The sequence below is a fragment of the Eschrichtius robustus genome, chromosome 14, assembly GCF_028021215.1.
Source record: "Eschrichtius robustus isolate mEscRob2 chromosome 14, mEscRob2.pri, whole genome shotgun sequence".
NCBI lineage: Eukaryota > Metazoa > Chordata > Mammalia > Artiodactyla > Eschrichtiidae > Eschrichtius > Eschrichtius robustus.
The window spans coordinates 14,587,311-14,730,876 of NC_090837.1; the positions used below are offsets into that span (position 1 = coordinate 14,587,311).

Genomic DNA, 143,566 nt, shown 5'->3' on the forward strand with positions numbered 1-143,566 from the left:
GGACAAAAACTTGTGGAGCGTGCGGCTGCCAGCAGCACGGGGAAGGTGAAAGACCCAGCTTAGCTCTTTCCTTAATTAGAGGGTTTTTAACCTTTTGGATCCACCGAAAGGCTAATGAAAACTGAGTTTTCTCCAGAAAAATACACACCAATGTCTATAATTTTGCAAATAGTACCCAGTGCTCTGCAGATCTTTGATGGCCACCCATGTAATCATGTTAAGAACCTTCATTTTAACTGATCCGAAGATCAGGCCTGGGGGAGAGGCCGATTTGGGGGACCCCCTCTGCACACCCTCTCTCTGAAGAGGCTTGTCCCCGGGAATGTACTGAATACTCTACACACGTGTACACGTAGACACAATCCATCAGCAGACCCGCATGGGCACACGGCGCAACTATTGGCGTGGTCCCGCAGACCCCTGGCTACGCACCCACAGCCAAGCTGCGGGGCGCCAGGAAAAAAGTTCAAGTGCCAGCCCACTGCCAGCTTAAGTGGTCTTTAGCACCCAGGCCCCTTTAGCCTCATTGTTTATCCATCTGAACGACTCCCCTTCCCGGCCCACTCCCACTCCCCCCCCCCACCTTTTCCGAGGTCGACTATAAAAATAAACTATTTTTCCTTGTTAATAAATCTCCGCCCGGCGCCCTCTTTTAAAGAACTCAAAAAAAAAAAAAAATCACTGAGCCCAGCGCGAGCGAGCAGAGAGATTAATCTCGAAGCAGGATTTATGTGGCGCGGGCATCCTCAAACAATTGGAGTCATAAAGTGAAATGAGATTCGGAGGCGGGTGGGGGAGGGGGAGGGCCTCGGGAACCACAAACACGTTTGTGTAGCTAAACAATGTGGAAACTCTTAAAGACCCTTTTCTGCAGACATCTTGCAGCAACGGCGCTTCCCTGTCAGCCCGCGGGAAAGGGAGAAAGATGTATTAACTGAAGACACAATCTAAAATTACTTATGGGTTTTAAACATGCGGGCAATGGGGGCGGGGGTGCTGATAAACTGTTGTCCATATTTCCTTCTCTCGGTGTATTATTTCCAAGATATTTCACCCCCCTTCACAATGTCCCCTCTCTCCCCGCCCCTTCTTTTCTCTCTCCATTCATTACGTTGACTAGTGTACAGCGGCCGAAGCCTGGCGGGACTGGAGACCAGCCGGCAGGATCCTGGTTTGCGCCTATGTGCGGAGCGCAATTGCGCTTGTGCGTGCGTAAAGACGCGGGTGGGGCGCACGGCGCAAAAGCACGGGGGCTTAAATCGCTCACATCCGCCTCTGGGGTGACCTTTTTCAAGACCCTTTCTGCCGTTACCTGCGGACATTCTAGAGTTTTAGGGGCTCTAGGAATTTCGAGCAGCATATTTAAGAGCGGTCTTGGGCAGGTTGGCAGGGGAACCTTTCCCTTCTCGCCTGAAGAGTAATGGCGCAGGAACACACGAATGCCCAAGCAGTTATGGGTCCCAGGCCTGATCTGTAAATTTAGAGCTGGCTACAGCTCTTCCAAGTTTCCAGTCTTAGTCTGGCTGGACTGCTTAGCTTAAGGTGTTCAGCTAGGGGAGAGGCGGACCCTCGTGTGGTTGGAAGGACTTGTGTAGAATTATAGTAATTCTGAAGAAATGGGTGGCCACGGGCTCAGCACCCTGGAGCGATGCCCTAGAGCAAAGGACTCACACGGTCATCAGAGACCTGCATGAACCAGGCAGCCTGAGTTAATTAGCCTGTTTGAGCTCCAGTTTGCTCGTCTGTAAAATGGGGACATAACAGTACCTACCCCTAATAAATGAATGTAAAGCTCGATGAAAAGAGTAGGTGGTCAATGAATGACAGATGTTTTTTGTTATGACTGAGTTTTAAACAATGACAGATGTCACTTGTTATGACTGAGCTGTGAGACCCTGGCGGGGGCCGCTAGACTGCCCTGTTATTCTACAGAGGGGACATCAGAGAGAGAGACATTCGGTCTCTGGGAGGGAATTATGATACACTTAAGATTGAAACCCTGATTTCTGGATTCATTCATTGATTCAATAAATATTCCATTAGTTTCAGCCTCCATTCTGGGCCCTGGGGACCCAGCTGTGACCAGGATGGCCCTCTGTCCCGTCCCGCAACCCACCGATCACTAGGAGAGACCGCTGAAACCAACGGTGTCTAATTTGGTGCCGAACTCTCGCCTGCGCATTTCCTTAACGCCTTTCTGGTCACAGCTGGGGCGATGCAGACGGAGTCCTGCTCTCATGGGGCACACAAACGTGGAAGTCACTCACACACAAAAAAAGATAAAAAGAAAAACCCGCAAAAGGCGGAGACGTTCTCCTCCACCGAGGACGCCACGGTGGCCGCCGCTCAGCGCCAGCCTGGGACCCGGAGCGCAGCTTCGCCCGGGCCGCCGGCTGCTGCTGTCGCCCTCGCGGGGCAGGCTTCCAGCAAAACATTTCTAAAAGTGTCTGGGCCCGATTCCGGAGTGTGAGGCAATTCCTCCGGCCCACGCTGCCGGAGGACCCTTTATTTAGGCGCGTTTCAGCCGGGCAGCTCTCGTCAGCGCCACTTATGTCATCTTTTCTGGGTGCGCGCGGGCAACTTTTCTCCGCTTACGCCCAGCGACCTTCTCTGAGTGGCCCCCACTTCGGCCCTGCGGAGCCAGCGATTTGCTCCCGGGGAGCGGGGGGAGGGGTTGGCCGCCGAGAAAAAGTGGCCGCCGCGATGGTGTTCTCAGTGCCTCGCGAGTGTGGCCGAGGAAATTCCAGCTCAAACCGCGCATTTTAAATTAAAACAGAACGAAAAACAACTACACTTTTTTTTTTTTTTTTTTTACTGTGGCTCGAAATCGCCGCCTAGTTACAAATTCTCCCATCATATGTCTCTTGAATTATCCAGGCGAAATTGCCAAGTATCCAGATGTTATCCTGAATTTTCCAAAATTTCCTGGATTTGCCAGGCGGTCAAAATCTACTCTTATGGGGAGTAGACTGTATTAGCAAGAGGAAAAGGTTCCATCCACCAGCTATGACTCTGAAAGGAGACACAGTCTCCTGAATTTTCCAGATACTTCGGGAGTGTCTTCCTTTGCCAAATTTCCCAGTGGCCCCGAGGTTGGGATGGAAGGAGAGAAAAATGGATGTGGTGTTGAGGGTGGTGAGGAGAGCTCAACTGGACCTCTTCTCAGAGCTTGTGGGTTTCAGGGTGCTTTCATGGCCTAGGGAAGAGCGTCAGAATCAGCACCAGGTTTCCCAAATGGATGTTCGGCCCCCTCCCCATATGCACACACAACTCCCCCACGTACACACAGACATAGGAAATTAAAGCGCTCCTTCTGGTCGTCCAGACATTAATCCTCTAAAATTTCCCCAAATATCCAGATAATTAAGTGTATATGGGAGAAGGCAAACTAAGGCCAAAATTTCGAGATAATTTTCTAATTTCCTTTCATCTCCATTCTCTCAAGGAAGGTGTAGAGACAAGTTTTATCTTGAAAGGCAAAAGACAAACCCAAAACCCCTGTATGTGTTTGTTTTACACAACTCCCTCCCAGCACTTAGCAGCCTAGAGCTCCTCAAACCCAGCCGGGGTGACTGGGGAGTGGGAGAGGCAGGTCAGGTTTGGGGATGATTTTGTCGACTTTTTCAGCTTCGGAAAAGACTGTCAGATCTCACCCGGAGCGGATATGGCTTTGCAGCCGAGGCGCCAATTTCTGATTCTTCCGTTTCCTGGAGGGCCCCTGCAGGGGAGAAGAGGGTTTCTTTGGCAACTCTCGCTGACACAGCCTAAGGATAGAGGCCGATTCTACACTAGCAAAGCACGAGGTTTCACCAACAATTTGGATATTTGGAACGGAAAACCCGCGGCTGGCTGGGGGCGGGGGTGGAATAATCCGGGCGAGCTGGGTCTTGACTCCCCTCCCTGCCGTTCATCTCAAGGAGGTAGATGTCTACTCGGAAGCAGGAAAGTCTGAAAGCCAAGACTTTTCAGAAGTCCCCTCCTCTGGGGCTCCTTGAGGATTGGGGTTGATTATTGTCCTCTAGTTACGGGGGGGGGACATTTTTTGAGGGCACAGTGGTGCCTTGAATTTTACAGCTGGAAAGAGGGGATTAAACTGTGTCTGTGGTTGTCCCCCTGGCTGTATGCTGCCACCAGCAGCATACAAAGAGGAGAGAAGGTTAGGATATGTGAAGGGGCCATCCTCTGCTCTACTGTCCCCAGGAAGCCTGTGATGGTTCACCCAAGTCACAGGTGAGGCCCTAGATCACAATCGTGGTTGCAGAGACTTTACTATCTGGGTTCATGGATCTCTGCCCCCTTAGAGAGAAGATGCTGCGTTTTTACTGCATCCCAAGGATATTCCTAGCCCCCAAATGTTAAGGATACTCTCACTAGACTCTGTTTCCCACCAGCGGTTCCCCACCTACCTATGGACTCTAATTAAACGGAAATACCTCGGTATGGGGTTGGGAATGCAGTTATCAAAATTCAGGGTTTTAGAGTCCCAATACCTGAACCGTATTACTCTCTTCACTTGCTGAGTGCCTGTGGGCAAGCTACTTAACCTCTCTGAACTCCTTCTCCTCTGTGAACCACGATAGCAACGCTTCCATCACATGGCTGTTAGGAGGAACCAGCCGAGGAAGGGGGCAGGAGGAGGGGACAGCCACACCAAGGTCAGGTCTGATGACTGAGTTCTCAGCCAGAGGGTTGCAGAGCGCAGGCTAGCCGCGCTCATCTTGGCCAGATGGTGCCAACATAGTAAAATAAATATATATTGATGGGCTATTCCAGAAACAGCAGTGTGTGGTGTGGGCTATCTTCCTACCTCAGCTGTGTGGGTGGGTGTCTGCTTCTCACTGCCAAGCCCTAAGCTGTGGGTTCCAATCCAAGCCCTGCCCCTTTCTAGCTGGCTAACTTTGAGCAAGTGCCTTCCCCTCTCTGTGCCTCGCCTGCGCGCGGAGGTGAGTCCTCCCTCTGGGGTGGTTGTGTGGATCAAATAAGTAGGTGCCTGGCACATGGCAGATTGAGAGATACAATATCACAGCACGTCGTAACAAACACGTAAGCAAGCCTAACACAATATACACATACTAATGGAAGGTAAGCGCGGTATAATATCTGATATTACGATGTGTTATATTGTATTATAATCCTGGGCACACGTGTGCGCGCTGGGAGGGACGGACCGCCTTAGCCAGGACATGCTTCGCCATTGCAGTGCCTGTGGGGGACACTTGGGCTTGCTCTCCCACCTTTTCTCCAGCGGTTGCCAGCTGGGGTTTCGCAGCGCGCGCCAGCGCTTGGCAAAACGCAAGAACTTTCGCTTTCTCCGCGTGGCGCTGCTCTGAGCTGGCTTCACCCCACCCGCGAAGGTTTTAGGAGGCTCCCGGACACTGCGAAACCTTGGCTGGGTCCGGCCGTTCTGGGAGGTATCCAGTAGTCCACAGGCACCAAGGAGACCGTGCGTCGGAGGAAATTCGTGCCTGAGCTCGGCGCAGTGCTATGCAAACACCCGCCGCTGCTTGGTTCGCGCCGACCTCTGGGAGCAGGAAGCTTGGTGGAGGCCAAGAGAGGACCCGAAAACACCCACCGGTTCTTTCCACTCTCTGCTTTAACGTCCACGCGGGGAGCGGGCAGAGCCCGCTTGGAGATGGCACGGTTGGAAGCAAGGCTATTTTGCTTTTACGCGCTGCTTCTCGGGACGTAGCCATTCCCGCAGATGTGCACTCTGACCAACCATCGAGAAACGATTTGGAGGAGCCCTTTCTTTGGCCCTGTAAAGGCAACACACACCCACACAACTGTTTGCAGCGCTAGAAGCATTGGCGAGAATACCAAATCGCTTGCACTCTGAACAATTTGCCCAAAGAATTAACACCCACATAGAGGTACTTGCGCACCCCAGATCCCAGATCGTCGGCACATGGGCACGGAATTGTTTGCACATCGATGATCGTTTGCGTATGTTGTTTGCACTTTCTGGCACGGATATTTATATTCTATCTGTAGACAGAATCACCTTTTCGCACACACAATTATTTGCACGGGCGTTAGCGCGTATACACTTCATTATATACAGGCAAATCAGGGCACACCCGCGGCCATCGCGCTTCTGCGCCGCCCTTGGCGCACACACACGCGCAGACTTCAGGGTGTTAAGAGGGAGGCGAGGTCGAGGTCTCTTATCTTCTCGGGAAAGGCCCAGGGTTTGGAGGAAAAAACTCTCTCGGGTCTGCGTTGGTTCTTTGTAGTCCTTGTTCTTTTTTTTTTTTTTTTTTTCCGGACAGAGGTCGGAAGCCAGACAGTTTCCCCGCTAGGAAAGACGGGGGTGGGGGCGGGGTGGGGGACGGGACAAAGGCCGGGCAGCGGGTCACCAGTTTTGAATAGAGGTCCAGGAACGGTTCTAGGGTTACGGGCAGGGCTGTGAGCCCCGAGTCTTCGGAGCAGCCTCTCTGGCCTCCCCGGGGCCCGAGAGCCAGGTGGAGCCGGGAGGGACCCACGGCCTGCGCTCAGAGGGCCGGGGAGCTGTGTTTATTTTCTAGTTATTCTTGGCCGCCTTCCACGCGATTATTTGTAGCAGCGCAGGGAACTTCAGGGAGAGCGGGGGCCTGGGGGGGTGGATAGAGGTGGAGGTCACTTTGCCAGGCCTCACGAGTTTTATGGCACCGAAGCTCACGCTCGGAGGGCGAAAGTACAGGCGGCATCAAAATGTGTAAATGATAGGTTTGCGTTGTAAAGAGGCCTAAGCGCGGTCGCTGGAGAAAAGGGCGGGTTGTGGGTTCCAAGACGACTCCGAGTCCGGCGCCGCGCGCGCCAATGAGCCGTGGGCGTTTGCGCACTCCGTTCCCAGGAGCGGCAGCCTGGGCGCCGGGCCGCTGGAAAAGACTGTGTCCCAAACCGGGTGGCCCCAGCAGCCGGAGAGAAAGAGACCAGGCCGGTCTCCGGCGGCGCCCGAGGCCCTAAGGTCTCGCAGCCAGAACCGGGGGAATTGGGGCCCTGCCTCCCCCACGCACCCCGCACCCCCATCGTCACCGGAGACGCCTTTTAGCCCGGCTTGCTAATTCGGTTTAATCGAAAATGGTTTTATACGCTTGGCCCTGGGCAAACGCTCATTTAAGAAGTTAGATGTCTGTGCGGCTGCAAAAGTGAAGCGCGTTGGAGACGATTTCGGCAACATTTCAGTTACGGGCTGTCTTAACTTCATTTCTCATCACTTAGCTTTTCCTGGATCTCTTCTGTTTTCTTTGCTCCTTCATGTCTTAACTTCTTCCCCCTTCTTCATCGCTTTTTCTTACGTTGCTTCCTTTCCCCTTCTCCCTCCTTCTCCCCATCCCTCCTTGTCTCTCTCACCATCATTTTTTCTTTTCCTTCTTTTTGTCCTCACCTTGGAGATATTTCAAGCCCCCCTTCTTTGTAATATCTTTTTCCTTATTTACACTATTTTGCATTTCCCTTTTATTCTCACCCCTTCCTCTTTTTATAGAATTACTTTTTTCCCTTCCTTCCTTTTTCCTTTCTACTTGGGTTCTCCACTTCTTGGCATTGAATGTGCAGCAGTTGAACTTAAACTTTCTTGATTATAGAAAATCCAACTAAAGCAGGTCCCATTGGCCTGGAGAAAAGCAGAAAGAGGGAGACAAATAACAGCCTCCAGAAGCCCTGCCTTTGGTTAGCACCAGCCTCTTCAGGATCGGGTGTGTCGGAGAGGAGAAGTGGGCTGGAGGATTAATAAGAACTCGAAAGTTCCATAGGCAATGGGACTGTCCACTTGGGTGGGGTAAAATACTCAGTTATCAGCGGTCCACCCTGTGTGTTATCAACCACATGTACATACCAAGGTCTGTGCATGTCTGCCGCCCATTCGATCCCCATCTTTGTCTGATCTGAGAACTCAAGAGAAAGCCCTGCCAAGAGTTAGCAAGAATTTCAAGAAGAGAAACAAACCACCCACTGTTAAAATCCTTCTGAGACCACCTAGCTCCCTTCCTGGATGCCAGATTTCTATTTTTTTTGTTTCCCCCTGTGAGCCCAGGTCTCCCTCTTCTCAACAGCTATTCGTCCATTGTTATATTTATTAGGTAAATATAAACCCCATAAATATACCTGAATGAAAACCTTCATGTTCCCTAATACGCTGTTCAGAGCCACCAACATTCATCTTCCAACCGTTTGACTTTTTTGGTTTAACAAAGAGTGTAGGAATTCTACACTCTTGCTCCTTTCCCTAAGTGATGAGAATATTAACATCTGACCATTGTGCCCCCATAAGTAGCCTCCACCCCGTCTACCTTTCCAAGGCTTCCTTATTAATAAGTCATTTCCTCCCAGGCCTTAAACTCAGCCTGCAATTCAGACCAGACAGGGAGAAAATGTTGACATCTCTGAGCCACTGGCCGCACCAGGGTGATCGTAGCCTCGTGCAAGGAGAGGCCCCCTGGGGATCCACGCTGGGAACTTGTGCTCCTGGGGATGGGGAGACACACACGGGTGTTCCTGTGTGGAGATCAAGGAGGTGACTTCCGGGAAAGAAATACTGGTAGCAACATCACTGTTCATTTTCCTGAGCACGTACTCTTTAAGTCTGGCTTTCTGGAATGACTGAAGCAGCTGGCTGATGAGCCCTATTTCTGAAGTCATTGATTGCCTAGCACTCATGAAGCTGGAAACCAGTGAGAAGACTGGTGAAGATGAAAATATTTAATTAACTCGCAATGCTAATGAGAGTGTGGGAAACGGCCACTCTCAAACATGGATGGGGAGAGGATACATGGTTACAACCAGTATGGGGGCAATTGGGTATACCCATTAAAAAGAGGAGAGCACGATCCTTTAACTCAGCCAGTTTCTTCTGAGGTCTTGGTCCTACGGATGCAGTCATACATACGCAAAATGACACACGTATCAGGACAGTCAACGCAGCACTGCTGTAATAGCAGAATTTGGTAAGCGATTTGATAGACATTAACAGGGATCTGGTTAAACTAATGATGGTAAAAGGAGCATTAAAATATTATGCAGCTGTAGAAAAGACGGAGGGCTTTCTGTATGTCCCGATAAGAAAAGACCTCTACGGGGCTTCCCTGGTGGCGCAGCGGTTAAGAATCCGCCTGCCAATGCAGGGGACACGGGTTCGAGCCCTGGTAGGGGAAGATCCCACATGTCATGGAGCAACTAAGCCCGTGTGCCACAACCACTGAGCCCGCATGCCGCAACTAGTGAAGCCCATGCGCCTAGAGTTCGTGCTCCGCAACAAGAGAAGCCACCGCAATAGAAGCCCGCGCACCGCAATGAAGAGTAGCCCCCGCTCACAGCAACTAGAGAAAGCCCGCGTGCAGCAACGAAGACCCAACGCAGCCACAAAATAAATAAATAAATAAATAAATTTTTTAAAAAAAGGTCTCTGAGATGTAAGTAAAAAATGATTAAAAGCGAAGGACAGAATGGTTTGTAAAGGATGTTTGTCATTTGTCAGAGGAAGTACAATTGCGTGTGTGTGTTTAGGCTCTACAGAAGGGGATACAGGACCCTGTCACCCTGTCACCATAGTTACTCCCAGAGGCATGGTTGAGGGAGGAAAAGTTACTTCCACTGTATAGTCTTTTCTACTTTTTCAGTTGTTTTGCCTTTTGCATGTCTGTACCCACAGTGACTTTTAAATGAATAGAAAAAATAATAAAAAGTGGTAGCTGTCCACATGGTCATTTCCCCAGTAGTCCCCATATTGCCATCTTCTGTCCTCCTTTCCCTTCCAGAATAACAGTCACCATCTGATGAACACTCACCATGCGCAGAGGCTGGGCCAACCACGTTTAAAACATCTCAGTTCATCCTCACATCAGTTCTCCCAAAGAGGCACCCTTAGCTCCATTTTACAGATGGGTAAACTGAGGCTCTCAGAGGCAAATCTCCTACCCAAGGTCACACACTTAGTAAGATGCTTTCTATCCCAGAGAGCCTGTTTCCTAAACCAAATAACTGCAGTCTGACCTCACTTCAGCATCCTCCTCTTTGTCCACTTTTTTCTTTTTCCAACTCCTCCAGTTCCTCTCCCGTCCCGTGATTCCCACCCCATCTCGCACCACTCACAAGTGGATGAGGGCAAATAAAGTACTTGAAAGAGAACAAATAAGTCCAGACCAAGGCAGGTCAACTTGGTTCCAAGGTAAATCCAAAGATAATTTGCCAGAATACATGGCAGCAGATGGCATTGAGAGGTGGACTTGAACATGGAGACAGAAGCAAGCCAGGCACGTCCCTCAGCTCTTCACAGGAAACCTACTCGGTGCTTCAAAAGTATTTGGTCCCAAGTCCTGCCCTTTTCTCCCGCTCCTACAGCCGTTCCCATAAATCCTAGCTGGTCTTCATTCCTGGAGCCAGCTCTAAGCCTTGAAAGGTAATGGGGTGTGAGAATATGGCTTCGGAAAATTGCTCGGTTAAGATCTGGATGTGGAGCTAAGATTCCTGTGGGGAGCCCTTTAACATAGGAGCTGGGGCCATTACCAAACTTCCTCTTATCTGAGGATTGGGCTTCTGCGTGTGATGCCTTTCAACTTCAAATGCATTCCTTTCCTACCAGAGCAATGCCCCAGGAAGATACCAGGAATCCTATTTTTTGGCAGCTGGGACTAACTCATGGCCAAGTCAGCAAATAGCTCTTGAGCACCTAGGATGTCCAAGGTGCTTACTGCACACCCAAGATATTAGCATGTGTGTTAGTTTCATATATACTTGCATATTATAAAAATTCAATTTGAACTCTTTAAAAAGTTACACAGTGAAAATATGTCTCCATCTCAGCTCCTTCCGCAGTCTTCCAGTTTCCTTCTTTCCAGGCAATCCCAGGTGTGGCTCCTTTCTTGTATATTTTCTGGACATAATCTATGCATGATTAATTTCTTCTTAATTGAAGCTTTTAGACTCAATGAATAGCCATGGCCTACTGGGTAAGGGCCCAGGTGCCTGGGTGCACATACTGGGCTGTGACTTTTGTTCTGGACCTCTGGCAATTTCCTCAACTTCTCTGCCTTGGCTTTCTCATCTGTAAAACGGGGTTGATACCTGCCTTAAAGGTTTCCTATGAGGAGTAAATGTGACAAAACATGCCAAGCATCTAGGATTTTGCCTGCCACAAAGAAAACGTGCAATGAATATTAGCTTTTAATATTAGAATCAATAATAAATAATTGTGCTCCATTTGCGGCGTTTCTGCCCTATTCTCCTTCACTGGGCTCCTTTCTCATGTAGGTCATAGTGTCTTAGACCTTTGCTGGAAAAATAACTGAGGAATTAAGTTTCTACCATCAGAGGAACAATCTTACAATGTGCAACGTTTGAAAAAGAGGAAAGGATGCTTAACTTCTTTAATCCTGGCTTCTTCCAAATAGAGAGATGGGATGGGGGGGTTACAAAGTAGAACTGGTATTACCGTTACTACGTGTGTTTGCTACGTGTGTGTGTGTGTGTGTGTGTGTGTGTGTGTATGTGTGTGTGTGTGATATCAAAAGTTGAAGGTAATGCCTGAACCCAGAATCTGGTCACTTTGAATGTGGGTCGGATTCACTAAGGAGTGGAATCTGCATTAAACTTGAAAATGTTTGTGGTCATATTAAAAAGTAGAGTGGCATTTACAAATTTAAATAAATTTAAGGCTGAAACATACTATAAACTATTGACTTTTTCTTTTTTTTAATTAATTAATTAATTAATTTTTGGCTGCGTTGGGTCTTTTGTTGCTGTGCGCGGCTTTCTCTAGTTGAGGCGAGTGGGGGCTACTCTTCATTGTGGTGTGTGGGCTTCTCATTGCGGTGGCTTCTCTTGTTGCGGAGCACGGGCTCTAGGCACGCGGGCTTCAGTAGTTGTGGCTCGCGGGCTCTAGAGCGCAAGCTCAGTGGTTGTGGAGCACGGGCTTGGTTGCTCCGCGGCATGTGGGATCTTCCTGGACCAGGGCTCAAACCCTTGTCCCCTGCATTGGCAGGCGGATTCTTAACCACTGCGCCACCAGGGAAGCCCAAAACTATTGACTTTTGTAATGAATTCTTCTGGATAAAAATTCATTCCCTTTCATAAGTGTGTTCCAGCATTGTTTGCTTAAATTGAATCCTATCTCTGCACCGTGTTTTTTTGTGTGGCCATTGGAAGATGGTATTTCCTTTGTATTCTTTTGGGACAACTGGCAGGTTGGCAATGGAGGGCTTTCTCAGGCCGGGGTCTGCGGTTTAGGGCGTGGCTGGAAGTCTCTGTACCTTATAGAGACAAACAGTAAATGCTGGGTTCCTCCCTGGAGATGTGTTTTGAAAATGATTTCATAGTTCTTTGCAAAGATCATTGTACAGTTGGATGGTAAATGATGCTTTTTTCTTTTTTGGTCATCAGTAAGTAAAATTTATCCCTCCTCCCTTCCAGGAAAGAAGCCAAAAACATAGGAGGACAGAGAGATCACAAATATGCTGAGTGTGAACTTCTTATAGCAACATAAGCAAAAACTCTGTGTGCTTTTTCTTTGCACTTGGAAAAAATTCTTTAAATACATGGTGCATAGATTAATAGATCGAATTCCTGTGTACTTAACACCCAGAAAGAAAACTTCACATATTAACATGTGGTCATATTCATTTCAAATCTTTTTTTTTAATAACACAAGTAAAATATTATAAAGTTGACGTGCTTTTCCCTTTCCTGATCTCATCCCCATATTTCTTCCTCTCCTTAGAGGTAACCACTACTGTAAGTTTGGTAAATACCAGCAGTCCACATTTTTATACTTCTATAAAATATGCACTTCTCCAAAAGCACTACAAAAATTTGGTTTGTACTTTTTTAATTTGCATGAATCTCATATTCTGTACATAGTTCTCCAATTTGCTTCTGTCACTCAGTGTTATATTTCTTTCTTTTTTTTTAATATTAATTTAATTTATTTATTTGGTTGCACCGGGTCTTAGTTGTGGCAGGCAGGCTCCTTAGTTGCAGCACATGTGCTTCTTAGTTGCGGCTCGTGGGCTCCTTCGTTTTGGCATGCGAACTCTTAGTTGCGGCATGCATGTGGGATCTAGTTCCCTGACCAGGGATCGAACCCGGGTCCCCTGCATTGGGAGCATGGAGTCTTAACCACTGCGCCACCAGGGAAGTCCCATCAATGTTATATTTCTGAGTTTAATTTGTATCGGTAAATAGATATGACATGTAATTGCATATATTATATAAATATATAATATTTAGTTCACGTTAGTTGCTACATAGCAGTTTATTTTAGAATAATAATTGTGGCTGACACATGCATAGCACTCTCCATGTGCCAAGCACTGTTCTAGCATTTTCTATAATGAATTCACTTAATCCTCACACCTATGAGATAGCTGCTATTATTATTCTCATTATCCAGATAAGAAAACTGAGGCATACAGGGTTAAGTAACTAGCCCAAGGTCACTTTCTCTGTTGACAGTTATGTAGATTTTTTCCCTTTTTTCACCACTATAAACAGTGATACAGTGAACATCTTTGTACCCCTTCTTCTTGTATACCAGTCATTTTTCTGTGCGCAAGAGTTTCTGTCAAGTAGATACCCAAAAGAATTGCTGGGACTTGTACACTGCTGACTTCACGAAACATTTTCAGTGTCACATTTGCATATGTGACCTTGGACAGCCTTTGCTTTATTGAGCCTCAGTTTCTTCCTTTGTAAAAAGGGGACATAAGAGCTAACTTGTAGGGACTTCCCTGGTGGTCCATTGGTTAAGACTTGGCCTTCCAATGCGGGGGTGGTGCAGGTCCAATCCCTGATCGGGGAGCTAAGATCCCACATGCCTCCTGGCCAAAAAACCAAAACATAAAACAGAAGCAGTATTGTAACAAATTCAATAAAGGCTTTAAAAATGGTCCACATCAAAAAAAATCTTTAAAAAAAAAAAAAGAGCTAGCTTGTAAAAGTTGAGGTGGGGATTAAAAGAGCTATACACATGGTAAACACTCAGTAGCTAGTAACCATGATAGTAGTAAGAATATTACTGCTGCATTAGACTATGGCATTGTTGGCCAGATTCTAATCAAGGATACACTTTCCAAAAAAAAAAAAAAAAAAGATACACTTTCCAAAGTTAAGTGATCTCTAGGCCCAAACTGGACAATTCTTCTTAGTTGTTATCATTTTATAGGCTTGAAAATAAGCAATAGGAATTTCTGTTAAGTTTATATATGAAACCAAACCAAACAACCCAGAGTGGGCAAAATGAAGCAGAGCCTTGAAATACAGAACTGGGCCATTCTGGGCCACATGATGACTGCTGTGTGACCCTAGGCAGATCACTCGACCTTTCTGGGCATCTAGTTCTCCAGATCTCAAGGAAAAAATAATTTTACTTTTTAGCCTTGCAACCTAAGGTTGCTATGAAGAAACATAGACAGATGGATGGAGGTGATTCCTTTTGAATTATTGAAAATAAAAGATCTGATGTATAAAGATATTATTTTCTGTACCTTATATTTGGCTGGACATCCAGAAACCATTTTTCTGTTGCATACATATCCAAAACATTTCAGAAAAAAAAATCTTAACTTTTGAAATTGGTTTTCCTTAGGAGATAAAAGGAGCGCATTATAATGGTGTGTCAGGGAATTTTTCTCGTTACTGTGCCAATTTCTGGTTTGCGAAAATGTTAAGACTTTGTTTTTCTACTTAAACTAATTTAGGTAGTAAAGAGATGAGACCGAGAGGAAAATACACAGATGCAACTCAATCCAACCGTTGTTTTGCAAACAATTGGTTACTTGATGGAATTTAATTAGTTGTTTTCACAACGTCTTGCCTGACCAAATTCATTCTTTCCTTTGCCTCTCTGCCCCACGGCCAAGATGTTATAACTCCAAATAGTTGTGTTTGAAATTTCTTCAATCAGTTGTCAGCTAAATTCAGCTTATTTTTATATCAAGATAGCTCACTGGTAGCTTAAGTCAAACCAACTGGCTTCTCTTCAAAGTGGTTTGTCTGAGGCTTGAGGCCACCGGAAATGCTCCGGCCTTGCTCCTAGCTGAGACCCCACTGATGTCAGTTGGAGTTGGGCCATTTTCATTTGCTAATAAAGCCCCAGAATCCATGGTGAAGAACTGATGAAAGGTGCTGGCTACTGCTGGTTGCAGGGAAACAATGCAACATCTCCTCGGGGGAAGGGAGAAAATCAGAAGTAAACGTAACCAATGGTCCAAACCTACTGTTTCAGCCAAGTCCTAATGGTATACTGGTTGGCTTAGTTTTCCTAAGATGATGTGGGGGATAATAGGGTTGGGGAGAGAGCGAGAGAGAGAGATAGAGAGAGAGAGGGAGAGAGAGAGAGCGAGAGCAAGGGAGAGGGAGAAGGAGAGAGAGGAAGAGAGAAAGAAAAAGAGAGAGATTGAAAGCAAGGTCAATGATGAAGTAGATGTTTTTTATTTGTGTAAATTAGCTAGGAGAAGAAAGGAGACTGGGCATTACTCAAAGACAGAAAAGGGAGTTTGTATCCCCTGGTGGGGTAAGAGTTAGCATGCTGTCAGCGGTATGTGGGGTAGTTGTATCATGTCAGGCAGAAGTACTACTTTGTTGATGTCGTTATTTGGGGATTAAATACAGTTTAATGAGATGTGTGGGTGTCAGGCTGACAAGGGGTGGTGTGGGGACTTGGTACTGCGTTTGTGTGCATTTATATATTACAAAAGTCATCCCTTCCTCAAATCTAGTCCTTATCGAGCTCACCTCATGATTTTTGCCATAGCCCTCTCTATTCTATTTTCTTTTTATTCACTTTTCTAGACCTGAATATCTACTTTGGGCTCATTCTGAGCCCATGAGTTTGGTGGGTTAGTCTTTTTAAAAACTAATATGCATGAAAATGAATATATAAATATTAACCTTTCTTTTTTCCTAAAGTTTATCTGGTTACACTTCAAAACACCTTGAGAATGGCCAAAGTATGGGCCACTTGAGGGTGATGGTTAAAAACATAGGATTTAGTGTCAGACCTGATTGAAATCCCAGCTCGAACATTTAGCAGCTGTGTAACTGCGTTCAAGTTACTTAAGCATTTTGAGCCTCAGTTTTCTCATCAGTAAAATGGGGATGATCGTGTCATCTTTATGGGGTTATTGTGAGAATTAAGTAAGATGAGGCATGTAAAGTGTCTGCACAGTGCCTGGCACCTCCTACGGTCCTCAACAGGTAAGTAAAAGTGTGTTATGGGCTGAATTGTGTCCTTTAAAAATTCTTATGTTGAATTTCTAAACTCTGGTCCCTCAGAATGTGACTGTATTTGGAGACAAGTTGTTTTGGGTCTTTTTTTGATTTATTTTATTTATTTAGGCTGTGTTGGGTCTTCGTTACTGTGTGCAGGCTTTCTCTCGTTGCAGCGAGCAGGGGCTACTCTTCGTCGCGGTGTACATGCTTCTCTTTGTGGTGGCTTCCCGTGTTGCGGAGCACAGGCTCTAGGCGCGCAGGCTTCAGTAGCTGTGGCACACGGGCTCAGTAGTTGTAGCTTGCGGGCTCTAGAGCACAGACTCAGTAGTTGTGGCGCACGGGCTTAGTTGCTCCGCAGCATGTGGGATCTTCCTGGACCAGGGATCGAACACGTGTCCCCTGCACTGGCGGGCAGATTCTTAACCACTGCTCCACCAGGGAAGCCCCTGGAGACAAGTCTTTTAAAGAAGTAACTAAGGTAAAATGAGGTCATACAGGTGGGCCCTAGTCCATTATGACTGGCGTCCCCACAGAAGGAGAGATTAGGACACACAAAAACACAGACAGAAGAAAAACCATGTGAAGACACAGGGAGAAAGGTGGCCATCTATAAGCCAAGGAGAGGACTCAGAAGAAACCAGACCCACCAACACCTTGATCTCAGACTTCCAGCCTCCAGAATGGTGAGGAAATCGATTTCTGCTGTTTAAGCCCCTCCCCCCACCCCTCAGTCTGTGGTACTTTGCTATGGCAGCCTGAGCAAACTAATATAAAGCATATAGAATATCTATTCACGGAAGTCTCTACTTTATAATCCTGGTGATTAGCCATATACAGACATGGATTTAGGCTCTATTTAGATCCAAGATGATGACACACAAACCACAAAAAAAATAATAGTGGAAACTGGCTTGAAGTACTGCCTTCTTGTTGCCTTCTTGGCAAATTCACAGAAATGTTGTCATCCAGAAATGTGGTTATCACACGAGAAGGGTGACTAATCCCCAGTGATTCTAACTCATCATAATTTTTAGGTAAAGATTTTTGGATTCGGTGAAATGCAGTCATTTTTAATCAGGCTGAAATGTTCTAAAGAGCTTCTGGCCCAGATTCATGGTTCAAGATGCAGTTCATGTTGTCAGATGTTTCTGATGGTTTCTCAGGCCTGAGAAATTCATGTTCATCTAAGAATCTTTTTTCAGCTACTCTCTCTTGGCAAATGTCATTAACCGCCCCCCCCCCCACTACCACATGCCCTTCCAATCACCAACTAGACTATTTATATGATTTAATGAATTCCAAAACAGTTCTTAATTGTGATTACAAACCAGTCTCTATACACTTTATTCCCATGAGCGATGAACAGATTTGGCAAGGTAGGGCATGCAGTGTCATGCACCATGGATGTTTGATGGTTTGAGCTTTCTGTAAACAGTGGTCAATGAAGGCTCATGAAGGAGAGTGCTTGGGCAGGCCCTTCCAGGCCAGAATGAGATGAGAATTTGGATAGGCAGAAAAAAAGAGGAGAGGCTATTTCAAGCAGAGAGGAGAGGTTGAGAAAAATCAGATGCCATCATATTGTAATCGTTTGTTATATGTCCATCTCCTTATTAGACCATGGTGAGGCCATTGAGAGTAGGGACTGGATCTTATTCGTTTTCGTACACCTGTTGCCAAGCAGAGTGTTGGCAACCTAGTGGCCATATAGCATAGCAGTAATTGTCAGGACCCATGGAGTTCTCAACTTAGTCCACTCAATGGACAGAAACACAATTCAAAGTGGCTGAAGTGAGAAAAGAAATCAAAAGGAGAGGATTTTATTGCCTCATTAAATTGGGAAGTCTAAGGGCATGTCGGCTTCAGGCATATTTGCATCAAGGACCTCAACAATGCCTCTTCATCTTTTGGCTCTGTTTCCTTCTCTGTTGGATTCATCATCAGATAAGGTCTTTCCACATAGTAGTTACTGGATGCTCTGGGTTTATAGACAATCAGTACTCACTTTCTCTCTCTCTCTCTCTCTCTCTCTGTCCATATATATATATGGATACCTTTATGTACACATGTAGATGCGCACACGTAATTTTTAATGAACCATCTAAGTTAGAGACATTGTTCCTTTTATTCTCAATGCAACAGCAACCATTTACTAAACACAAGGAGGTTCTCTTATGCAATCACAGCACAGCTACCAAAATCAGAAAATACAATATTGATTCAATACTATTACCAAATCCACACTTCATTTCCATCAGTTGCCCCAGTAATGGTCTTTGTAGTCATCCCGTCTCCTCTGCCCCAACCAGTTCAAAATCCAACCCACGATCATGCATTGTATTTAGTTGACATGTGCTGCTCTCTTTCAATCTGGAAGAATTTCTTAGCTTTTCTTTGTCTTTCTTGACCATGACATTTTTGAAGAGTACAGACCAGTTGTTTTGGAAAATGTCCCTCCATTTGGGTTTGTCTGATGTTTCCATGTATATTTTTGTGAACATAATGTTCCTTTTTTTTTCTTTCTTCCTTTCGCTCCCACCATCCCCGGCACTGCGATGGTGGGAGGGAAATTATCCTTTGGATAGCAATGGCTTTTTCACTAGAGAGCTAATATGGCATTACCCCAGACCTTTGGCTCCTGTGAACTCCATGGAAGTGGGCTGTGAAGGAAGCCCGTCAAAGATTCCTGTGTTACTGGCTCACGGTTTCTTGAGGCTCGTTGGCCAGACTTTTATGGGTGCTGGGTTTTCAAAGACCATGTGACATTTTGGAGCTACCTTAAGCCCACAGGCCATTTTAGGTCATCTTCATCTAGGTGTGTCTGCTTACAGGTTTGGGTCACTCTTAAGATTTGTTCAGGAAGGCAGCCTTCCTGTAAAAAACATAAAGGTCTTTGGTTTCCTTTATTGAATCATTTACACTCAGACCATTTCCATTGCTCCGTATTCCAACTTGTCTGAATTGACTTCGTACCCTCTAATCCATTCCCATAATTGAGGTTTTACTCACAGGCTGCCCTTATACCAATTATGGTGGAGCTCTGAAGCGATTCTTTATTAAATCACATCACTTTTATTCTCTGAGCCTCAAGTGTTCTTATCCATAAACAGGAGACAATAACAGTATCTATTTCATAGGTTGCTGTGAGGATTAAATTTGAGTTAAAGCAAGTGCCACATTTAATAAAATGCCTGATACAATGCCCATATCAAATCCTTTTCTGTAGCTCCAGCTATGTATTTGTATGTGTATCTGTATCTCTATTTACCTCTCCATATGTGTAGATTCCATCCTTTACTTTGCAAGTAAAAACCCACGTGATCCTTTCCAGAATTGCACTGGAGAGAAAACCAGGGAGGATGCAATTGATACAGAGTGGTCCAAGCCCCTTATTCATTTGTGGTTGAGCAGCATGACATTAGAATATGAGCTTCTTGAGCACAGAGATGTTTACTGATTTTGGTCACTGTTGCAACTTCAGCACAAAGAATAGTTCTGGGCACATAATAGACACTACCAATATTTATTTAAATTGCAAGCCCCTCCTTGGTAACCTTGGAGGTTGGAATAAGATGGGGTTAGAGTATTAAATGAATTCCAGGTATAGCTCAGATCTCTTCCAGCTGGTCTGGAGAAAGGGGTGGAAAAGATGCTCTCAGCCTTAGACCTGCGAAGCATTAACTAAGTGCCAGTATTTGAGCTGAAGGGGGGTGTAAAGGGAACAGCAGTGAACTAAAGCTCAGTAAATGCAGTCTCATGGGTGTCTTGATCTGATTCACCACTTAGGATTGAAATTATACTCGATTTCCTGCTATTGTGCTTCTGCACTGTGCCAGGCATGCCACAAGCCTTCCTTATAATCCTCAAAATCTCCCTGCAAGGTGGGTGTTCACAGTCTCAAGGCTTCAGATAAATCGTGAGGCAGAGAAACAATCTACTCAGGATTGGCTTTTTTTCCTCCTGTTAAAAGGCCTGAACGCTTTGTTGTGGGTTAAAGGAAACAAGCTTTCTCAGTTCTACACATTCTACACATGGACCACAGAGAGGAAGAAGGATGATATTATCACATCTGGTGGCCCTCTGTCAGTGGCGTGTTAAGTGATAAACATGAATATCTTACTTAATCCTCTTAGCAATCCTAGAAGAGAGGTACAAGTATGTCCATTTTGTAGAAGAGGAAATGAGACTCAGGGAAGTTTAGTAACTCACCCATAGTCACCCAAGTCCACTAATGCCCTTCACAGGGGATCCAGCTACTGAGCTCCACTGGAAACGTGCTTCATGTCATCCATGGGTGGTACGTGAACGAAGGCAACTGCCCAGGGCTACTGAGATGCAAAAACTGGGCAGCGGCTGGTACGAGTGACCGCTAGCTCGACCCTCTGGCCATCCAGATCCAAACAGACGGTAATGACTTTCAGCCAGAATGTGGACAGAGAGATGAAAGGCCTTAGTTCAGATTTCCCAATCCTTAAGCCAGCCACCTTGACTTTAGAACCATTCTTTGAACCGTCTTCAAAATCCAGCGTGAGAGGAGCTATAAGTCAGCTCCGAGCAAGACCATCCCCTATTATTGCTTAATAACTTCCTGGGCGTCTCTCGGTATATTGCTTCCCCCAGTGGTCTTTTCCTTTTTAGGGGTGTGAAAGGGGAAATAAGGCTTTGATATAAATCAATGGAGACTAATATTCTTGGGAAAAGAGGATGTTGTCCTTGTGACCCACATGGGCTGTGCAAACATCTTCCTTCATTGAAATGTAAGTTGTTCCAGGTCAGTGACTGAGGTCTCCTGGCAGATGGGTCAACACACATTCATTCAATGTCTCTTTATGTAAATTGAGTCATGACTACTTGATGAGCTACAGGGGTGGGTGTGGGTGTGTGGTGGGAAAACTGGACCGCAACAGCCTGTAGCTGTGTTGTCATAAAATGGTGCCTAGATAGCTCCAGGTGTTTGAACCAACACCCTTGCTTTTGGGTGTTGAGCTGCTGAAGACACTTTGCAATCTTAGCTTCATTCACTGCCACATTGCAGACGCTTCCTTGGGAACGCAGCATGAGCCGATGTCTCACCTGGAAGTTTCCTCTTTCCAAAGAAGCGTGCCCCACCTTTCCCTAGAGATTTGAGTCAAGTGAGCTGAGGCAGAAATTTTGGGTGATGTACCTTGCTTGACAAGTCTCAGCTCCAAGACTGGCCTCCAGAACTGTGAGATAATATATTTCTGTTGTTTAAGCCCCTCAGTCCCTGATACTTTGTTACAGCAGCCCTAGGAAATTAACACAGCCCGAGAGGAGAGGGAGACAGTGAGGATGGCCCTGAGAATAAATGTAACCCAAACTCAGCTGACCCTCTGCACACAGTACCTTCTGTGGTGGCCACATCCGTGCCTCTGGTGACCGGGGAGAGTTCAGGGTGGCTCATTTCAAACCTCCCCTCACTAGAGCAAGTCAAAGGACATGCCTGATTAAGATTAGGATTTTCTTTGCTTAGAAAGACCAGCTTGGAATTTTACTAGCTCATCTGGAAGTATATGCCATACAATATGTCTGCCGGCATCCATGTACACATGGAAAGCATCATTATATGGATCTGTTTATTTTTAGTTACAAGTTAAATATCAGATACAGATCTAGGCCGATGGTAATACCGAATTCATCACAATCGCTAACACTTAACGGATCACTCGCCTGGTAGCTTTTCATGTATTATCTCATTCAAACCCTCCTAATAATTCTAAGAGGGGACACAATTATTATCTCTTCTTACACGTGGGAATACTAAGTCCTAGGGATGTCAGGCGCGTGTCCTTTTGGGCAGCTCTCCCTTGGTGGAGCAGGATGGTTATCAGCAACACTAGACTTTCCATCCTTAAAACTCTAAATCCAGTAGACAGAGACCTACTTTTTTTTTTTTTTAATTGAAGTATAGTTGATTTACAATGTTTCAGGTGTACAGCAGATTGATTCAGGTATACATATATAATATATATAAATTCTTTTTCAGATTCTTTTCCATTATAGGTTATTATAAGACACTGAATATATCTGTGCCATATAGACAGAGATCTTCTTTTTCCAGTATTTCTGGCAAAAGTCCCACAATAGCCTCTGACTGGATAGGATTTGGACACATGCTCATTGTTGAACCAATCACTGTAGCTGGGGGATGGAATATGCTAATTAGCTGTCTCTTGGGTAATTGAAGAATGGGTTGTTTCCCAGGGAGTATCAGGGTGCTGTATCCAGAGGAAGAAATGGACGTTGTCTACTCTGGCCTGATAATGTGTTCTACAGAAAAACCTGCTGTAGTGTTTCTCAGAAAGCACTCACTCATCCTGCCTCACTAAACCCAGATCTATGCATTTCAGATTAACCAGGAAATTGTTTCAACGTAGACCTGACTTTATAGGAACTCTCCCCGACTCCTTGTCTCCTCCAGTTTCCATGGTTTGAAGCCAGAAGCACCAATCTATTTCTCATGCTTTAAATAACCAACCCTTGAAATTAAAGCCTGAGAATTTGCAGCTGGAACCTTAAAATGTCTTTCCTTAAAAACTGGAATGTGGGGATAGTCAGGGCTGGATTTGGCACAAGACCTTGTATCAGCTACCTACTGCCATGATAGTGCTGCGGTAACAAATAATCACTACCACCAGTGGCTTACAACAATAACGTTCATTTTTGCTTATGAGTCTATGGGTTAGCTGCAAATGTCTGCCAATTGGTGCTTACTCAGATGCTTGTGGTCACCTTCAGTCAACAGGTGGTTTTCCTGATCTTGGCTGGTCTTTCTTATGTATCTATGGCTTTGGCTGGGACAACTGGGCTGGCTCAGCTCTGAGTCTCATGCTCCAGCAAGCTTGCCCCAGCTTCACACGGAGAAGACAGAGGGACAGGATAGCAGAAATGTACAAGGTGTTTAGTCATCCCATTGACCAAAGCATGTCACAGAGGCCAAGTTCAGTGTCAGTGTGGGAAGGGGTTACCCAAGGGTATGGGTATCAGGTGGTGGGCAATGTTTGGTCCACTACCAGGAAGTGACAGGGTCAGGATTTGAACCTGTGGCAATGCCTGGGAGCTGAGCCAGCCCACGCACCCAGCTTCCTCTCCAGGTGTTTTCTACCCCAGATATTTGCTCTCTCCTCAGTTCCTGGTCATACTTTGGGTCCAGATCTGCTCTAAATATAATAGAACACAAGAAATAGAAATATAATACAAGAGTGCCCTCCTCTGTGAACCCAAGAGAGAGAAGTGGAGAGATTAGTCTAGAAAAATCAGTTTGGGAAAAGCCCAGCAAATGTTCCTTTTAAGCTGACTCTTCACTCAGCTCCCTAAATCTCCCCTCTCACCAGGACCCCAGTTGTCCTCCTCCCTGGCCCCTGGGAGCCTCCACCCAGGGAAAAACAGGAGGTCAGGGAGCGGGCGACAGGCCAGCAAGATCAGCGAGAAACAGCTCTTTTTTTTTTTTCTGCCGTCGACGGGTCCACACCCAGGGTGCATAAATCCTTTCTTTTATTTTTATTATTATTACAGCTCAGGGTCTAGCATGGGCCATAAATGGATTTAAGAGGCTGCAAGAGTATAGAATTTAATACAGTTGGCACCATTAAATAGTGGCATAGCAAACCCACTTGGAGAAGTGCGAACCCTCCCTCACCACCACCCGCCCCCTTCCCCATCGCCTCTTACCTCCCTCCTGATCCCGAAAATCCTTCTGGCAAAGGTTTTCCCCCCCCCCTGGCAGAGGGGGAAGGGCAGAGGGGAATGGGGCAGACGCAAGGACAGAGGCAAGCGGGGAGAGTGTCTGCAGCCCCAGTGGAGAGGGCATTGGGCAAATGGCCAATTAGGGACACTGGGGAGATGGGACAGAGCTTTCTAGATAAGCATGGTTTTTTATCAGCCTATAAAAATACCACTTTCACTTATCTGCTGGCTCCTTGTCCAGGCTCCTGGGAACAGATGGAAGGGGGCACAAAAGAAAGGCCCAGAGGACATGGGAGGGACAGTCCAGGGTAGGGGGCATTTGGGGCAGGGAGAGAGGAAGCGGCTCCGAAAGCCAAAAATGTGCTGCAGGGACGTTTTCTTCCCTCCAAACTTACCAGTATTCAGACTTCTATTCTTATTTTATTGCATGGAGCAGGGAGAGTCCTACAGTCTTGTGCGTCCTGTGCATTTTATTGATTCCATATATATGCTTTGCCTGTGTCTCCACATCGTTGGGTCTGAGTCCATCTGTTACAATACCTTCATGTATTCTAGTCAACTGATATTTATCTAGCGCCATGTAGAAGGGACAGATGCTGTGTTGAATAAGACAGTCACGATCTCTGTCCTAGGCAGTTTAGAGCCTATGGTGGAGGCAGATAATAAACAAGCACATAACAAAGATGACAGAAGGAGGCAGCCATGAGGAGAGCTGGGAGCAGCGGCAGTGGCACATGCAAAGGTCCTGGGGTGGGAACAAGGGTTGGTGCAAATGAGGAACAGAGAAGGAAGCGGATGGAATGTGGAGGCACAAAGGGGGCGGGAGATGAGGTGGAAGGGGCAGGGAGGGGACAGCTCGTGCAAGGCCTTAAAGATACAGAAAGGAGTTGGTTGGTGTTTTTATTTTTGGTTGTGCCGTGCAACTCGTGGGATCTTATCAATAGTTCCCCGACCAGGGATCGAACCCGGGCCTTTGGCAGTGAGAGCATGCAGTCCTAACCCACTGGACCGCCAGGGAACTCCTAAAGAACCATTGACTTTTTTTTTTTTTTTTTTTTTTTTGGCTGTGGCACAGCTTGCAGGATCTTTGTTCCCTGACCAGGGATTGAATCCACACCCCCTGCAGTGGAATTGCGGAGTCTTAACCACTGGACCGCCAGGGAAGTCCAGGAGTTGGGATTTTATCGTAAGCTCTTTGAGCTGCCCTTTGGAGGGTTGTAAGCAGGAATGAGATATGGTCTGATGACTCACTTTTGCTTATGGGCGGGTCGCTCAGGCATCCTTGGGCCAGTAGGTGGAAGGGTGGTGATGGCAGTGGTGGGTGGCGTGTCCAGTGATCTTGCAGTGTGGTCTGCATGAGGGGCAGAAGATGGGGGCCTCAGCCCTAGCTCTGCTCCAAAATCCTTGGGAATTGTGTCTGTTTCCTTCCCGGTCTTTAGACCTGTGAACTGTGCCTCTAGACCTCAGTTTCCCCAGATGTAAAATCACAGAGTTGGACTAGTTATTACTGAGGGCTCCGTTGGGTCCCACTCCCTAGATGAGTCTATGTCAGAGCCCCGGGACCTCTGTGGGGGGTTGACAGTCAGCTAGGGAAGAGGCGGGCTGCAGGGCTGAGGGCAGAGCTGGAGAGAGGCTTCTCCCTCGCCTGCTGCAAAAACCCATGTGTCCTTCCTCCTCCTGAACTGGAGATTTCCTGCCTGGGTGGGGGAGTTAAATCAAGGGGTTCTCTCCAGAGGAACCCCCCCGTGCCTTGGTAACGATCCCTGATCGTGCCCACCCAATAACTGCCAGGCTGGGCAGGGGCAGCCCGACTCTAATGGCACCGTGTGCAGGCTGCAGGAGAGGAGAAGTGAGTGTCCAGGGTAGGGGTGGACACAGTGACTGAGGGCAAACCATGGATGAATGGATGTGAATATGACTGTGTGTGATCGTGTGTGTGTGTGTGTGTGTGTGTGTGCGACTCAGGGTGAAGGATTGTAATTGTGTGTGTGGCTTTCTGTGCGTGACTGTGGGCCAGTGTGACCGCTTGTGATTGTGACTGGGTTAACGTTCACATATGTGCAGGTGTGAGCCTGCGGTGTGTGTGACAATGGTTGTGTGTCTGTGTGTGTCTGACTGTGAATGTGGGCCGGTCTTTGTGTGACGACGAGCCTGAGAGTGTGTGTGTGACTGAACAGGTGTGTATTTGCCTGTGGGAGCTTGTGTGAGACCGAGTATGGGAGGGTGTCTGTGTATTTGTGTGACAGAATCAGTGTGTGTGTGTGTGTGTGTGTGTGTGTGTAACAGAACTGCTGCCCCTGTACAGGCAGTGGGTGGCCATGCATGGCTGTGTGTGCTCCAAGTGACTCCCAAGTGGCTGGGTCTGGGGTATCTTGTTGCTTGATCCCTTGGGGACGGAGGGCCAGGACAGTGGCATCAGCGAGGGGCCAGGACACGGGGCTCAGGCAAGCCAGCTCCCTCCCAGCACCGTGGGGCAGAAGGGGCTGGAAACCTCACTGCTTTCCGTGCAGGGGTGATGGAAGCATGGGCTCAGTAACCCAGATGAGCGCTGTGCCCCAACCTAGACCCCAGAAGGACTGGCTGCAAGTGGCTGTGGCCCTGGAGCAGATCCACCCTGGAGCGAGCCCATCAGGCCCATGGCCTTGGGGGACAAGGTAAAGGCCACTTGGACGGGGGAGCAGGTCAGGCACTTGTTGCAGGGGCAGCCAAGCTGCAGCACGTGATCCCTTGGAACCAACTTCTAAGAAGGAAACATGGTTAGGACGTAGAGTCACCTCCTCTTCCTTCTGGGACTGGGGAGGGCTCTGGAGGTGTGTGCAGGGCGCATGTGCACACTTGGGTGTGGGCGAATGCTCTGGGCCAGGGGCTGGGGCGTGCTTGTGTATCAGCTGACCCCCCTCCTGAACTCTGCCTGCAGAGGAAGTAACTGCCCTGCCTACTGTCCAGGTGTGTGGCCAGCACATTTATCGCACCTGATATTTTCAACCTGCCAGGAGTGTGGGGCCTAAGCCCCCGGGTGGCGGGCTTGAGAGGGGACTTCATTTACAACACTGACCCTTCTACTCCCAGGCATCTACCAGCCAGTCCCCAGGAAGTGACTGTGGAATTTGTTTCCAAATATAGACTCTGGTGGCCCGGGCTGCCTGTACATGGCCCCTTTGGCCTCCTGGCTGAACGGCTGGGCTGTGACTGCCTTTCAGGAGACGCAGGCGCTCAGACCTCCGCTTGGCGCTGTTCGTAAAAATAATAATCATACAAGTGGCCCATAAAAAAGGAGGGTAGCTGAACACTGGGTTATGAGCCCAGGACACCAGTTGCCCCGCGATGATCTTTGGGTGATGGCGACCCTGCAGGCTATACGCAGACACAAGGCATTCCACAAGGACACACGGACCCACACCAGCCTGCACCACACACACTCGGGGCCCCGACACTGTGGACTCACGAGTGTTTTCCCATAAGGAGACGCACAGAAAAAACATATATGTATTTTCAGTGCTCTGTCTCAAGGAAGGACACACAACAACACACACACAAACACAACAGCAGAGAGACACACAAAGTTCCTCCTCACATGACACACAGTCATCAGAGAGACTTAAGGATAACGTCATCTCCTTAAGGAGGAGACACACAGCCCACCTCTCCAGGTGGCTAGTAGAATCTCCGGCTTTGTTACAAGATGGAAACTGGGGAAGAGGTCGGGGAGTGAGCTAGAGCCAGCCCTTGCCTGTACTCAGATTCAGGTGTTGTGGAGTCAGGCACCCACTCCTGGGTCCTGGGCACTCCCTAAGATGTACCAGGAGCCAGTCCTCCTTGGGGCAGCTGTTGCTGGAGAAGGACTGGCATGGGAGAGGTCGGTGATAAAACCCCAAGAACCCAGCTGGTGTCTGTCCCCCAGGGTCCTGGAAGTGGGAGGTGCGCAGGTGGTGCTGGAGATCCTGGAGATGGGGCAGCCCAACGGAGCGCGCATTTTGCATGGAGGAGGGAAGCATTGGTCCCTGAAGGCCATGGGGTCCGGCAGGTCCCGGGAGGAAGCTGGAGTGAGGATCACTTGCGCCTCCCTCTGGGGCGCTGTCCTGGGGTTTGGATCTCAGAGTTCCTCACTTTCTAATGGAGTCCCTCCCTTCCTAAAGGAGTCCCTCCCTTCCTAACTTGGATTTGCGGCGGCCGGTGCTGTGCCAGGAGCCGGTGTGGCAGAGGTGTGCTCCTGGGCAAAGGGGTGGCAGGAAGAAGCGTCTAGAAGCGGGAAGGCGAGGCAGGCGAGGCAGGCGCGGCTGGGGAGGCTGCAGGACTGGTGGCAGGCGCAGACTCCTTCGGATCCCAGGTCCGGAGCCCCTAAGAGGTCTGGGACTTCCCTGAGACCCACACCACTGGCGCACTCTCTCCACCCCGAGCATGGAGTGTCTGGGAACTGCAGGCTGGCTCCATGCCTTCAGCAGGCTGAGCCTACAGGCCCCGCACACTCCCAAGCGGCTAGGGTCCCCTTTCAGGCTCCTCCTGAAGGCGCAAAGCCTAGGGATGGGCACGGAGCTGGGTGAATTTCCAGCAGAGGCTGTGTGACTCTGCCCACCCTCTCTGAGCTTAATTATTTGTTTCAAGAAAAGGAGCCAGTCACATCTCCTCTCGCCCTCTGTCCTACCCACCCTATTTCTCTCCCTCCAGGGGACAGCGTGTACTGACTTGAAGCTGTGATAAATCCGGGCCAGGGTTTGGGAACAGAACACTGAGGTTTGGAGAGGAGGACTCAGCATCTCCCCATCTTCTGTCCCATCCTGCAAAGTGCTGTGGATCTGGGGCTTTGTGGATCTGGGGCCCTCCTCAGTGAGAGTGGGGAGAGGAGATGGTGACACGAAAAGAGATCTAAGCCTTTTATCCCACGACTGAAGGAACAACTGACTTCAGCTTCAGACTGTGCTTTTAGGTGCTTACAAAGTGCCCTTCGCACCCCCCCCCCCCCCCCCCCCGCAATCCAAGAGACCTCTTCCCATTCCTTCCCTTTCCCCGGGCCTTGTCTTGTAAAAGAGGAGCTCCTGGCTTCTGCAGTCAGAGCGCCTGGGTTCCGGTCCCACCAGCATGTGACTGGCCGGGAGCCACCTTCTCATGGAGCTATTTACAACTAGCTGAGCTGAGTGAAACCATGTTACAAGAGCTCCTGGCCTGCCATAAATGTTAGCTCTGATGGCACCTCGAAAGATAGTGGGCATTTGAGCCTCTCTCCTTGTGGCTGTGTGGACACAAGCAGGACTCTTCTGCAAATACGAATGCAAAATGCTGGGGAGGAAAGAAATGGGAGCTTGAGTGTGCTAAGGGAACCCCTGCAGGTTGTCTTCCGGACTCAGACGGAAAAAGCGGGTAGCAACACTGCAAGGCCAGCCCAGAGTTTTTGCAGACATTGGATGCCCCATTGGAAGTAGAGGGAGAGAAGTTTTGTCCTTCCTGACCAGCTGGGAGATGAATGAGGTCCACAGCAGAGAGTGAAACGAGGGGGAGATGGACCCAGAACAGGAATTGCTCTTTTGGCTCCCTCCATTCCGCCAAACCCGGCCGTCCAAGCTGGTCAGCAACCTGTTTCTTTCTGAGAGCTTACTGCCTCCAAAATGGGAACAGAAAAGTTGTCCTGTATTGTCCAGTGGCCACCCCGCAGAGGGGCATTTCCCCGTGCAGGTTCAAGAAGAAAGCAATGCAACCCCCAAGTATTATTTAATGCTCTTTATAGTACGCCCACAATCCAACATTTTTCTCTCTTAAAGGAAAAGGAGTATAATTTATTTTTTCTCTCAATAAGATCTGGCAGACATTAATGCCATGAGTTTTAGCTCCTGACTTTTCTCCTGCCACTTTGGAGACTTTTTCCAGGCAGGAGAAAGGGTTGCATGGACGGACGCGGGGAGCCTCAGGTGCCGATGGGGGTGGGCAGTATGCGTGAAGAGACCCCCTGGGATTCCTCAAGTCCCAGGTCCCTAGCTGAGATGTGCCGGATGCGGGCTTGGATGAAAGTATCCCACCCGCTGCGTGAGCGCACGTCTCCGAGGTCATCATTCGCCATTCAAAGTGGGGGCTTTTGCTGGAGACCTGAACTTACCCAGCAGAAGTTCTACTAAATCTCGATTTTCTCCCCCAGTTTAAAAAAAAGAGGGGAGTTTTTCAATCCCTGCCGTGTTGAACCCACTGAAGAGGCTCTGGGAAGCCAAGAGTGAAGGACGGAAGCGCCTTGCAGGCCTCAGGGCCCGCGGCAAAAGTGCGCGGCGATTGTCCTCCGGGCGCCCGGTGGTTGAGAGAGGTCGAGGGGACTCCAGGGTTGCCGTGGCGACCAGGAAACCCAGGGTCCTTGTGGAAACAATTGCCGGGAACTTTTCCACCGTGAACCTCTGTCAGTTGCACCCCACGGCCAGCCTCTGTTGGTTTCACCCCAGTGTTTTCCGGGTGTGATTGCGGCTGTGTCGGAGGAGCAAGGCGTTTGGGGTCCCCGCTCCCGGACCCTTCTGTCGCTGTCGAGGCTGCCCCCAAAGGCCAGAAACCCAGTACAAGGAGCCCAGAGGAGACCCGCTGGGGCGCTCTCGGCCCGAGCTGAAAGGGAAGAAAAATTAGAGGTCTCGACCAAGCAATCGTTTTGGTGATGGATCCTTCCAGTTTGGGGTTTGGCCGCCCTCGTCATCCACACCCCCACCCATCTCCCTTCACCTCCTCAAGGTCATTACTAGAGTTTTCACTCGCAGCTCCAGGCGGGGTGGCCTCCTCCATCCTCCACCCCTGCACCGGTGCAGAACTCCTTTCCGGCAAGTTTCTCCCAGAAAGAAAAGAGGAAGGAATGTGAGGTTTAGCCCTGCAGATGAATCTGCCTATTCCCGCGTCTATAAAACAGCCTCTAAGGTTCTCTTAAAACAGATAGGCCCAAAGCCTGATCAGACCTTAGGGTTTTCCAAAATCACTGGCCTGGCTCACTCTGGCCACAGGGTGAATGTTCCCTACCTAAATCGCTGGGTTGATTGGGAGATAGCAAGCTGAGCTTTCTTAAAGGAGGTAAATCTTCTCACAGCTGCCATCTCCTGTGCTTTCTTTGCTGTTACGTGTTCTGCCCCTCCGCAGGTAGACGGACAGAAACCATGTCCCTTCCCCCTTAAATAAAACGCTTCATGAAACATCGGATCGAATTGTCTCCGGTGGGGATACCATGCTCCCTGAGACCCCGGGCTGGCTGGAAAGAGGCCCGCGGGCAGCCAGAACTGGAAGAGTCAGAGTTTCGTCTGCGTTTTGAATTCTGCCCTTGGAGCAAGCTTAACACGTGTGGATTTAATTTCCCTTTCTTTCTTGCTTTCTTCCCCCCAGCCCGCCGCCCCACCTTGTGAGGAAACAAGAAAAATAGTCTGCCCTGTCGACAGCGCGACACCGTTCCCTTTGCCAAAGAAAATTTGTCTTTCCAGAGCCCCGGAGAGCTGCAGGCTCCCAAGTTTCCATCGCACCCTCCAGTTGAGGGAGGGAGTATCCACACAGCCACCTCCGCCCCTGATCCCGCCTGCATCCCAGACCTGGAGGTATTAGCCTAAATCTCTATCTTTCCAGGGTCAGAGCCCTGGAATGTAGTCTCTTCCCCACCCCCCACTCCTTTCGGGGCTGTGGGGACATTGTGACCCTGCAGACATGGTGACTAAATGAGGAGGCCTTTCTACAGGTTCTAGGCTGCGGGTACAACTGGAGTTCTCAGGCTCAGAGCAGCCTACGGAAGGGGGGGTGTGTGCTCCAGGTTTTCTCAGCTCAAGACCCTCACCCTTCTCTTCCACTGGGGACTTGCCAAAGTGGAGGGAAGCAAGAACAGGGACTCCTCTGCATCCAGGTGTGGTACTGCCTTCTCTGTTCTTCTGCAGATCTCCAGCGCTGATATTCTTCCAGGCTGAGCCTCTCGAATGAAGTTCCCGTAGCCATTTATTTCATTAACCTGACTGGGGTGGTGGTGGCCGTGGGGAAATCTCGTCCACCAAACTTGGGGGAGTGGAGAGGAGTATTTCCAAAGCACAGGGAACAACATCAACATGTCTAATCGGTAAAGTAAGTAACAAAACTAATTCTTGGTGGAAATATTGGAGAATATTGGATATTGAAATAATAATAACCGCCAGTATTCCCGGATACTTCTGGTCAAAAGGGAGGAAACCAGGAACCGAATAAAACATTGGGAAGGAGGATACTGCAGTCCTGGAAAAAAATACAACAGAGCCATAATTAACTAGGCAGCAGGGAAAGTGACCGCCTGGGAAACGAGGGAATTTCCCACCCTCAGTCTGACCCTCTCTTCTGCAAAACGAGTTGGTCAAAGTTTGCTTTCGCCATCATTTCTACTGTTGTTATAATTCTTATTAATTTTCCCAGTCCTATCTGCACTTCTACCTATTTTTCTGCCTTCGATAGAGATCCGAGTCAGGCGGGGACACATCGCGGAGAGAAACGGAAATGGGGTGAATTCTTAAGCGAGTTCTCTTTTGGGAGGAAAGAAATACGGTGGTTTGGAAGGCGACTTTCTTAAAAGCAGAAGGCAAGAGTGAAGGAAAAAGATCAACAGCGGTCGCCCTTGCTTTTATTGTTTTCGATTTTTAACACAGGAACCTCTGCTTCCCTATCCATTGCAATATTAAAATCAAGGCAGGAATTTTGCAAAATGAGGAAAATACATTTCGGGAGAAAACCGAGCGCGGGTGGGGGTGGGGATGGGGATGGGGGTAGGGATGGGGGTGGCAGTTCGGGGAAAGCATCGGTCCTCCGAAAGAAGGAAGGGAGGTTGCAGATCGAAGCCTCTCTTTCAAGTTAACTGTCCAATGACTGGGGAAAGAATGGAGATTCTCAAACCTAGTTGCGGTCTTCAGTTTATTCTACCAGTGCTGCGGCCTCCGGACCCTCTGGGACAGCGGGTCCGGAAGCTGAGCATACGGAATCCTTTGTGAGTCGGTCCGGGTCGTTGCGGGGCTCGCGCCAGGGATGCGAGAGAAAGGAGCCAAACGGAAAAGAGCTCGCCCCGCTCGGAGTTTCGCTTTCCCCTTCCAGTCTCGGCGGGGCCCAGGCCTCCGTTTCCGGCCCACCTCGGCCCAGAGGTCAAATAGAAACCCATCTCCAGGTTCTGGGTGAAGGATTTGGGGTTGCGCTCTTGGGCATCTGGGAACAAACGCTGCACCCAAAGGGCCTCGGAGTGGGTAAAAGATAATTATTAATAATTTGGGAAATGAAAGCGAATCTCGGGAAAGTCACTGCGGCCTGGTCGAGAGGAGAGACAGGGGTTCTGCTTGCTGGAAGCAGCAGAGTCTGCGGCCGGACTGGCCCGGGCGCCCGCGTCCGGCGCTGGAAACCACTGCCAGGTCTCCCCGCGGGCGCGACCTTACCTCCTGAGGCTGCTCGGTCGACTGCGTTCCTGCACTTTCTGTTGCTGCTCCAGCCCCAGACCGACGGGGCCTGGAGCCAAGCCATGCTTCGGAAAGCCCGGGGGGGTGGGGTGGGGCTGGGGGCACGCGCGCAACCCAGGCTCGAACCCCGAAGCCGCGGGCAAGTCCAGAGTCCGATGTCCGGCTCCTTCGGGGCCCCTAGGAGGGGAACTTACCCTTTCCAGAAGGCCGGGCGCTCGCTCGCTCGCTCCGCGCTGGGTAGGCCTAGCTCTCCTTTCAGCGCCGCCCGGGGCGTCTATGCGGTACGTTTCGCAGCTGAACCTAGTGGGTTTCCAGCTGCGCGCAAAAGCTTGTGCGCATCCGCCACGCGGCTGCTGAGAAGTTATGCCCCCTGACGAGACTAATATTAATAATAATAATCGTCACTACAAAATAAAGTGGAGCGCCTCGTCCCTCTGCAGGACCCGGCACTACAATTTTTCTCTGCACAAATCACCCTCCCGCATCCCGCCCCCGCCGGGCCACGCTGGGACCAGTTGCATCCCCCGACCTAGCTAAAGGAGGATTCGCAGAATGGACTTTTTCTCAGCGAGAAACGATGCGGACGACTCTCTCTTCCTCCAAACGTCTCTGTCTCTTTTCCCCTCCGCGATTAACCCAGTAATTACTTCTATGCACGCCTGCAAGCGGGCAGTGAGTTATCGCGTCCCAAACTTAATCAGCTAGAGAAGGCGCCTCAATAGTCATATGCTGAGAGCTCCTCCTGGGAAAAAATTGTTTTAAAATAATGAGAAGACTCTTGCCTCCTGAGAGAGACCTCGATTCCAACCCCCCCCCCCCCCGCCCCCGCCAACTCGGTTTTTTTTCCAATCTATGCACTGATGTGGGCTCCCACCTCCCTTCGCCAAAAGACCCCCTCCCCCTCCCTAAGAAAATCGATCGTGGCTTTATTTGTGGCTGATGTCCACCACCCCCATTTCCCCAGAGAGCGCTGGATTTGTTTATTTCTTTATTTATTCCCGTGGCCCAGGCGTCTGAGACTTGTGGCTGCGCAGACCCGGGCGGGAGTGATAGGCGAAGACGGAGAGGACTCAACCTCCCGCCGCTGCCCCCCAGTCGAGCGTGACAGCGCGCGGGCCTGTTGCGTGACTCGTGACGTCTCCAAGTCCTATAGGTGCAGCGGCTGGTGAGATAGTCGGTATCGCCTGATTGCCTCTTTATTTTATTGGGGTATGCCTGGTAATAAACAGTAATATTTAATTTGTCGAAGACCACGAACCAACTTCGAGCTGGGAGGTACACACTACTCTTGAAAGACGCTGGAAGAAGGCTTGGCCTACAAGGGGTCTCTTTTGGGGGGTCCTTGCCAAACTCTTCATCTGAACCCCTCCCAGCGAGCCTTTACTCTCGGCATCTGCGCTGGAAAGAAGAGGTGGGAGTTTTGGAGGTGAGTGTCGCCCTGGAGAGCTCTGGGGTGGGGGGTAGAGGATTCTCTTAGCACTGGCCTGCCCACGGCCCCTTGGCTTCCCTCCCCACCTCGGCCCTGCTGAATCCACTCCACTGCCAGCCTTGCTCCTTTTTTTTCCACCGTGGAAATAAGAATGCACTCTCTTGCTCACAAGAGTGTCACCTGGCAAGAATAGATTCGCCCTTGAGATTTCAAAATCCCAATTTAACTTGGTGACCCGCAGAATCTGCACTTCACAAACTAAGTGAATCTGGGCCAATTACTTGGGGGAGTACGGATTCTCCCTCTCGGGAGGGGCCTGCAGATTATTTATGGGAATTTATTTTATCCGCAAATCTCTGAGAATTTAAAGGGATTGGAGAGCTCTTTCTGGATTTCCCCTTCCTTTTTGCCAGAGATGCAGGCTCTTCCTGAAGCCATGTCTGTTTTCCGTCGTTGGCCGGGGGTCGCCCCCTGAGCGAGCCCAAAGTCCTCTGAGCTGACATTTTGGAAGAGTGAGGGTGTTTTCACAAATAAATAAACTGTCTCAGCAAAAGGCTGTTTGAAAGCAAACCTGGAAGGTGGAGTGAGAACTCTAGAGAATGCTTGGCTCGGCTTTCTCTCTAGTTGCCCCACTTTTAGGGTTGGACAATCCACTTTGGAATTTTGCAGCGATGCTTCAGGCCTGCCCTGGGATTTTAGTTCCCGGGGCCATAGAGGATGGCACTGAGGCGGCCTCAGATCTCCCTGGTGCTTCTCCTCCCTCCATCCCTCTCCCCAGACCTTGGCCTGCAGGCCTGAATCTCTAGACAGAGGCTGAGAAAAGAACAGGGTGACAGAGACATGGGTGAGAAACAAAAACGGGGACCCTGACGTTTGTTCCAAGCACTAATTCTTGACTTTCCAAGCTGGGTCTGCTCAGGCTAAGACCTACTGACTGTGTTTACGCTTCTATTGACCTCTTCAACTCGACCCTCAAAATAATACATTTCAGATAGGGGGAGGGCAGGGAGAGGAGCCGAGTGGAGATGAAAACCCCAGCCAGCCCCCAGTGACTGTTTGATTATTTTAATAAAACTGGGCACTGCCTTGTGTACACCTCCATCACGGGAGGTCTGGTGGCCCTGAGGGGGTGGGAGCGCAGGGCGGTTTCTGGGCATCTTTGATCTCGGCCCCTATCCCCACGCACCTTCACCCTGCCTTCACCCCGGAGTCTCTCAGAGTCGGGGTGATGAGTGGGGATGGGGGGAGATATCAGGGCGGCTAGCGGCGGCAGGCTGGGCCAGGCGGGGTCAGGCAGTTCTCCGTCTTGAGGTCAGCGGTGGAGAGAGAACGCGGGCAAGGGTGCAGAGGAGGCTCCCAGCGTGTGTGTGCACGCCTCGTGCGTTCGTACTCCGTTCTCCGCACAGCCGCGTCACCGAGATTACTTCCCGGGCAGAAGCCGAGCGGGTTTGCGATGATTTGTGCAGGATTTTTTGCAGCCACCGAGCCGCGCTCAGAGAAGCAGAGATGGATGGAGGTTGGAGAGCGGGTGGAGAGGAGGGGGTGATCTCGAGGTCTGGGTTTGAGAGTCTTGTTGTGATTTGAGTGTTCGGGAAATCTAATGGAAAAGGTGGTTGGGGGAGGGAGTGGGAAGGGAGAGGGAGGAGGGAGGAAGGGAGGAAGGGAGGGAGAGAGAGAGAGAGACAGACAGAGGCAGGCGGCGTGCAGTGGCAGCTAGTTGGATAGGCAATTTCAGTACTTTGTAAGCATCAAGGCAGCCCAACGTCACCGAGCTCAGCTGAGTCGGCTTGTATTTCTGAGAGAGAGACAGAGAGAGAGAGAGAGAGACAGAGAGACAGAGAGAGAGAGGGAGAGAGACCGACTCTTACCTCGGATTCCGGAACTTTAACCCTGAAAGCTGCGCTCAGAAAGGACGTCTACCATTCGCAGGCTCCCTCTTGTCTCCCAATTTTCCCTCCCTGTGGGTACAAGGGAGAAGCAGGGCACTGAGATTATATTATTGGAGGTGCTCCCGGAGGCTGCTGTTTTGCTTTCTTCGGAGCCCTTCTGGCGCCTGACAACTTGGAAGTCTTTAGGGAGCGCGAGCGCAAGCGGGGGAGGTGTGTGAGTTGAATTGTGGGCAGTCACTGCCGAGGCTCCCGCGGTGGGTCCTCCTTTGTAGGCAGCGGTAGCCGCTGGTCTGGGGAAGCAGTCCCCCCCATAGACCCCGGAGCCACCATGCCCGCGCCCCCGCCTCGCCGCCGGCTTCCCTGCTAGGAGCCAGAAGGGATGCAGTGAATGCACCGGCTTCACCGAGCGAGGTAACAGTTCCGCAGATGGCCCGGGAGGCTGGGGAGGGAGCCCGCCGGCCGAGCCGGCTCAGGGAGGCGCGGAACGCGGCACTCGAAGCCTGGCCTCGGATTTTGCAGGGCCCGGCTCGCGGAGATTTTACGCGGCCCGGAGCTGCCCGGCGCGTAGAGCCGAGGAGGCGGCCGGGGCTGGGGGAGAGGCGTTGAGGTTTGCAGCACGCGCGGCCCGGTTCTGTCAAGCCGCATCTCGTTCGGCCCCGCCAGCCCCGAGATCCCCGGGACCCCGGCCAGGGCTCGCGGTGGGACTGTCCCCGCGGCCGGCGGTGAAATGGGAGCGCACGTGGGGCACGCCAGCCCCACTTTCTTTTGTTATGAGCAGGCTTCGGGGCTCCCCTCACCGCCTACCCCAAACCCCAAGGGCGTGGTGAAAGAGGCGGCTTGGGTGGGAGTCGGGCCTCAGAAGCTGATCTTCTCCTCGGCACCATTTCTGGGTCTCCTGCCACTGCAGACCCGGGGTGGGATCCAGCCTTTTGCCCAAGCGGCTGCTAAGATTTGGGGGAGGGGGGAGGCATTTCTTGCGCCTCCTTCCCTGTCTTCCCGGGTTTTGAGGGAGGAAATCCCTACTTGGGAACGTAGAGGATGTTGGAAGGAGATCAGAGCAGGAGGCAGGCTCCTCCGGGCTTGAACCGTTCTGCAGCTGTTATTTTGCGTGTTCCAACCTCACATGCTTGTAACCCCGGGCCATTTTGCAAGTTGTGTCAGACCTCAGTGGCCGGTTCAACGCCGGAAGCCCAGGATTTATCCGGGCACCACTTTGGCGTCGCCAACCCCGAGCTTGGGCCTGCAGTTCCAGCGAGCCAGGCCCGACGGAAGCTCGGAGAAGCTCCCCTCGGCCAGGCCGCTCGACAAAATGCCCGTCTCGGGCTGGAGAGCCGAGAAAACGAGGAGAACGCGCCCCCAGCGCTGGCCTCCGGCACCCAGCCGCGCACCGCCCTCCGAACCGCTGCGCCGCCGCTTTCCTGCCCTGTTTGGCTCCTTTTTACTTTTCATGTTGCTTACAGTTGGGGGAAAGGGGAGGACTCAATGTTAAAGGACTTTTAATTTCAAGGCCTGTGACCGATAGAAGATGAACGTGAATTCTCAAGACCTGGTTTCTCGATCAGCAGATCTTTCCTATGTTTTTGGTTTTTGCGAGAGGCGGGTTATTTCAGGCATTTTGCCTGCTGCAGAAAAATATTCCTCTTGTGAGTTTTCATAAACAGGGCTCTGCTGGCCTCTTGTAATTTGACGAAGAAAAAAAACAATCTCAGAAGGGCACCAGGTTTGTGTTTTGTTTTGTTTTTGGTTCGTACCCAATGGCTTCCAAAAATACCCAGGCCTTATCTTTATTGGCTCTTCCAGAAGTCCAGACAAATTTGACGGGCAGCTCGCTTATCGCGGGGGAGCCTGCGAAGGGGAGATGCGGGCCTCGCCTCCTCCCGCTGTGACGCGGGTCTTTCGCAAGAGGTTGTGCGTGGTCTTAAAGTAATAGTAATGATAATCATAACGGGACCTTCTGCAGCCTCCTTCAGCTGGGGACGGAGGTGCTGGTAGCTGGAAACTGCGGCTGGCAGCCTACTCACTGTTCCCTCCTGTCACCAGAACTGTGCTTCCAACCTCTTTTTCTTCCTCTGCGCCCACCCCGTCCCCCGCCATCTGTCTTTCTCTTTCCTTCCCGTCCTCAGAGCAGGACCCCGGGCGGTCACAGGGCCCCGGGCTCACCATGGCCGACGCAGACGAGGGCTTTGGCCTGGCTCACACACCCCTGGAACCAGACTCCAAGGATCTACCCTGTGACTCAAAACCCGAGAGCGCGCTAGGGGCCCCCAGCAAGTCCCCGTCGTCCCCGCAGGCCGCCTTCACCCAGCAGGTAAGAAGGGCCTTGGGGACCTTTGCAGAAACCAAAGCCCCTCTTTCGAGTGTTTGGGCAAGGGGGGCGGGCAGTGCCCATGATTTGCCCCTTTTCTTTTTATCCTTGCGCAATTCCACCCTTCTCTGCCGTGCCTCCCTGAATGCCAGTATAGTGCCATCCACTTTATTGTGACGATTATCTTTATGGCCAGAGGATTTTTGAAATACATTGAAGTTGTTAGGGGAGCCTCAAAGATCCGGCTCTTTGGGGCCAGCGAACAATGGCCCAGATCATTTCTTTCCTGCTGCACTAGGTGTAAACTCGGCTTGAACGCCTCATTAAGGGTCGGGTCAGCGGCCGCTTCAGGCCGGCATGAGCGATGGCTTGACCCCTCTTCAGATCTTTCGTAGCCTTCGCCTCCTCCCGCCTCCTCCGCGTCACCGCGCAGCCGCGCGCGCTGCACCGTTTGTCTGGCGGCCGGGGCCTGGTGGGCTGGCTCCGCGGGGCCGGCGGCGGGGAGCGCGCGCGGCTGGGCCGGGAGGGCGCGGGGAGCCCGGGCTCGCCTGGCTGGAAGCTGGGCCCGAGCCGAGCGTGAAGCCTCGCCTCTCGCTCTGTGCCCTTCACCCCCGGCGCCCTGGGCGCTCAAGGCGTCGTCCGCAGACCTTGATGGTTTTGGAATAGGGTGTCAGAGGGCTGGAAGCGGGGTGTCTTGACAAGAAAAGATGTTTGCACACAGCTAAAACCCTTCTTTGGGATTTCGATGTCCTTCCTGGCTTTTTCATTGTCTCTCTCCTTTGCCCTTCACATCTCAGGAAGATGCGCGTATATTTGTATTGAGACAGTGGGCACGCATTTTCAGAAACTTAAAGAGGTTTTCTTTCAGGGAAAAACAAATCTACTTGTTAGACGTTTACAAATTATTGCAAAACGAAGACTTTGTATGTAATTTTTTTGTATGGGTTTTGTAAAATAACTTGTAGTTGAAAGTAGAAATGTTAAATCGCTTCGCCCATAACCCAAACAGCTTGAAATGAACGAAGCTGGATGTGAGGAGGGCCTAGGAGGTATGTTAATATAGACATTTGAGAATTAATTTTTGTTTGGGATTGTGGAAACCTATTATATAAATATTTAAAATTTTATATTTCACCTATGTCTACATATGCACTGCCATGGTGAGAATAAACACGCATGTATACAGTGCACATCTGTCTATTTTCGTGTGGACATCTGGGTGTCTACATAAGAATATCCTGGGTGGGTTTTTCAAGATTGAGGTATTTTTTTTTTTTTTTCCTTTTAGCTGCCCCTTGGCTAAAGCGGATTGGGATTGGTCCCATTTTTTTCTCAGCCCCCCTCCTCCCCATGCACATTCTGGAACACCCTGATGGCTGGGGTTTTTTCTCTAGCCTTGTGTTGGTGGCATTAGAAGGAGACAGCTCTGCACTGTGGGATTAAGACCTGCCCGGGAGAGAGCATTCACAGGGATTCCTGGGCAGGGGCTGCTCCAGAGCCCAGACACTGCTGCAGTGGGCTGGGGGCAGATTTCAGCCTACGAGCCCACTGCCTCGAGGGGGAAGGAAGAGAAAGCTCTGTGTTTTGGGGGAGTTTGGGGAGGCAAGCCTCATTGACTTTTCTCTCCTTCTTATAGGGCATGGAAGGGATCAAGGTGTTTCTCCATGAAAGAGAACTGTGGCTGAAATTCCACGAAGTGGGCACGGAAATGATCATAACCAAGGCTGGCAGGTGAGATGGTCACCTCTGTGGAGGAGGTACAGGGAACTTGTGGGAGAGACTAAGAAAGGTGTGGGAGACCAGAAAAAGGGGAGAATAGAAACAGAGAGGGAGGGAGAGAGACAGCGAGAGCGAGAGAATATGAATATATCTTATTTGACTCTATTCTGGTTAAAGAGGAGAACGGTGAATTCCTCCAGTGATCTCCACCGGTGAGACGGGAAATACCTGAAAGATTCAACTCAGGGAACTGGGTGTTTCTTCCACCTCGTATATAAGAAGAAGCAAGAGCTTGGGAGGCTGTGCTATCTGGATGGATTAGTAATAAGAGAAGGAGGGATGAGGTGGGAGAGCCAACGGGAGAACAGAGAGTTGCAGAGACACACAGAGATGAGACGGGGTTTGGGTTTCATGGGATCTCAGACTTGATTCCTGGCCCAGACCCTCCTTCCCACCCTCCCTGACCTTGGAGCGGTTCCAGAGTCCCACCCGATCGCCAAACTCGGAATCGTTGAATGTATTCGCTACCTCTTTCATTGTTTATAGAAAGCAGGCGAAGCCTTTGAAAGTGAACCGGGGCTCGGCAGGTCTCTATATACAGACACCGATAAACACGGCCGTTTCATCAAGACACTCACCCCGGAGTTCCTCTTAAAAGCTCACAGTTTTAGCTAGAAATGCGAGACTTCTGGGGGAGGGGGTAGGAGGGCCGTGCAACTCGGTATCTCAGCGTCTGAGTGCGCCCGGGTGCGGGGACAACCCCGCCACGTCCCTACCGGCGCTGGACTGGCCCTCCGCGTCCCTGAGGGCAGAAAGTCCCCGTCTGCGCACAGCAGGCGTGTGAAGCCGAGGATCCGGTAGGCCGAAGCCACCGAGTGTGTGAAAGGGGCGGGTGGAGCCGCCTCGCCAGACGCCCACCGCTTGTGCAGCCCAAGCCTCCCGCAATAAACTGACAACAGTGACATTTATTATTATTTGAAATTAAACAATGTGTGCTCCCCCGCTCAGCCCGAGCGAGCAGGAGGCGCGTTCTGTTTATACCAAAGAACTCAGGTCCTCTTCCCATTCCGCCGAGGAAGGAAAGGGCGGCCGGGGCCTCCTTTTTCCCTCCCAAGCCTGAGCCAACGGGATTTAACTATAAAAGGCCTGCGAAGCCTCCGGCGCCTGCGCCTCCGCCTCCAGGCGCGCTCGCTCGGGCAGATAAACACCGCGAGGCGAGGCTCCAAGGCCAGAGGGAGAGGTCTCCACTCACCCCTTCCCGCCATCCTTGAGCGAGCCAGGTTCCAGCAACTGGTCCTTGCGCCCCGGGCGGCCTTGGGAAGGCTTGCTTTCCGGGGCGCCCTCCTCCCGAGGCCGGATGGAGATGGGGAGCGCGCCCGGCACATGCGGGGCGGCGGAACCTCCTTGCAACCACCCGATCCTCGCGCAGGGCCCGGTTCCGTCCGAAACTAAATTTCTTTGAGGAGGGCCAAAGCGTTTGGACTCTCTAAGGAGGAGTGCCAGGCGCCTCGGAGATGTGGTGGGGACATTTAGGAAGAAACTCCTGCGGGACACTCGTGTCAGAGGTCACGCACCGAGCTGTACCCTGGGGGCGGAGTGAAGCCAGGACGTGCCGTGGGTATCCACGCGCGGGCAGCCCCAGGGAGCATCCAGGTGGGTGCCCACGTGACGCGCAACGCTGCTCAGAGCGGCCAAAGCACCTGGCTGGGCGGAGGAAGCCAACTTTTTTCTTTTTCTTTTCCTTTTTTTTTTTTTTTAACAAGCCTTTTCCTGCCCCCAAATAAAAAAGTAGGTGTCTGGTTCTGAAAAGAGTCTTTAGCAAGAGTTGAAATGAGGGGTCCCTTTCAGGGCTTCCTCGAAACCGGTCTCTTGAAGTCCTCGCCGTCTGCTTTCTATTTCCTCCTATAGATAGGTGTAGTCCCAGCCTGCTTTCTCATCTCTTGGCCTTTCTCCTCCCCATAACTTGGAGGGAAACCTGGGATGGATCTTGGCAAGAGCGGAGCAGGGGCCGCGTTTCTCGTCCACGTTTCTTAAAAGATCGATTCTTCCATCAAAATTTGTGGACGCGCTCTTCAGAATATTTGCATTAATTCCCTCTGCCTCTGTGTCTCCTCCTCCTCCCCGTCTCTCCTAGGCGGATGTTTCCCAGTTACAAAGTGAAGGTGACCGGCCTTAATCCCAAAACGAAGTACATTCTCCTTATGGACATCGTTCCCGCCGACGACCACAGATACAAGTTCGCAGATAATAAATGGTAGGCACCGTAGCGGCTGGCGGGGAGGGCGGGGAGGACCGTGCAAACCAAACTTCCCTCTCCCCACTGAACCAATAAACATTGTTTTGAGCTCCTACTGTGTGCTAGAGGTTTTTGCTGCCCCTTCCGCTGCATCCTCCTGACCTCACCCTGAGAAAAAGAAAGAGCAGCCATTAGCCCCCATTTTATAAACGAGAAAACTGAGGCTCAGAGGAAGTAAAGTGCCCATGTCTGTTGCTGCATCGGAGGGTTGTGGATTTTTAAAAAGGGTATTGTTACCAAGCGTTGGAGCTATTTCTGGGGGCATAAACCATTAACAGTTATTTTTTATGAGTTACCTGCTTTGAACATGCCTTTTTTATGAAATTGCAAAATCAGTCCGGGGTATTTGAGTTAAACAGGCAAGAGAGGAGAGGCCCATTCCTTGGGTACATTGCTCCGGCGGCTGCCAAGAGTGCAGAGGCTTGAAGACGAAGCCCCTTTGGAAAGCCCTCAAGGAGTCTTCCCGAGACTTTTTTGCACATCCAGGCTTCCAGAACCCGCCAGTTGTTCATGGGCAGAGAGACGCTTCGAGGCTCCCCACGGCGCCCTTGGTGCTGGGGGAGGAATTAGATGGAAGGAGAAAGAGCCGGGCGGCGGCGGTGGTGGTGGGAGCGCTCGCCTGGACACCAACTCCAGGCTTTCTGCGCATCTGGCATTGCAGATGCCCAAGCAAGACCTGAGGGTCAGGCCATTTCCAGATCATTCTCGTATTCAGCAGCCGTTGCTTTGCTCAAGAACCAGCCGGCACCACGGTGCACTAAGTCTAGGGGGGTGGCGCCTCTCCTTGGTCTAGGTCTGTGACGGGCAAAGCGGAGCCCGCCATGCCGGGCCGCCTCTACGTGCACCCGGACTCGCCGGCCACTGGGGCGCATTGGATGCGGCAGCTCGTCTCCTTCCAGAAACTCAAGCTCACCAACAACCACCTGGACCCATTTGGGCATGTGAGTACCTCGTGCAGATCTTCCTTGTATCTTCAGGTTCACACCTTCTCTTCCTCACCTGACTCTCCTCTCTCTCTTCTCCAGGACTTTCTCTCTCTTCTTGGCTCCTCACGCTGCCCACCCACGCTTCTTTCTTTGCTCCATTTCACCTGCCTTGGTCTTTTACTCTCTCTCCCTTCTTGACCTGGCCTTCCTTTCTCTTCCCCTTTCTCTCCTCTTTCTCATCTCTCTTTTCTTTTCTCTTATTTCTCACACCTTCTAATTCTTCCTGGCTGTGTCCGCCTCTCTCCTACCCAGACATCTGCCCCTTGCCGTCCACCCCGTGGTCCACTAGTTCACGCTCTGGGTGTGTCTTTCCCGGGTGGCTGACGATCAAGCCCCCTAGGTCTCCTGGCCTGGGGCTCTCACCCTGCATCCCTGCTGCCAGCACCCAACCCGCCTGCCTTTGCTGAGGGACAGAGGTCATGGGGTGACTAAGGCAGTTCACTCTGGGCCTGGAATTCCTGTTCGTTCAGCCCCATCTGTGATGAGGGGTGGGGAGCAGTGTTTTGAGTCCTGCCGAAAACATGGGCCCTCTAGCTCGGCAGGTACTCAGCACAGACTGCAGAGGCTGGACCACGATGGGCGCTGTATACCTTACCTACTTCCTTCCAAATCCTGCCATATTATGGGGATGTTCCGGCTGAAAGGGAGACCTTAGGGCCCCCTGCTTCCTCTTTTACAGATGGGGAAACCAACCCACCAGAGGCGAACTCCGGTACTCGTGCCCCTTTTAGCTCGACACTCTTGGGTTTATCTGTTTTTTTCCCAACTTCCAGCTTTCCCCCCTCCTCCCCCCATGCCCAGAGTGGGCAAACCAAGATCAGGGCCCTACACCTGGAATCTGGATTGGCCCCGAGACAGAGGAGCCTGATGAACTCCCTGAAATTGCAGGATATTGAGCGTGCAGTCCCCCACCCTCCAAGAGAATGTGTAGCTTCTAGTAGATTCTCTATAGGGTATCATCCTCTCTTCCCCCAAAGAAAAACAAATGAACAGAACACTGATTTGAGGGAAAACGTCCCTAAATCTCTTCATTGGAAATAATCACAAGGACAGAACGCAGTCTCTGAATTCAGAGTTTACAACCCTTAGTTTGATGATTCCACCAAACAAATAGGCTGGTTCGTCTTAGGGCATTTGATCCTCATAGCAGCCTAGAGAGGAGGATGGAAATACACAGCCTTTATATGGAGTCCAGGGGAGGGGAGGTTACCTGCCTGAGGTCACACAGCTTGTATTTGGGAACAGGGATCTGAGGCCAGGTCTCTCTAATTCCAGAAGTGACCTGCATCCTGCCACTTTGGAGAATCAACACACAGGGTTCCCAGTTTGGGGACATGAGGGGATGGGGTACGAATGCATTTGATCCGGAGGGAGGACAGTTTGTGACGGTCCAAATGAGAAATCCGTTCTTGTGGGGCCTTAGGGCTGAAGCACTGAGTCTGTGTTGGGAAGGGGACCAGGGCCCTCCACTGATGTGCTCAATGCCACTGTACACGTGGTTGGTGTGAGAGCGGACTGTTGACCACTGGAGAAGAGAGATGGAAGGCCTATTCCCCTTCTACGCTGTAGGAAGGGAGAGGAAAGGGGCGGGGGGGGGGGCGTTTCTAGGCAAAATGCCGGGTCTCCTTTGCGTTTAAACCAGGGTGTTTTGCCTGAAGCGTCCAGCTTGTGGTGCATCCCAGCGCAGACGTGACCTCCACCTTGCGTGGGTGTTGGCTGGCTGACGGTGTACTTGCTGTCCCTGCGGATGCTGAACGGATGCTTTAGGTTAAGCGCTGGGGAGAGAAGGGACCATTTTGTAAAGGTCCTGCGTGCATCTCCCAGGACCGCGTCCTTCTGGAGGCTGGGCCTCCGTGGCACCTTGCTCTGGGCTCCTTAGCTTTCCCTCTGCGGCCCCGGGTGTGCCTTTGGGGTGGCCCCCCGGGGAAGGCGCGCGCACGGTCCCGAGCCCTGGGCGCCCGTGTGAGTTTCAAGTCCTTCCAATTCCGCGGAGGAGGGCGCGGTGCCCTGAGCCGCTTCGGACTCCCCAGTTGCCACGTATTCCCACCCCAAACTCCGGACTTTTGAGTCCAGAGCCGCCCTAATGAAATTAAGGGCCATTTAGATCGCCCTCGCGCTGATGTCTCCACACTGTCCCCAGCCGTCAAAGCAATTTGGCTAAGCCGGGACGGTGGCCGCGCCGGCCCGCAGGGCCCCGCTGCGTCTCTCTGTCGCCACGCCGCCCCGGCCGGCGTCGCTACCGGCCAGGGAGGCGGCCGGGCCGCGGCGGCCGGAGATTAGAGCCGCGCGGCTCGGGGTCGGGGAGCCGCGGGGTCCCGAGCTTTTCGCCCCTCCCCCGGCCGAGTCGGGCCGCGCTCCCCTCCCCCTCCTCCAGGTCGGTTTCAAGGGTTGGCCCGAGAACCCTGCCCCAGGGTCATCCAATCAAAGACGCTGAGACTACCTCCGCCGCTCAGTTTGCGGTCCTGGGGAAAAAGCAGGCCAGGTTTTTCAGCTGGTGAAACGCGGCAGTTCGCCCATTCGGTGGGTATAGATCAGAACGTTTTGAGCTACCAGCTTCCCGGGAGCATCGAAAGCACGGCGCCATCAGAACAACAAACTCAGTTTTTTTTTAGTAAAGATACTCATCTTCTCTGGATAGTTCCGCTCCAGCAAGAGTGTGGTGACTGCAGACCCCCTCCTAATATTCACAGTGGTGGTTGTAATAAGAGCTGCAACAGTGAGACCCCCCACTAGTCCCTGGGACCCCCCCCCTCCCCAAGACATGGAGAAGATAGAAAGGAAGGAGAAAAATATTCCCCCCAAAGCAGATGCCACAGTGCTGTCCGGGGCCAGGTCTGGGGATAATTCCGGTGGCAGATCCTGAAATATTGTGAAGTTGGAGACAGGGAATCTCAAGGGCAACCAGACCCCTGTTTGATGTTAGGGGTGGGGTGGGTGCTTCCCTCCCGCCCAACTCACATCCTTAGAGTCTCCGCCTCCCCACCGTTTTCCTCTCTTTTTCCTGCGATATTTCTTCCAGTTGTGCAAATGCTTGGTCTCTTCCTTTGCATCTCTTTGAGCCTTTTTTTCTTGGGGGGGGTAGTTATATTTATATATATATATATATATATATATATATATATATTATATATATATATATATATATATATATATATATATATATATATATATATATATATATATATATATATATATATGTTTGTTTATTTGTTTCTGCTGTCCTTTCATTCCAAAATTGTTGCCCAGGCTTCCTTGAGGGGGGCACCAATTCCTTGCCCCAAACTTGCTTCACTCCCACTGGGGGGGGGGGGACATGCCCTACGCAGGGAGTTAATTTATTAAACTAACTTTATTAAGCATTCTGATTTACTGCTGTGTGTGCTTTGGGTAGATTCCTGGAATATTACCCTGGCTTTTTCATATGGAAATTGTCATTTTTGAAATGTTTCTTTTTAATGAAATCACTGGCTTCTTTTCAAAAACAGGAGAAAAGAAATGGGACCTTTTTTCCAAGAACCTATATAAGGAACATAATTTTGGGGTGGAGAGTGGGGTTTTATGGAAACAAAGGGGTTTGATTTTTCTTACAATCTCATTTTCTTTATTATTTTTAGATTATTCTAAATTCCATGCACAAATACCAGCCAAGATTACACATCGTGAAAGCGGACGAAAATAATGGATTTGGCTCAAAAAATACTGCGTTCTGTACCCACGTCTTTCCTGAGACTGCGTTTATTGCGGTGACTTCCTACCAGAACCACAAGGTAAGCCCAGTACCCAGGAACCGGCGGGCCTGGGGCTGCCCGCTTGTTTGCATGAATCGCAGTGGTCTCCTGCTAAAACCTTTAGCTTTATGGGCACCTTTATTCCTCAGCACAGTGGGCACCAACTTCTACTTCAGTGGGCTGGGGCAGGGACAGAGCTGCAGCCTGAGGATCACAGCTGTTCGTACTACATTCACGCGGTTGGCACGAAAGTCACACATACACGCACACTCAGCCCAGATAGAAACGAAATTATCAAACCATAGATGACCACGTGGTGTCAATGCTCGGTACTCAAATGTAACAAGGAGGCATCTTGCTGCAGTCGTGAAGTGATCAGTGAGAAGAAAGGTCCCCGTATTGGCTGGCTCCGTGCTCTTGGGTGGGGACCTGGTGCCACCCTTCCTGGGACCACCTTTTCTGTGGGGGGTCAGTCTCCTTCCCTCCTCCACTCTGCCTTTTGGATGCATTTCAATTCCAATCGGGGCAGGTGGCAAAGTTGCCGGAAACCTTGAGCTTGGGTTTTCCCAGATGCTTCCTTAATTGTTTCAGTGATTACTGACCCTGGACCACATACTAAAGCAAGGTTGGCATTGCTAAAACAAAAGCAAAAACTGAGCAACCTGTGTCACCAGCTGCCTGGATCAAAGCTCTGGGGACTTAAATATCATCCTGCAAAAACACAGCTTGGTGAGGGGAGGCATGCACGCGACCAATGCATCATTTGGTGGCCGTAGTGTGGTATAGAGGTGGGATGTCGCAGGTGGATTGTGTCACTGTCAGACCCCCACGCTGTTCGAAATCCAGGCCCCGATTTGGGCCATTCAAGGCTTGACCGTGATGTTGGAACAGGGTGCCCCATAACCGCAGATTGGGGGGAGTATCTTCTATTCTTGCTCAAGAGAAAGGGCTTGTCTTGACTCGTCATGGTTCATGTCTGTTCTTTAGAAACCTGAGTGCATGTGGATTCACTTTATTGGGAGGGAGGGCAGGACTGAATGATTCCTAAGCCTCGTTATGGAAAGATCTGGAATCGGGAAAGGCAAGATATAGGGTTGGGGAGAGGCAGCTGCTGCTGTGGGACTGTAGACTGTTGGGAGTATTATGAAGTGATTTGGGGTTAGAGGGCTGTGGGAGGGGAAAGTAGAGGGTCCATATGGGATCAGTGAGGGCGGGTCATGTGGACGACTTACTGAGACGGACATGGGGATGGGGTGCCCCTCCCCCTCTACAGCTCCTATCCCTCCTCAACCTGCAAGGGAAGAGTGGGGTGGAGGGAAGGTATAGGGACTGTGGAGCCAGGCAGGAGAGGCCAGGGTAGGGTGAGAGATGGGCTTAGCACCCTAAAGCCTCCAGTCACCCCTTGAAGGTCATTTCACGGAGGCTGTGTGTTGGTTAATCCCCCCCACCCCCTGCCCCCATGAAACCAGGGCAGTAACGAAATGCTGCGGGTAATCTCCAAATTCAGGTTGTCAGTGACCAAGGCAAGCTGTGACGGATGGTCACTTCCAGGCCACACGGCCTGCCTGGGATCCCAGGCCTTGAGAGAGCGTCCTTTCAGCAGAAAACTCACTCCCCCCACCACCCCCACGCAATTACTTTTTAAAGGGAAAGAAGGATTCTTTTTTTTTTTAAGTTCTTCCCACTCGTTGAACCAATAAGAGCGAAAAAGTAAGGTCAAGTGCCCTGAAAGTTCCAGCACTGTTTCAGGCTTATTTGAGACTGGCTGCTAGAAACCTGTTTCCTGGATGGCTGCTGTAAACCTATGTTTAATTTTGTGGTGATGGCCACAGGGCAAAAAAAAAAAAAAAAAAAAAAAAGGAAAAAATAGCCACCAGGATGCTCAGTTCCCCATATATATGTATGCTTAGAGCCTCCTAGTTCTGACAGAGGATCCAAAAATATGTTGGATTTTTTTTTTTTTTTTCTGCCAAGGAAACCCATGTTCATCCACAGAGGAAAGGAAGTGATAGACACATGAAAGTGATCTGTTAAAGAAACACGTGGGTGTTCAGGTCTTTTGGGGGAAATTCCTAAGTTCTATGTAGTAAAGATCTTAGGGGTCCATCAGGAGTGGGTAGGTCTGGGGGACCACGCATTCTTTCTCTGTTTATAGCTTTATTGAGACATAACTCTCATACAGTAAACTGCACTATTTGAAGTATTCAATTCGCTAAGCTTGACATATGTATATACCCATGAAACTATCACTGTAGCCACTTAGGGACATACCCAACACCCCCTAGATTTCTATTTAAAAAAAAAAAAGTCTTCTCCAAGGAATATATTTGGTGATCTGTGTGAGTGGAGTGCCTGTCCAATGGGGTGTGTATGTGTGAGTTTTGAACACAATCTAGGAGATTGTGTATCTAAACGCTCACAGGTCTCAAAACGTGGGTCTCCAAGTATGCATTTGGATATATGTATTTTTTTTGTTTTTGTTTTTCTTCCAGTTTTATTGGGATATAATTGACATACGTACTGTTTGAGTTTCAGGTATACAGCATCATGCTTTGACTTACCTACATCATGAAATGATGACCATGATCAGTTGAGTGATGGATATAGGTGTATTTGAGGATCACACAGGAGTTACTGATTTTCTTCATTGGTTGGGCCAGGGAGCGCGGTTGTGCTGTACATATAGGTCTTTTTAGCCAGCCTGACATCCAGAAGAGGGATTTCATAGGAGACCACTTTCAGTCACTCTCCCCCATATGAGGTTTTCCCCAGTACTTAGTTACTGAGTACCAAAGACACCTATTTTCTTTGTCAGGAGGAAGTCTAAAGCAATGGATTTTTCCAGTAGAATCCAGGCCCTTGCAGACATTCCCCGCATGGATATATGATGTGTGACTTAAATAAGCAAGTCAGGTTGAGTGTGATTTGTGGACTCTGTTTTGTTACTTTATTGTCCCACCTGGACGGGATGTTGAGACTCCTGACTTCATGGGTAGAAGCCACCTGAGCTGTTCCTCACCCTCCTGTAGGGTTAGGGTGAGAGTCTGCAGGCAGACTGCCTGGGTTCAAACCCATTTGACTTGGGCAGATTATTGAACTCAGTTTTCCCCATCTGTAAAATGGGGATAAGAAGAGACTTTTTTTGTTGTTGTTGTTATTGTCTTTGTGGGGATTAAAATGAGATAATCCGTGGAATGTGTTTTGTGCAGAACCTGGTACAGAATCAGCACAGTGTTAGTGATGATTCCATTGATCGACTACTTAACTGATCAGTTTATTAACAGGGCAACTCCATCCAAAACGTGCGTGTTGGAAAACTCTTTGCCTACCCTATTTTAGAATCTGTAAGACTGAGATTTTTAAATAAGTTCTCATTACTGTGGTTGAAACACAACTACAAATGTTAATGTGTGTGGTTTAGTTGCTTCATTCCGTGGTTGCATTGTCAATCCAAGGACTGTTTGCCCAGCGTTATGCTTTGGATAAGCGCGCAGGGAAAGAAAAGCAGTCTATGAGATTAAATTGCCAGGACAATTTGGAAAAATGCGAGCCACCAATTTTGGGTCCAAAGGGCTTAGTGCCTCCAGACTGATTTGGAGGCAGGTACCAGGTACCAGGTGGAGGCAGGTACGCGGCCGGGTTCTTTTCTTACGCTGCTGTCACACACCTGTATACCACGGGTATTCCAATGACACGACATATTTCCTGATCCCAGCTGTGATCCCAAGCTGGATTTGGGAGTTATTTCCCCAGATGGTTGACAGCTTGGGAAAGATATTTAAACGCCCGACTCTTCCCCAGCGACGTTTACTCTGTGAAACATGTTTTTGTAAGTTTTGCGCTGCAGTTGTCAGCAGCTCCCAGAGCAATCCCTAGAAATATTTAGGTGTTAAAAAAAGGTCACATGGGCATTTCATTTCCCTGCTTCTGCAACAGTGGCTTTGTATGCAAGCATGTCTCTCCCCCGATATTAACTTACTTTGCCATTAAAAGGCATTTTCCTCCTGCTTAAATCATTGTGTATGGAGCCTGTATTTATGAGGTATGAGCTTTCTGCTTGGGACCAGGAAATGAACCCCTAATAGAGAGACATAATTAAGACTTCTGGCCTTCGCGAGGGTTTTGTTTTTTTTTTTCAAAAGTGAGAATTCACAACAATTATTCTCATTAATTTTTACAACCTCTGTCTCACTGGTTGGAGCTGGCATTTATATTTGTTCCCCCCCCCCCCCCCCGCCCGTGCCCCTCCCCCGGATATCCGGTTTTATGCTTATTTTGGAGGGAGTATATTTGTATGACGAATGGAAGTCAATTTCAGTGGAGCCTTTGGTTAGAACTCAGACATCCAGGTGTATCGGTTTATGTGCCCGTGAGTGACTAGCTCTGTGTTAGGAAGGGAATATCAGAGACAGGGTTATGGTAAGTGAGGGGCCAAGTATGAAATAAGTATGAAATCAGATGGACATTTTTACCTGCACCTAAGCTTGCATGTTAACATTTCTCACGGGTAATTCTTATGTCCAATAGGCATCTGCACCAAGACATAGGTAAGATCCACACACCTAAGTGTACATCTAGCAAACTGTGCGTATTTTTGGAAGCTATGGTGATAAGAGCAAGAATTAGGTAGTAGTTAATCTGTTTGAGGTGCAAAGAATGGGTTTGAGCAAAAAAATTTTGTTGATAAAATACCAAAGCCACCCTTTTCTTTTTTTTCTCAGGGTAATTTTTTTTATCCTGAGCTCTTGGTGGAACAGTGACGTCATGGAATAGGCATTAATTCAGCCCTGATGCCACACCCTCATTGTCTTACTGTCCTCAGTATATTCAGGGGCTGCCTTCCGTCACGGGGTGGGTGGGAGGTACAGAAAGCGGGGTAAGGATTCCCTCCACCCCTTTTAAAAATGATCTAATTTTTACTTAACTTTTTGAGAATTCCCCTCTCCCCCTTTAAAAAATGAGTTATGGTCAATTGGGCTGCATTTTATTGTCATAAAACCGGAGTGAGAAAGAAAACCCCACTAGGTGATGGGCTTTTGGACTCAGAACTGGCTTGAGGAGTACACATGTTCAAGACTGTTTTCCAAAGAGATTTTTCATTTTTTATTTTTTATTGCAGTATCGTTGATCTACGGTATGTGCCAACCTCTGCTGTTTTCCACAGAGATTTTACAGACATTTCTACTCATTCTGAAGAGTTAATTCAAAATCAGAAAGTTGCAGGAATGAGTACAGTTAAAAAAATGAAGGAGGAGGGAATGTGTATACATAGAAATACCCAGACATATTTAAAAAGTTTTAAAATTGATTTTATTTTTTGGAGCAGTTTAAGGTTCATGGTAAAGTTGAGTGGAAAGTACAGAGAGTTCCTGTCTACCCTCTGTCCCCCTACATGTACAGCCTCCCCTGCTCCCAGCCTCCCCCCCGCCCAGAGTGGGACATTTATTACTGTTGATGAACCTACATTGACACACCATCACCCAGAGTTCGTAGTTTGCGTCAGGGTTCACTCTTGGAGTTGTAGAACCTGTGGGTTGTTTTTTTTTCTTTTGGGCTGTGCCATGCAGCTTGTGGGATCTTAGTTACCCGACCAGGGATGGAACCCGTGCCCCCTGCAGTGGAAGCGTGGTGCAGTGGAAGCGTGGAGTCCTAAGCACTGGACTGCCAGGGAAGTCCCTAGACTCTGTGGGTTTAGATAAATGCATAATGACACGTCTTCACCACGATGTATCCTACAGAATCGTTTCACTGCCCTAAAAATCCTCTGCGCTTCTCTCGTTCATCCTTCCCTTCCTCCTAACCCCTGGCAACCACTGATCTTTATGCTGTTTCCATAGTTTTGCCTTTTCCAAGATGTCATACGGTTGGAATCGCATAACATTTAAAAAATGTTAATTTTACATATATATTTTATTGTGAACACACACACACACACATATGTAGTAATTTTATGTTCATGGTAGAGCCTTGGAGTTAGAAGGAAACTTTATAAAACCACCTCTTCCAGAAAAATGAACAGACCAGAATGCTTGCCCCCAAATGGACAAATTATGGGTGCGTTCATTAATTACGCCTAGTTTCTCAAAGCAGCTACTTGGCTTCTCAAAGTCTATAACGATACTACTGGGGGTAGAGGAGATGGTTTTGTGGGTACTTGAAGATGATGGAATCACAGAAAAAATGGTTCTTGTTCCAATTATCTTTCTATTCATTTATCAGAGAGGAGTCTTACTTCAATACCAGTTTATCATAAATACTTCTCTAAAAGTGTCGAATTTCCCCTTGCAACAAAGAGAAGGCAGGCCTTAGGTTTGGAACTTTCCGTGGGTACTAGGAGAGGGAATTTTTTTAAAAATTTAATTAATTAATTAATTTTTGGCTGCATCGGGTCTTAGTTGTGGCATGTGGGATCTTTCGTTGCAGTGCGCGGGCTCTCTAGTTGTGGTGTGCGGGCTTAGTCGCCCCGTGGCATGTGGGATCTTAGTTCCTCGACCAACGATCGAGATAGTTCCCCAACCAGGGATCGAACCCGTGTCCCCAGCATTGGAAGGTGGATTCTTAACCACTGGACCACCAGGGAAGTCCCAGTAGAGGGAATTTGATATACTTATTTTCTTTTTATTGACTAGCAAGTGATTCCACTTTGACATATAGAGAAGTGATATAATTATTTTTATAATATAAATTTAAATCAAAAGTGGTTTGATTTAAATAAAAGTATTAAGCAGACCAGTGAACAGGGACTATATAGATACGATAATGATGGTGAAGGTGACCTTTGAATGACTGGCCTCTGATGAATGCTGCCCGGGTTTCCATAAAGTGATTTGATATGTAAAAATTCAGTTCACACACAGCTTTTAGGAAATACTTCTGGCAAACTCCATAGGGATGCACTCTTTTACTTAGACCTGCTACTTGTACGCTCACGCTAACAGAATATGTGTTGATGGTTTCCATGAAGGTTCTGGACCTTGAACCAAAGACCCTGTTCTATCACTAAGTTTTGTATAGTGCAACAAAAATTTCCAAGAAGAGGGCTCTCTCTTCCTTACTTAGACATTTTTTTTTTTTTTTTGCCCTACCGTGGGGCATGCAGGATCTTAGTTCCCCGACCAGGGATCGAACCCCACTGCCCCCTGCAGTGGAAGCACGGGGTCTTAACCACTGGACCGCCGGGGAAGTCCCCTTACCTAGACAATTAAAGAGGTTTGAAGCTGTTTGGTAGCTATCGTATATGTTATAATTTTATATGTTGGTCTTTATTTAATTAGACACCATTTTCCACCTGAGCTAGCAAACTGTATCTGTGAAACTATGAAATGAACATGAAATGAGGCACAGTAGGATTTTGAGAACAGTAATCAAGACCTTCCCAATGGAGATTGCCACGCTGCAGGAAGTTGACACCGTGTCAACATGGTACAATTTTCCAAGGAGCAGGGGGTGTACCAAGTGTTGAGGCCAAGATTGTGTTTGAAACACAAAATGCTACGATTTAGAAAAAAAAAAAAAGAAAAAGCCACTCCAGCCGGAATGATGCAGAGTAGGACTCCAATTAATGGGCAAACTGAAACCAGGTTTTCTTCCCCTTTTAAATACAATCTGATCTAGGACATTTTTCAAAGCCTCCTTTCAAATGACATGGTGGGTCCCATTGATGTGACTGGCTTAACTTGCTTCTTTGGGTTGCCAGAGGTTGCGTTTCCATGACACTTATTAGCCGGGTCCCGAGGTAGTCTTGTAACAATCAAGTGAAAACGGAACTCTCTCTCTCTCTCTCTTCCCTTCCTTCAGATCACCCAGTTAAAGATTGAAAATAATCCCTTTGCCAAAGGATTCCGGGGCAGCGATGACATGGAGCTGCACAGAATGTCGAGAATGCAAAGGTAAGAACCGGCTCCCCGCCTCTGCACTCCCCACCCCCACTGATAACCCAGGTGAGCCAGCAGCACCAGAAGAGCAGACACAGAGAAATGGGGCCCTCTTTGCCATCAAGAAAAAGGAGAAAGAGCCTCTTCAACCCCACTTTCTGGTAACCCTCCGGGTGGTTTCCTCTATCAGGCAACGTGGAGCGCGTAGCTTTAGGGGAGAGCATGTCCGAGGGAATGTGATGGTCTCCATCTGCCTCGGGAACAAAGGCTACAATCTTGTCCTCTTTCTCTGTTGTCTCTCTCCCTCAAGTGAAGTCCGCTCTCTCTTTCTTCCCATAAGTCACAGCCGATGAATGATGTTCTTTTTGGCAACAGCTCTTGATAAATGAAAGGGAGGTTAATGGCTTGAGTTCCTGGGGGTGATATACAGACAAAGTTGACACCACGTGGTGTCCCAGGCATGGGGGGATTGGAAGCTGGTGATAAAAATTGCTCGGTGTTTTTACATATGCTGTGGTCACGGTCGCTGATATGATGAATAGAAGGGGCTGTGGAGAATGGGAATTTGGTCTGATTTGAAAGGATTGTACAAGCGTTGCCAATTTTGTTAAATATTCTCTCTACCTCTTGGTAGAGTTCCAAAATAACTTACCATATGGCAAGAGAATTAGAAATACATCTTGATCCCTTTGACCAAGAAAGTTTTTTTCTTCCCTTTTTGGTGGGTTTAGTATTTCAAAATAAAATGAGGTCATTTAGGAAGCTTTTCCTTATCCCTTCTGGAAGACACGAAAAGGGAGAGTTGGGCAAATGGACAGATGTAGTCATTCAAAGGAGGACAAGAGACCTAAGAAAGGGAAAGAGAGATAGGCCGCAGCTTTGTGGTTTGAACATTGCGTTTAGAAATACATGCCATGGAAATTGTTTTCAGATAGCGGGCTTACCAGATCTAATTTTGCATGCTCTTAAAAAATAAATATGCCATTATCTTCAGATGGGACACGTACACCACACTCATATGAATTCCTGCATTCATAACTGGTTTCCTTCACAATTGTGGATTTGTAAAGATGCTTTTTGTGGCGAAAATAACCAAGTTCTTACATGATTATTTAGAAACATTTTTGGCTTTACGTGTCTACATTTGGGAACTGGAGTTGGGTTTAATCTATGGCCGTTGGAAAGGTTGACAACAAATACCACTTAAAGGTGAAAGAGGCCAAACTATTTTCAGCCGTAGGCGCGGGATGCCAAGTTTTTATTTCTATGGTGTCTAAACCCCCATCCTATCCTGATGGTCGTCTGTCATCACAGCAGCTTCGCCGTTGATGGACAGTGTCATCTTGGTCCTCCTGCAGGTAGGGACTGGTTCCAGCCTGCAACTGAAGACCTTCTTCCCTCTCCCACTTCTTCCCTACTTCCCACAAGGTCAAGAGCAGGTGGGATCATGGGTTTAAGGTGTTGCGAGTCGCCCCCTCAATCTTACCCAGTCACCAGGTCCTGTTGATGCTACCTTCTTACCATATCTCTCAAGTCGCCTCCTTTCTCCATCCAGGCTGCCTATTCCAGCCACCACCAACCTCGCCTGCTGCAGCCTCCTAACCTCTTTAGACCTGACGTCAGCTCTGTTCCCCTCCCGGACGTGCTCCAGGCAGCTGCCAAAGACATCTTTGTACAACGCAAATCAGACACGCTTACTGCACAGCCTAGAACACTCCCAGGCCTCCTATTGCTCTCAGTGTCAGGTCCAGACTCCTTGGTGTAGTTGACCACGCCCTTCCCATCCAGCCTTGCCACGCCCCCTAGCTTTGTTGCTCACCAGCGTCCCCTCTCCCTTTCAATCATGCTGAAGGAGCTGCTCCAAGTCTGTCTTCTTTCCATTATTTTTGGCCCTTTGAACACCACAGTTGGTCCGCCTCTGTCTTTCTCCCCTCCTCTTCCACCTCCTGCCCATCACTAAAGCCTCCTTGTAGCTATTTCTTCCTCCAAGAAGCTTCCCCTGGCCACAGACTGCGTAGTCAGGGTGTGTCTATTCCCAAGAGCCCTCACTGCTTTCCTTTGTCAGGCCCGGGCCCTGTGCTCTGGAAGCTGGTTGGACAGATGATGGTCATCAAAGGAAAGGCAGGTGGGGAAGGACAGGTGTTTGAGAGCTCACACGTCAGCGATCCTGGGGACTCTCTATTACAGCTCTGAACAACACGGCTGGTTAGATGTTTAGGCAGATGACTGTACTTTGGTCTGAACGGGCTGCCCTAACCATCCCCTAGTTACTGCAGATTGGCTGAGGGGTCCTTTCCGGGTAGGCCCTTGGAGATGGAAGGAAGGCAAGGTGGTTGGTCCTCAGGAGTCAGTGATTGACGTGTTGGATCGAAACTCTCAGCCTCCGAGCCACGTGTGTCTTTGTGGCCGCGTTAGGAGTTGTGCTGGGGAACAGGGAGTGGACAGGGTCATGCGCGCAGTTCTCTAGAGATGGCCCCTGGGGAGGAGAGGGAGCAAAGCAGAGAGGCTCCAATAGGCTTTGGAGTCAGACAAACCTGGGTTCAATCCTTGCTCTGCGTTTATCGGCATGTGACCTCAGGCAAGCAATTTCACCCCACGGAGCCTCAGTATCCTCGTCTGTAAAATGGGCATAAGTAAATATAGCTTCCCCTTTCTAGGGTTCTTGTAAGAATTATAGGAGAAAATGCCTGAAGAGTGCTTGGTTCCTAGACCACACTCCAAAAAATGATCCAAGCTGGGGAAAACTCCTCATGACTCCCAGTTTTGCCCTTGTTCAGAATTTATTCTGGGCTGTGGTCCCAACTCCCAGCTCGCAGTAGGTAGTGACAAGTGGGGAAGATGGCTCTCCGGAGACGGCTGTGATAACAGCCTGGCTGGAACGGCAGGCTCACTGTTGATCTTGTAATCCTGTTTCCTGTCCCCCACACACCCGGTGACAGCTGGCTCAGGGAGCAAAGCGGGAGGAATGAAATTTCCTCTAATTCCAACAATCGGACGAAGGGAGAAGGGTGGGGTTAAGGAGGGTTGAGCCTTCACTCGCAGTGATCCCACATAAATAACGTTTGGATTAGCTTGGCCAATGTCTGGGCACTCACCGCCCCCTCCTCTCTCTTCACCCAGCAGTCTGGGTTTGGAACATGCAGAGGGTGTCTTAGTTCTCCAACATTGATGTACGGTTTCTAGTTACAGAAGTAGTAACTGCTTATTCTGAAAATGGGGGCGCGAAGGGAAAGCACAAAGAAGAAAATAAAATCATTCCACAAATCCTGCCTCTAGCCGGCTGATTAAAGTACATGCCAAGGTTATTTTGAAAGGTTAGTCTGTGGCTTAAAAACATCTTATCCCTAAAAACCAGTATTTCCCAAATTGCAGTGTCCCCTCCCCTGGTGAGAGGTGAGATGATTTTAGAGGTTGCCCGCAGACACACAGTTGCATCAGGCTGATTTCATAGACGGTATTGCTTAGAATGCGACTAAGTTCATTTTTTTTTTTTTTTTTTTGCCACGCCGTGAGGCATGTAGGATCTTAGTTCCCTGATCAGAGATTGAATCTGTGCCCACTAGGCGCAGAGTCTTAACCACTGGACCGCCAGGGAAGTCCCCGAGACTAAGTTCTAAGGAAGGAAGGGAAGAAGGAAAGGAAAGAGGAAGGGAGGGAGGGAGGGAGGGAGGGAGGAAGGATGGAAAGTTAAGGCTGATTATTTAAGGAAAATATTAACTAAATGGCAGGACAGCTGGTGAACATTGTCAAGGTGATATGCACATCGCAGAAATCTGGGAGTTGCACCTAAATAAATGCTCACCTTAATGAGAAAGTGTGGGAGCTTCACTGTCAAAGGTGAACAGGAACTTCCTTGGCTTATGGGGCCAAGGCCAGGGCCCTGGGGTTGGGGAGGGCACCTTTATGGAGAGGATGGGATCCAGGCATTGCCCCAGCAATGGGATTTGAAACTGTTGGGAGGAAGGGTTTTCTGGGTTGGATCAGGGAAGGAATGGACCGAGAGCTACCTGTCTTGGGCTCTGGAGGAAGCGTCAGACTCTAAAGATCTCTGAAAGCCGGCTGGCGTGGCACTATGGCAGGGAACAAACACCGTTCCTTAGAAGCGTGGGGTTCTAGAGGTAGAAGGGATCCCGGGGGGTGGCATCTGGTCCCAACTTCTTCCTTTTGTGGAAGGGGAAACTGCGGCCCAGACACTCTTTTATTCAGTTTTTGATCTGTTGCTTGCTTCTCCAGCTAACACACATTGATTCAGGGCTTACTCTATGCCAGGTCCCGGGGATGCAAAGGTGAATCCATGCATCGAGGGGCAGGGTCCACTGATGGTAAAGCAGGCTCTGGAGCTGGGGTCCAGGCTATCACGCTGATTAGCCCCGGGGCTCCCCTACTCCGTGGAGCTTCTATCTCCTCATCTGTAAAATGGGAGATAATTATAGAACCTACCTCCAGAGCTGTTGCAAGGATGAGATGAGGTAAAGCGGGCGTCCTAATTACTATTGCTACGAAACAAATTACTGCTCAATTTCACATGGACCAGCTGCAAAGCCCTGCGCTCTGAGCTGTGCCATCAGCTGTGTGTGTGTGTGAGACTAAATCCGGGACAGCCAGAGCTCTAGCACTTAGCTTCCGACGCCTCCACAGCCCACTCAAGGGGGAGGAGGTACAGGCCGCCTCGGTCCTTCCATGGGGAGCTCAGAGGCTGTCACAGTGCGCCAGATTTCATCCACTTGCAACCCGCTAGCCCTCAGGAATGCTCCCTAAGTGCTACTTATGGTGGAAAGACCAGGCATCGCTTGCTGTCACTATGCATGAGGTGAAGCAGGAAGTCCCAGGGAAACACTTTGGTTTAGTTCAGGATTTGTGGGTCGGGAATTTGGGAAGGATACCTCTGGGCAGTTGTTGCTCGCCGTCTGGTGTTGGTGGGGACGGGGCAGGTATCTGAAGGCCAGACGAGGCTGGACGTCCAAGCTGGCACACCCCAAGACCCGCAATTGACTCTGGCTTTTGGCTGGGAGCCCATCTGGGTTGTTCACTGGAGCGTGTGCAAGTGACCTGTGGGGAATCAGACTCCCTCCGTGGTGTCAGGCTGCCCCTGGAGAACCACAGGGCCTTTGCTCACTGGACCTCGGGAAGCTGTAGTGTCTTTTCTGCTGCGTTCTCTTGGTTGAACGGGACTCACTGAGGCGGACCCAGATTCCAGGAGGAGGGGCAGGGATCCTTCCTCTAGAGAGAAGGAGGGTCAAGGAGTGTGCCCACATGTTTTAACACTGCCCCAGTGTGCCCAGGAGTGCCTGGCACGGTCCCTGGCCTGGAGTGACCCTGGATCATGTTAGGTGCTGAGATGGGATCCTTCGCCTCGTGAAGCCAGAGGCCAGGTTGACTGCCAGTTAAGGCGCAGAGGCCTGGCTGTGAGCTTTGTTTCTTTTGGATGGAGAGAATCCCCCCTCCGCCCCGCCAGGCCGCCACTGGTCTTTTTGGAATGACAAACCCCAGAATCTGAACAAACAGCAGCAAAGTGCTTCCTCGGGCACTTCTTGCTTTAATGCACACAGAGTGGCCGTGAGCAATGCCTGGTCTCTGGGGCATACACAGCATTTACTGAGTATTATTGGGAGGCTAGCAGAGTGCAGCAGTGGGGGCTTCAGAGCTCTTCGTGGGAGAATTGCGGTTGCCTCTCCTGCCTCACTTTTTTACTGGACTGCCGATACCTTCGCAGGAAGTCATCTCCAGAGCTGGGGTACTTGGAGTCTCTGTTTGGCTGGCCTGGATTTTGAGCCTCTCAACCAGAGAGCAGATAGAAAAGCTTAGAACCCAGGATGTCCCAGGTAGAGCCAATAGGTTGGTATTGTCAGCCCCAGGACGTGGATGTCTCTGCCCACCCACGTGAGAAACCCACTATTGTCCCCCACCTCTGCGGTGCGTGTCACCTCCTCCTCTTCTACCTTTAGGGCGGGGCTTCTTAATCAGAATCTAAGATCCTGTTGGAAAATCTGATTAAAGCAAGGAACACTGAAAAACTCAAAATATATAAATAGAAAAAAATGTCAAAGAATTTCAAGGGATTCATGGGGTCTGGGACCCTTCAAAGTTTAAAATCCTTCTGTTGGAGCTGTCCCTCCTTTGCCAGCCCTTCCTTCCTGATTTCAGATGAATGTTCAGCTCCCTAACCTCAGATGGCCTTTTTCAAATGAAAGGCTCAGGGCTCTTGTATTCTCATGCTTGTGGTTAAAGGTGATGGGGAAGTCCAATTAATGAGGTGTGATTTCCAAGACAGTGTTCTGGAGATGGCGTTAAATCCCCACTTCTTGCTGTACTAGGCACGTGGCTTCTCTCAGGAAATTGTGAAGTTATGTAAAACAAGAGGGGGGTTATGTTTGGGAGGCCAAGCCAGCCTAACTTGTGAATGGAGGTTTGTCCCAAGGGGTCCCATCCTGAGTCCTGGTTGTCCATCATGTCTACCATCGTTTAAGGTTTCCCATTCATTCATCTGCAACATTGTACCCACCCCTGCCCTCCCCAGCCTCTGCCCCAGTGAACCTGCTCTTCAGGGATAGTGTCTAAGGGCAAACCACATGGAAGCAGTGCTTCTCAAACTTTTGGCAGACATCACATTAGCTGGGGGTGGGGAGGCTTGTGAAAAAAGCAGGTTTCTGGGTCTCACCTCAGAGGTTCTGAATCAGTGGCTCTAGGGAAGGGGTCCGAAACTGCCCTTTAGCAAGTTATCTGATGGAAGGGTCCCCTGGTCACACCTGGATAATTTGTTTTGGCCCTACAGAATGAGCAAAGACATGCAGGTAATGTGTGATCTTATTTTCTGGAAATAGAGCTCTTGTGCTGGGCCGTTTTATAAAAAAGAACCCTTTTCTCTACTTGGTGGTCAACTTTGGCTGAACATTAGGAGTTCCTGGAGTGTGTCCCAGTGTTGCATTATGAAGAATGTAAGACATATAGAAAACATGGAAGAGTTGTATGGTGACCAGCCATATGCCCACTGATTAGGGTCTGCAATGAACATTTTGCTATATGTTTGCTCCGTCACACATCCATCCACCAATCTGTCCATCTGTCCATCCATCCATACACCTACCAGTCTATCCATTTATCTCTCCATCTATCAATTCATACATACATTTATTCTCCCACCAGTCTATCCATTCACCAATCCATCCATCCATCCATACTATTTTTTTTTTGGATGCATTTCAAACTCAGTTGCAGACATGAGTACCTTCCATCCTTGTATACTTCAGCATGCATACCATTAACTAGGATTCAGTTTTTGTTCGTGATTCTCTATTTCAGGTAAAATTTACATACTGTGAAATGCACAACTAAGTGCACCATTCACTTCCTGACAAATGCCCATACCCGTGAAACCCAAGCCCGTATCATGATATAGAGCATTCCTTCACCCCAGAAAGTTCCCTCACGCCCCTTCCCAGTTAATTCCTCCTCCACTTCCCCACCAGAAACAGTCAATATTCTGATTTTTTCAAACTGTAGGTTAGGTTTGTCTGTTATAGAATTTTATATAAAAGGAATCATACAGTGTTTACCCTTTTGCTTAAGGCTTTTTCCTCCTGGGTAGCTTTAAAAACTCCCAATGTCCAGGCTGCACCGCAGAACAACGGCATCAGTATTTACATTCCCCAGGTGACTGCAGGATGCAGCCAAGTTTGAAACTCACTTCTCTGGAGAGATTTCCCTATCTCTACCCATCCCCACCTTAAGCCCTGTCTCTCAACTGTCCCATCATAGCGGTTAACGTTCTCACATTAGGAAATTGTTTTCCTAGAGACCCATCCTCCCATAGGTGTTTTTTGGTTGGTTGGTCTTTTTTTAAGGGGGAGAGGCAGACTTGTATATTAGTCCACAGAACATTTAGTATTCCTGCAGAAGTGGCTGCTTTGGGGTGACTTTGTCAAGGTCATCATTTCACTGACGGTCATTCTGCATATGACCAAGGGGCCCCCGTGCTTCCTTTCGGAACACAGGAGGCCACACAACCCCTTGAGTACAGGAAGCAGTTTCAGAAAGGTCCCTGTCCCAGGTTAGTCCCGGTCCCTCTGCACTCTGGCTTCCAGAAGGACTGAGGCCCAGCCTCAGAAGGCATCCCTCTACCTTCTCATTCTCCCTCCAAGATCATTAAAAACAAAACAAAACAAAACTAAACTAAAACTAAAATCAGTAAAGTATTGAGCTCTTCAATTTAGTACTAGATACCTGGGAATACTATCTGATGTACTATTACTAAGAGCCCGCCACAGGTTTAGTTTGCTTTGATCTTTCATGACTGTAGCTTCACATCCAGCTTTTACCTTGGGGCTCACAACTCAACTGTGACGGGGGCCTTGTTATCCCCATCTGCAAAGGGAGAAACTGAGACAGAGGGAGATATCCTGAGTCATCCACATAACTGGTCCAGGACTTTTCTCTCTCTTTTTTTCTTTTTTTAATTAATTAATTTATTTTTGGCTGCGTTGGGTCTTCATTGCTGCGCGGGCTCTCTCTAGGCACGCAGGCTTCTGTAGTTGTGGTTCGCAGGCTCAATAGCTGTGGCACACGGGCCCAGCCGCTCCACGGCATGTGGGATCTTCCCGGACCAGGGCTCGAACCCGTGTCCCCTGCATTGGCAGGCGGATTCTCAACCACTGCGCCACCAGGGAAGCCCCAGGATTTTTCTCTTGATTCTGGAGCTGCTTCTGTAGTGTTACTCAAAACCTTTTTGTGAATCTCAGGCCCCTTCAGAGTAACCGATGCAAGTATGGACCTCTCCCTAGAAAAACTGACAAGCTCTACTCATCTGATATTAGGGGTTGCGGGGCGGGGTGGGGGGGCAATTCATAGATCAGTTGAAGCCCTTACACGATAAGAACTTCTGCTTCAAAACATAATTGTGTGGTTTATAAGCTCGTGTCTATTGAGCAGTGTGTCCCAAATATATGCTAAGCCTTTCCAAACACTGTATCATTTGACCATCCTGAGAGGCGGTGAATCTGATATTCCCATTTTACAGACAAGAGACTTGAGGCTCAGAGAAAGGAAGAACTTAGCCAGCCCCACAGTGGCCAAGTTGGTGACTGGGTACCAAAGGAAGGCACATCCACACAACCTGACTTCAGAGCTGCAACTTGAAATGACCACCCTGGTATGAACTTATATAGAGATTTAAGAGGTTGCCAACCAAAGTTGTCATAAATGGTGGGTGCTCATGGCTAGAGAGGGCAGTGTCTTTGAGTTTCTTTTTTCTTTTTTCTTTTCTTGGCGCGGCATGCGGCATGCGGCATGCAGGATCTTAGTGCCCCCTGCGGTGGAAGCTCAGAGTCGTAACCACTGGACCGCCAGGGAAGTCCCAGTCTTTGAGTTTCTTGCTGTCCCTTACATCAGACAGCCCTGGTTGAATCAATGGTGGGAAATTCACGTTACTTCTTTGTGTCCCCCTGGCCTCGCCAGCGAGATGGAACAGCCAGCGTTCACCGTGCTTTTCTCCAGCTCACTGGTGTGGTGAGATCTGAGTCATAAAACGGTCGAGAAGCACTTTGTAGACAAGGAGGAGGGAGTGATTCATTATTTGCAGAGCAAAAACCCACTTGGGGTGAGCTGCCTCCTGTCCCTTGAGTGTCCACACACGTTAGATCAGAATCGCTTCCCCAAGCGTATCAGAAAGTTAATAAACCGGGAAGGCTCTCATGGGATTTTGGGGCCCCCCCTTTTCATTTTAATAGCAGATTGAAGTGCTAGTGAGAGGAGGAATTTGCTCTTGGAGAACAGAGATCTTACAGTCCCCAGCCTTGCCCCAGTGCGCGGCTTTAGTCGTTTGAGAAAGGCTGCCAGAAACTGAGTAAGCCTCGCCAGGGGAAAACAACAACCGAAACCTCCCAGCACCCCAGAACCTCTGCCACCTGCTCCCGTGAAAAGGCCAATTCAGTCGGCTGCAGTGGAAAACATTCTCGGGGCCGTTCGTTAGCAGGCTGCGACGCCATTTGGCCGTGGATTTCAATATTCCCTTGTAACGTTTTACAACCCAGACCCGGCGACAATGGTGTCATTCATTGCATCCGCTCACGTGGAACAGAATGTGAGAGGGAGGCGGAGCTGGGGAGAAGCTGGTCTGCAGTCCTGACACCCAGGGCGAGCTGAGGTACTCAGGACCCTGGTTGGTGTCCAGACTGGGCAGAGCGCGTCCGTGTCTGCAGGAGACAGCGGAGAGCGGTGGGATTTGACATTTGGTGAAGCAGGATTGATTGACAGTTTGACCGGTAAAGGTTGATGGTGCCTGGTGTAGCCAATATCTAACTCTGGCATCATAGAGGAGGATGTCATATGTAACAGAATGGTTGTGTCATCTCAGCAGCGATGGGAAGGCAACAATTCCCTATTATCAAGCATAAGTTGGCAAGAGCTTTGGAATAACCCTGACCTGGAGTGCAGCTCAGCTTTACCTCTTCTTAGCTGGGTGATCCGGGGCAAGTTGCTTAACCTTTCTGAGCCTCATTTTCTCTATCTCTAAAGTAAATCTAATCATACTGATGAAATGGGATTCTTGCCAGGATCAGGTGAGGGAAAGCGTGTAAGTCAACCAGTACAGTGGCTGGGACATTAGGACGTACAGAGAGAACAACGTGGATGATGAAGAGGAAGATGAGGATGAGGATGGTGGAAAAACAGTCCCCAGTTGCTGCCCTCTTCCCAGACACACGAGGGCTTTTCAACTTTCACTTTAATTCTCTGGTGTCCTGGATTCTTCAATGATGCTCTCCAACTGTGGAGGAAAATAGTCTATCTTCTCATCACAGGGACTTTAGAGGCTTTTGCTGTGTTGCTACTCACTGAGTTCCTTTGATTGGTCCATTGATGAGCCCAGGAAAAACAATCCCGGGAATTCCCTGGCGGTCCAGTGGTTAGGACTTGGCGCTTTCAATGCCAAGGGCATGGGTTCGATTCCTGGTCAGGGAACTGAGATCCCGAAAGCACTGTGGCCAAAAAAAAAGATGCCAATGTTGTTTGTTGGTACCATTTTCTTCTCTTTGCCTCTGTAACCCCATCCTGATTGAGAAGTCACTCTACTCTTCCATGCCTCAATTTTGACACCTGTCAGATGGATTTGGGGATGTTGCATTTCAGGCATCAAGAAAGATGTGCGTGATTGATGGTGGGAATGATGTTTCAAGTTCTTCAGAGAGGAACAAACTGAGAGGGACAAGTGGTTATTGGGATAATATGCCTTTCCCACTTCTGTGAGTGTTAGTAATCAAAAGCAGAATTTGGCCTTTCCAGAGAGTAATTTTGCGATTTGGCAGTGCTGGAAGGGAGAATTCCACAGAGTCCATTGATACATTCTCTTGTAAATTCCCTCAGCCAACAGTTTTTAAGAGTTATTTTCTTTAATTAAAAAAATAACGGTCCCCATTAAGAATATCAAACTAAAAGAGATTCCCCCCTTCCTGTTGGATCTCTGACAGTCCAGTACTTGAACTAAAGCAAGACCTAAATAGAATTGCCAGTGAGATTTGACAACTTCTTTGTTTTTTTATTATTATAATTTTTCTTCCTCTTCTTCTTCTTCTTTTTTTTTTTTCCATTACGTAGCTTCAGCAGCCAAGGGAGAACTATAAAGCTAATTTCGTTCCTTTCAGCCTCCTGGCCCCAGAAGGAGAGTCTGAGCAGTGGAGCTGCTCAGGATGGCTCCAGCTTTAGTTCTGAGATGACACAGGCCACGGGGAAGCTGGGCTAGGAGACCCCTGGGTGTCGTGAGGGTGTCTGTAGCCTCATGGAAACTTGGCAGACACTCCATTGTCCCCTGCCTGGTTACTCTGACGTACTTTCAGATGACAAAGGCAGGGGCCCAGGGTGGAGATGGTCATCCCCCTGAGGGATGGGAGAAGTGAGAGAGGAGTCTTGGGCCCCAAACACCCGCACCCCCAAAAGCATATTATGTTTTAAAATTGAAAGAAGTCAGTAGGAGATTGGCTAGAAGTAATTCGGGGACAGTTGGGTTAGAAATCTGGTGGTGTCCCTTTGTAGCTCTGTGATCCTGGGCAAGTTATTTAATCTGCCTGGGCCTCGGTTTTCTAATCTGTAAAATGGGAACTAAAGCAGTACCCACTTCACAGGGTCATGGAGAGGATGAAGTGGGCGGATGCAGCATTCTTCAAAATGTGCTAGGTGTAGTGCTCTTTGAATGTAAGATAATTTCAGGTCTACCTTTTGATTTTAATAGGTATTTACTTTAAATTGCATTAGAATAACTATAACTAGTACCACAAACCCCTAATTTCATAGATATTACTACTCAGAGTGAGGCAAAACATATTTAGATAAAGAATTCATTTTAAAAATGGAATAAGTTAAAGAACAGTTGGTTCATGGCAAAAATCACAGCTAAGTTCGGGATCTCCTGATACATATTTCTTCTAGAGAGGCGTTCTTACTCTGTTTAAGGCCATGGGCCTCTCTGGCAGTCTGGTGAAGCTTAGGGATCACTTCTTAGAATAATCTGATTAAATGTGTAAAATAAGATGCATCGATTGCCAAGGAAGCAAGCCAGTTATATTAAAACACAGTTGTCAAAATCTTTTCTAAATGGTGATATAGTAGTATGCGCACTTTATGAACGTCTTAAGTAACAGGATCTAGTGGCAGGTCAAAAACGACTGTATTTTTGTAGTCATCATGAGCATAAATGGTGTCTGGAGACACATACAGCTGCAACGGGATGTGAAGCTATTTTGTTTCTGTTGATGACAGTCGCTAGGGCTGCTAACCGAACCGTGGCTTGTTGCCGACACCCAAACAGAAAGAAATACTAAATTCCAATTCAAGATTAGTGAAAACAAAGACATCATTTTGAAAATCTAAGTTTACACCCCTAAGTTTTTCCCCGAAGTTAAGATCTCCAAGTTAAGGAGACAGGCTTATGGCACTGCTCCCTCCCGAGAAATTTTATGGGCTGAAAGCACGAGTCATTTTGTAACGGCAGTCGTGATAGTTTCTACTATGTGCCAGACATTTTCTAGAGTGTACTGTTGGGTAATTTCAACAATCTTGAGAGGTAACTGACGCTCAGAGAGATTGTGTCTTGTCCAAGATCACACAGCTGTTAGATGGTACATCTGGTATAGAACATATATTTTCCTGAATCTAACACCTTTATTCTTCCCACTATACCCTGATTCTTAGATACTCAAGTAAAAATCACAGCCCAGTGGGTTATCAGGGAAGGGAAGGTGTCCGGGGGACTCAGGGCTGACTGCTGTGGTTTCTCCAAACTATCTCTGTATTTCTCCCATTTTGCAGATGAGGAAACTGAGGCTTAGCTAGGTCACCTGCCAACTCTATGACCTTTAGCTGAGCTCTGTGCTACAGACTTGGTGGATTGGAGAACCCATTTCTGTGGGTTGCGTGAAGAAGGGATATTTCCTGAGGGGTATCGCTAGCAGCTTTGCTGGATCCACAGATGACCGGAGATCGGATTCAAATCCTGCTCTGCCCCTCTCACTTCTAGGGACCCATCTTGGGGGAAATGCGGGGGAAACTTGGAGTATCTTCAACTTCATTTTCATTTTGCTTTCCAGCCAAGCAGGTCCTCCCCCTGGGAGTTTCAGCTCTGTTTCCATTGCGTTTTGCCAGGCGCGGTGGTGCGGTGGGTGGGGATGGGGGGAGTATGGATGGAGAGCCTGGAGGGTCATACGTCGCTCCGGGAGGCTGTACGCGCTTCCTTTATTTGTGTATTCCTCCTAAACGAGTCCTCCCGCTCCACCGTAATAATAATTATTATATTAATAATTCATATAATAATTCTGTTAATAACTGGTAATAGTAATTATTGTCTTCAACATGGAAGTATTCATCTAAACTTCGTAAGCGCTCACTGTAAAAAGAGCCAAGCCGTGCAGACGTGCAGAAAGTAATAAGTTGATCTAAAAGGTCTCCCATAACCCCAACTTCTGGAGGGAACCTCTGGGATTCATTTCATAATCCAGACCATGTTGTTTCCTCCTTCTTTAACTTAATTCAGCTCACACAGATTTCTGAATTTGTGCATATCCAGCCTTCTCATCCTTTTCAAGGCTGCATAATATTCCATCGTTTAGCTCTATCAAAGTTGACGCTACCATTAATGAGGACATTTAGGTTATTTCTGTTTTTTCCCCTTGTTACAGACAGTGCTGCAGAGAAAATCCTTATACTTACGTCTTTGGGTACTGACCTGATGGCTTCTTGGGAAAATCCTTCGTAATGGGATTGCTCGCTCCATGTTATTGTATATTATTATTATTATTATTATTATTATTATTGTTTTGGCCATGCCTTGTGGCAAACGGGATCTTAGTTTCTTGACCAGGGATGGAACCCGTGCCCCCTGCATTGGGAGCGTGGAGTTTTAACCACTGGACCACCAGGGAAGCCCATGTATATTTTTAAAAATGGATGCTCTCGGGAATTCCCTGGCGGTCCAGTGGTTAGGACTCGGGGAATTTCACCACCGTGGTCCCAGGTTCAATGCCTGGTCGGGGAACTAAGATCCTGCAAGCCATGTGGCGTGGCCAAAAAAAAAAAAAAAAAAAAAAAAAAGGGTGATATCATATTGCCTTCCAGAAAAGATGGGCAAATCACCCTTCCATCAGCCTACACACTGTACTAGTTACTCTCCTGAACAAGATTTCCTTTCCCCATCCCAAACGTTGACAGCCCCCTCCTCTTTGTGCATGTGGGAATATTATGGGTTGGGCCGTTCTCTTCTTATCCCCCCCGGATGTTTCTCTCAATTCTCCCTGTTATCTTTGAGCTGTCCCTCCTCTCAGCTCCTTTGCAAACTCTCACTCTGATCCCTCCCCCACCCACCTGGCTTCCTTTGGGACTCTTGTGATGCTCAGCACCACTTTCTTCCTTTCCAGGAGAGGTTTCTGTTGAATTTCTCAAACTCTTAGGAGGAAAAAAATGGTCTGAAAGCTGAAGGGAAGGGAATGTGGAGGACGTATCATAAGAGTGTGAGGGACCAGATTTTGAGCACTTCGGAGGAGGCTTTACCTATGGCATCATAAGCTGAGGCTCAGAAAGGTTGTGGTCCAGAAGTCTGTAAGTGGTGGAGATGGGACCTGAATTTGCATCTGCCTGGTCTTAGTTTCCATGCTCTTTTCTCTATCTCCTTTGTCCTCCTTTTTCTTCTCCTTTTCCTTCCCTCTCTCTCTCTCCCTCTACTCTGCCTCCAAAACTGTGACAGTCGTGCTGATGGCTACCATTTGTTGTGCCAAACACCGTTTTAAGCCTTTCACGTGTATTAACTAATTTCCTCTCTCAATAACCCTTTGAACCTGGGGGGTTTTATTATCCCTTTTTTACAGATGGGAAAACCAAGGCACGGAGAGGTTAAGTGTTATGTCATTGGCGACAAGTACAGCAACTCAAAAGGAAAGTCTAAGGCACAAGGAGCAAACTATTCAGATTAGGGTAACCTAGGTTCTTACGTGACTACCCCAGGTGGTCAGCTACCATTCTTTACTAATGTTGGGCAAAGGCCGCAGCCCCATGTTAAAGATGGAGACCCAGAAGTTAAGTCTCAGTGAGCTCTCAGCTCTTTAGCTTTTGAATTAGGGAATTCAAAGACGTCTAGAATAGGTTAAAATATTTCAACTGCCATGTGTGCTTATTGATTGCTGAGAGGGGTTCTCAACTGGGGGTGCTCATTTACCTTTCTGCATATGTATAGAACTGTTCATAAATCTACTTGCCTAATGTATAAGACATGAAAATGTGGTGACTAAATATATACGTATAGGATAGGATGCATTGGATGCACTTGAGTATAACTGGATCTATTCATTCATCAAAGATCCCTTTGTTTCATATTCTGTGAGTTTTCTGGGAGAGTCTTTGACCCTGTGGTTCAGCCAGTGGAAGAATCTCTTATCAGGCCACTGACCAGTGTTACTTCGCATCTTCTCTCTTTCAGTAAAGAATATCCCGTGGTTCCCAGGAGCACAGTGAGACAGAAAGTGGCCTCCAACCACAGTCCTTTCAGCAGTGAGCCTCGGGCTCTCTCCGCCTCGTCCAACTTGGGGTCCCAGTACCAGTGTGAGAATGGTGTGTCTGGCCCCTCCCAGGACCTCCTGCCCCCACCCAACCCGTACCCGCTGCCCCAGGAGCACGGCCAAATTTACCACTGCACCAAGAGGAAAGGTGAGTGTGACAGCCCTGCCCTCCTGGCCACTGTCTGTACTTCTTCCTTCTTTTCCTTGAAAAAAAAAGTACACATAACTACGTGTATTTATTTTTAAAATGTAAGCAATACAAAACTACATGGAGATTGTAAGAAATTCAAACCATTCAAGTAGAGCTAAAGATTCCTTTGACATGCCCCCCCCCCCCTTCCTTGGGGAAAACTTATTTGAAATGTTCAGACCCATTTATTTATTTACACTTGCACACACCCACAAATACAAAGAGTTTTGCTTTTAGTTTTAACAGTTGCTATCATACTGCATCTATTTTGCAATTTGCATTTTTTTAAACTTTAGAATGCATCGTAGATATGTTTTCATGAACTTAGAGTGGCCTCATTCTTTTTAGCTGCTGAAGAGAAAGTATTGCCCCAAAAGAATAAAGCTGAGTTTATGTTGCCACTGGTGGTCAGGGGGTGTGCTTCCAGGGAACCTCCTTGGAATTGGATGTGCCCTTTAGTTCACGTGCAGGGTTTCTCCCAGGTGGATTCTGAGCTCTTCTTTCCTTTCCAGATTAAATCAATACCGAAAAAGGCAGGGAGGGAGAGAACAAAATCACAATAGATTTTTTCTCTCCTGTGCATCCCTTCTTTAAATCTACTAGACTGCTGTCTGAGACACAACCTCGTTTTCTTTGCCAAATGAGAAATGGATGATTTTTTCCTAAGGTATCTGAGTCCAGAGGGTAGGTTAAGGAAGGAAATTTCTGGTGGCAGTTTTTCAAGGCAGAATCAAAGGCGTTGACGCGGGCAGTGGGACCAGAGAAACAGATTAGAGTCTCAACTCTGCCACCAGCTTCCTGTGTGACCTCAGGCAGGCGTCCTAGCCCTGCTGTGTGTCAGTTTCTCGCTTTGTAAATGATGCTAAGTTCCCTAGAGCAGTTGGTGCTTGGTAAGCTGGGTGACAGCTATGAAGGAATAAGTGGCAGGTATCCCTCCAGAAAGTGAGTCCTGGGAGGAAGTGAAGAGAAGGCTGCTCATCTAGGTGAAGGTTTGGGATAACAGACATAAGGGGGGAGGGGGCCATGCAGCCTCGTGCTTACGCCCATGGTCTTCAGAGTCAGAAAAGCAAGATGAATCCTACCTTTGCCATTTTCAAATGTTTATGATTAGGGGCGAGTTACTTAGCAAACATCACTAAAAGATACTCTAAACATCACTAAAAGTCATCTATAGGTTCGGGCCCGTGATTGGACCTGTCTCATAGACTTGGTGTGAAGATGTCATGAAATCATGCTTGTCCTGTGTTCAGCACAGGGTTGACTTAATAAACCGGCCCTGTTTCGGTCCGGCAGGCCCACGGCTCTGTCTTTAGAGTGGCCTGTTGGACCTCACAGCCCTAGCAGCCAACATGACGCCTGTCAAAGCCCAGTGCCTGGTGCCTGGACCCTTTTTTTGGGCTGTGCTCGTGGCATGCGGGACCTTACTTCCCCAGCCAGGGATCGAAGCCGCACACCCTGCAGTGGAAGCACGGAGTCTTAACCACTGGACTGCCAGGGCAGTCCCCCATGGACTTTCTTTAAAAAAACAAACAAACAAACAAACAAAACCCAACAACTCACTAACCAGAACCTATGGAAAAGGATGCTTTGGCAGCTTTCTCTGGAACAGGGGTGACATGAGGAAAGGAACACGGTTTGGTGATTTGGCATTTACCAAACTCACGTTTTGAAAGAGGGAAGAGCTATCATGGGTCCAAGCCTGGGGCTGGGGAGCTGACTTGGGTGAGACTGAGCTTTCCAGACTTACCTGAAGCCCATCCAAGCTCCTTGGATCTGGAAGTCCTGAGCAATATCACCCCATCAGGCCCCCTGGCCCAACTCCCAGCACGACCGCTGCCAGATGGGCTGGAGACCAGATGCCTGCAAACATGCCTCTTCAGGCACAAGCAGGGGTTAAGAATGTCCCATGAAACACAGGTCCCTGCACAGAGATTCTGTTTTACATTATATTTAAGGGTGCCCTGCCTAGGTTCCAGACCACAGCCTTTTCAAGAACGTTAGTAAGTAGGGACTCTTATTAACCCACTTTACAAACGGGGAAACTGAGGCCCACAGAGGGAAAATTGTGAGCTAATGGTTCCTGAAGGCAGCATTTGAACCCAAGCCTGGTCTGCAGACTCTGCCTGGGCCCTGAACCACCGCCCTATCTGCCTCCATTACCTTTGCTTATGGGCTACGGTCTCCAAATTTCATCGTCCACCAGAGATCTGCTCTTGAGGCTGGGTCAAACATGCTGATTAAGAGCTCACCAGGTTTGAATTAAAGAGTTCTTTCGATTAAATTAATGCCAGACCAGCAGAAGAGGAGGAAGTTACGGAGAATCAGGGCGCTGTTTTGAGTTCAGTATTTACAGCAGCGTCCTTGTAAGTCCGCTCCTGGAGGATGCAGGGTGCAGGCTTTGAATGCAAGCCTGATGAACCTCTTTGGGTGATGTGAGCACTTGGTTTGCGTGGGGTGTTGTCCTCGAGTGAACTTGGGATCAACTCGAGGTGGCCCCTGGGGAAGCTCGAGTCAGTGGCTGGTCCGTTGCAGTATGTTCCAGCAGCTCTGACACTTTCCAGCAGTGTGACCATGGGTCAGTTGCTTCAGCTTTCTCAACTGCCTTTTCTGCAGAATGGGGATGACAGTAGCACCTACCCTGCAGGGTTGTTAGGAGATGAAATGAGATAATCCAGGTAGAGCACCTAAAACAGTGCCTGGTACCTGTTAAGTCCTGTGTGGAACGTGAGCTAGCACTGCCCTTGGGAAACTCACACGGTTGCAGGCAGCTCACACATGAAACGACTCACTATAGATTTGTTTGATGACAGTGGTGATCGAATGCTCGAATGCTATCACAGAGATACGGAAAGTGTTAACAAAAAGCAAAGTGGGGTATCGATTGGACTAGGGTAGGGCGTCAGGGAAGAATTTCAGCTGAGGTCTGTGGAGAGTGGGAGTTGGATAGGAGATTGGGGAGTCGAGTGGATGTCCAGGCGTTGAGAAGAGCATGCGTGCGGCCCCTCGGAAGATGGGGAGCCCGCTCCCACTGGGGCAGGGGACAGAAGGCCAGGGTGGTTGGAGCACAGAGCAGGGGAAGGTGATGGGAGGGAAGGCTGCCGAGGAAGGCAGAGACTAGCACGACACCGGCCCCTGTGAGCCATTTTGGGGGGTTCGGATTTTAGCCTAACACCGATGGGCGGCCATTGGAGGGGTTTGAACCCCCGAGTGGCAAGATTCAGGTTGTGTTTTGAGGCAGTCACTTTGCTGTGATAGAACTGATGCCAGGGCCCCGTTCAGAGGCTGTTGCAGGCTCTGAGGTGTGAGATGACGGTGGCTCAGGCCAGGGTGTGCGGAGAAGAGCTGGCGATGTCGGGAGAGTCAGGACCTCGTGACTGGTTGAAGATAACAAGGTGAAGACTTGCCCCTCGTTCACGGGTGCGGGCACTGAGGCTCAGAGAGATTGAGAAACTTGCCCAGAGTCACCCAGCTAGTGAGCCACTCCGCCCCAAATTCATACATGCTGAGGTCTGTGCACTTGGGGTGCAGGGCTCTCTGTTCACCTCTGCAGAAACCTCTGCCCTTCTCACCTCCCTCCACCCCCCAAAAGCGAGCTCCCAGGGACAGAGAACATTCCAGCCAAGCTCGGTCTGTCCTGCCTGCCTGCCTCGGAGACGACAAAAAGCAATTCATCATCAGCCTCCATTGTAAAGTGATAAGGAATCAGCCGAGGTTTCCTTCCAGTTTGGGACTCCCGTTAAGTGATAACTCCATGGGTGGCTTCCCCCGACCCCGGCCCCTGACTGCCCCACTATCTGACTTCCCCTCATTGTCTGTCTCCTTTCCAGCCAGCCCAGGAGGCAGCCCCAATGAAATGTCAAAGGGCCAGGCCGGCCAGAGGGCCCCTTGTGTTTGGACCCAGCTGTCTCCAAACTATCTCTCCCGATGGTTGGAGCCAAAAAAGCTGGGAAGGTCTTTTATCAATGCCACTCAATCAAATCCAGGACCCCAGGGCCTGGGAGAGCACTTGTCTGTCCTTCTTTCCCCCACCCACCCTGACTACCCTCCCCACAATTAGAAACCAAAGGCAACCCAAATAAAGATTTTAGCAAAGCCATTTTCTGCACTGGTACGGAGAGGGAATTGGATATAGTAAAGGGTTTTTGCATCTTCTCAGTCTCCGTAGTTTGTAGAGCGATTCTACCTCCTTTTCTTCACTGGATCCTCACTGCAATCTTTGAGCCATGGGAGATGCCCTCCCATCCCCATTTTGCAGGGGGGGAAATAGAGGACTAGGAGCTCGGATTCCCAAGGTTAAGTGGCTGGTGAGTGGCCGATCTGGGATGCATTCATCAAGTAAATATTAACGGTACACTTACTTTGTACTGGGCACTGTGCTGTGTGCTGAGGACAAGGGGAGAGCAAGATGGAAAAGGTCTCTGATCCCAGGAAACGTGTATTCTCACTGGGGGAGACAGATAGTAAGCAAGTCAGTACATTTCATGGCTTCAGATAGCGGCTGAGATCTGAACTGGAGTCCTCTGATTCCCAATCTAGGATCTTCCCACAATACCATCCCAGTTCTTTTCACTTCCAAGTTAAGAGCTAACAGCGTGGGGACAGACACACACACAAATCCATCCATCCATCCATCCATAAGTGTCAAGGTTACCGCCTTGTCTTACTCTCTGAACACAGTGGGTTGCATGAAGGCTGAAAGGTTGGGGCCGTCTAGCAGAAGGAGCACTGTTTAAGGAGTCCAAAGGCCTGAATTAGAGTCCTACTTCTGACTTGCTGAAGGTCACTCAGCTAAGGAGTGGGTGCTCACTGCTCTACCTCCAGGGGCTCTGTCCGTGAAGACTCCACCACGGTCTTTCATCTGAATGAACTCCATCAGCAACGGAAATGACCCGTTTGGGAATGGTGACAATATTTACTCAATGGCATCAGTGACTTGAAAGCAGCTCTGTGAGTTTTCTAGCCCTGGAATCCACCCAAACACCTTCAAGTATTGGATGACCTTCACAGAGCCATCTCGCCAATCTTCCAAGAGGGAAAACAGAGTCGACCCACATTACTTGGGCAGATAGGATTTGAATACTTACTTTAGGTACAAGGAAAATAGAAACTAGATTGCACTGTTATTATCTCAATTCCTACATGAAATTTAGGTATTATCCCCACGTACAAACAAGAACTGAGACTGGAATGGTCCAGTGGTTCACCCAAGGTCACGTAGCCAGTGAGTCAGAGACATAACTGTGCCCTGAGATCTGTGTCCTGGATTCATCATTAAAGTCACTTTATCCAGAATCGACAGCATCTGGAAACACGCAAGGCATCAGGGGTTTTCACACTGCTATGTGGTGATCAGTGGTCAGAATCAGGAAGAGGTTTACTATTGTCCAAGAGGCTCCTCTGGGTTCTGGACTTTACATTAATATAGTTGACCACCCTTACGCAACTTTCTGAAACCAAGCCGTGGACTCATCTGATTGAGGACTTGACCCTTGACTACAGCCCATTCCCCAACCGTGGAAGAGAAACAGGACTCAGCTGGGACAGAGGTCTTTGCTGTTGATCAGCTATCAGGCTCCCAATAAAAAGATAGAAACCAAACCATCACGAAAATAAACACAGAGATTACATCCCAAGCATTTATCACGACCGACGTGAAATTTGGATCCTGGCTTTGGAATTTCTTTACAGTGTGATGCGGACCAAGAGGCACTGGAGAATGCTCACGTCCTGTTTCCATCAATAAGCCAGCATTGAGTTTTTCTTAGGACTCTGCATCAGATCTTTGGGGTATTAAGGATTGGAGTGTGTAATTTTACGATTTTCCAAAATGTGCTCTGGCCTTTTTCATATTATTCTTCCTTTTTTACTTGTAACCAGTCTGGAAGGGGATCAGAAACTCGGGAATGGTTAGTTTGCCTTGTTTTTTTTTTTTTTTTTTTCCTCTTGCCAAGGGTACCCTGCAGCTGTACTTTCTATTATTGGAAAAGGGGAACGCCCTGGTTAAATGGAAAACCCAAAGGTTATGATTCCAGCAACAATGGGAACATTCAGATTTATGGATCTTGGGGGGCGGGTGGAAGGAAGAATGGAGGGAAGGAATCAAGGGAGGAGGTGGCCAGGACAAAAAAAAAGAAATAAGTCGAGAGAAGCAGTGTCTTTAAGACGCCCCCAAAACGCCCGGTTGAAAAGTGAAAAAATGTGGACACTTGCTCATCTGGATGTCTTCAAACATCTGGATGTCTTCAAACATCTGGATGGTTGGCATCATGTAGCTAGAACACCTGGAAGAGTGATGACTGCATTTTTCACTTTTTTTTTTTGGACCAATGTTTGGGCATCCTATGGGTCCCAGATGTGTCCCAGAAAGGGTCTAGCTAAAAATAAGTTAGGTGGGTACAACCTTCATGTAGATATGTGTTATTTGGGGAGATTTTTGACTTACCTGGGGGTATCACTCGGAGAATGATGCCAGTAGAGGTGTTTGGTGGAACCCACACCTGTTGGTTTATAGTCCACTGTGAAGCCATAGGGCTTCCTGTGGGGAGGATGACTGACTTGGAGCTTTACATCCAAGGACCACCTGCTCTTCACACAGTGTCAGCCTCCTGCCCTTACAGGTCCTGCCCCTGTGCGGGGGAGGATGGAGAGGGGCCAAGGATGTGTGCGTGCCGAGCAGGACCGCAACTACCAGTTGACCAGCACCTGGCACTTGGTAGGGGCTCAGTCAGTATCTGTTGGGTGACTTGAGTGAGTGGCGTTGCGTAGTAGAAATCGAGGGAGCTTGGAGGCAAGGTGTGGTCGGCAAGGTGAAGCAGACGCAGCTTTGATTCCAGCCCCTGCTCCTTCCCAGCTGCATGGCCTTGAGCAAGTCACTTCTCTGAGCTTCAGTTTTTGCCTCTAAGAGATGAGAGGGAGAGCAGCCACCTTGAGGAATGACTCTAGGAGATTAGAGTCAGGTCACTTAGTAGGTGCTCAATAAATCATAGCTCCTCTTTCTTCCCTTATTTAGTCCTGCGTCCTGCCCACATGCCATCAACCATCACAGTGGTGACAGTTGTGGGATTGTCCCAGTGTTTCATTTTTCTTCGTACTTGCCAAACTCAGGCATATTTCTTTTCTTTTTTTAAAAAAATAAATTTATTTATTTATTTACTTTAGGCTGCATTGGGTCTTCATTGCTGCACGCGAGCTTTCTCTAGCTGCGGCGAGCGGGGGCTACTCTTCATTGCGGTGTGCGGGCTGCTCATTGCGGTAGCTTCTCTTGTTGTGGAGCACGGGCTCTAGGCACGTGGGCTTCAGTAGTTGTGGCACAAGGGCTTCAGTAGTTGTGGCTCGTGGGCTCTAGAGCGCAGGCTCAGTAGTTGTGGCGCACGGGCTGAGTTGCTCTGCGGCATGTGGGATTTTCCCGGACTAGGGCTCGAACCCGTGTCCCCTGCATTGGCAGGCGGATTCTTAACCACTGCGCCACCAGGGAAGACCAGGCATATTTCTTAACGTTATTCATTAGAAAGAGATTGGAAGTGAGGAAAGAAAAATCTCCAGTTTGGGGAGTAAAATTCCAGCCAAGGAATGAATCTGTGTGAGGTTTACATCTTGGTAGAAACTCCCAAGTATTGCTTCCCTTGAAGGAAACACCTGGAGGTGTGTTATTACAGACGAGGTCTGCCATGACACAGGTGGTGTTACCCTGGTAACAAGAGCTGCCCTTGGTGATGGATATCAGGACATTTACATGCTCGATTTTATTCCTTAGCTGCCCAGTGAGGTAAGTATTGCTAACTCTGATTCAAAGGTGATAAAAATGAGTCCCAGAGATGGCAGATGCCTTGCTAGTGTCACACCGACATTAAGTAAAAGAGCCGGATTCAGACTCATGCATGTCTAAGTTTCTTAACCTGAGGTCTGCATTTTAGGGAGTCCTTGAGCCCCCTGAGGTTGTGTGCATCGCTTTGGTCTATACATACACTTCTCAAAACTTCGTGTTTCAGTTTATTTTTCTAGGAGAGAAAAGAACCCAGCTCTTTTGTTAGTCCCCAGAGGGGTCAGTGACCTCAAAGTGGTTAAGGAAGACCCTCTTTCAGAGACAGAACTCTCTCTACTGCTCTCCACTAGGGATTAATGAGTGCTTACAGAAGGGAAGTGACTTGTTCAGCGATGAAACAGCGACACATTAATTGGTACCAACTCAACAGATCGTAACTGGGTCCTTGTTCACATAAGGCATCAGGAAAGGACTTGGGGATTCATTCGGGCTCCCATCCATTTATCCACTTGCCCATCCACTGTTCCATCCATTGCACAAGTATTTGCTGCGTGTCTTTCTGTCTAGCCTGGCATGGAAGAACAGGAATTTTGTCACGAGATTCCTAGGATTCTAACCTTAGCTCCACTGTTTATCAGCCATATAAGACCTTGGGCACGTCTCTTGACCTCTGTGTGTCTCCTTTCATCTGTAAAATGAGGATACTGAGAGAACCCACCTCATGGGGTTGTTGAGAAGATTAAACGGGTGACCTCATGGAGAGTACTCAGAACAGTGCCAGGCAGAGTAAATGCCGTATGTGTTTTTACTGTTATTGTTGATGCTGTTGTTATTATTTTTGTTACTAGGTACGTCCCAGGTTCTGGGAATACAGTGATGGGTAATCCAGACCATGTCTTGCCTTCATGAAGTTCACATGCTGGGGAGGATGGAAGATAATAATAATAATTGTGATTTATTGAGTGTTCCCTTGTACCAAGCTCTGGACTAAGTATTTAATCTATATTTTCCCATTTCATTGTCAACACTTCCCTTTCTAGAAGGTGCTGTCATGACCCTTTCCATTTTACAGATGAAGAAACTGAGCTCAATTTCCCCAGGTTACTAGAAACTATACAAAGCATTCTTTCTAATGATTGCATTAATGTTCTATTGAGGGAATATACTGAACATTATTTAAAAAAAAAAAAAAGAAAAGGAAACTGAGCTTGGAAAGGTCAAACTGTTTGCTTAGAACTCCGTAGCCCAAAGTCTTAGCCGTGACAGTCCACCCCCTTTTTATCAGAATGGAGGTTGGAGCTAACCATCTTCCGGACTTAATTCTTCCGTCCCTGGGCCAAATGGCTGTCTCTGCCTTGAGCTATGGGGTGGCTGATCCTGGCCTCACGGGTGTCTGTCCTCCTGTCTCAGCAGATGAAGAATGTTCCACCACAGACCATCCCTATAAGAAGCCCTACATGGAGACGTCGCCCAGTGAAGAGGACCCGTTCTACCGCTCCGGCTACCCCCAGCAGCAGGGCCTGGGTGCCTCCTATAGGACAGAGTCAGCCCAGCGGCAGGCCTGCATGTATGCCAGCTCCGTGCCACCCAGCGAGCCCGTGCCCAGCCTGGAGGACATTAGCTGCAACGCCTGGCCCAGCATGTCCTCATACAGCAGCTGCACGGTCACCACCGTGCAGCCCATGGACAGGCTACCCTATCAACACTTCTCTGCTCACTTCACCTCGGGGCCCCTGGTCCCCCGGCTGGCTGGCATGGCGAACCACGGCTCCCCGCAGCTCGGAGAGGGAATGTTCCAGCACCAGACCTCCATGGCCCACCAGCCTGTGGTCAGGCAGTGTGGGCCTCAGACTGGCCTCCAGTCCCCCGGCAGCCTTCAGGCGTCGGAGTTCCTGTACTCTCACGGCGTGCCAAGGACCCTGTCCCCGCATCAGTACCACTCGGCCGTGCACGGAGTCGGCATGGTTCCAGAGTGGAATGACAGCAGCTAAGGCGAGGCCTACTCCTTCACTGCCATTTCCAGAGGGAGGGGAGAGAGGGAGAGGGACAGTCGCAGGGAGAACCCCACGGACGAGATGTCTCATTTCACCCCATGTTCACGTCTGCACTTGAGAACCCCCCACCCTGCCCCAACACTGATGTAATCAGTCGCTTGAAACCACAATTCAAAAAATGTGACTTTGTTTTGTCTCAAAACTTAAAAAACCGACAAGAGGAGATGAGTCTCCGCCCCCCCCCCCCCAACCCCACTCATCAACCGGCCACATTCACACCACCTCCAGATGCCCTCCTTGATTTCTTTTCTTTTGGTCTCCAGAAAGTCCTGCCTCCTGGAGTGTTTGATCCTCATGCATAGTTAAGAGTCCTTCCCTGTCTTGGTGTTAATGTTGACGTTGTTATATAATAAATAATAATATATTTTTTTTCTTTCCATTTTCTTAACGGGACCCAGTCCCTTATTGTGGGGGAGGTCTGAGGCAAGTATGTTTCAAAATACGTATTTGTGGGGTTGCCCTCAAATACTCCTCCACCCCCAAACCTAAATCCGCAACCCTCCGCCTTGACTAAGAAATTACCTACCTCTGCCATGTGGTGTCTCCGATTTTGTCCTCCCTTCCCCATCCTCACGAAGTCCAGTTTCGCCTGCTACCAACCAGTGGAGTCAGGGTAACGCCAGACTCCATCTGGCATCCTATCTTACTCGGCCCTCCCTGTCTTCCCGGCTCCGTGTTTTTCCCGCCTGCTAAAACGTGGCCTATAGCTTCCCGACCGGAAAGCTTGCTTTGAAAAACTTAAAAAGCCCCGGTTTACATGCGGGCAGAACTGCGATAAGCAAGGCGCAAGCTCTGTGCTGACAAGAGTTGTGAAAAAGCCAAAATAAATATTCGTCCTGATAAAAAAACAAAGCCAGCCCCCAGCTTCCAAACCTCCATCACTGCCGACCCAATCTGGATACAAAGGCAAAGGCCACCATCCTAAAGAAGCAGCCAGACGTGCTTACTGAGGAGCCTTCTCCAGAGACATCACACCAGCACCAAATGCAGGCCAAAACTGTGGTTATTGAAAGCAGAAAACAGTATTAAAAAAAGTGTGTAAGTAAAATGTTATTGCAGGGTTCTTCAGATGTAATATTTTACTGGTACTATTTATTTATAAATAGGAGTTCTAATTAAGTAATAACCTGAAATGAAATCCAGCATGGGAGCTGGCCAAAAGCTTTTAATTTTATTGATACTCAAAACCAAGTTTGCGTTTTTTGGTTTTTTTTTTCTTTCAAATGTGCTTTGCTTTCTTGATTAAAAAAGTTTTGTTTTGTTTTTAACTGACCCTAATAAAGAGAACAGGGTAATATGTGAGACTGCGTATGTTCAAGTACGTGAGGGCGTGTGTCTGTCATGTGAGTGTCTATTCGATTATGTCTTTTTATGTTGCTAAGGTGGGGGGGGGGTGAGAATTAAGTACTCGTTTCGTATATTTGTGTGCCAGTTAATGCCTAATAAATACCATGTGCTTACAAAAGTACAGGGACTTGAACACCCATTTTTTTCTCCCCTGTTCTTTCGACGGACTGATTTGAGAGGAAATTTGGTGGAGGAAACTGCTTTCTCTGGTTGTTCTCAGGGGTATTTGGAATCCTGTACTTGAGTGTAATGGAGCTGAGTACATTTACCCACTGGTTTAGGTCTCTGGAATGGAGATACTTGTTTTAACTGAATTTGGGTCGGCATCGGAAAGGAAAAATCATCAGGAATCCCAGCTGATCAAAAAATGATATCGGCCATACTACACGTAACACCTAATCCTTGGTTTCCTGAAGGATCTCCTTCTTTGAGTTAATTTACTGCAATCAAGGGTTTTGGAGGTCCCAATATAGGCAACTTTACAGACCTTCAATGGATATTTACTTAAAACCCACGAATTTAGGATGTGTGAGTTTGTCCCATCTAACACGTGTAGGGCAGAACAGAGCAGCAAATTGGTAAGTAAATCAGTGCTGCAACTTTTTTCCTATTTTTATAATTTCAGCTCCCACACCTTTCAAATGATCTAGAACCATTGAATATGTCACATCCCCTTAAAACAGGAACAACTGGCTTGTTAATTCCAAATTGTTCACTTCATCAGGTCCCCCTGGACTTTTCCTAGGCAAAGAACTCCCAGGAAGTGTGAATTAATTATACAGAAATGACAATTCAGCTTCTTTCAAGTACCATGGAGAAACTAGGTCAATGGCCTTCCTGTCCCCACAGAGAATGAATGAGGAAAGCTTCACTGGATGAGTTCTGACTATACTCTAAACAGATACATACTTTGATGGGTTAAAAAAAATCTTCGAAAAAATTAACTTCTAAACTAATTACCAACTCTACAAGATAGGCAGTCTTACTCTTTCTCAAGAGCATCGTAAGAATACAGAATTCACGTCCCCATCCCCAGCACTCAAACAATTGCCTCATAGGAAAAATCATTAAAAGCATGTCCACAGCAAGTTTCATAAATCAAAAAAGGGACACTGTCCTTCCATAACAGATGCAGGTTGACCTCTTTGTGTTCCAGACAGTGGTAATAAAGGAGCTTTTCAGGGAATTGGTAGGTTTAAGGATGTCATATCCAAAGATTCATGTGGTTTTTTCATCGTTTAGATGTCAAAAGGCACAACACAAATTACTGTATTTCTATAATATGTTTAGTGGATGTTTGCTCTGGACTGGACATGTGATAATTACTGAGGACACAGTGATAGAGGTTGTGTCCTCCTGGAGCTTATGGTTTACTGAGAAAAACAGCCCTTAGGTAATCATCTGCGTAATTAAAGGATTGCAAAGGCGGGGAGAACTATGAAAGCAGCATTCATGATGTCATAAAGAGATAAGACAGGGAGTCCTAACCTGGGTTAGAGGAGCTGAGTCCTGAGTGATGAGTAGGAATTAGCCAGGTGAAAAGTTGGGAGGGAAACATCTCAGGCAGAGGGAGCAGCTTGTGCAAAGGTCCTGAGGCAGAAATGGTGATGGAGAAATGAGATAACAGATTCATGAATGGGTAGTAATCACTGAGTCTGCATTCATTCATTTGTTCAACAAGCATGTGTTGGAGTCCAAGCCTGTGTGACAGATAGACACCCTTACTTGTTGAGGACCTACTAATGGTGTTGAGGTCTTTCCCAGTTTGTTCCCACAGCTGCATATGGCAGACTGGATTTGTGAGCCAGTAGGCTTCTTTGTATAATACTTGGGAGAGGAGTGTTATAGCATTCTTTTGGCTGCCTTGCCCAACACTGAGTACGCAAGTGCGGGACTCAAAATTGTGGGGCAGAGGACCACCAGAGCCATCAGAGACTCTGATTATTAGTATTCTTGAGCTCAGAGAGGTTGGGAACACCCATAACATCACACAGCTGGTGTGTGGCAGAGCTCAGCATGGAACCTAAGTTTGTCCAAGCCTTAGCTTCCTTGGTCACTAAAAGGAGCTATTTCACCTGCTTCAAAGGACTGTTATGAGGTTTAAATGAGATAATATCTCTGGAAATGTCCAGTTAAGTACCTAACACAGTACGTGCTCAATAGACACTTAAAAAGAAAGACATTGATCCATGAAATGCAAGTTACATAAAACTTTTTATTCATTGATTCAGCAAATCCATATTTAAAAAATAATAATACAGGGAATTCCCTGGTGGTCCAGTGATTAGGACATGGAGCTTTCACTGCCGAGGGCCCGGGTTCAATCCCTGGTCGGGGAACTAGGATCCCACAAGCTGCCTGGCATGGCCAAAAAAATAAGAATAATACATGTTGCTAATGAGGAAATAGGAAATTTCATAAACTCCTGGCTGGAATGAAGATAGATAAACTCTTTGGGAGGAGACTTCAGTAAAACAGATCAAAAGCCTTAAAAAGGTGCCAATCACTTAATTGGACTATTCTGCTTTAAGGAATCGGTCCTAAGGTCATAATCTGGGGTGTGCATAAATATTTATTTTCTGGGGTGTTCATCATGATTGGTTTTTTTATCGTGTTTTTTTAATCATACAAAACTGGAGACAGCCTTATTATACAATATGGAGTTGGGGTAAATAAATTAACGTCTGCCCAGACAGTGCAATATCACTTTGCCATTAAAAACCACATTTGTGAAGACGATTTGAAGAAGATTTCAAGATCCATTATGAGTGAAAGAACGGGTTACAAGAAGCATGCCCACCAGCATCTCAGTTTTACTAAATAACAACAGCATTCATTCATGCTCAGAGGGAAAAAAAACCAGGATGTGTAACACAATAATAATAGCGGTGGGAATTGTGAGCGTTTAAAATTTCTTTGTGTATTTGAATATTTTCCATCTTCTTGTGATGAAGGTGAATTCTCTTTATAATTAGGAATAGAATTAGTAAAATAAAATCTAGTTTATTTTTTGGTTGTTGACCAAATCGAGTTTGTGAGGAAGGTGAGGCACCGGTGTCTGCTTTGAGGATGAAAGGTTGGAGATTCCATCAGGGGTGATATTGGCCTCGGCAGTGACAAGAGCTGGGTACCAGTACCAGTCAGCCGCCTGCTCAGCGTGGAATGTTCTCCTTGGCAGAAATAAGGAAGCATCTGGATGTATCTCTGGCTCCGTTTTCTGGGATTGATTTTTTGCAGGCTTGGTCCTCTTATTGGGTTAAACTATTGTCCTGGGAAAACTGTCCTTCTCTTGTTAACAAACACACACCCACACATACACACAAACACACAAGCACACACATACATACATACATACATACATACACACACAAGCACACACACACACACACACGTATGTTGAATCAGGCAGTTGTAAGAATCTCACCTTTGTTCTCTACCTGACCCAGCTTATAAAATTCACCTTACCACTTAGTGCTTCTGTGACCTTGGGCAAGTCACTTAACCTCTTTGACCCTCCATTTAATCATCTGTGAATCGACGACAATAAGAGTACTTACCTAAAAGAGTTGTTCTTGTAAGGATTCAATGAGACAGGAGTGTAAAGTGCTGAGAACCGTGCCTGGTGTAGAGGAAATACGCAATAGCTTTTAGCTAATAAGAGTATTAATTATTATTATTATCATCATCGTTGTTAGGAGTCCTTCTCCTCCTCCCCTTCTTCCTCCTCTTGCTGGGAAATCTACCCCTATGTTCCTCTATTTTTATAGTGGACTTAAGCTCACTAGGGGTTAGGAAGGCATCACCACCACCATCAGCATCACTACCATCATCACCTTCAACAATAATTAAAGCATAGCTTTCCCAAGCAGGCTCCATATTGAAGACTACTTAAATAGCTGGCTTTGTAAGTGGCTTACCAACCCTGAATTTTCTATGGCAACAAAGAAGGAACAGAAGTTTCTACATCTTAGAAGGCTGACAAGCCAGCACCTTTTCTGACCTCAGAATGCATTCTCATACCTCTTCAAAAAGCAGTCAGGCATGTTAATCCTACCGAAGATATGAATTTAAGAATGCTTGGTCCCTGTTCCTGGAACTGTAAGGGCTGAGGGTGAGAGACAGCCTGGAGAGTAGATTGAGGGTTATTCCTGACAGAATTTTAATACCTGACTGACACCCCTGCTACGGTTGATATTAGTACCAGTGATAGTAAGAGTGGCTTTCATTTATTGACCATATACTATGTGCCAGTCCCTGTACCAAGCAGCATACCTATATGGTCCCATAACTGGGATTGTAGGGGCCAATCTGATTCCTGTTTTACAGGTGAGAAAGCACCTTAGCAGAGACTTTAGGTGACATGTCCAAGGTCACTCCACTTACGAGTGACCATTGCATGCTGCCAGACTCCCTTATGTGATGGTTGGATCCAAGCCACCTCTGCAGGACCTGCAGGAACAGGAGAAGATGGGCAGCTGGAGTGTGCCAGGGCATGTGTGCCTTCAGGTGGTGTGTCCTTGGAGACTTCAACCTCAGGGAAAGTAAAGGAGGTTTTGTGACTTGGTGGCTTCCTGGTCTCGGATGCCCAGCTAACCCTCTGGTGTGTGAGCAAGTTGTACTCACTTCCCCAAGCCTCAGTCTACACCTCTGTAAAATGGGGGCAATCAGATCTGCCTCCAGGCTTGGGGTAGGGGTTAAATGAGAGAGTTTAATGTGTTTGTAAGAGAGACACACTAAGAGAGACTTCTTTCTTTAACTTTCATCACAGTTTACCCTTCTTCCTTCGTTCACTGCAGGCTTTCTCTCCTGGGGTCAGGAGAGCTTTGTGAGGGCAGGAATATTCCAGTCTCGTCTGATTGTATTTTCATTTAGAAGGTGTTCGCCGTCTATGTCCTGAGTGAATTAATGAATGACTCACCAGATGTGCATCTCGGAGGACAGCAAGTCAAGGACTCTGTGGCTGGTGATTCTCGTGCCCGCTTTTGCATCCTCTCCGCCCACCTCAAATTTCCGATGCAGTGAAGGGGGACAGTTGAGTGCACGCTGACAGCATGCCACCTCAAACATCCCCTGAGATCTTTAGCCGCAATCAAGGCAGCAGGACAATCAACCACAAAACCTCAGAGGCATGTGTGGAAAAACATTTATTTTTGCTCACGAACTAAGTGAGCAACTGAGTTGTTCTGTTGAATCAGCTGAGCGGTTCTGTGGATCATGGCCAAGTTCCGCTAGTCTTGGCTGGGCTTGTGTGCCGTGATCAGCCGATGGTTCGGCAGAGGGCAGTTTGGTCTAGGATGTCCTTGGATGGGTGACTCGGTTCTGCTCCACGTGACTTCTCATCCTCACATTTACGTTCAAAGCCAGGAGTGTGTATGCTGTGCCTATAAGTCATTTACAGGTCTTCCCTTAATAGTTCCATAGCCGGGCTTCAACCAGAGAAGCAGAACCAGTAAGAGATGTACAGATATGTATTAAGAACCTTATTGAATTGGCTTACGTTTGTGGGAGCTGGTAGGTAAGTCTGAAATCCATAGGGCAGGCCATTAGGAAGGGCAGTGTATTAGTCTGCTCAGGCTGTTGTAACTGAGTGGCTTAAATGACAGAAATTTATTTTCTCATGCTTCTGGTGGCTGGGAAGTCCAAGAACATGGTGTGCTTTATATTATAACCCCAGCTCACTACCCGGAGAACCCCATTTTAAAAAATCTTATTTATTTATTTTTAATTGAAGTAGAGTTGGTTTACAATGTTGTGTTAGTTTCAGGTGTACAGCACAGTGATTCTATATATACAGACTATATATTCTCTCTATATAATCATATATATATATATATATTATTTTTCATATTCTTTTCCAGAGGAGCCCTATTTTTTTTTTTAACATCTTTTCTGGAGTATAATTGCTTTACAATGGTGTGTTAGTTTCTGCTGTACAACAAAGTGAATCAGCTATACATATACACATATCCCCATATCTCCTCCCTCTTGCGTCTCCCTCCCACCCTCCCTATCCCACCCCTCTAGGTGGTCACAAAGCACCGAGCTGATCTCCCTGTGCTATGCGGCTGCTTCCCACTAGCTGTCTATTTTACATTTGGTAGTGTATATATGTCCATGCCACTCTCACTTCATCCCAGCTTACCCTTCCCTCTCCCTGTGTCCTCAAGTCCATTCTCTATGTCTGTGTCTTTATTCCTGTCCTGCCCCTAGGTTCTTCAGAACCATTTTTTTTTTTAAACATCTTTATTGGTGTATAATTGCTTTACAATGGTGTGTTAGTTTCTGCTGTATAACAAAGTGAATCAGCCATACATATACATATATCCCCATATCTCCTCCCTCTTGTGTCTCCCTCCCACCCTCCCCATCCCACCCCCTCTAGGTGGTCACAAAGCACCGAGGAGCCCCATTTTTACCCTGAGTTTTAGGGTCCTGGAAATGTCAGATATTAATACTCTACAGACCTTTAGAGAAGAGGAAAGTGAGGCCTTGTAACTCCAAAGTGGAGGCGGATGTCTAAACCATGGGCATGAGATAGTTGAAACACCATTCAGGTATTCTTCCGGCTAAAGTTTGTCTCTAAAACAAGAGTCCAGAGGAGAAAGAACCAGGTATCACAAGGGAAACTGGGGATAGAAGATTTGACTTTGCTTTCCCAATACCAACTGTATTCAGGGAGTGAGCCTTATTTCTGTTACTTTCATGAAGTTGAAATAACCAGCCCGAAGCCCAGCTATTGCCAGCAGCCTTTCCCAACTCTGTCTGGTATCTGCTTCCTTTCTCTGGAAAAAACATTTGAAGGAAAAGAAGGGGAGAGAGAGAGAATGACAGAGAGACAGAGAGACAGACAGAGACAGAGAGAGGTAAAGGAACCTGAGAAAAGTTTTTACATAACTCTAATTTCTGAAACATAAAAACTATTCTTTTAGAGTAAATCCATTTTTTTTCCCCTGTGGCATTGAGGATAGAGAAATTCCTGGGAAAATAATTTGTCAAGTCCTGACTGATCAAAGATACATATGAAAGGAGCTCACCTTTTTTCCTTCCCAAGGAAAAAACCAGCCCCATCTAAGCTCAGAATGAATTGGCAATTCATTTACTGACTGTCAGATAAAGTAGCACAATCTCCATCACATCTTTAACTGGGACAGGACCAGAAGGAAGCAATTCTGTGCCCACCGAATGTACAAGCTGGGGGTATGTTAGTGATTAAGGACTCCTGGCCTAGGGGGAGGCAGAGAGATATGACTCAGATTCGAAAATGCACCATAAATCTCTCTCTTTTATTCAAAATGTGTGTTTTATAGTCGTTTCCTGGCCAATTGCTGCCTTGAATAAATATATAACATATCTGGATTTAGCTTTTAGGCCCAGAGCTGGGGTTTGTCTTGAGGGCCAAGTATTCTTGATATTTCCAAGAACTTAGCAAAGAGCAAATAATGAAGCTCTCCTTTCTTTCAACCACATCCTACATGGAAAATAAAAATAAGAGGTCGGTGCTAATTGGGCAGAGACAGATAAAGCAACACCTGGTCAGCTGAGCTAATTTCTTGTATTCTCCAAACAGGCTGCCACTTTACCCTCTTGACACTCCTCAGCCAGGTACACCCCAATGAAGTTGCCAGCTCCGAGCCATTGACAGCATTTGGTTAGATCGATACATACTAACTCTGACATTTGGCCAAGAAATTTGGTTTGGAGGATTAAGGTTTATAAAAAGGTTTTTAGGACATTTCCATTTGATTTCATCCATTCTCTTTTTCCCTCTTGCTATCAACTTCGGTTGAGTTTGGAGTTCAAGCCCCAGAGTGCTTTACAGTCCCGATTATTGAGGGTCCATTATATGCTAAGCATTTTATATGATTATCATGCATAGGCTCCAAACTTGCTATTGAGTGTTTTAGAAGTCAAGGCCAAAAGGGAGACCTACTCAGTTACAAGATTCCCAGTATAGCCCTGGGAGGTGTGCAGGGACCATTCTTAGCCCCATTTTACAGGTGAGCAAATAGAGGCTCAGAGGGGCTGTCACTCGCCCAAGTTTTCATAGCTGGACTAGACAAACACTTCTACTTCCTCCAGCCCTGACGCCAGGCACTTGCAGTATACCTACTGCAAAGCCCAAATGGCACAGTCCCTGCCCTACAAGAGATCTCAGTCGAGTGTGACATTAAATGTCTTGTGCCTAGATTCCTGAGAGTTAGCTCAGAGCCTGGCAAGAAGTGGGTGCTTAGACTTCCTGCCAAATTCCCCAATTCCCGACAGCCTGGCTGATCTAACTTGGAGAGAATGTTAATCTTGATATATATGCAGAAGTCACTGAATACTCTCTTATTTCTCAGAGAAAGCTGCACTTGAGAACACTCGGTGGTCAGAGGAGACATTTGAGGGAGGACAGAGCTGAATCTCGTAGAGCCTTCATGTTACAATACCATGTCAGGATCTTGTTGTGGAATGAGGTTCAAAAGGTTGAGAATGGAGGCACGTGGGGTGACTCTACCTGTGACAGCTGAGTCAGACTGCCCGGAATGGAACCCCACCTCTGCCACTTCTCCACGATGCCAGATCTGGTAAACCTCTTTAATTTCCTGCGCTCTGGTTTCTCTACTTGTAAAATATTGATAAGAGGATTGTTTGTGAATTAAAGCAGTGAAGGCATAAGGAAGGATCTATTTACACGGCTCTCAGCATAGAACAAACACTCAGAAAACGGCATTGATGACATGCATTGTCTATCTCCTGCCTATTTCCATCAAGAATCTTTGACTGCAAAAATGCATGCAATCCACAGGTGGCAAATAATAAAATAATGAGGCCAAGAGTGATTAGTATATGTCCGTGAATTCCATTTGGTCGCGTGTGATAGACTATATTTTCCAAAAGTGGCCACCACAATACTTTTGTCCCACGCTGTCTTCCAGGGGCCATGATGTTTCTCCCATCAAGAGATGGAGTCTGGGCTGATTCATTTTGTTGCGCAGTGGAGACTAACACACATTTGAAAGCAACCATACTCCAATAAAAATTAATTAAAAAAAAAAAAAAAGAGATGGAGTCTGATTCTCCCCTTGACTTCGGGCTGGACTTACTTCTGGCAAATAGAATGTGATGGTGGTGAGGTAATGCTCCCCAGCACTAAGGACTGAGCTAAACACAGGCCAGGCCCAGGGTAGGTGACAGGTGGTGACCCCTTCAGTTGGAAGACCTCCCAAGGCTAGGTCATAAAAGGTGATACAATTTCTGCCTAACTTGCCCCTGCGCTGGGATACTCACTCTTGAAACCCAGCTGCCATGCTGTGAGGAAGCCCAAATGAGCTTACCGGGAGAGCCCATGAGGAGCAGCCCGTGTGGAGAAGAGCTGAAGCCTCAAGCCCACAGCTAGCACCCAGCCCCAGACGTGCGAGCGGACAGCCTTCAGATCATTCTGCCCTCAGCTCCCAACATCGCGGTACAGAGACCGCCCCGTGCCATGCCCTGTCTGAATCACTGACCCGTGGGATCCAGGAACGTAAGAAAAGGTTGTTTTACATCACTAAGTTTTAGGATATGTCGCTTCTCAGCCTTCGGAACTGGAACATCCTGTGTAGTTAATAGAAATATATTTGGGGCTTCCCTGGTGGCGCAGTGCTTGAGAATCTGCCTGCCAGTGCATGGGACACGGGTTCGAGCCCTGGTCTGGGAAGATCCCACATGCCGCGGAGCAACTGGGCCTGTGAGCCACAACTACTGAGCCTGCGCGTCTGGAGCCTGTGTTCCGCAACAAGAGAGGCCGCGATAGTGAGAGGCCTGCGCACCGCGATGAAGAGTGGCCCCCGCTCGCCGCAACTAGAGAAAAGCCCTCGCACAGAAACGAAGACCCAACACAGCCAAAAATAAATAAATAAATAAAGAAGGTCCTTTAAAAAAATAAAAATTAAAAATAAAAGAAATATATTTGGCTCTGAGTTTTCGAGCTGCCAAAACGAGGAGAGAATTATAGTTAGTTACAAGAGCCCTAAGAGTGCATAAAAGACAAATACATCGAGATGTTTGCTAAACACCAGGAGGGAGATTCTCCTTGGGTTCTTATAAAGATGATGTAGTGTTGTGTAGTTTTTTGGTGATTTTCTTGAGGGTACCATCGTGTTAATGAAGCCCAATAGCAAATATTACAGGACTGTCTCTCTTGGGTTCCCTGGATGTGCTACCACCCTAAATCACAGTTGGACAAAATCAAGTGGCACAGAGGCCAAAATGATAAAATCTGCTTAAGTTCTCTGCAGGTCTGGCTTAACGTAGGGGATATGTTGCAGAGATCAGTAAGCAGCTGGGGTCAAGTCTTTATTGTCAGTACCCAGAGCAGAATCTGGCACCAAGGTGATAAAACTATTTGTTGAATGAATAGAGAACAAATCCTTCATCCAGGAGTTGCAAGAAAATACCCTGGTTAAAGAGGTAAGAAGTCAGCTTTGGAGCTGAGAGAAATCCACGTTCAAATTCCCCCGACACCTCTGATTAGCGGTGTGGCCCTCGGTGAGTTACTTAATGTCTCTGAGCCTGGCTTCCTTATCTCTGAGACAGGGAGAATCAGAGCCCCCGTTTCACAGGGTAGTAAGAGCCTCAGCTGGTTGTTAAAGGATCATGGGGCCGGATGGCTGAGGTCCGTTTGAACAGCAGCAGAAAGCGTTTCTCTTTTGCTCACTCTCTCTTTCCTGCGTTTCACACTCTCCCCCAGCCACTTGAGAAAGACAAGTTTCAGTTTCAAGTGGTTCCCCTGGGAACGGGGCCCAGGTAGGGAGCCAGTGCTGAGCTAAAAACAGGCCTGGCCTAGGGTGGGGTGACCTTCCCCCTCTGCAAGCTGTGTCTTGCTCTTGGGGGAAGCTGGCCGCCAGGGTGCCCGATCCTAAATGCCTCACTCACTTCCTCCCCTCCCCCAGCATCGCCTGGTTAGGACTCCTCTCCAGGAGGGGCTGTAAGTACTTTAGACAACAGGCTGATAGTGTCCAAGAGATGGATGGGGCCGCCGCTTATCTTGCTTAAAGAGACACAGCTGGCTGGGTCTGTTGCTTCTCCCCCTCCTCTTCCTTCCCAGCCTGTGAATTTAATTTTCTTTCACACACACACACACACACACACACACACACACACACACACACACAGACGCACGCACACACAGGCAAGCACACGCAAGCGCACATGCACACAGCCTCTGGGAATCTTCTTTCTGTTTCTTAGGACCACTTACCTTGTCTTCCTCCCTCTTGTCCATCCTTTTCATGACCTATAAAACTCAGAGAGCCACCGGGACACAGACTGTGGTCTTAAAAAGCCTGAAAAGTGTAGGCTGGAAATTTGAGGTGGGGACGGGGATGAGCGAAGTATCCTCCCCTCCCCTCAGCAGAACTACCTTAAAAGAGAAAAGGAGAAAGAAGGAGGGAAGGAAGGAAGGAGGGAGGGAGGGAGGGGGGAAGGAAGGAAGGAAAGAGGAAGGAAGGGAGGGAAGGAGGGGGAAGGAAGGAAGGAAGGGAGGGAAGGAGGGGGGAAGGAAGGAAGGGAGGGAAGGAGGGGGGAAGGAAGGAAGGGAGGGAAGGAGGGAAGGAAGGAGGGAAGGAGGGAGGGAGGAAAGAAGGAAGGAAGGAAGGGGGAGGGAAGGAGGGAGGGAAGGAGGGAGGGAGGGGGGAAGGAGGGAAGGAAGGGAGGGAGGGATGGAGGGAGGAAGGGAGGGAGGGAGGAAGGAAGGAAAGAAGGGAGGGAGGAAGGAAGGAAGGAAGGAGGTAGGGAAGGAGGGAAGGAAGGAGGGAAGGAGGGAAGGAGGGAGGGAAGGAGGGAGGGAGGAAAGAAGGAAGGAAGGAAGGGAGGGGGGAGGGAAGGAGGGAAGGAGGGAGGGAGGGGGGAAGGAAGGAGGGAAGGAAGAAGGAAGAAGGAAGGAAAGATATAAAGAAAATAAAGAAATCGGTTCCTTCTCACACTTATTTGAGAGTCCCTTCTACTCCAGACCTCTGGGCTCATATTCTAGATTCTAGAATTGTGTTCCAAACATGATAGGATTCCTGGGCTTCGGGGCTGCAGGAGGTATTTGAAGGGAGAGATGCTCAGGGTTCAAGCCCAAATTCTAAGTCCAGACTCACAGAGACAAAGGGACAGGCTGTTGGCTGGCAGGATGTTCCTGGAAAATTAGACATTGTGAATTAGTGCCGGAACTTTAGAGCCATGTGGACTCCAAGAAAAAGTATATATCCTCTGTAACCCTTCCCTTCTGGGTTTCCACCCCAGAGAAGTTGTTCTCAGCCAGGGGCGATCTGGCTCCCCAAGGGATATTTAGCAGTATCTGGAGACGATTTTGATGGGCATGATGTCCCGGTGTCTAGGGGGTGGGGGCCAGGGATACTGCTCAACATCCTACAGTACACAGGACAGCAACCCACCCCAACCAAGAATTACCCAGCCCAAATGTCAACCGTGCAGAGGCTGAGAAACCCTGCCCTGGAAAAATACCAGCACAGATGCGTGAGAGAGGATGTACAAAGAAGTGTCCAGCAGGCTTTTTTTTTTTTTTTTTAAATCAGCAAGGACTTGGAAATAGCTTAAATATGCATGAATAGGGGACTAGCTAAATGAATCAATCTTGACTTTGGTTGCAAGTTAAAATCGCTGGAATTGTAACATTCTGATACCTAGTTCCTGCCTTCACATCTCATTCAATTTGTCTGGGGAGGGGCCCCGGCATTCATATTATAAAAGACTCCCCCCAACACACACACCTTGGTATTTTAACATGCAGCTAGCATTGAATAAACTAGGTTCTCTCCACCTTCAGGAGGGCTATGCAGCAGTGAAAAAGAGTGAGGTTGATGTGTATGCAGCTCTATGGCAAGGTTCCCAGACACGTCACTAAATGAAAAAAAACCAGTTAGAGAATCGTAGGTTCAACGTGGTGCCTTTCAGAAAAAAACAAAACACAGCAAATCAACACACCCCACTGGAAAAGTCTACATACCAGTAATATATACACATGCAAAATAAGGCTACCTATTGTATGACGTACAGGGTATAACAAGCATCAAATGAGTTCTAGAAAGATACATACATCCTGAAATGCGGTCCAAGGTGACTTCCTGGGAGATGCTGAATGGACCAAGATGAGGGTGAGGTCCATGTGACCTGATCTGCAAGGTTAATTTTTTTCAACAAAGAGAACGTATTCATGATTGTGTAAGTAAAACTTCATTATAATAGGAAATCAGAGGAGAAAATTGGGTTTATAGTCACTTAAGACCATCAAAATCCAGAGAGGTCCGATATTGCCAAGGGCATCGGACCTTTCTCAGTTGTGGCCTGGGCTTATTTATGTATTTAATATCTGGAGGCAGCGGCTTCTCCCCAGCTCCCCTTCCTCTATCCCCAGCTTTGCGGCTGCCCTGAGCCTCCGCATCTGCCCCAAGCAACGGACAGCTGATTGGAGCAGAGGCTGAGAGCCACTCGTTTTATTAGTAAGTGTCATGTCCAGGGAGCTTAGATTGCCGGATTTCTCTCCCTCTCTCTCTCTCTTCCTAGAAGGCTCCTGTCAGTGATCAAAGCTGTTCTTCGTCTCTGGGCAAAGTGGGAAAGATCAGAGGGGGCTGGGGAGGCTGCCCTACCACAAGGTGAGGAAGAGCTCCACCTGGATTCGAGAAGGAAGAAGGGAAGTGCTTGAGGCGGCAGTGGCAGGCAGTGGGGATGACTAGGAATTTCTTGCACACCTACTAAGTGCCAGGTCCCGTGCAGAGTGATGAAGATTAAAAGAATGAAAAGGCATATAATCATCTCTGCCTTTTGGGAGATGAATAAACATTCATTTCTCCCCTTAACAAGTATTTGTTGTGCACCTACTATGTGCCAGCCTTTGCTAGGTACTGGGGATCCACATTCCCATTACTCTAATAGCAATACTTATATAACACAATACTTAATACATAATATGCCAGGCACTGTGCTCAGCTTTTAATATATGTTATCATTTAATCTTTAAGACAAACTTATGAAGCAGATTTTATTCTTATCCTTATATACATGAAGAAAAGGAGGCACAGAGAGGTTAAGGAACTTGCTCAAGGTCACACAGCTGATATGTGGAATAGCTGAGATTTAAATCCATGTAGCTTGGCTCCTCACTCCATAACGATTTTGGTAAGGAATGTGGACACCATCCCTCGCCCTCTTGGAGCTAAAAGACAAGTGTATGTGTGCTGGGAAGTGGGAAAGTTAGACAGACTCAGATTAACCACCTGGAAAAAAGGTTAATTTATGTCATGGTGTGGGGACCGGAGCAAAGGCTGCTCTGAGGAAGTTTGTTCAGCTGCAATCTGAAAGGTAAGTAGGAGTTAACTAGCAAAATAGGGGGACAATTGTTCTCTAGGCAGAGGGAACAACAGCATGTGCAAAGGTCCTGAGGTGGGACTGAGCTTAATCAATTCTTAGATGAGAAAGAAAAAGTCAGTGCAGCTGGAGTACAGGGGGCCTGGAGGCAGTGGGTAGAGAATCCCAGGGGATTGGCAGGGGCCAGGTCACAGGGGACTTTGGAGATGGGGTAAGGAATTTGGTCTTTACTCTTCAGAACATGGAGAAACATGGCAGGGTTTCCAGCAAGGGAGCTTTGTGAAAAGCTCACTCTGGCTCTAGTGAGGAGGGCATGGGGCATTTCAGTACAGTAAACGAGAAGGTGGCTACAGAAGGAGGGGACCCTTCACCCATCGGGGTCTCCTTTCTCTTCCTGCTCCTTCCTTTCCAGCTGCCACCTCTGACTCCCCCCCCCCCCCATTCCCCAAATGCTGCTGGAATATCTACACCCACTCAGCACTCAGGTGTTCTGTTTTTGCCCTGTTTACTGATATGTGCCCACATGTGGCCTCAAATTTTTCATGCATGGCAGCCTTGTCTCTCTGAGTAGATTGGGGTATGGATGACCGGATACCCACCTTTGAGGCCTCTCAGGCAAACACTGTCATTCCTTGCCTTTTTTTTTTTTACCCTGATCAAGGCAGCAATATACCCATGGTAATCCCTTTCTTTTATTGCTCAAGTACTAGCTTTCCCAGCTTCCCTTGCAGCCAGAGGTGGCCATGTGATTCAGTCCTGGCCAAAAAATCGTGGAGGAATCCTGTTGGGGGTGCTTCTAGGGAAAAATTTCCTTCTTTTTAAAAGGAAACACCTTGCTGTTGGCCTGTTCCTCTCTGAGTCAGACACTGGAGTGAAGTGTGATACTTGGTGCTCTGGCAGCTATCATGTGACCACGAGACAACAAGGATGAGATTGAAAGCCAACATGTTAAATATGGTGAAGAGAAAGGATTGAAAAAGTCTGTAGCTTTGATAAAATTATTGAGCAGCTGCAACAGCTCTGGAAATTTTTACCTTCAGATTTCTTGTTAAGTGACATTGTAATATACAATATATTTTAATGCTGTTATGGTTTATTTGTCTGTTACTTGCAGCTGAACATATCCCAAATGACAGAGCATGATAGGAAGGATAGGAGCCTCAGAGACCATCTCATTCAATTCTCATCTTGGACACAGGGGAAAACTAAGGTTCAGAGAGGGGGAAGGGCTGGTACAGGTCACATAGCAAATCACTGGCAGAGCTGAAGGCCAGAACTTCTGCCTCACTGGTCCAAACGGAAACCTAAGATATCCCAGCCTGGCACTCTTGTTTGTGATTCCATGGGAAGGTCTCAGTGGATGACAGGAACGCTCAGGAAATGTACATTCTCACTCCATTTCCCATTTACAGAGACGTCGGGTACATTAGGGAAGAAGCCAGAGATGTCTCAGGTTTCTTGCTGTCACTGACACAGGGGAAATAAAAAGTCTTTAAAACAACCATGTATATTAGCTTAAGCCTATGGGCCAGGGTTTGAGAAACATCAGATCTGGGTGTAAAGACATGAGGCAGTAAGGAAGGAAGTGTTGTCAGTCATCCATCTAAGTAGATACACATTCATCCATCTAAGTAGATACACATTCATCCATCTAAGTAGATACACATTCATCCATGCCTCCAGTGACGTTCTGAGAAAGGTTCAGCAAAGTCAGTGGGGAGTCTGTGAATGAAAGCCATTCATCGGAGGAATCCCACATCTCCCAGGAACACATCTGCCTTAGTATCTCTGCTGTGCTCAGTCCTTGGAGAAGCAGCTCAAGGGAAGTGTCGCTTTGGTGCAAATCTGGTGATGGATTTCAAAGTGCAGCAGCTGGAACCCTTGGTCAATTACTCCCCCTGTAGTTTGGGGGTATGTGAGGTATATTCTCATGGCTACCACAGCATCATTTCATTCAGTTCTCCAATCCCCCCTGTGAAGTGGCAACCTAAACTGATTTAGTTAGAGTGCATTAGGCTGTCCTAAAGAAAACTTGTCCCATAGCAGTCTCCAGGCAGGGCAGCACCGAGGTTGATTAACTCAGTGATGTCAAGCCAATCAAGGATCCCTTGTCTTGCTCTGCTCTCCTGAGCCTTCTGACCAGCTCTTTGCGTGGGTGCCAGCTGACTTCAGCAGTTACAGTTTCTACAATGAGTTAACAATGTCCAGGGTAAGCAGAGCAGGAGCCGCCCCTCCTGCGTGTATTTCCTAGAAGCCCTGACACACACCTCAAATCTCACTGGTCAGAATTGGCTCAGGGGTCTCTTCCTAAAAGGATCACTGGCAAGAAGAGGATATTCATAATAGGCTTAATCTAAGCAGGATGCAGCCCAGGGGCTGAGATCTGCCTCCCCGGAAGCACAGGGTCCCTTGGAGGAGGATCAAGTCAACAAAATCAGGGTTTTGTCAACAAAGTGGAAAAGGGAACACATGGGTATTGGATGGATGTCACAGGTTGGATTCCCAGAAGCAGGCCCTGAGATGGGGTTTAGTGTGCAAGAAGTTTATTAGGGAGGGCTCTTGGGATGGACTATTGTGGAAAGGAAGGAGAGGAAGCAGGATGAGCAGAAGGAGGGGGCGGGGGCTTCCCTGGTGGCGCAGTGGTTGCGAATCCGCCTGCCAATGCAGGGGACACGGGTTCGAGCCCTGGTCTGGGAAGATCCCACATGCCGCGGAGCAACTAAGCCCGTGTGCCACAATTACTGAGCCTGCGCGTCTGGAGCCTGTGCTCCGCAACAAGAGAGGCCGCGATAGTGAAAGGCCCGCGCACCGTGATGAAGAGTGGCCCCCACTCGCCTCAACTAGAGAAAGTCCTCGCACAGAAACGAAGACCCAACACAGCCAAAAATAAATAAATAAATTTATTAAAAAAAAAAAAAAAAGAAGGAGGAGTTGGGCTGTGATGCTCTCTTAATGAAAGTTTTAGTTGACCCTACAGAGAACCTCGTATTAGTTATAAACTTAGCAGCTTAGAGTAGCGCACATTTAGTATCTCACCATTTCCGTGGGTCAGGAGTCCAAACACAGCTTCACTTGTCCTCTGATTCGAGGTCTCTTGCATGGTCATAATCAAGATGCTGGACAGGGTTGGGGTCTCATCTCAAGACTCAGCTGGGGAAGGATCTACTTCTAAGGTCACGTGGCTGTTGGCAGAATTCGGTTTCTTGCAGGCTGTAGGACTGAGGTCCTCAGTTTCTCTTTGGCTGTTGGCAGGAGGACACCTTTGTTTCTTTGCCATGTGGGCGCCCCCCCACCATGGCCATTTGCTTCATCAATGCCAACAAAGGAGAGAGTCTGCTAGCAAAACAGATGTTGCAATCTTATGTGATGTAATTGAACAAGTGACATTATGTCACCTTTGCTACGTTCTATTGTTAGAAGCAAGTTACGGGTTCTACCCATGCTCATGGAGAGGGGATTGTACAAGAACGTGAGGACCCAGAGGCAGGAATGATGGGAAAACCATCTCAGAGTCTGTCCACCACAAACCCTGAAGCTGGGATGGCCCTTCAGAGTTGTCCTGAGTTGGGTCAAGGGGGTCAGGTCTTTCTATTTCCCCACGGACCTGTCATTGGATGTGGGCTGTCCCAGGAAAGGGTCGTGACCTTGGATGAGATGGTTTTCTGCTGATGAGGCAATTTCTGACAGCTGAGGGCTATCAGCTGGCAATCTTTCCAGTGGGGAGTCCTGAAGGGGGCATGGAGAAGCCACAGCAACCACGACAGCACACAGCCAACAGGATGTGCTGCAGACATTATCGCTATTTACAAGTGAGGAAGTGAAAGTTAAGACTTGACCAGGTCCACACGTTAGCATGTAATTAAACCACATTCTAACTCAAGTCTGCCTGCCTTGAGAGCCCATGTGCTAACCCGCTTTATGGTTCATTCCCTGATGGAATTTAAAATCTAGTTGTGGAGCAAACTGATAGCCTGATTTGCAATTAGCTAGGTATAGTCCCAACAGTTGATGTTCCTTGCCACCAGGTATAGTGTACTGCTAATCACAGCATCTGTGGCATTTACAAGTAAAAGTGAGCTAGGGAAGGTGATACATCAGTGGGTTGCAGTTATATTTCGAAAGGTAATAGACTTTTCTGAATCTAATTGCATTAGTCAGGGTTGGCTAAGTAATGCTGCAGTAACAAACTCTCCAAACTCAGTGGCTTAATACTCTCACCTGCATCAGAGTCTAGTATGGGTTGAGCATTTTTGGCTGTTCTCCTCCAAGTGGTCTTTCGGGGATCCAGGTTCCTTCCATCTTAAATACATAGTCTCCTAGGTGACCAGAGAAAGAGCAGAAGGTTATAGATGTGCAGGAAGTGTCGTGGCTGAACCTGGAAGCAGTAGATATACATCTACCTCCCTCCCATTGGTCTGGACCTAGTCACATGTCTTTAACCTAACAAGAGATCCTGGGAAATAAAAGATTGAAATGGCATTTTCTGAATACATAGCATTATCTCTGCCACACCCATCTATGTGTCCAAAAAGGAGGCAGACAACGTAAAATGTGAACTCTCTAAAACTAACTAATATTTCCAATTGTGTTTGGAAGGCCCATCCCTTTAAGCCTCAAGCTCCAGCTTTGGACTTTAGATTCCCCATATGGAATATTTGCTGGTGGAAAAAAATCAAATGGCCTATATTTACCAAGCCTTTGGGCATTGATAAAGACCATCGTCTCAGGCCTTCTGAGTCGGTTTGACCCTCTCCCGGGTTTCTTGACGCTCTCTGCAGTCTGTGGATCCTGAGGGCCTCAGGTCGGAACCAAGAGACCACGGGAAGGAAGACAAGCTACCTGGCTTTAGACTATTTCCAGACGAAGGGGCTCTCAGCACCTAAGCCTCGAGGGGAGAGACACTCGCCTTGAGAGACTGTCTGAACCAACACCTGGAAGAGATTGATTGAGAGACAGTTACCACGGCTGCATGATTTATGAGGAGACATTGTAGCCAAGGTGCGAGGGCAGGGGGCTGGGCAGGGTGAGCACAAGGGATGTTGGGTACTTACTGCTGGGTCAGGAAACACTTGATAGTGTTACACAGTGGGAGTGGGGCTCGTGGCTGAGGGAGGGAGAAGGGCCAGACAGCTGGCTCCAAAGCCAAGTGCAGAGGGGGCTGTGGGATGCACTTCTCCCAGGGATGCTGGTTTTGGTGGGACCCAGGGCTCAGCCTTGCTGCCTCAACATTCATCATGTGGATGAATGGTCCCGCGTGAAATAGCACATCTGTCAGGAGCCCTCCGCACTTGCTGGCATCCATCGCTCCAGCTCCAGCTCACGTCCATCCAATGTCTACTTAGTGCCAAGTACTCATTCACACAGTGTCTGAAACCACACATCTCCGGGAGAAGGAGTGTTCCTCCGGCTTGCTGCCCTCTGAACCTCGCTCTCTTTTTCTGAATTCGTAAGAGTGTTCTCTTCCAGGAGCTTAGCTGATCCTTGTGGCCTTTGGACGAATTGGTGACTTCTTGTGAATTTCCTAGTAATTGTCCACCTTGAGTTCCCATCTGGAAAGTGGGGAGGAGTGAGTCTTCTTTGCTTGCCTCACTTGCAAGAATATAAGCATAATATTAGTTTAAGGCTTGAGGGCAAAGGTTTTAGACATGATTTGGAGTGCTGGCTCCACTACCTGCTAGCTGTGTAGCCCTGAGAAAGTTACTTGACCCCTCTGAGAGAGTCTCAGCTTACTCGCCTATGAAATAAGTGACAGCTACCTCTTAATGTCCTACAGAATTAACATGATGATATAGGCAAGTTGCTTACCTCAGGAGCTGGTCCACAGCATGAAGTCAACAAATGAGACATCAAATAATGACTACTGATAATATTAATATTAAGGATGGCTAAAGGGCATGCACAAGAAAGTGTTTACAAACACATTGTTACCGTTGATTACACACCCAAGGATCGTGCCCAGCTCTGTCAAAGAGGTAAGTTCTAGGATCTCTGCAAACGTTTGTATGGCTTCCTTTAGCAGGTTTCACACATTTCGGCCAAACTCCTATCAGCCAGTTGGAGAACTGAGCCTGAATAAATCCATATTGAATTTCTATTGTCTAGAGCATAGTCTTCGGGAAAGTTCCATTGTATATGTCTTTATAGGTTAGTGGAGGAGAGGTTTAAATAAACAAATGAACAAAAATATAGTCTGATAAGGGCTCCCCATGGACTCAGTACAATGAGGAATGTAGGTAACCCTGAAAAGAGTGATCAGTGAGTCATTTTCTGGAATGATCCAGGAAAAAATTCCAGAAGGTTGTGACATTAGAGCTGGGTTTGCAAGGATAATAGGAGCTTGCCAGGCACTTTTTTTTTTTTTTTAGGTTTCTGCTTATTGAATCTTTTCTGTCAGTGGATGAATAGGATGCCTCTAAAATCTCTTGGCTGATAGCATCATTTATACCTTCAGGGAAGACGAAAGGGTCCCCAGAGAAGCCCAAGCGCTGGCAAGCATGGGTGATGGAAAGAAGGTAACTAAATTACTAAAGTTGTGAGCTGGACATTTTTTGTACAATCTCTTTGTAGTAGCTCTCTTATGGTTTTTGCTGTCCCACATTCCTTCTGTCTTTTTCTGGCAGAATCATCATCTCCTTTTCCCTTTGTAGAACCACTTATCCTCTGATCCCATTGTGACTGAGGTGGAGTTGATCGTGTTCTCTGGTTCCCAGGGTGTAGACATGTCCCAACCCTGAGCAGTCAGAGAACTCCATTCCTAACAGTGATTGGTTTAGGGATGGTCATGTGACTTTTAGCCAGGCCAATAAGAGTCAGCCTTGGCACCTTTGTTGATACTGTTGGGAAATCGAGGCCCTCTGTTTCTGCAGGTCTGGAACTTGGGTGGATGTCAGCCTGGAGTTCTAGGAGGCCACTCTGGGAAGAAGGTTGGACTGGGAAGAAAGCTAAGAGGGAAGAGAACAGAGCTGAGCAAAGGAGTGAGAGACCAAGTTCTGACGGCATCAACATGCTTTGGCTTTTTGCATACTTGAGTTATACGTCTCTTATGTTGCTTTGGCCAGTTTGAATGGGGTTTCTGTTGCTTGCAATCACAGCAATCCTAATACATCATTTATTCTGCAACTATTGATTGACCTTGACTACATGCTAGGCACTGCATGATTACTATGATTATTAAAATAGCTAAATAATAACACATCTAAAACATTTATATAACACTTATACCTACTAAAACACTTAGTGATAATAATAATTATTATAATTACTGAGCTTGGCCTAGACTATACATAGCTGCCTCATTTACTCCTCACATTGATTCTACAAGGAAAGTTCTACTCTGATCCTCGTTTACTGATGAGGACGCTGAGCTTTACAGAGCACGAGTCGATGGTCAAATACCTTACTTGCTTATCCTAGGCTAGAAAGTCAGGGCATCCAAGGCATGAGGAAGTGGGATTTAAATCCAGAAAGTCTGTGGCTCCAGCTCTGCTCTTACCCCACGAGGTGCCCGGCCCAGTTCTGGCACTGGGGATAAAAGCCAAAGGGATTAACATATACACACTACTGATATGTGTATATGTATAACTGATTCACTTTGCTGTATACCTGAAACCAACACAACACTGTAAATCAACTATACTCCAATAAAAAAATTTTTTAAAAAGCTATATTTGGAAAAAGTTCAAAGAGAAAAAAAAAGACATATACACACTACTATATATAAAATAGATAACCAACAAGGACCTACTGTATAGCACAGGGAACTACACTCAATATTTTGTGATAACTTATAAGGGAGAAGAATCTGAAAAAAGTAGATATATATGTATGTATAGCTGAATCACCTTGCTGTACACCTGAAACTAACACAACATTGTAAATCAACTATACTTCAATAAAAAAAAAATATATATATTCCTTTTAAAAAAAGCCAGGGGGGGCTTCCCTGGTGGCGCAGTGGTTGAGAATCTGCCTGCCAATGCAGGGGACACGGGTTCAAGCCCTGGTCTGGAAAGATCCCACATGCCGCAGAGCGACTAGGCCCGTGAGCCACAATTGCTGAGCCTGCGCGTCTGGAGCCTGTGCTGCGCAACAAGAGAGGCCACGATAGTGAGAGGCCCGCGCACCGCGATGAAGAGTGGCCCCCGCTTGCCACAACTAGAGGAAGCCCTCACACAGAAACGAAGACCCAACACAGCCATAAATAAATAAATAAATAAAATTTAAAAAAATAAAAAAAGCCAGAGGAAACAATGGCTCTTGTTTACAGAAGCTCTGCGTCTGCAGGACTGACTGCCCCATAGAGACAGAGAAAAGGGCCAGATGGTATGTAAAGAAGCAAGGAAGGTTCTGGAAGCTCGCAAGACTGCTGGCCTGTCTATTTTGCTTTGCCTTCACCAGCCCAATGGCAGCAGGTACTCATCTCCCATCTCTCATTTAGGCAGTTTTTCATTTGTTGAATTCATTCATTCAACAAATCTTGTTTACAAGCCAAGTGTTGTTCTAGATTCTGGAACCACAGAAGTCAATGAGACTGAAAAGGAATCTGCCCTCTTGTGGCTTTTATTCTAGTGGGGGGACACTGGCAATAAGCCAGCAAACAACTAAACAAAGAAGGTAATTTCTCATGGTGAAAAGGAAATAAACTGGTTGATGTAATAGAGCATACCTGGGGACAGCCTCCTTTAGGTCGGATGGTCAGGGACGGCTTCTCAGAGGAGGTGACAACTGGGTTTAGATTTGATGGTTGAGAAGGAGGCACCTGTGTGAAGGTCTGGTGGAGCCTTCTGGCTGCAAGACCACCCATTTGCCATGTCTTCCTTGCGGGAGGGAAAGATGAAAGAATCGTGCTCCTAGCTTCAAGCTGAGCACACTAAGGGGAGAGACTTTATTGACTAGCCCAAGAGCACAGGGAATTGGATCTGCCTAGTTGGGACCCCAGGGAGCTCTTTCCAGCTGGGCATTTGAACCTCTGTCCACTGGTTCTTCCAGAGGTCAGTCTCTAGATGCTCAGAGGACCTTGGGGGACATGCCAGCCCTGGAGCCAAGGCTGGAGGCGGCCCATGCCCACCCTCCACTGGCCTTAAGAGAATTCACTTGTCAGTCACCCATCCCGGAGTCTTTCACAGAGGAACAGCCAAACCAGGCTGGATCCCAAGGGGGTTACCGTAAGCTTTTCCTCGCCTCCATATAATAAAGACAGCTGCTTTAAAACCAATTTGGCTTCTGTGTTTTTATAAAGGAATGAGCTTGCTCATAGCTACAAGGGATTAGAATGTCATGGAAAGGCACAGATGCTGTATTATTAGTTCTTGGGCGAGGCTGATGATAACACACACTGACCCCTGGTTACCGCCTGTTTGGCTGCGGGGGCTGGTAGTTACTAGGGTAATCTAATCTTATAATAAAAATAATAGAAGGAAAGGACAAACCCCATCCAGCCCAATGGTACTCTTCGTGCTCTATGGGGTTTTTTTTATTGGATCCTTGGTCACTATGGCAACAGCTCTGCATGGTGGTTTGTTGCAGTGATTAAGGTTTTGAGTCCCGTTGACTTAGGTTCAAGTCCTGGCTCCAGCTCTTACTACTATATAACCTTGATTAGGTTTTTGCAACCTGTCTGAACCTCAGTTTCTTCATCTGAGAAGTGGGGATGTTAATGATGCCCTGCATCTCAGAGGGTTGTTGGAGGTGGATGAAGCAAAGCGCTTGGAACGTAATAACTGAGATTTGTTACTCTTACTATAATTATTAATGGTTATAATTGTCTTATCATTAGTACTCAGAATTAGTAACAGTAGGCTATGTCATATTTCCCCATGAGGAAACTGAGGCACTGAGTGATATGGTAACTTGTTTTAGTCAAACCTTCCCATCTTTCATGTCAATAATGGACTTTACAGACCCGAAGAGTAGGATTTTAAAAGTCTTCCCCATAAATAAATGGGAAAAAAGCAATCTCTTGGCCCTGGAGGCAACTTTCTAGCCTAGGATAAGCAAGTAAGATATTTACAACACAGCCTCAATAGAGGGGGTATTGTTCTGGGTGGGTCAGAGGGCACATCTAAAACTCTTCCACTTTTTTTTTTTTTTTTTTGCTGAGGTTGTCTTTTTCCTAAAGAAAGATCTTATTGCCTCACATAGGGGCCACTGGGATAATTCCAGGTGGTAGCTCTGGGGAAATCCCAGGAGAATATTCAAGTGAGGAAGGATTTGGGAGGGGAGCAAGATGAATTACCTACTCTGGTTTGCAAGGAAAGGAGAGGAAAACATAAAAATGGAATTAAGCTTAGTAAGGGAAATCAGCCAAGGGCCTTTTGGGGAGCTATTAATAACAGGAACAGCAATAAAGTTTGGCAATTATGAAGCACCTACTGTGTGCTATGCCGTCATTGGCCCTTGACTTTCATTTTCTCATTTGGTCCTTCAAAACATCAGGCAAGAAAGATAGTAATTTCCTATTCTACGGATGATCAAAGTGAGTCCTAGAGAAGTTATTTTCTACTGAGCCCTAGATTCCAGTTTAATCCTGGTTAGCTGCTTTCAAAGCCCACTCCCACTCCTCATCCCTGCAGCAGCTATCAAATTGCCAAGCCAGGATGAAGAATGCAGACCGTCAAGATCTATCCTAAGGAAAGGGAGGCCCAGCCCCGTGGGGGGCAGATGGTGCGTACTTGACTTATCCTGATGTCTTGGCCCCCTTGCTGGATGGAGGAATTCTGGCCTCTGCAATAGTCCTCCTCTCTCGCCAAGAGGCCAGAGGCTGCAGCCTTGCTTCCTCTCCCTCCTCCTGCCACCCACATACCCACGAGTCACGTCCAAGGGTGGAGAAGCCTTGTTAAGTCAGTGGTGGCGCTGTGGAAGGTGAGAGCATTGGGGAACCGTGGAAGAGGTGAACACGGGGCCAGCAGATAAGCAACCTAAACAACCACGAGCGCCCTCCCAGTCTCAGAATGAGGAATTTCCGACAGCGGGTCCTCGCCTGGGTTTTGCTTAGTCTAGTTTTTAGAGCTATGAAGGGTGATGTTCCCAAACCCAGCTGAGCCAGAAACGGAAGGCAGCATGGGCTCAGCAGTTGTCGAGGAGCTTTCCTCAGGACTAGAGCTCTGGTTTGCTTGTCCCCGTGGCTGACTCGCCATGGCTTCCTCTCTCTCTGTCTCCACGTTGAGTAAATCAACCTGGGGCCCACAGAGTCCTGGAAGGTGCAATTTATGTGAACATACGTTTTTCTCTTGAGAGTATCCAGAGCTTGCATCAGAGCCTCAGTGATCCCTTTCTGGAAAAGGTAACAATTTTTTGGAATAGATGAATGAAAAAATGTAAGCTGTTAGCAAGTTGGTGGAGAATGCAAACTATATTTTTGTTAATAACATTCTTCTATTGTCTTAGGTGGAGATGCCCCAGAAGTAGACCCTGAGATAAGGATCTGAGTGCCAGCAATTTTTGTTTTGCTTTTGGAGGCGATCCCAGTAAACACCAGTAAGGGTGTAGAGAAGTTTGAAGGAAAGCGGTCAATACAGAATGTATTCATGAGCAGGTTACTGCTGTGGGAAACTGAGGTTCAGTCCTGCTGGGGACCTCTGAGAAGTAATGCAGAACTTGCCTCATCGGGGGGGGAAAAGAAGCTGGCACGTATAACTTCCGACTCCAGCCTGTGCTTGTCTGAGGGCTACTCCTAGACTTCTGGTCTACCCTGTGAGCTAAGGCCAGGGGATACTGTCAGGTGGAGAGTTGCAAATTCTTGCTCTAGGAAGCCATCAGCTTGCATAGGAAGGGTGTGGGCTGAGAGCATATGGGTGAACTCCCCACGGGCGTCTACTACATCCATAAAGTCACATTTACTTGTTTCATTGCTCAGTGCAATTTTCTACTTGGGGGAGATACAGCTCTGAAGACGACGAGCTTGGATTTTGTAGTAAATTAGGAACGGGGCTCATGTAATATTAATGATATAAGTATTTACATAAATGCTGTGGGCTTATAGGTGAGCCTCTGGGATGAAGTATCATAAAACATTTCTTTGCGTGGAAAATAAATACGTGCAAATGTGGCCGAAGACCTAAAGGAAATGTGAAATTAAGGAACCATAAAGTCTTATGAGGTTTCTATAGCTACCCTAAAAGTTAAGAGTCTGGGTTCAGGATTCAGATGGTTCAAGTTCTAGGTCTGACACCTAGGACTGTGTGACCTCCAATAAGTTACTTAACCTCTGAGATTCAGTTTTTGTCTTTTTTTTTTTTTAACCCGTCAAATGAATACTGGTTTTATCTTTTTTTTTTATTTAACCTGTCAAATGATATGAATATTGATCACATACAGCTGTCATGAAAATTAAGGGAGGTAGTGCCTACAGACAATAGTTATAGGTTATATTATTTGTTTAGTAATCTTTCTTTTTTCCCCACCCTTCCCATGGTTTACTGTGTCAGGGGTATACTTCCTGTCCCATTGACTTAAGACTTGGCCATATGGCTTTCTTTGGCAAACAGATGTGAGCAGAGGTAACATATGCTCCATCTGAGTGGAGACTTTAAATGTACTTATATAGTCTTGATTTACTCTTTTGTATTCCTGCCTGGAACCATGAGAAGATCATGCCTTAGGTCATTAATGAAGCTTTAACTTGGATTCTAGAACTATAGACACATAGAGCAGAAGTGAACTCAATCTACAGCCTGAGGCACACGAGCTAATCACAGACCAATGAGTGAAAAAGAATATTATTCACGTAAGCCATTGAGATTTTTGTGGTTGTTTGTTATGCAACATTATCACAATAATAGCTGACTGTTATACAACGTAAAGCATTTGGGACAAGGCCTTGTCATGTACTAAGAATTTTACACATACCATCTCATTTCATTCTCCCTTCAATGCCACAAGGCAAGTGCTTTGTTAGCCCCACTTTACAGAGGGGGAAAGTGAGATTTGGAGAAACTGAATGGACTTGCCAAAGGCTACCCAGTTAATAAGGATAGCACCATCACGCAAACACAAATCTGTCTGATGCTAGTTGGCTGTAAGCATTAAGCTCTACTGCCTGTTGACATAGAGAAGAGACTGGAAGGTGAGCAATTCATTTTCCGTTCTTTTATCCCTGCCACACCAAGGGAAGCGGGTGATAGTGGAACTAAACCATCCAGGCATAGGCTAGGATGGAGAAGTAGTCAGGCAAGAGGTAGATCAGCATAAGAAAGGAAGCTGTCTTGGGAACCAGAGAATCAACAGATTATCTGCGATGATCAGTGTCTTGCCCAAGGTCACCTAGCCAAGTAGAGTCAAAGTGGAGATGAGAACCTGGGCCTTCTGACTCCCAATTTAGTACTTATTTGAAACAGAGCCAATAACCATGCTTCCTTTTTCTCTTTAATAAAAGTCCCTTATGTTGTTGGAAGCAGCATTATGCCAAGATAAAAAGAAATTATAGCTTGAAGAACCCCTTGCAGATAGGGGTGGTAAATGAGATAGATTTTAGCAGAAGTTATTGATTGGAGTTTCCAGAGAATTCTCGGACTTTCTTCTTTCCTTCCTCTTTCCAGTATGATGGCTTGGAGCTCCAGCAGCAGCTGTGATTATGAGGCAACTTTAATGATGAAAGCCAGTGCTAAGCATGGTAGGGCAGAGAGACACAAGTAATCTGAGATACTGATGACATCATGGAGTCACTAACAGCCCTGGTTGCTTAACCCCAGTGGGTGCCATTCACTGTTTATGCTGTGAGTGATGGTCCCTGGAGTTATGCAACATGGTGATCTTAGCTTCCTATGGCTTTTTTTTTTTCTTTTTACATGAGAGAAGATAAATCTCTGTCTTGCTTATTCCATATCTCTTTGACTAGCAGCTGAATGCAATTCAGATGGATATGTCATTCCACCGGGTTCATATGCCAGGTATCTTCCTGTATAGACCCCACCAATGGACTCCTTGTCTCTGCCTTCCAACTGGATTCAGATAATGGGAGGTACCAGCAGGAGATGCAAGGGATGGAGGACAGTGAAGATGCGGTCTTGATTCCCCTGTCTCCTTCCCTGCCATGGCATCTAGGGCTGGCAGTGTCTTGGCCAAAATCTCAGCTTTCATCGGAAGCCCTCTCTTTGCTCTTTGTCTCTGGATTCTGATGACATTCCCTCCTTTTGCTCCTTCAAGACTGGCGATATTAACAGCTTCCCGATGTCACTAGACTCTGGGTGCTTCCCATCCGTTGCTGGTTTCCTTAATTCTGCCCACATCTTAATAAATATCACCTCTATTCAACTCTCCCAGTTACCCCATGTGAGTGGGCCACCTGTTTCCTTAATTCTGCCCACATCTTAATAAATATCACCTCTATTCAACTCTCCCAGTTACCCCATTTGAGTGGGCCGCCTGTTTCCTGCCAGGGAATGTCACTGGAACCCTGACTGGTACAGTTTCCTAGCCCGCCTTGACTGGGACGTCCCTTTCAATTCTCTGTTGCAGCTTGTCTCTCCAGCTAGACATTCCTGAGTCTCTACTCTTCCCTCTCTTACGATCCTAGCACCTTTTCTACTCTTACATGTGCCCAGGTTTATTATTATTATCGTAAAAATCATCATGCAAGGAGCACTCACTACATTCCAGCCACCCCCAGAGGGCACTTTATGTATACTGTCTTGTTTAATCCCCACAACAACGCAGTGAAGTAGGTCTTATGCCCATTCTACGCCCAGGTGAAGTGACCTACCCAAGGCCACACAGCTCGGGGAGTGGTAGACCTGGGACTTGAACCCAGGGTCATCCAATTCTAATGCTAGTGTTCACGCCAAGGACGATGCTGTCTTGTCTCTGGCTTGAATATAGAGATGACCACGACTGTGGTTGTCATGACTAGCTCAGCGTCTATTAGGATATTCTCAGATGTTCTAGTGCCCACAGGAGACCAGTGGCATCTCCTAAGTGTTCACAAGAGATCTGGCGTCTCTTTTACCCCAAATTGTGAATACTAACCCTTCAACACACTCACATTTAAACACAAACGCGCACACACACTCAGTATGTTCACACTCACACACTGTCTCACAAACACACTCAGACATGTTCACACGCTGTCACGTACACACTCACACACACTTATATTCACACACACCCTGACACCTCTACACGTCTTGAGTGATACCAGGAGACTTCTGGGCACCCTTGGCAAATGAAGGCAACTAAATTCGATTCTACAGCAGGTGAGAACATCTCTGCTCAAGGCTCTTTTTGACTTATGACTTAAAAATAACCCCACCAGCTTTAGGCACCTTGGCTTTGCTGGTCTCCCCAAACTTCACACCCTGATGGGTTCCAAAGAAGACTTCACCAGGGCCCAGGGAAGCCAGAACATCTGCTTTGTCACCTGCGGGGAAGATGGAGACATGCTCTGTGTGTTTCACCAGAACCGCTGTGTCTGAGGCCTTGGCTGGCACCTGCCTGACCCAGGTAAGCAGAGTTGAGGTGTGACAGGTTCTTTCTCTTTCCTCAAACCTGGATGGGTGTCAGAGTAATGAACCCATTAATATCAACACTTTCATGTGGGGCTAGCAAAGGGCTGAAAATCCAGTGGGCGAGACAGACCCCAAGTTGCTTCAAAACCTGGCCTTTGGAATCAGATCCATCTAGAATCAACATTGGCACTAAAGTTGAGTAGCCTTGGCATGGCACTTACCCTGTTAAAGCTTCAATCTTCTGATCAATTTATAAGAATAGTAATAGAAGTTTCTTAGAGTTTCTCTGAGAATAATTGAGGCAATGAACATAAAAACTTGAGTCCAGTGTCTGTCCCAGAGTTAGTTCTGAGGGAGAAGGGGGAGTTTATTTCTAAAAGAAATTAGGCAAGAAGAAGAAGAACTCAAAGTTCTGAGTACAGAATGCATATGACTAATCTCTCTCAGGCCTTGAAAAATGAGAAAGTGTGCAAATCTCAGCGTATGGTTGCGTTTTGCATTCTGGGAATTTGCCTCTGAGAAGCTGCCATAGGTGTGTAAAAGACAAGTCATACCACCTATTTAATCAGAATGATACAGGAAAGCAGGTAAAAGCTCAGACACCACAATCCCGGATGTCCTAGCACCCCTTCTTAGCAATGACAAATTGGGGACCACGGCATATTTCCTTAGCTCATATTTTCTCTGTTTGAATCCAACGTAAGTCAGATGCTCTACTGGTAGTCAGATGAGGGAACTTAGGTAAGTTCCTTTCCCTATCTGTGCCTCAGTTTCTTCATCTGTGAAATGGGTGTCACACTATTTACCTCACAAAGTAAAGGAGCAAAATACCCAGCACATAATAGGTGCTCAATGATTAGTTCCCATTCATATAAAGGTGGCTTGGGACTAGAGGAAAAACTAATGGTCAGCTTGGAGAAGGGGTTTCTACATTATAAAGATTTCCTCCAAATGTTCAAAGAAGTCCACTCTTTGTGGACTTGGCCAGAAGTCTCCAAACTTTTAAAATTAAAAAAGAAAACAAAAAGAGGATGGATTATATCCATACTTATCCATATACCATATATCCATGTAATGTTAGCATATTATAAATATTATAACTATATGCAAAAATTAGAAATGAGAGGGATGAGCTAAAAAATGAATATAAATAGATGTTCTGATATTTCCCCCCAAATCCCAAAGTATTACTCTATGCACCCTACTTCGTATACCACAGTCTAGGTCCTTGCTATTTAAAGTGGAGTTCCTGGTCCAACAGCATCAACATCATCTGGGAGCTGGTTAGAGATGCAGAATGTCAGACCTCACCACAGGCTGGCTGTATCCGAATCTGCATTTTAACAGGATTCCCAGGGGATTGAGTGCACACTGAAGTTGGGGAACCACTGCTTCCCTCAATTTCAGTTTCCTTATCAGTCTTGGACCTTCTCCTTATTACCTGAGGTTGAATGAGTTCTTCTCATTGTCTTCAGTCCAACTGGCATCTAGGCAATTCGCTGGCCCCATGTGACATGGCACCAAGTTCTGTAAACCTTAGAATAGATTGTCCCAAGCCAAGCCTGCTGAATGTGTCTCATTTAGCCTATATTTAGTGATGCCAGCCAATTTGGAGACATCCTCAAAGAAAGGGCTGCTGGTCTCCATAGTATGAAACATGACTGCCGAGCGATTCCATAAATCTGCTTGGGAAAGGCCTGGCAATATTTTTGGAGGTAAAAAAGCTAACAAAACTAATCCCTCGCTGTTCTTGAAGTGGACTCAGATGGAAATAAAATCTTTCCACAAAATGGGCTTTGGCCTCACTTCCTCATTTCGGGTCCAAGAATGACTTTCAGAGAGCATGTTAGCAAGAGCTCTGGCTGGAACACAGAAAGGCAGGCCTGCGGCAGAGAGGCGGAGGGGCCCCGTCACCAGAGAAGCATGCTAATGGGCCGGGCTGCACAAACAGTATTTTTTCATTCTGAGGGTAGAAGCAACTGTTGGAGAATTCATCAAACTCTAGACAGGGAAAGGGCTTGGTTTCTGCTACCCTGGCACTTCCCCGAGCTCGGAGTGGGGTTGAGTCACCTCTAGTCGTGGGGACACAGCCAAAGCCAGGTCTTTGGTTACCAGCCGGCCCAGTGGACTTTACGGGAGTGGAAGGGGGCGTGGTGACCAGGCCAATGGCTCAGAATGAAGACTGTGAAAGGGACTACAGCGTGACTGTCTGGTGGAGGGCAGGATTGGACGGTGCAGTGGCAGAACGTGATTGTTTCTTTCTCCATCTGAGTTTGCCCCCTTTGGCTGCCATGTTGGAAGCCAACAGGGGGTTAAGATGGCCAGTAGATGGCTGGTGAAAACTACAATTCCCAGTGTCCTTTGCTTCTGGTTAGGTTCAGCCAATGGGAACGTCCAGTGGGGGGATGGCGGGTTGGTGGATGGGATGATGGGAGATGCTAAGGTCATTCTCCCACACTCCATGCTCCCTCTGATTTGAGGGACCTCTCTGGGCTTAGTGGTGACTCTAGCAGCGGCTGTGTTTCTCTATGTCCCTCCACGGTCCCAACTCCCTGCACGGTAGCAACAGCTCCCAGGTTCTGGCGACGCCCCCTCCTCCCTTGTTCCCTCCTGTCCCAGATGTTAGTGACTTACTGCTCCTTGCTAATCTGAGTTGTCTCCCATGCCCTGTTTGCCCTTTTAGCTCTTCCAACACCTTTGCCACTAGTGACCTATATTAAATCCTTTCTCTTGAACTGCCTGATGGGGTGGTTTCGTCTTCCAGACTAGAGACTACCAAAAAACGTGGAGACTTTGCAGCAGCAACTTGAATGCTGTCAAATGAGTAAGTATTCAGAGACTACTCCTGGACTCGATGACTCAGGCTAACCTAAACAATGTATGACAAGGACACAGGTTCTTCCTGTGATTTGAAAGCAAAACAGAACAAGAGACCCACAACAAATTGAAAGCATGAAGTTTCCAATCTCTAGGGAGCAGGAACGAATAGGACAGTCTCCTTAGGATACAACCTTTGAGATAAATCAGCTCCAACTGCTTTCCTGGCACTCATGATTCATTTCTTGGAAGAGAGAGGCCCTCATGGCCTTAGCTTGGGTCCCATGGCCACTGGTTGACCAGAAAGCCCAGGGCACTGTGACTGATAGTCCCAGCAAAACTGCAAACAACTGGGAGAGGAACTTATATTCACTGGGGAACCATGTGATCTTGTGGGGGACACAAACGTTCAGTCTGAAGCAGTTTCCTTCCTTCCTTAATTTAATAGTAAGGGTGCCCTACATGAAACTACAAACCCAGAGTACCTTGAACATAGTAGGTGCTTTTAGTGGACTGTGTTGATCTGTATGCTCACCATCTCCTTCAGATAGCAGCACCTCGATTTTTCTTTGAATAACGTCTGTGGTTAGACTGCTGGTTCCCCCCCAGTATCTGTTCTCTCCCTCTTCCACAGCAAGGAAACAAATATGTCCATAAGAAATCTGTAGTTATAGAGAATAGAGAGAAGAGCAGGGTAAGGAAATAAAGAGTGGCAGGGTGCAGTCAAGGGCAGTCTGTCTAGAAGGGTGGATTTCAGCAAAGACGGGAATGATTTAAGTGAATGAGCCATGGGCAGAGCATACCAGGCCGAGAAGACAGCAGGTGCAAAGGCCCTGGGGTAGGAACAGGATTTACATGCTGGAGGAAGAGCAGAGGCCAGTGTTCCTGGAGTGGATTGAATGGTGGGAGCCAAGGTGGGAGCAGGTGTTGTAGAGGCTGAGGATCATGGTTGGGACTCTGGATTTTACTCTGAGTGAGCTGAGAGCCATTGAAGGTTTTGAGTAGAAGAGAGATGGGATAGGATATATTTTATCACCCCCATCAGCCAGAGGATGAGCGAACGTGAGAAGATAAAAGAAAGAACGGATATTGAAAGTTAAACAAAAAGAGATTTAAGTAAGAGTTCCAGACAAGACTGGAAGGGTCACTGCAGGCCCGTGCATGAGTTGTTGCCAAATGCAGGGAGTAGACAGGATTTACTCTGGGAAATCTGAGGTGGGAGCGAACACTTCAACCTGTGGCGAGAAGAAAAGGTGTTATGAAGGAGGTGGGGTTTGAGCACAGCTTGAAAGATGAGGTGGACAAACTCTAGTCCTTGCCACCACAGGAATTCACGAGCAGAGGAAAAGCTTGGGCCACATGGGTCTACCAGTTATTTTCTGGCCAACCAGGATTATTAATCCATCCAGCTGTCATGGGTGGGAGAGTGATGGATGGCTCTTGACTCTCTTAGCATTTCCTGGGTCTCGGTCTCTTCCTCTAAAGGCTCTGAATTCTGCCTCTCTGGCTGGCAGAGTCTGGGCTTCTAAATGGAAGATGAGTAGGTGAGGTAGAGGGGTCTACAAGGATGAATAAAACACACAAGCCCCCTCCTCAGGGAGCTTATAGACAAGTAGAGGATTGCAATGTTAAGTAAGTAAAAAGGAGAACTATTTCATTACAAATATTGGTGAATGTGATGAGGGAACACATCAGAGTTGGGGAGAGGAGGGGCAGAGGGGAGTCTTCTCCAGGCAAAGGGACATTTGGGTTGAACCTGAAGGAGTCTCAGCTTTCGTGCAAAACTGGAAGGAATAGCATCGGTGGCAGAGGGAACAGTGGGTGCTAAGAGTTCAGGGCAAGAGCGAGCTTCCTGGAATCAAGGAAATGTACGAAAGTGAGCATGGTGGGGACAGAGTGTACAAAAGGAGTCGTACAAGATGAAGATTCTCCAGCTATTCTTTACTTTCCATTCATTGGGAGGAAAGGCAGAGAAGGATGTACAGGCAACAGCATGGGGTTCCGGGGGTATTTTATTGCAAAGAATGATTTCTTGTATCTGGAATAATGCCAGATGGGGGTGTGAGTTGCTGATCATTGATGACAGTCGTCACTGTACTGATTTCCAGTGCTCTCATCAAGAAGTAATCTCTTCCCAGACTGACTAAGGCATGAAAACCCACTTTAAAACTTTATTTGGCCAAGCACAGAGTTTTGTCTTCCTGGCTCAACGATTTGACTTGCTCCATCGGAGAGTACTTTATCCCCAAGGCTTCAGTGGTCTAGACTGTTTGTTTTGTTGCCACTGAATGTCAGTTAAGGAGGAGTCTTTCTCAGATGCAGTGGGGCTGCCCTATGGCTTATTCCAGGTTGCCAAAAACAAAGACAAAAACAAAAGCAAAACAAACAAAAGCAGTCCCAGCTACTTACTGAAAAGTGCCTGCGGTCAGCTCTGGAACAGACCTTAAAGTTTAACAAACCATTTGTTTCCAGGACCCAGCCAATACTGCAGCTGAGTCCTTTTTCATTCCAAAGCCATTTCGTGTTCCAGGGGATTTTAATTTGTGTGATTCCGATTCATTCGCACGCAACTCATCAGAACAGATTTGTTTGGTTTCAAAAGCCGGGCAGCATCCTTAGATACCCAAGAAACCTCACCATCTCCGCAACCTCACCAGCCAGCGGTGTCCTGCCCGTTCTCAACCGGCTCCAGAATGAATTTGGAGCCCTGGAGTCCGGAGCCTTGTCAATAGTTGGCAGCTGTCTTCTTTGTTTTTTATTTTGTTTCCAATTTGGGAAGAGGATGGGTCCCTGGACAGTATTGTAAAGAGGTTCTCCCAACCTCTCCGTTCTCTGTGACGAGGATGATCGCTCATTCATCCACCAAGCCTTTAACAAGTGCTTGCTGTGTTCCAGGCACTGAGCTAGAACTGGGGAAACAATACGCAGCATAGCTATGACTCATGCCCTGCCCTGAAAGGAATTCCTAAATGGAATTTGCAGCAAACGCTAAACCATTAATGACTCATAAAGTAGTGTTTTTTTTTTTTTTTTTTAAGTCTATTTATTTATTTTTGGCTGCATTGGGTCTTTGTTGCTGCGTGTGGGCTTTGTCTAGTTTCGGTGAGCAGTGACTACTCTTTGTCGCGGTGCGCGGGCTTCTCTTGTTGCAGAGCATGGGCTCTAGGCGCGCGGGCTTCAGTAGTTGTGGCTCACGGGCTCTAGAGCGCAGACTCAGTAGTTGTGGCACACGGGCTTAGTTGCTCCGGGGCATGTGGGATCTTCCCAGACCAGGGCTCGAACCCGTGTCCCCTGAATCGGCAGGAGGATTCTTAACCACTGCGCCACCAGGGAAGTTCCTCATAAAGTAGTTTAATTGCAAACGCAATTTTTCAACCATCAACAAATGTCTGTAGAGTATCTCTGTGTGCTAGACACCATTCGGCACTGGAGATACAGCAGTGAACAAAACAGACACAGCCAAAATGGGGATATGAGTAGTATTGAGGTTGAAATGAGATCAGGCACCGTTATTATGAGTTTACCTACCTGGTTTTAAATCTTCAATGACTCCCCAGGGCTTAGAGGGCAATAATGTTCCATCTCTTTGGGCTACGAACAGCTGGGCTTTTCTTCTGTACCAAATCAGTCCAATCCTGGTTTCACCACTTAGTAGCTGTGCAACTGTGCGGAAATCACATGTACTTCTCAGAGCCTCAGTTTCCTCTTCTGTAGAATGGGGGTAATGGAATCTATCTCAAAGGATGGTTGTGAGGATTCAGAGACAGGAGTAAACACTCAATGAATGTTAGCTATTGTTATTGAAATTATTGTTTTTTAAAACTATTGCTACTTGTGGCAGAGAGTCTTAATTATTTGATTTCTCCATTTCATGATAGTAATAGAATCTTTAGCTGGACACACGGCTACTCAGCATAAAAATACATTTCCCAGACTCCTTTGCAGTTAAATGTGGCCATGTGACCTAAGTCCTGGCTAATGGGGTGTGAGCAGAAGTAATTTGTGTAATTTTCTCTTTGTGCCCTTAAAGGGGATGGATACACCCTAATTTGGCACACACTGGGTGCTAGGTGCTGTTTTGGGTTCTTTGGATCCAAAAGAGAAGAGTAGGTGGTCTCTGTTTTCAAGGAGCTCTCAATCCTCCATCCATTGTTTCATTCAACAAATACTTTATGGCCCCTATGTGTCAGGGACAGGACTAGGCTCTGGGATTCAATGGTGAACAGAACAGAGAGGTCCCTGCCCTCATGGAACTTAAGTTCCAGAACATCCACTTATGTTGTGGTTGAGGGGCGGGGCAGAGCACAAGCACATAAATAAAAAGGCAAGGCAACTCCACGATAGAATAATATGATACAAAGTGAAGATGGGAATGCAAGTCTAGAAATGATCATCAGAGGAGGCTTCTCTGAGCAGCTGACACTGGAGCTAAGGCATAAATGATGGGAGGAACCATTCATGGGAAGGTCTGGGGAGATGCACGTCCCAGGCAGAGGAAGAGCAAGTGCAAAGGCCCTGGGGTAGGAATGAACTTGGTGTGTTTTGAGTCATGGCAAGAAAGGCAGCAGATTGGAGCAAGGCTGAGAGGGCAGGAGATGATGTTGGACAGGTGGGCCGAGACCCGACCACAGGGGGCATCCTTGTGGCCAGAGTAAGGAGTTTAGATATTCTCAATGCAAAGGGAAGCCATTGGGATTTAAGTAGAGGAGTGATATAATGAGATTTGTACATTTAACCTGATTGTGGATCATAGGGGGGAAAGAGGAGGGTCTGGGAAACCACTTAGGAGCCTATTGTAGTCATCCAGGCAAGAGAGGAGAGAGTGGCTCAGGTCATAGAAATGCAGAGAAGTAGAGGGATAAGGGATATATTACAGAGAGAGAACTGACAGCACATTGCAAAGATACCTAGGGCTCATCTGCTGGTCTCAAGCAGCTCACAATCCTGTGAGGGAGACAGATACCTAAACAGATAAATATAATACAATATATTGCCCGTGATGAGAAAGCTTCACTTTCAGACCTATTTCATAACTGAAATTGCCCTTGACCTTGTCACAAACTGAGCTCTCATTTCCCATATAAAGTTAAAGTTCCTTGATTCCTCTTTGCGTCACTGACAGCTCTTGGTCCATGGCACTGCATGTGGGGATTGCACCACAGGTATTTGTTGGATGCCTTGAGGGTTAAATCAACCTACACCATTTATCATTCATATCGATAGAATGATAGTTAATATTTACTAAGGACGAAGATCACAGACCAGGCTCTGCGCTTGGTGCTTCACATTTATCATCTCAAATCATCCTTACAATGACCCTTTAGGGTAGATTTTATTGTTTCCCCCATTTTGCAGCAGAGGCAGTTGAGGTTCAGAGAGGCGAGGCAACGTGTTCCTGATCACAGCTTGTGCATAAATGGTGGCATTGGGATTCACACCCAGTTCTGCATGACTCCAGCTAAGAACCCAGGCTCTTAGCTGCAAAATTGTATTTGTTCCTCCTTTATGGATAACCGGGCCTCAACTCCATCTTTTGTAGGAGTAGATGGGTGTGCCCTGGCCTGTTTCTACACGGGCTCTGTCACGTACTCCCACTTGAGTTAGAGAATCTGTAAAATTTGGTGGGTTGGGGTGAAGAGATGGTCCCACATCACAGGGGCCTGATCATTTATGTTCCTCTGCAGGCCTGGAGTATGACGGATGGAGACTCTAGTTGTGGTCAGATGGGTCAGCTCTGCCACTCATTGGCTGTGCGCCCTTGGGCAAGTTACTTTACCTCTCTGAGCTTCATCTGTAAAATGGGAACGATAGTGACAGACGTCCTTCAGTGGGTTTCTAGAAGGATTCAACGTGCCCATAGCAAGCACCCCAAGCATGCTGGTTGCTATCATTGCCATCCTAGAGGTGCAGGTTCAAGGTTAACAAGACGGAGGAGGAGTTACTTCAAGGACCTCTTTCTAAAGTGACAGAAGGAGGGAATTCCCTGGCAGTCCAGTGGTTCGGACTCGACTCTCTCATTGCCAGTGCCAGGGTTCGATCCCTGGTCAGGGAACTAAGATCCCCGCAAACCGCGAGGCAGGCCCCCAAAAATAAAAAAAAATTAAAAACGTAAAGTTACAGAAAGATGTAACTGAATTCCTTGCAGCATGAATTATTTGCAAGTCCAGTGTCCTCTTGACCTGCCCCTCCCTTCCAGGGCTCCCCTCCCTTCCTCTCTTGTGTTTTGAGGATTCTGAACCCAGGGGTTTGGGCCTGGGAGCCAGAAGCCCAGCAGCGCTTTGGAACTATAAGAGTTAAGCATCCGTCCAGCTCCCAAACGCAGAGAAACTCCACTAAGACGCGGGGGAAATATTTCCATCTCTGATAAGGAGTAAAAACCGAGCAACTCATTCCATATGGGCCGGTGAGAGGGGCGGGCAGGGGCGGGTGGGGTCCGTAGTGTGCAGGGCTGCGCGGGTCTGATGAATGACCCACCAGCTGGGACAGGCAGACTGGCCTCCACTTTGGAGGGACCAGGAGAGAGCGGGGACAGAGGGAGAGGAGCTGAGTCCTGGACGACTAGGGGGTGGGCGTCACAGGAGTCATCCCCATTTTTCTTGTGCGTGGCAGCAAGAATGTGTGTCAACATCAGTCATTTCGAAAGAAATGGCGGCTTTAACTAGAGAGGGGTGTGGGGAGGGCAGCATTCGGAGTTATTCAGCTTTGAGTCCATCTGGGTTAAGATCTGGATGGATTTTAGAGAAAAATCACCCAGGATGTCTTGGTGGGCTGTTTGGCAAGACCAAAGAATGTCATTTTCCTTCAAGTGGGTACCTAAAAAATAAATACTGCTTGAGGTGAGTTTTGGTTAACGGGCTATTTGGCTGGATGCAGCCGGAAGATGTGGGTTACAGTCTGTGCGGTTCTGTTTTTGTCTTCTGGGCCATTACCCAGGCTGTGTCCTCTGCCTAGGGTGCTGTTTCTCCTCATTTTTTTTACCTGGAAATTTACTAACAATTACCTCATACTGTGTCCTGGCCAGGCGTTTTCTAAGTGCTCTCTAAAATATTAATGTCCTTCTAAAACATCAACTTCTTTAATTCTTCCAATAAAGCTATCCGGTCGGTACTATGATTATTCCAGTTATGCTAAAGGGGAAGCTGAAATAACCAACCCACTCCACTCAGTTCATAGGTGGCAGAGCCAGGATTTGAACCAGGCAAGTGTAGCTCCAAATGCTATGCACTTAACTGCTAAGCTACAGAAATCTTATACTTCTGTTGTACCTTCAGATCTCGACTTAGATTTTCCTGACCAGAGATGCTCTCAGCCTCAAATGCCAGATGACTTGATTCTCTTCTGATCTCCTTAGTACCACTTAATTGCCCTCATTAGGGTGTGAGAGAGCCACAGGGTGCCAGGTTCAGATTTCCTTTTCCAAAGAGCTCCCTGTTCCAAGGCACGAAGCATGCTAGCCCACAGCCTCCAACTGCGGCATCTTCAGGATCCACCTTGGCTCTCAGCTGAGGCCACATCTGCAGCCCCAGCATATGACTGTGACGGAGGTCCTGGGGCCTGGCCACTTTTGTCCAGCAGTCTCTGCTCTGGAGCGCCCCCTGTGTTGACCGGGACTGTCGGATTTGAGTCGCATTTGGAACGCCCACCCTGCCCCCACCACTCTGCTTCTTTCTGTATTCTTTTTCCCTGGCCTCACGAGGGTGAGGCCTGGTCCACGTGCCTGCTGTGTTTCTAATCCCAAGTTCTCTGTGCCTGGTAAGATGCTCTATACTTGTGGTGGGGGAATATTTTTAAAACGCGAAGTGAAATTTTTTTTGTTATTTTGCTATTTAATGTTATGCTTCAGATTGTGACTGCTCTCCCCGTTTGGCCACTCCCTACCCCCGGTTTGAGCAAGGTTCTGGGTACCCGTTGCCTCGGGGAAAAGTTGAAACAGCAGAAAACAAAATTGAGTCTCATCCTGGCTTTTGAAGTTCAAAATCCTACACCCTATGACTCAGGTCATAGGCTGTATATTTGGTATTTATTATGAATAATAGTATGCTTTCATCTCCCTGAGTTAGAAAAGGATGCCCAGGCTGGGAGGGAGGGGAAAAGATGGAGAAGATTTGAGGAGGGAAAGAGAGAAGGGGGCTGAGAGGAGAATACCCAGCTTGAAGAGGTTGAACAGATACAAGGGGCTGGATCAGCCTCCTCCTGAAGGTGGCTCCACAAACCAGGTAGGATCTGAGCAGTATGAAATTGTCCAGTCTCTGCTCCAGTGAATGCTGGGGACCACATGGGTGTTCTTCCTGGTGATGTCTGGCTAGGACCTCCTCTCAACCACAGCCAGCAGGCCCCGTGTTGAACATCTGTCCACAAGGCCCTGAGACTTTGCCAGATCACAGTGTGACTTTCTCCTCCGAACAACCTCTCCTTCCATTGTCCCAGACAATGGAGGGTGATGGAGGTGGAGGTTGGGGCCGTGAACATCACCGAGATGGGTGGTCATCCAGAGGACCAGAAAGCCACCTACCAGCTGTGCCCAGGTGGGGCTGAACAGGACCAGCTCAAGTTGGTCACTGAGCTGCGGCAGTTGTAAAAGATTCTCCTGGTCTCTGAGCTTCTAGCTTTATTTAGGTCTTGGCTCAAATGTCACTCTTCAGAAAGGTCTTCCCTGACTTTGGATCAAAGGCTCAATTATTCTCCTACTTGCGAATCTACTTCCTCCCTTTTATCACCATCAGAAATTGTCTTCCTTGTTTATATGCTAGTTTAGCATCTCTGTCCTTCCTGGAAGGTGAACCCCACAACTGTAGAACCGGGTGGGCTTGTTCATGGTCCCATACCCAGTGCTTAGTCCAGGGCCAGGCCCACCTCCATTCTGTACAAGGTACTCAATGCTCTGGAGAGAACAGACAAACTCCGCCTTGTCTTCGGAATAAAGTCTGGGATGCGGTGTGTTACTGCAGACCTCTTATTGGCAAATGGATGAATGGAACCATTTAGAGGAATATGAAATCGAAGAGTGGGAATAACCCCTGAAATTATTGGCTGGGGTCATACCAGTCACGGGAACGGGGAGAAGACCATCTCAGCCGGAGCCAGGGGCTGCGTGGGTGAACTCGAGAGATGGCAACGGTCCACGTGGCTATCTCTTGCTTGAGGTACAGGAGGATGCCAATCTACTGCGAGGTGGACCTATGCCAAGTTTGAAGGTAGAGCTTCCTTCCCCCTGACGTTCATTTCAATCGGATGAAATTCCTGATCGCTTGGTTTATGGTCTTTGAAAAGCTTCTCGGCCAGAGCCACAAATCTTTCAAGGGCCAGCCCAAATGGGGAACGCCATTGGCCTGCTTTCTGCGTGGGCCCTTGGTGGGCAGTAAATCATTCTCCTCGGTTCCCTCCGCCCTTGGAGCCAAAGATAGGAGCTGCTTGCCAGAGTTAGTCAACAGGCCAGCGGTGCTCTGGAGAGGTGGATCCCCTCCGCAGAAAGTGGAGGCGGTGCTTAGGGTACGCTGAGGGAGATCTGTGCTCTCTATTTGGTGTAGGACACGGGGCTCTCTCCAATCCCCAGGACTTGGTCAAGGGAAGGAGGAGAGGCCGGTCAGAACCTGGGGGCTGGTCTGCCCTGGCAAATTAGGGAAAGACAAAGAGCCTAAGAACAGTAAAGGCGAGCATCGTTAATGAGAATTCAGGGGGCCTTAATGAAAGTATATTTGGAACCCTATATATTCCTGAAGTAATCCATGTTTTTAGAATAACAATAGAAGGGCACAGACAAGCCCAAAGAAACAAAATATATATATATATGGATAATCCCTCTACTTAGACATAACATCATTAATAAGTTGTGGTTTAGCTTTCCAATAATTTCATGCATAAATATATATGCTTTTTATTAAAATGAAGTTATACAATACATACTGTTGGATGACCTGTCTCTCTCACTCAGCGTTAAGTTAGGACATATTTCCTTGAAAATAATGTAGAGCTACCTCATCATTTTTGATTGTTACCTAAGATTTCAATGATGGGTGGCCTGTGATTAAAGAGTAGTTTAACTGGGACTTCCCTGGTGGCGCAGTGGTTAAGAATCCGCCTGCCAATGCAGGGGACACAGGTTCAAGCCCTGGTTCGGGAAGATCCCACATGCCGCAGAGCAACTAAGCCTGTATGCCACAGAGCAGCTAAGCCCATGCACCACAACTATTGAGCCTGCACTCTAGAGCTCGTGAGCCACAACTGCTGAGCCCACGTGCCACAGCTACTGAAGCCCGTGAGCCTAGAGCCCGTGCTCCGCAACAAGAGAAGCCACCGCAATGAGAAGCCCACGCACAGCAATGAAGAGTAGCCCCTGCTCACCGCAACTAGAGAAAGCCCGCGTGCAGCAACGAAGACCCAATGCAGCCAAAAAAAAAATAGAGTGGTTTAACCAAATTACTACTGTTGACGTTCAGGCCATTTCTAATTTTTTGCACCTTGAATAACAGTGCAGTGACCAGCAACCTTTCATGTCCCTCTTTTCACACGCTGCATATTTCTTTAGAATAAATTAATTTAACTGGAATTGCTAGGTCAAGGACACGCACATTTTAAATGATTTTTTGGTATATGTTGCCAGGAAGACTTTCTAAAAATGTGTATCAATTAAATTCTCATGAGAAGTATTTATGAGACGATGCCTTGATAGAAATAACTTTTAAAGCAATATATGCTTGTAAAAAAATAGAGAAATGTAAACTGAAAGCTGCTTCTTTAATTCTCCTTCCTAGAAAAGATCATATTTTTACTGCACTGTTATCAGATCCCAATTTCCATTCAATCTTGATCCTGCCAGACTAACTCCACCTTCTTCATAAGATTTGCTTCTGGACTCTTAAGTTCTGGGAGGGTCAAGGCTATATTTGTTTTGTTCACTTTCGCATGCTAGTGCCTATTTCAGGGGCCTGGCACACAGTGGATGTTTATTGTATTAGTTATCAATTGCTGTGTAACAAATTACCCCCAAACTTAGCAGTTTAAAGCAATAAACATTTATTATGTCACACAGTCTCTATGGGTCAGAAATCTGGGAGGTGCTTAACTGGGTGGGTCTGGCTCAGGGTCCCTCCTGAGAATGTGGTTAGGATGTTGCCTGGGGCTGAGGATTCATCTGAAGACGTGCCTGGACCTGGAGGATCCACTTCCAAGGTGCTTCACTCACAGGGCTGGCAAGGCATGCTTGCTGTTAGCAGGAGGCCTCAGTTCCTTGCCATGTGGATTTTTCACAAGGCTGCTTGAGTGTCCTCACAACATGGTGGCTGGCTTCCCCCAGAGAAGTGATCCAAAAGAGGGGGCGAGGTGGAAGTTGTAGTATCTTTTATGACCTAGCCTGAGAAGTCACATGTTGTTATTTCTCATCAAATTTTATTTCTGTTATTAATTCAGCAATACAGACAGACCTCAGAGATATTGTGGGTGGGGTTCCAGACCACCACAATAAAGCGAATATTGCAATAAGCAAGTCACAGGAATTTTTTTGTTTCCCAGGGCATATAAAAGTTATGTGTACATGATACTGTAGTCTATTAAGTGCGCAATAGCATGATATCTAAAAAAAAATACACACACCTTAATTAAAAAGCACTCCAGGGGCTTCCCTGGAGGTCCAGTGGTTAAGACTCCACACTTCCAATGCAGGGGGCGTGGGTTTGATCCCTGGTCGGGGAACCAGGATCCCACATGCCGCATGGCACGGCCAAATATTTAAATTAAAAAGAAAAAAAGGTACTCCATTGCTAAAAAATTTCTGATCTTTATTTGAGCCTTCAGTGAGTCTTAGTAGTAACATCAAAGATCAGTGATCACAGATAACTATAACAAATATGAGAATAATGAAAAAGTTTGAAATAATGCAAGAATTACCCAGCTGTGACACAGAGACGTGAAGTGAACAGATGCTGTTGGAAAAATGGCACCGATAGACTTGCTTGATTCAGGGTTGCCACAAGCCTTCAATTTGTGAAAAAAAGAAATATCTACAGAGTGCAATGAAAAAAAGTATGCCTGCCTTTTACTGGTTACCAAGGGCGGCTCTATTTCGTGTGGGAGGGTCCTACAGAAGGGCATTAGTTCCAGGCAGCAGGGATCACTGGGGACCGTGTTGGATGCAAGCCATCACATTTATTAAAATAAGCTGAAAACATGATTAAGAAAATGAATAATTGCCTTGGATTAGAAGAGGCTAATGGCCTTTTCCTTGCTTTCCAGACTGTACTGTGTCAGCGATGGGATAATTATCAAAGAACTGAGTTCAGACTAAGCCGTGTATTTGCTGTAGAAGCTGCTGGTCTGAACTTTGTCTTGAGTCAGGATAGGCAAATGAGGGCCTACAACTCCCAAAGACAGCTGGGAAATTCCCAGAGGGTTGAGGTCCTGAGGTTCAGACCACAGGCCCAGAGGAAGGCTCGTTCTTGCAGCTCTAAGGAATGCCAGGCCTGCTTGTCAATCAAGGCAGGGTGGGTCATTTGGCCAAAGGGAGGTCACGCTCATCATTGAAATACTCAGCAGTTTATGACCTCCATAAAGCTATTAGCCCCGGGAGATGAGGGGAAAGTGGTTACCAGCACCCTTTGCCTCTCTTGGGTCCATTAACATTAAGGTTGTAAACTCGGTCTTAGGCCATGGGTGACTGGTTTTATTATCAATCAATTACTGTGCTTGTCAGCAAGTCCCAAGCACCCTGCCAGCACAGAATCTGGCCCAGATAACTATGGGCAACGCTGGGCAATTCACCTCTACTCTTTGTGCCTCAGTTTCCCCATCTGTAAAGAGTTGGACTAGATCAGAGGTTCCCACACTTCTCACTGCCAAAGTCTACTTCCTTTATTTTACTTCGATTGTGTTTATCTCATGTTTCAAAACGATTTCCCCAGCAATTGGCATTCCTTAAATACCTATTTCTCTTCCCCATTAGTATTATTAAAGACAATTATCTTTATATAAAAAGGAATACACAGGGAATTCCCTGGCTGTCCAGTGGTCTAGTTCAATCCCTGGTTGGGGAACTAAGATCCCGCAGGCCGCGAGGCACAAGCAAAAATAAATAAATAAAAAGGAATACACAACTGGAGATTAAAAATTCTGAACACCCCAGGTAAGGCTGCACCCAGAGTACATGGGGCCCTGGACAAATATTTTTTTGCAGGGCCCTGTCTATATAAGCAATTTGAGTTACCTGAAATCAACATGTCAGGACCATTCTGGTGGCGCGATTCCATGAAAGAAATACCACACAGGCCCGTGGGAGTGATCTGTACTCCAGGCTGCCCTCCTAGAACAGGGACCAGCCATGGGGCCCTGTGACAACCCCAGAGGTGCAAGTTCTGGGGTTCCTCAAGGTATCTGCTTGACCTCACGCATGGGTTCAAGGATCAGAGAGAGTCACAAAGGGGAGTGTCAGGGACCAGGACCCATGTGGGTCCCATCCAGACTCAGAGTGTTCTGCTCAGACAGCAGAGCCAGCCCTGGCTGGTCCCACGCACCAGAGGGAACTTAGAATATTTCAAGGAAGGTGGTCCAAAGTGGGGGGCCTGGGTTAGGGTTCCCTCTTGATTAGAACTAAGAACCATACTGATCATGGGATCATCAATGTTTCCGTGATGACTTGTAAATATTCTGTCCCAAAGGGAAATAAACACATTTCTGTTAATCTGTGAAGCCAAATCACTGGTAAATGAACAATTCTGTTCTTCTGTTGGAAACATGGAACAAAAGTTGAGGCTCAGTCTTGGTACCTTCTTAGACTTACAGAGGACAAAGACTCCGGTCATTATACTCACTTATTATACTCATTTATTCAGCAGCTAGTTTGCCCAAGACCCTTTATACATACTATTTCCATAATCTTTATAAGAATCCTGTAAGGAGTCCCTCTATACAGATGCATAAACTGAGATTCACAACACCATCTTCTGGCTGAGAACTGTAGGAGTAATCCATCTCCAAGAAATAGTCTCTAATAATTTCATCCAGCACTTATTAAAGGTTTTCTAGGTACCAGGCATTGCTTGAGCATTTCAATCCTCAGAGCTATACTTTGAGGTAAGAACTGCCATCACCCCCCCCGTTTTACAGATGAGTAGATGGGGCTCAGGGAGGTTACATCACAGGCCAGTGTCGCAGAGCTCATACATGATGACCGTGGTATTGGGACTGAGGCTGTCTAGCACCAGGGCTGAGTTCTTAGCCCACTGCCTTTCTCTGACCTCACTTTCCCAAGATTCTACCTGAAGGAACATCTGTTGAGCAGGTCTTCTGGAAGAAATGTGCTCGGGCAGCCAAGTTTGGAAGTAGAAAACTCACCTTTGAATCCTTGAGGATAACTCATTCCACCTCTCTGAGCCTCAGTTTCTTCCTCGGTAGGATGGGGATAATCTCATCTTGCTGGAGGCTTCTGTGGAGATAAAATAAGATCAGGTGTGCAAGGTGCTGGGTTAACAAGGACTTGCTAGTGTTTCTATTCTTAGCCCAAACTACCCAAGGAAGTAATGCCTGACTTATGACAATGGTGATCTTTCTGGCACGTGCAAGATGGAATTACGCTCCGCTCCCGGGTAAACGGGAGCGTACTCATGTCAAAGGAAATACGGGTACCTCGTTTGGCAGGAGTGGGGTAGGTTGGAGATTGGAAGAACTTAAGCATCTGTGTCTCAGGTTGGGTATTCTGGAAGCAGACACTGAGTGGCCTGTATCAGGCCACATTGGCCAGGCATTTATAATTTTCATCTCGCTCAGTCGCCACTGTAGGCTGCCCCTAGAAGGGCGTGGCCTTGGGCGAGGCGGCAGCTGAGAGAGACCTGGGGCGGGGGGCTGGCCACTGGGTGTCATCTGTTGACCACATTTCCCTACAGCTGGACAGCAAGTCCTTCCTTGAAGAAGGATCTGGAAGGCGCATCTCCTTGTCTACCAAGCCTGCTAGGCTGGTGGCGCCAAGGGCATTGGGAGGGGGGCGATGAGGTCATTGGGCTGAGCAGACAAACCGCATGTTTAGACAACTTCTGCTCCCCTCTGACTCCCCCTACATTGTGTCTCGTTGTCCAAGTCCTACGTGACCACCAAGAACGCTCCACGACGCCTCCCCAGGTGGTTGCCAATGTGCTCTCATCTCCATGGAAACCCTGATGCTGGTGAAACAGTCATCACGGAGCCAAACTGGAAATTCCGGGAGTCCTCGACTCGCCTCCTCATGGCCCAGAGGCTTGAAATGGAAGCTTCTGAGGCTATTTGTCCTTCAGTCCTCAACATCTGAGCACATAAGAGGCCAACCCATGGCTGAACAAGGCTTGCAAAGCACGCTGTTTCTGGGGAGCCACAGAATAGGAAGGGCTGAACCCAAGGACTTCAGGGACACCTACAGGAACTCAGGCTGCTGGCTGATGGAGAAGTCAGCTGAGGTCCTGCTAAGTTCTGCCTGTCCGTTTCCTCAGGCTGTTGAAGGACATCAGCATACTTGGCAGACTCCATGGATTTCTGGAACATCTTAAGAAAAACCACTCAGCCTTGGAACCCAGAAAATAAACTGGCGATGGAGGCAGATTCAAAACTGAGAATGGCAGAAACTGTGGGGACAGCCATCAGGTGAGCTGGAATTGTATGATTCAAGAGTGTGACTGATAATTACGCTGTACCCATATGTAAATCAATGAACAATTTATTATCGCAATCAAATATTTCTGTAATTAAACAGTTGCATAAGTATATATATATAGCAATTCATTATTATTATGGTTGATATTCGTTGAACACTGCTGGGTGCATTGTCTGTATTATCTCATTTCATCTCCCGATAACCCCATAAGGAAGATGCTATTATCATTCCCATTGTACAGATGGGGAAATTTAGTCTCAGGAAAATTAACTCACTTGCCAAGTTCATGTCAGTAATAAACTGTGGAGCCAGTTGGAGCAAGTCGTAGGCTTACCTAGAACAGCACGGCGTGGCTTGGCTTTTAAGAATACAAACTCTAGAGCCAGATTGGGGTTTGATTCCTAGCTGTACCACCTATTAGCTGTGTGACCCTGGACAAATTACTTAGCCTCTCTGTTCCTTGGTTTCTCATTTGTAAAAAGGGGTTGATAATAAATACCATGGAGAGGTGTGGAGAGGACTAAATGAGTCAGCACAGGTGACGTTCTTAGAACAGGACTGGCACGCGGTAGGTATTTCATAACTGACAGCCTTGATTGTTGTTTTGCACAAATGTCTTCATACAATGGATCCCAATGCTCCCACCCATTTGAGTCTCACCGTGATGATGACAATCGTGGTATCCTTTGGCCACTGAACACAGGACAGAACAGTCTGTACAAGTGTCATAAATAGTGACTTAGCATTAACTTAGAGGTTTACAACAGCCATTTACTGAGCTTGTGATGTTGCAAGTCGGAAGGGCTCAGCCAGCCAGAGGTTTTCTGGCCTCTCTCATGCATCCACTGTGAGCTACAGGTTGACTGGGGGCTGATGGGTCTAGGATGACTTCCCACTGGGAACAGTAGTCTCTCCGCCAGCCAGCTAGCCTGGGATTGGTCTCAGAGCAGCTGGGCAGCTCCTCAGAGGAGGAGAAGAGGCTGCAAGGCATCTTGAGGCCCTGGCTCAGAACAAACATAGCATTGCCTCCGCCACATGCTATTGGTTAAAGCAAGTCACATGACCAGCTCCTGTTCAAGGGGTGGAGACTAGGTTCTGCCTTTTCATTGGGGGAGCTGAAAAGTCACATTGCAAAGGAGGGGATAAAAGCATCCACGTTTGCAAAGAATCTACCAGTTACTATACAACCTACGTCTGGGGTTGGTCCCAGTTTCAAATATTCTGCTCCACCGTCAGCATAGACTGCTCACATGGTCTAGAAATGCCAGCCCTTTGGCATTCACCTTTATCCATCTGTCTCTTGTCCTCTGCAGTGAAACAAAACTCTTTTTCATTTTATGGGGCCCAAATTACAGTTAGGAATGTAGAACTGTCAGTGGAGTATTTAACTCGCAACCTGGGGGTCTAAGACCTGGATTCAAATCCAGGCTCTGCCAGGTATTTGCTGTGTGACCATGGGCGAGCCACTTCCCCTCTCTGAACCTCCGTTACCTCCTCTGTAAAGCAGGGCTCATAATAGTTTCTATGTCACAGGGCTATTGTAAGAATAAAGGGAGACAGCCGGTGTGAAGCAGTTGTCACCTGGCCTGGTACCTGGCTCCGTGAGTGCTGGCTTCCTTAACTGATATTATCCTTATTCTTATTCCCCCACTATGACCATAGAAACGATTTTTTTCCCTTCCCTGCTCTGCAAATTATAGAGGCAAGGAGTGAGAGTGATGCACTGCAACCTGTAATCCATGTGATGAGCCACAAACAGCCATTTCCAATCCCATTTCCTCCTGCTGGGAGGATAAACTAAGACACGTACCTTCTCAAAGCCAGAAAAACAAGACAAAATAAATAATAACCAAGTGCAGTATTTAACCTCACGATGCCCCTGGGAGGGGAGACCGGCAAGAAGGACTAGACAGCAGTTCAGAAATCTGGAGTATACTGTCTACAGCCAACTTCTTTGGCCAGCTCTTTTCTTTTTCTTCCCCCACGCAGACCTCAGCAGTGAGAGAGCCAGACCAGAGGGTCTTAAAGTACCACAGCCACATTTGAGGGTTTGCTCAGGATTAAAGAAAGGCTGATCTGGCCGGAGAAGCTTGTGCCTGAAGGCCTTCCAGCCCAGCTCTGTGGCTCTGACATGTGAGGATATGATTCTGATCAACACTCCGGCTTGGAGTCATGTAGCTCAGCTCTGGATCGGGGCGTGCTGATCATGGGGCCTGACAGGTGCTTGGATTGGGGGGAGACTGGGGGTGGGGAGGAGACTGGGATACGGATTTCTACTGGCCAAGACTCTTTGGCTCAGTTTGGAAAATGTGCCAATTCTCAAGATCCTTCCCGAAATTCCTGATCTTTCCCAATTTGTTCTCTGCTGTCTGAAGCCTGGGGCGTAGCACGAACTTCCCTTCTTGGACAGGACCAAGGCCAGTACCTTTGGGGCAGGGGAGTGGACGCAAAGAATTTGGCCTTCTGAGTTGGCAGCGCAGGCTCTGTGGCTGGCTGGTTGTGTGCGCTGAACCCCTCTGAGCCGCATCTGATCCTTTCCACTCAGACAGGTGGGTGGAACCAGCTTTATTCTTTCCTTTTGCCAGATGGGAGCACTGAGATCATGATGACGGCGCTGATAATAACTAATGTTTGCTGAGCATTTTCTACGTGCGGGGCGACATGCTAAGTGCTTCAGATGCTTTGTCTCCTTCAAGCCCATTCATTTTTTCACATTTTACTAATGAGCTCACTGAAGCCCAGCAAAGTAAATCCACATGCTCAAGGCCACACAGCTGGTAAACAGCACAATGAATGTGCTACGCTATTATTCATAATCGCGGGCATTCTTTTTAAACCTTCGGCGCTAGAGGTTCTGATTACTCAGTGAGAACACGATCCCTCCAATTGCACACCCACGTGGCTTAGACTAGGAAGGTCTCCAAACGCTTTTTTTCCTTTTAAATAAACTGTGCCAGTGATCTGCTGTTGTCTAAAAAGCTACCCCCCATCTTACTCAAGTAAAACAACCATTTTCGTATTCTCATGATTTTGTGGGTCAGAAATTCAGTCGTGGCAGAGTAAGGAGGGCTCACCCATGTTCCAAAACAACTGAGGTCTTAGCTGAGGTGACTCAAATCCCAAAATGGCTGGGATCATTTGCCTGGAGCCATATGTCTGGGGCTTTGGTTCTGGCTGTCATCTTGGTTCCTTGTTTCTTCTCTCCATACGGCGTCTACTGGGGCTGGAAAATCTGAGATGGTTTCTTCATGTCACGTTGTCTAGGCTAGTGTGTCTGGAACAGTTGAGGCTGTTGCCCACACATCTCCCTCTCCCTCCATGTGCCTCTGCACGTGGCTAACTTGGGCTTCCCCACAGCATGGTGATCTCAGGGTAGCCAGACTTCTTACACGGAAGCTCAGGTCTCCAAGAGCCCTTGTTCCAAGAGGCCCAGGCAGAAACTACAAGGATTCTTATGACCTGGCCTTGGAAATCCCAGGAGGTCAGCCAAGGTCCTCAGCATAGCAGCCAAGAGATGTGCCACTTGGTACTCCCTTCAAGGAAGAATTTGTCCTTCCGCTGGAAGCAGTATCGCCCACGGCAGCCTCCAGCTGCAGTGCATAAAGGACCTACTGCAGCATTCCAGCCAAGGGGGTGTCCTGCCAATGACTGAGCAGGGCTGGGGTTCTAGGGCCTGGCCATTTTCAGGCAAAACCAGACTCTTCTAACAGGTGATCTTTGCTCTGGAACTCCAAGTTGAGTCGCTCAAGACATTATCAGATCAGGTGCAAGGGATGAGGAATTAGAGCCCACGGCTCAGTGGCAGGAGTAGCAAAGCCTGCGCAGCTCTCTTTCATCTACTACATCAACTCTCTTTATCAGTGCTCAACGGTACGTATATATATAAAGAAACGTTCACATGGCACAAATGTATACCTCAATGAACTATCACAAAGTAGACTCACCCAAGTATTTACCATCCAGATGAAGAAAGAAAACTTTACTAGCACCTCGGATGCTCAGCCAGTTTCCACCCACCTTCCTGCCCAAAGCTAACCATTATCCCAACTTCTAACACTAGAATTTCATTTGGCCTGTTTTTGTACGTTATATAAGTGGAATCATAGAGCATACACTATTTTGTGTCTGGCCTTTTTTACCTTATATTATCTTTGAGATTCATCCACGTTGTTGAGTGTGACAGTATTTATTAATTTTCATAGTATTCTATTGTATGAATATATTGCAATTCATCCATTCTATTATTGATATTTCCACTTTTTTAAAGTTTATTTATTTATTTTAATATTTATTTTTGGCTGTGTTGGGTCTTCACTTCTGTGCGAGGGCTTTCTCTAGTTGCGGCGAGCGGGGGCCACTCTTCATCGCGGTGCGCGGGCCTCTCACTCTCGTGGCCTCTCCCGTTGCGGAGCACAGGCTCCAGACGCGCAGGCTCAGTAGGTGTGGCTCACGGGCCTAGTTGCTCCGCGGCATGTGGGATCTTCCCAGACCAGGGCTCGAACCCGTGTCCCCTGCATTAGCAGGCAGATTCTCAACCACTGCGCCACCAGGGAAGCCCGATATTTCCACTTTTTGATCATGCACCTTATCATTAAGAAATCTTTGAACATGCCCTATATAGAATATATATTATGTATATAACAGTATATGCACTGCTGTAGTAGTAAACTTTGTATACATTGAAAAACATATGGAAATAGGTAGTAATTTTGAAAGATGAGCTAATCTAGAAGTTTTAATATTTTCTTTCTGCATCCTAGTAGATCACGCACGCCCCACCCCCTACTTTGTTGGCTCCTGGCTTGAGGGACAGAATTCTCATAACATACATATATACTTAAATAAGAGGTCATGTGACATAGGGGGACGATCATAGGCTTGAAATCAGATCTGGATTTGCCTGTGTTTACTAGCTGAGTGATTCTAAATAAACGATGCCATGTCCTTGTTTATGGAGGGTGGTGTCTCTGCCCTGCATTCATCCAGGAAATATTTCATGTGCACGTATTATGTGCCAGGCACAGTTCTAGGCACTGGAAAGACGGCAGAGACCTGCAAAACCACATAGCAAAGGGCATCGCTATGTAATTCTGATTCTGGGAGAGAGTGGAGACTTGGACGTGATGATCCTCTTGCCTGGACAGGCCAAAGGGACCAGGGTGTTTTGGTAATTCTTGGAGAAGCCCTGTGTGGGAAGCAGACAGCATAGCCTGCCCTTCTCTGATTTTCCCTGCACTGGTCCCTCCGGTGCGGTGTTCTCTCCACTCGAGGCCTCTCCCCTCGGCCCCGCCCCCCAGCCTCCCCTCCATTGTGTGGTAGGAGGGGGCTGTCCCTGGTGGCAGTGGGAGGGAGTCAGAGGGGAGAGGGGAGGCAGGGATGGAAGGGCAAAGGGCAGAGCGGTGGAGATTTCAGAGACCCCGCGGTTCCATCAAACACCCCCTCCACACGCCCACCTAATACTGCCCTGCCTCTCCCTCCCTCTTCCCGGCTTATCTGGACGGGGTGTCTAATTGAAATTGAAGACCTGTTTAGCTGTGTGCCTACACAGTCTGCTCTCAAATGTGGGCTACCACAAAGTATGCACTGGTGTTTCATGTTCTCAGGAATCTGACAAAGTGATGGATGCCCAGCGAAGCTATTTCTTCAGAGGTCTGGAGGCCGTCTCTTGTTTAAGCTGGGCAATTGAAGATTCATCCAAAACACCAGTCTTGTGCTAACGAACCCAATACGACTGAAGAGAAACGGGTGACCGGACAGCCCTGAGAAACACCTAAAGGCTTGGATCTGGGCTGTAAGGCTGCCTTGCAAAGAAGCCCTGAGATTTTTTACCAGCCCAGAAAAACTGCAAGAGAACTGAAACTTGCTTGGGAACAATTGTAGGCAAACACCTCCTTGTGCACATGATCAGGGTAGGTCCAAATTGGGGGACCACTGTCTCAAAAGAGAAGGGATCTTTTTTTTTTTTCATCACAAATCTCTTGGAAAATCTGATAAAAGGTATGGATCCTTTTACCAGGAAAAAATGCACCCACATGGATGCATAAAATTGCACATATCATTTTAGCAATGAAAATAAATAAAACATAAAACAGCAGAGGTACTGTTCTACGCTCTTAAGTTTACTCATTCAATCCTTATTAAACCTCATAGGTAAATACTATTTATTGCTGTGCCTGTTTACCCAAGGTCACCCAGGTGCTCAGTGGGGCAGCTAGGACATGAACCTGCAAGTCTGAGGTCAGTGGTCATGTTTCTTGTCATTACCTCACACTGCCGTGCAGGGACTCTGGAGGGAGTGACCTGATGATAATTCATTGTGAGAGTAATGATAACGTCTCACACTTGATAGAAAAAAATTCACATTTTACACATTCAGGTGGATGGACACCTGTTGGTTTTGCCTGTCTGATGTCTTTTCTTTGGTGGACCACCTCCCTAACCTTCCCCCACCCCCATTTCAGTCCTGGTTGTTCACATAGGGTCAGCTGCAACCACTGTCTCCCAGGATGGGAAGGTGTGTGTCCCGGACCTGGCTAATGAGAGCCAACATTCCCCTGCACATGGAGATTGGTTTCAGAGGTTAGTCCATGAATTTTTGATGGAGCTACCAGGAAAGAGAAGGTCTCTTTTCTGCTGATGTTTCTAAGAGGTAAGCATTAACATTTTGGAGTAATCAAAGGAATGAGCCTGCTTGAGAAGGAAACTAAAACAAAGGAAAACAGAGGCTAGAGATAAAGAGAGTTCTCCACAGGTGAATGGTTAAGGAAGATGTGGTATATTTATATAATGGAATACTACTCAACTATAAAAAAGAATGAAATAATGCCATTTGCAGCAACATGGATAGACCTAGAGATTATCATAGTAAGTGAAGTAAGTCAGACAGAGAAAGACAAATATCATATGATATTGCTTTTACGTGGAATCTAAAAACAGTGATACATATGAACTTATATATAAAACAGGAATAGACCCACAGACACAGAAAACAAACCTATAGTTACCAAAGGGGAAAGCAGGGAGGGTTAAATTGGGGAGCTTGGAATTAACATATACACACTACTATATATATAAAATAGATAACCAACAAGGACCTACTGTATAGCACGGGGAACTATACTCAATATTTTATAATAACCTATAAGGGAAAAGAATCTGAAAAAAATAGATATATATGTATGTATAACTGAATCACTTTGCTGTACACCTGAAACTAACACAAAATTGTAGCTCAACTATACTTCAATTAAAAAAAAAAGAGAGAGTTAGAATCTAGATGATCACAGTTCAGTGATCAGATGATCACCTTGATCCATCCATGCCTGATTTCCTCTTGTATGGAAATAATATTGTATAAGACAATATTATTTTTGAGGGGAGGGGTGGTGGATTCCTGTCATGTGCAACTGAAAGGGTTGTGATAAATATACAGACATTTTATCATCTTCCCCCTCTTTCCATCTCCAAAGACAGTTTCTCTCCAGGATACAGATGACAACAGAGTACAGCGCTGTGGTTCAGTGGTGACCACATAGCTTCATATCCTGCTCACTGACTATGAAGACTGGAGACGCCTGGCCCCCTCAGTTATATTTCAGACCCTTGGAGTAGGTGTTAAGTCTCAAATACCTCTTCCCTACATGCTCAGCATGGACAGATTCTTAAATAGTAGGTGCTCCATAATTGCTTACCAGTGTAATGGGATTATAAGTAAGGATTTCTCTATCTTGGAATTTGAGCTGAACTTCAGAGCTGAAAACGGTAATGGCTGTTGAGTGCTCACACATTCTAAAGAAAGGGGTTGGACCCTACTGACAGGATGTGCAACAGGAGGCCTAAAACTGGTTCTTGTCACCCACAACAGAAGGTGATGAACACGGAGGGAAAACAAGAGTGTGAGAATTTCCTTAAAGAAGGTTGTTAATTAACAATTGTATCTTTCTCCTCATGCTGTTCCCTCTTCCAGGATTACACTCACCCCTTTACATGAGAGATGAATTCCAGCTATCCTTTAAAATTCAGCTTAAGTGTTGCCTCCTCTAGGAAGCCCTGCATGGTTTCTATAGCTAGAGCTGTTGCTCCTGTCCTCTGACCTTCATCCCAGAGCCCGTAATAGTTACTTAGGTTCTAGTCCTTGAAAATACACACTAATGGTGTAATAGTGTGACATGGGTCATCTCTCTGTTAGCCCAAGAGTGCCAGCCTGGCGCAGACCTGTACTATTATTCATCTCCTTACCCTTGAAAGGGGGGAACAGGGTTGACTGTATGTGACTCTAGCAGCCATCCTGCTAAATTAAAGGCTTTTTGTCTTGCTCAGAACTTTCCCAACTTTGGATATGCAGAAATGGAGCTGGATCTGAATATGGGAGTAAAGCTAGAGAGAATGGGATCCTCTGTGAAATGGAGTATGCAGAATTTGGAGCTCCAGGAGGTGGAGCCTAGAGGTGGGGTGGGGTAGGGATGAGAAGAAGAGATGGAAGGGGAAACAGAGGGGGGGAGCTGGGGGAAGGCCGTGAGGAGGGGCTGCCACATACAGTGGAGGGCCAGGGAAACAATCTCCCAGCGCGGGGGTGGTCAGAGACTTTGGACAACGGGGATGTCTAGTATTAATTTGAAATGTTTTACATGTTTGCAGTGTAAATCCCCTTGGTATCTTTTAGTCTTAGGTAAAAGCTTGAACATAACCAGAAATCTTATGAGATTATTTTTGTGTTTATTTTGCTTGATCTGAAATAAGGAAAAGGGCAAAATTCATAAATGGGTGGACAGTATGAAAAAAAAAAAACATAGTGATTAACAAACAGAGCAAGTTAAACAATCCCTGACATTCAAGGTGAAAGCTTGCAATGAGATCATAAGTCCCCTGGAAGTGGCAGACATCCTGGGTAGGGTTTTGGGTTTCTATAAGGCACGAAATGGGGACCTTGAGCCAGTCTTGTATAGAACTTATGGGGCAAGCAGATGCCAGGTGACACTGTTTTCCACGCTCCTGGCACAGTTGTTCTCAAAGCATGGTTTGCAGCCGCACCTGGGAATTTGTTAGAAATGCAAATTCTTGGGCCCTACCCCAAACCCACTGAATCAGAAACTCTGACAGTCGGGCCCAGCAACCTGCAATTGACAAACCCTCCCTGTGATTCTGGTGCGTGATAAATTTGCAAATGGCATGCTAAGCCCTCAGTAGCTTTGTGTGAAATTAATGAATAAAAAACTTATGGAAACACAGTGCCCTCATGGTAAACCTCTGTTTTTATGTCTCTAGAAAAATTTTTAATTCTGTGCTGAATCACAATTCATCAACAGCCGGGCGTCGAGCTGTGCTTGACTGGCTTTCTCTCTAACAACCTCCCATCAGACCACCTCGCATGCATCCCAGGGTACAGGTTGAGTGCGGCTGCCTTTGGGTCATGCAATGAAAGTGGATATTCTGAGGCTCCCTGGGCCCACAGCCCGATGGCAGACTGCCCACTGGACCCCCAAACTGTTTTTCTGTTCTTTGATGGGTAAGGAGAGGATAAACATGTCCAGGGACTTAAAAAAAAAATCATCCACCCTGGCAGATTCTCCCAAAGAGGTATAGTTCTTTGCCTGTCAACCTAGGATATTAAATTAAGCAATTTTCATCAGATAACACATCTTCTGGTTCATGTAAACGTCCCACAAATCGCTGAGCTCGTAACTCAGCCTGATTGAAAGGGAGCCACTAATCCATTTCCCTTTGTAGATGGGTTGTGAGCTAGCTGGGGGCTTGTCCCTTGACCAAGAGCCTTGTGACAACCATGCTGAGTCACCCTCCCCCTTCCCCCTTTCTCTGTCTGACTAGGCATCCAGTCTCCCTGGCCTCAGACCACGTGACCACAGGAGACCTGCTCCCTGACCTCGTAGAGGATAAAGTGCCCAGTGCCCACTTCAGGACACGCTCGAAGTTTTGTTGTGATGTGGATGACATTTGCCATGATGTCCTCCACCTCCCTTCTTCCAGTCTTCCTAAGGTCAAGTCCGGTGGCCTGATTCTTAATAGTCCAGCCCCTCAAATGTAGGCATGATGGTGGAAATGAAAATGGTGTGTGTGTGTGTGTGAGTGTGTGAGTGTGTGTGTGTGTGTGTGTGTGTGTGTCCAGAGGGGAAATGCATTCCCTGGTATTGTCTCTCTCCTTCTTTCTGAATGTACAGGGAAGAATGGGACAGTGGGAGCCCCCCGATATGATGGGGGCACAAGCACGTCCTGAAAGGTTGACTAGAGCCCGAAGTGGTCAAGGTCACCTAAACACACCAACTGCCCTATTTGTCACATCCATGCTCCCACCTCAGCAGCCATCACTGTGCCCAGTGCAGAGTAGGTGGTCCACAAGGTTGGTTGACTAAATGAATGGGCAAGAGGTTAAGAGCCCTAATTGCAAAAGAAATCCAACTTTCCCAGGTGGAGCTACATACTCAACTGATTAAACCCAGCCTCCACCCACCTTTGTGATGTAAAAAAAAATGGGAAGGAATCAAAATCAATCTGAGCGCCGCCCACATGGGAGTCATCTTCCCAGACCAGATGGCATGTGCCCACCCCCATAGTGTCACCAGGTAAGAAATAGGATGTACAGTCAAATTTGAATGTTAAATAACCAACATTTTTCTTAGTATAAGCAGATCCCAAATATTGCATGGGACATACTCACCTAAAAATATTCTTTGAAAACCATATACATCTCATATATATTTTGGCTACTAAATAAACCTTTACAATGATGTAAAAGCATGACACAAGTGTATTTCTTCTGTTAGGATCACTCCATTATATTGTCACTAAGGTATCTGTAATCACATAGCCAACTTCTATGGATTTTATTAGTCTCCTTTTGCTCCAGCAGAATATTAATACATTTTTTACAAATGGAAAAAAAAATTCATTGATCTGAAATTCAATTAACTGGGGATCTTATATTTTTATTTGCTAAATCTGGTAACCCTATCCTCTATTAATCTGGAAAGACTATGATCTGACCTTTAAAGAATCCCTAGCTCCCTCATTTCCCTCTTCTCAGGCCAATCATAATTAATGCTTGGTGACACTATAATGCTATAGCACAATTAATTTAATCTGGCATGCAAATATATTTCCCCATCCCTGTTAGATGAAACTGTAAGTTGTAAAATCAAAGTTTTTTCCCCCCAAACTTATGCTTACTGCAGAAAATCTAAAAGCATGAAGACAAATGTGAAGTAAATCACAGTTCAACTATCTAAGGGATAATCTCAGTTAATCCAATTGCCTTATTTTTTTCTCTGTGGACACTTTTTTTTTTTTTTGAGAAAAAAACCATACTTTTGTACCACGATTTTTGACTTAGCATTATACCATAGGTATTTTCTATGTCATTAAAAACTCTGACGTTGCCTTTTAAAATGATTGAATAATATTCCATTGCATGGATGTACATGGGGTTTTACATTTTTTGGTTATATAACTGGCCCAGAGATGAACATTTTTATGCACGAAGTTGCTTTCAGACTTCGGATTATTTTCTTAGAATGGGTTCAGAGGTGTTAACCTTGAACAATAAAATAGGTAGTTATTTTTACCAGCAAAATGGGTTTATTTGGGAGTAGGAAACAATTGCAGTTTGGGACATACAGCTATGGAGAACCACATGCAAGCTCGATTCTCAAAGGAGGGGAAGCTCTTTTACAGAGGAGAAGGGGAAATTGGGAGGGGCTGTTATAAACAAAGAATCCATTGGAGGAAACTGGAAGTTGGAAGTATAGTGGCTTTTCATTGGCTGAGCTGTTGCCAGGCAAGGGGAAAATCTTATTTCCTCCTGCTGGCAGGAGGAAAGTAGTGTCACTTCCTGTTGGATTCTGCCAGAGATGCAAGTCCAGTCTATTCCTGTTGGGATCTGTACTGACCTGAGTGGTATGTGAGAGCTCCCCCTTCTGGCTTCCTAACTTCATTTTAGCAAGATTTCTCTTTATTGATTTTCACAGAGGTGAATAGCGACTATCTATTTATCTATCTACACATTTATTGGTTTTTTTCCCTCCTGATTGTGAAAGAAATTCATGTTCTATGGGTAAATTTTGGTGTATACAGAGAAAGTGTAAAGGCGACAATAAAACTTCATTTGTAACCCTACCATCAGTAGGTCATTTGGCCGTGCAAAGAGCATTGCTCTAAAATGAGATTTCCTAAAATGCGTTCCGCGGAACGTTTGGTGGGATGCTAATATTTGCCATGTGCACATTTCATAGAAAATGCTGGGTTAAACAAAGGGCCACCAGTATCTTTTTGTTCTGCAGGACTTCTCAGAGCCTTTATTACGCTAATGTACTTTGTGAGTTTCCAGAAGTGTAAAGATAATGCAGCATTTCTCAAACTCATTTGACCACAGCACATTCTTTTTCCTGTTTTTTATCATTATTATTATTATTTTTTTTTTGCAAAACGTTACATCAAGTTGGAAACATCCTTTGGTTCTGTGTTTTATCATTCCTCTTAACC

At 47.5% G+C, this 143,566-nt stretch overlaps 1 protein-coding gene and 1 long non-coding RNA gene across 4 annotated transcripts; one reads left to right on the forward strand and one right to left on the reverse strand.

The window, feature by feature from the left end:
* Nucleotides 1-29,569: 29,569 nt before the first annotated feature.
* Nucleotides 29,570-34,043, reverse strand: LOC137776963 (uncharacterized). Of its 2 annotated transcripts, none has more exons than XR_011076366.1 (3): nucleotides 31,652-34,043; nucleotides 30,585-30,670; nucleotides 29,570-30,453 (listed from the first exon to the last, which is right to left on the reverse strand). It is a non-coding gene; the product is annotated as an uncharacterized lncRNA (long non-coding RNA). The 2 variants fall into 2 exon arrangements; XR_011076367.1 differs by having other exon boundaries at nucleotides 30,568-30,670.
* Nucleotides 34,044-36,363: 2,320 nt separating this feature from the next.
* On the forward strand, nucleotides 36,364-81,554 carry TBX5 (T-box transcription factor 5). 2 transcript variants are annotated; one of them, XM_068563503.1, is made up of 9 exons: nucleotides 36,364-37,001; nucleotides 38,714-38,898; nucleotides 40,532-40,626; nucleotides 42,749-42,868; nucleotides 43,704-43,851; nucleotides 47,511-47,663; nucleotides 55,422-55,513; nucleotides 71,448-71,674; nucleotides 80,889-81,554. In XM_068563503.1, exons 2-9 carry the CDS (start codon nucleotides 38,752-38,754, stop codon nucleotides 81,467-81,469), a joined length of 1,563 nt encoding a protein of 520 aa, XP_068419604.1. In that variant the 5' UTR covers nucleotides 36,364-37,001; nucleotides 38,714-38,751; the 3' UTR covers nucleotides 81,470-81,554. The 2 variants fall into 2 exon arrangements, with proteins under 2 accessions (XP_068419604.1, XP_068419605.1); XM_068563504.1 differs by having other exon boundaries at nucleotides 80,892-81,554.
* Nucleotides 81,555-143,566: the final 62,012 nt, after the last annotated feature.

Coding starts and splice junctions, on each gene's coding strand:
- TBX5 (XM_068563503.1), top strand. CDS start 38,752: ATGGCCGACGCAGACGAGGGCTTTGGCCTGGCTCACACACCCCTGGAA. Junction 38,899..40,531: donor AGGCCGCCTTCACCCAGCAG/GTAAGAAGGGCC, acceptor TCCTTCTTATAG/GGCATGGAAGGGATCAAGGT. Junction 43,852..47,510: donor ACCTGGACCCATTTGGGCAT/GTGAGTACCTCG, acceptor TATTATTTTTAG/ATTATTCTAAATTCCATGCA.